This window comes from Apodemus sylvaticus, chromosome 22 (genome assembly GCF_947179515.1).
Source record: "Apodemus sylvaticus chromosome 22, mApoSyl1.1, whole genome shotgun sequence".
In the NCBI taxonomy this organism is placed as follows: domain Eukaryota; kingdom Metazoa; phylum Chordata; class Mammalia; order Rodentia; family Muridae; genus Apodemus; species Apodemus sylvaticus.
Window position 1 is genome coordinate 11,866,132 of NC_067493.1, and position 144,179 is coordinate 12,010,310.

The 144,179-nt window shown below is 39.0% G+C and overlaps 2 protein-coding genes and 1 pseudogene across 6 annotated transcripts; 1 reads left to right on the forward strand and 2 right to left on the reverse strand.

Annotated features, from left to right (window-relative positions):
* Positions 1 to 44,838: 44,838 nt before the first annotated feature.
* On the reverse strand, positions 44,839 to 118,686 carry LOC127673329 (zinc finger protein 431-like). Its single transcript, XM_052168962.1, has 5 exons — positions 118,612 to 118,686; positions 118,336 to 118,396; positions 116,490 to 117,471; positions 57,094 to 57,103; positions 44,839 to 45,383 (listed from the first exon to the last, which is right to left on the reverse strand). The coding sequence occupies exons 1-5, from the start codon at positions 118,643 to 118,645 to the stop codon at positions 44,839 to 44,841; spliced, it is 1,632 nt and encodes a 543-aa protein (XP_052024922.1). The 5' UTR covers positions 118,646 to 118,686.
* LOC127673325 (vomeronasal type-2 receptor 116-like) lies at positions 70,691 to 81,707 on the reverse strand. 5 transcript variants are annotated; one of them, XM_052168955.1, is made up of 7 exons: positions 81,499 to 81,707; positions 81,337 to 81,351; positions 76,128 to 76,398; positions 74,880 to 75,683; positions 73,825 to 74,049; positions 72,363 to 72,486; positions 70,691 to 71,598 (listed from the first exon to the last, which is right to left on the reverse strand). In XM_052168955.1, the coding sequence occupies exons 1-7, from the start codon at positions 81,705 to 81,707 to the stop codon at positions 70,691 to 70,693; spliced, it is 2,556 nt and encodes an 851-aa protein (XP_052024915.1). The 5 variants fall into 5 exon arrangements, with proteins under 5 accessions (XP_052024915.1, XP_052024912.1, XP_052024914.1 ...); XM_052168952.1 differs by lacking the exon at positions 81,337 to 81,351 and having other exon boundaries at positions 70,691 to 71,595; positions 72,363 to 72,495; positions 73,828 to 74,049; positions 76,128 to 76,410; positions 81,502 to 81,707; XM_052168954.1 differs by lacking the exon at positions 81,337 to 81,351 and having other exon boundaries at positions 70,691 to 71,595; positions 76,128 to 76,410; positions 81,502 to 81,707.
* Positions 118,687 to 134,628: 15,942 nt separating the features above from the next.
* Positions 134,629 to 137,364, forward strand: LOC127673295 (PRAME family member 12-like; annotated as a pseudogene).
* The last annotated feature ends 6,815 nt before the right edge of the window (positions 137,365 to 144,179 follow it).

The window sequence follows — 144,179 nt, forward strand, 5'->3', positions numbered from 1 at the left end:
TTGGCACATACGTGTATATAACTGAGAGTGGATTTTTCCCTTGGTGAGTGTGTAGTGTGCCTCCTTATCTTTTTTTGATAACTTTGGTTGATAGTCAATTTTATTGAATATTACAACATCTAGTCATCTAGTCATCTAGCTCATCTGAAAGCTCTAGATCAATAAGAAGCAAATATATCCAAAAATGAGTAGGCAACAGGAAATAATCAAGCTCAGGGATGAAATCAACCATGTAGAAACAAAAAGAGCTATACAAAGAATCAACAAAACTAGGATTTGGTTCTCTGAGAAAATCAACAAGATAGATAAAGACTTAGCCAGTCTAACCGCAGAGCTCAGAGACAGTATCCAAATTAATAAAATCAGGAGTGAAAAGGGAGACATGACAACAGAAACTGAGGAAATTTTGAAAATAATCAGATCCCACTACAAATGTCTGTATTCAACAAAACAGGAAAAAGTGGATTACGTTGATTAATTTTTTCAACAGATATTATACCAAAGTTAAATCAGGATCAGGTAAACCATCAAAAGAGTCCCATACTCACCAAGAAAATAGGAGCAATCATTAGAAACCTCCCAATCACAAAAAGGCAATAGCCAGATTTTTTTTGTGCAGAACTCTATCAGACCTTCAAAGAAGATGTATTCCCAAAACTTGTCACACCATTCTATAAAATAGAAACAGAAGGAACACTACCCAATACTTTCAATAAAGCCACAGTTACTCTAATACCAAAACTACAAAAAGGTATAACAAGTAAAGAAATCTACTGATCAATTTCCTTATGGATATCTATGCAAAATTATGCAATAAAATTCCCACAAATCGAATCCAATAACTCATCAACACAATTATGCAACAAGAGCAAGGAGGCTTAATACCAGGGATACAGGGATGGTTCAATATGGGAATCCATCAGCGTGACTCACAATATAAACAAACTCATAAAAACAGCCAACATGATCATTTTATTAGATACTGAGAAAACATTTGACCACATTATATACCCCTTCATGGTAAAAGTATTGGAAATATGAGAAAATCAAGACCCATACCCAAACATAGTAAAAGCTATATACAGCAATGATTAGCCAACATCAAAATAAATGGAAACTTGAAGCAACCTCACTAAAGTCAGGGACTAAACAAGGCTACCCACTCTCTTCTTCTCTATTCAGTGTAGGACTTGAATTTCTAGCTAGAACAATTAGATAACCAAAGGAGGTTAAAGGGATAGAAATTAGGAAGGAGGAAGTCAAACTATCATTATTTGTAGACGATATGATAATATACTTGAGTGACCACAAAAATTCAACCAGAGAACCATTAAACCTGAGAAACAACTTCAGCAAAGTGTATTTATAAAAAATTTACTCAAACAAATCATTAGCATTCTTCTACACAGAGAATAAACAGGCTGAGAAAGAAATTAAGGAATCAACATCCATCAAAATAGTCAAAATAATATAAAATACCTTTGTGTGACTCTAACCAAGCATGCAAAGATCTGTATCACAAGAATTTTCAATCTCTGAAAAAGAAATCAAAGAGCACCTCAAAAGGTAAAAAGGGCTCCCATCCTCATGGATTTGCAGGATTAATATAGTAAAAATGACCATCATGCTGAAAGCTATCTACAGATTTGATTTAATTCCCATCAAAATTCCAAGTCAATTCATCATAGAGTTAGAAAGAGCAATTTGCAATTTATCTGGAATAACAACAACAACAACAACAACAAAACCAAGGATAATGGTAACTATTCTTAACAATAAAAAATCATCAGGGGGAATCAACATCTCTGTCCTCACTCTGTGTTACAGAAAAAAATCAGTGTGGTATTTTTAAAGAGATTGGCAGATAGATTAATGGAATAGAATTGAAGTCCCAGGAATAAACACATACACCTATGGTCCCTTGATCTTTGATAAATGAGCTAAAATAACCTAGAGGAAAAAGCATCTTCAAGATATGGTGCTCGTTCAATTAGCTGTCAGTATGTAGAAGATTGCAAATCGAATCACTGTTATCTACCTGCACTAAACCCAAGTCCAAGTGGATCAAGAACCTACATATAAAACCAGATACACTGAATCTAATGGAAGAGGAAGTGGGATAGATCCTTGAACAGGGGAAATTTTTCTGAAAAGAACACCAATGGCATATGCTCTAAGATCACCAATAGACAAATCAGACCTTATAAAACTGCAAAGCTTTGTGAGGTAAAGGGCACTATTAATAGAACGAAACAGCAGTCAAGAGATTTGGCAAAGATTTTACCAATCCTACAATTGATAGAGGGCCAATATACAATATATAGTAGTAACTCATGAAGATAAACTCCAGAGAACCAAATAACCTCATTAAAAGGGGTTACTGAGCTAAATTAAGATTTCGCAACGAAGGAGTATTGAACGGCCAAGAAGCATCTAAAAAAGTTTTCAATATCCATAGTCATCAGTGAAATGCAAATGAAAACATCTATCAGATTCTACCTCACATCGGTCAGAAGTGACTAAGACCATAAACTCAGGCAACAGCAGATGCTGACAAGGATGTGAAGAAAGAGGAACACTCCTTCAATACTGGTGGGATTACAAACTGGTAAACCACTTTGAAAATCTATTTGGTGTTCCCTCTGAAAATTGGATATAGTACTACCTGAGGACACAGTTATACCACTCCTGGACATATACCGAAAGGAATACACAGCATGTAATAAGGACACATGCTCCACTATGTTCATAGCAGCCTTATTTATAATAGATAGAAGCTGGAAATAACCCAGATGTCCTTCAACAGAGGAATAGATACAGAAAATAATTTACACTTACACACTGGGTTATAACACATGTATAAAACGCAATGACTTCATGAAATTTGCAGGCAAGTGGATGCAACTAGAAAATATCATCCTGAGTGAGGCAACCCAATCACAAAAATAAACACATGGTATTCTCTCACTGATAAGTGGATATTAGCCCAGAAGCTCACAATACACAAGATACAATTCACTGACAAAACGGTTCTCCAGGAGAAGGAAGACCAAAGTGTGGATGCTGCAGTCCTTTTTGGAAGAGTCAATGAAATACTCATGAGAGAAAAAGTGTGTAGCAGAGAGTGAAGGAAAGGCCATCCAGAGACTGCCCAACCTGGGGATCCAACCTATACACAATCATCAATCACAGACACTATTGTGGATGCCTAGAAGTGACTGTTAACAGGAGCCTGATAGAACTGTCTCTTGAGATGCTCTGCCAGAGCCTGACAAACACAGAGATGAATGCTCATGCACAACCATTGGATTGAGCATGGATTCCACAGTGGAAGAATTATAGAAAGGACTGAAGAGCTGAAGAGCTTGGCAACTCTACAGAAATAAAAGCAATATCAACCAACAAGAACCCCAAGAACTGCCAGGGATTAAACACCCAAACAAAGAGTACATGTGCCAGGGGCCATGGCTCCAATAGCATGGAGCAGAGGATGGCCTTGTAAGGCTTCAACAGGAGGAGAGGACCTTTGTTCTGTGAAGGATTGATACCAAAGTTTGATGCCAGACTGGTGAGGTGGCTGTGGTTGGTTGTGGGCAGGAACACCCTCATAAAAAAAGGAGGGGGAGGGATGAGATTGGGAGATTCGGCGGGGGGAAACAGCAAAAGGAATAACATTTGAAATGCAAATAAAGAAACGGTAGGATTTCCTGAAGGAGACAGAGGGAGGCGAATCTGGGTCTGGATGCCTGGACTACACATTTTTGCTGGGCAGTGGTGGTACATGCCTTTAATCCCAGCATGTGGGAGGCAGAGGCATGCAGATTTCTGAGTGACAGACAACCCATGGCTTCCCAGAGAAACCCTGTCTTGAAAAACCAATAAATAAATAAATAAATAAATAAATAAATAAATAAATAAATAGATAAAAAGAAATGATACATATATTGAAAGCACTTATGTGATAACACCTGGCATTGTGGGAATGTTTTGAAAGTGCATTTTATAACTGCGTATATGGTCTAACAATTATTGTACTCGAAAATGATTATCTGTGTTACAAGGAAAGAAATTATTTCATCAGTACAAATATGTTACAAATTTTAAGATAGAATAAACATTTTGAAGTTCAACATTAAGAGAATATTTCCATGATGATTGTAGGACATTATTTTAATATTTTCAAATGTTAATATTCACCAAAAAGAATTATTATTTTTAAATACATTTCATTTAAATTATCCATTTCAAAGTATGCAAAATGATATAATATACAATATACCGAGATTTTTATCCTTGGGGCTCATCTTATGCACAAATTTAATGTTAACATTTAGTGTCTTGTTACTATGTTAGTTTCTTAAAAACTTATCAGATTTCTATTAACACCTCAGTGTTCCTCATTCTTAGAGTTCTTTTAAGTGATGTCTGAGCACTGTGATCTCCCCATAAGAAATGTGTTCATATGCCCCAACACAGCAGCTCATCTGTTATTATTAGCTACTGCCTCTCTTCAGGAGTAAACACACCAAACATGCTCTTTTGATGAAATTTGCCTTTTTAATTGAGTGCTCACAGCTAAGTTTTTTTTTCTAAACCTGAAAAGTGTATTTACACAGTTCCTTTATTTGTAATTTTAAACCATATCACGACTTATAAAAGTGTTACCTTTGAAAATTTCCACTACTTTTCCAATGAGGTGTTTTCCACAGCAAACATCAGAAATGAATTTCCTACTAACCTAACACAGAAGAATAATAAGGTGAAGCAACTATCACTATCAAAGCATTGTGGCCACCAATTGGAAAACATATTCTTTAAAATCCAAAGACGTGAAATTGAATAAGAGATGTGTTGAGCGTCAGAGACAGAAAAGCACAGGAAATATTGGTTCATAAAGGAAAGAAGTCCCAAGCACATTGATTACCTAAAAGGTGAGTTATTTCAACACAATTTACCTCATTATCTGCAGGCACAAATGGTAATATCTCATGCTTAGGGTCTCAGATATTGAGGGCAGCTTCTTCTCAAAAAGAAGTATATTTATTCTCCTAGATTTTCTCTGTTATATTTATTCGATAGTTAATAGAAATATTGAACTTCTATCTGATCCTGACAATAAACATATTCTATGTCTGGATATTTGTGTAATTGGACCAAAAAATTATTGGTAACAGAATAAGAAGCCTGGCAGTCAGTTCCCACATTCACCATCAAATACAGAATTTCAGGAGGGGTTCATTTAAGGACTAGTTTATAAAGCAAAGTCTTTGTATATTCACAAGTATATATACAAGGTTATGCTTATAATCAGGTATAGTAGAACAACACATACACAAATATTTCAATGAATGAATGTATGCACAACTGTTGGAAACCCAAGTTACATAATTATTTTATGAAGTCATTTACATGTATGCTCATACAAGAATCATTGGCAGGCAATTGAATATAGTCAGTGATGCTGTTTCCTCATATTGAATTCTTAAACAGCATTCTTTTTTCTTGAGAACGGGTGTCTATGCATAGTCCTGGCTGTCCTGGAACTCACTCTGTAGACCAGGCTGGTCTTGAACTCAGAAATCTGCCTGCCTCTGCCTTCCAAGTGGTGGGATTAAAGGCATGCACCCCCACCGCCTGGCTTTGAATTCTTGATAAAGGTTAGAATTGTGAATTCAAGGCCGATGAAGAGACATCTTTCAATACATAATATCGACAAAAACTCAACAAAAAGAATCAAGACTCACTTTCCAGCATTAAGAGAAAGAGCCCAATGTATAACAGTTAAACTAAACTGTGAAACATTTGAAACTATTAAAATAGTAATTGGCATAATAAATAATTTTCAGTTGTTTTTAAAATTACAGGGAGAGGAACAGGAACAGAGCCCCACAGTTTGTGAACACAGATACATATTTATAATTTATGACATTGACACAGGAAATAAAGTCAATGACTTACCTAAAATCGATTATTTTATTATACAAATTGTCTTCAATAGGTTCTTCCGTTGTCCAAAGGAAAAAACCATAGTCACTTCTCATGTCTCCATTATTATCTTCACTGTTCTTTATTCTCCAAATGCAAATGGGTTCTGTTAAACAGCACAAGATTATTGAAAACTTCAAAAGCAAAAATGAAATAGTGAAAGCACAGAGCTTCTTTATGTCTACTAGTCTCTCTGATGGAGCAGCTGTAAAACCCGTTTCTTATGCAGACAAACATCACACAGACATTTACAACAAAGTGTCTGTTTTAAGGCTACTGCTGTCTGGAGATCCACTTAATTATATTCACTGTTCCTTTCCATCCATCCTATGTCATGCTCCCTGGATACATTGACAACATTCTGGCCTCAATCTCTACATCTAAGGTGTGAAAACTTTTGATCAAAACAATTATGCAAATGTGATTTGGAGATCATTTTCTCCCTCCTCAAGTGCCATGATTTCATTAATATTTCTGATAACATGTTTTGGTGATCATTTTCTCCATCCTCAGATGCCATGATTTCATTCATATGCATGTAATAATTCCCAAGGACAATCTTTTCCTAGGCAGCTTTGGCCATAATATGTGTCAACACCCATACGTACAAACACAATGGATTTCAACAGAACTTCCATAGACAAGAGTATAGAAGGTCATAAAAGTTCCATATCATTCACACTTTTAGAAAAATCATGGGGCATTATGTCTTCCACCATCTAGTGTAGGGAAGTGCAATCTCACATGAAACACTGGGCCAGGAATTGAACGTTCTCTCTGTTGTTAATATACTATTGTATGCTGGTCGTGTTTACAAAATATCTTCAAACTTACTGTGATTCCTATTATCTGAAGAGCATGTCATTATGCAAAATCTAAAACTGCCTGTATTATAAAAATTCAATACTCTTCCTGTTCAATATCAGTAATTGTGCAGACATTCACTGAGTTAATATGCTGATCTCTTGGCTGAAAATCATTTCCTGGTAGTCAGTGCCATTTGATAGAACATTTCTTTGTTGTTTCTTCACACCTCATTAAGAAGCTTGAGAACCATTTCATACATTTTTCTCAAATAAATGAAAAAAAATGAAATGACATTTCTGAGAGAGAATTGTACTGCTAATATTAGTATACACCTTATATTTTTCATCCATAGCTAGTTAGTGTTTGTTTTGAAACAGTCCTGTCTTGGATTACATTGCAACAACTGAGATGCATGTTTGTTATGCTAATTTATGTAACTTGATTTTTTTACAATGAATGACACAGATGAAGCATTGAAATTGATATATATTTTTTGAAATACAGTATTTTAGGCCCATAATATACACTGAATTAAGTGGAATATTTATCTCCATTTTGGAATGGTTGCTATGTTACTGGCTTATAATAAAATCTTGCTATGAAGTTTAGTGTACCATCTTAGTTAGTATGAATAAAAATTTGTTTCATACTTTGGTTGAATTATGACTTTGTCAATATGAGTATTTTTCAGTACTTTTTCAGACCTGCAGATTGTGAAAATTGTGGAACTGGATATTGAGATATTCTATACCTGTTGTACATTGGTTCATAATGCCATGTCAAATGAATTGGGACTGTGTGTGGAGGGTGACTCTTCTGTGAGACTACTATGTAAATGGCATCCTGGGCTGTGGCAATCTTTTGGATGTAAATATGTGCACAAGAGCATTTGAATGTATCCATACTATACTCATAATAACCAGGCTACAGGTCAAACTTAAAGTCCTTCAGTAAACTTGAATTTGCTTTTGCCAAGATTGAAAGGTGAGACTCCATCTTGTTTTCTACGGGGAAATCTTCCATATCCTTGAAGAACAAATAGTATTTCTTGATTTGTATTTCTTTCTGCCTTAAGCCCTTGTTATTGACATGGTGGAAAGAAGGCACACCACACACTACTATATCCTTCCTGATTATCAAGGGAGACTTTGTTGTTTTTTCTTTTTCCTTTATGTTATACTTTTGCATTGCAATCTTATGATATAGCCTACAGTGCTGTATGTGTATGTAAAATAAAATGTTCTTCTATGTCTCACAAAATATTTCATAGCTTCTGTTCAGTTTATCATTCCTTCATTTCTTTTTGGATTCCATGTTGTGCTATGAGGAACACGAGATAGCCTCTATCCCATGTTCATTTCATAGAATAATCTTTGAAATATTGGTGTTGTATTTTCAATAAATGTTTGATATCATTTATTCGTAAAACCTTCCTGTTCTGTTTGTTTCTCACTAATACAATACTAATTTTTCTTCAATCACTTGAAACAAGGTTTGATATGGCACAGAAATATGATTTATTTAAAGCATTGAATAAGTTTAAGTATCTGCACTCATCAGTATACATGGATGGAAAGACTTCATCTTTACAAATGGTATATGCAATAGCAAATATCTTATTGATTAACCACAGATATTTGAAAGGCAATGTGATGTCCATTGTACATCCAGGCACCAGTAAACATACCTTCACTTTCTTCACTATAAAGAACATCTCAGTATATTATAATTGTCATGATTTATGTACAAACTTCAACTTAATCTAATGAAACTAAATATAGCTTAATTATAAATAGGATTTTTAACACAATGCATCATAATTGCATGAAATATTACTTCAGAATACTTAAAATACATAGCTGTGCAGGCTTGCTATGATGATTCTTCCAAGTTGTACCCTTATAACCTTTAAATCATAAACCTCAGCTTATAATACAGTGTTGTATATTTCATTGCAAGCTTCATTGCCCCATATACTGAACCATGTTAACATAGAATACCTAAATAAAGATAAATAATTTCAATACTCTATATAAAATTTACACCTGAAGGTCCTCTACAGTCTATCAAGCTCTCCCTGAGCCACATTGTCCAAACACTCTGCATCTTCAACTGAAACTATGGCATATCAATATGTCTACCCCAAACCCCAAAGTCAACCTAGAATTCAAGAGGTCTGTTTTAATCAGAAACATGGAGATACATTATTGTTGCACTAAGCACAGACAAAGAAGGCCCGACATAACCAGAGACAGCAATACCTCTCTCCAAAGTGGCCTGCTCCAGTCTGTGGGAGAAATGATCAGGTAGTGAAAGAAAAATACATAAACATAACCAACAGAAGCCAATGTAATTTGGCATTATCACCACCCAGTTCTTGTACCATGGATACCCAAGCACACATGAAGAGCAAGATTCTGACCTAAAATGGCACCTCATGAGGATGACAATTGTCTTTGTTGAGGATAAAAAAATGATCCCTTTAATGAAATACAGAAAGCCAGAGAAAAACAGGTAGAAGTCCTTAGAGAGGAAAAAAATAAGTCACTTGAAGAAATGGAAGAAAATACAATTTAAATGTGATGGGATGGGACAAAAGAGACTAAGACTTAAAATAAAATGAGAAAAAATAAAGACATCACAAATCTCTTCTACACATTCATCAGATTCCAGATGCATACAGGTAAGCTTCCCTTGACCCGCCCATCTTCCCTGATCTCTGAGCCCCTGTACTAAGACAATTTTCACTCAGCAGCATGATAGCCCAGGAAGATCTCCATTGTCCTGCCAGCCCTCCACACACATACACCTGCAACATAAAGAACTGGCGGTATGAAAACTGATATACTAAGGATATATACTGTGCCATCACAGTGCCCCACTGTCCCATCACAGTGCCCCACTGTTCATCACAGTGCCCCACTATCCCATCACAGTGCCCCACTGTCTCATCAGAGTGCCCCACTGCCACATCAGTGTCCCACTGTCACATCACAGTGCTCCATTGTCCCATCAAAATACCCCATTGTCCAATCACAATTGTCCACTCTCCCATCACAGTTCCCTGCTGTCCCATCACAGTGCCCTGCTGTCCCATCACATTGCCCCACTGTCAATCACAGTGCCCCACTGTCCCATCACAATGCCCCACTGTCCAATTACAATACCCCACTGTCCCATCCCAGTGCCACACTGAACCATCACAGTGCCACACTGTCCCATCACAGTGCCCCACTATCCCATCACATTACCCCACTGTCCCATCACAGTGTTCCACTGTCCCATCACAGTACCACACTCTCCTATCACATTGCCCCACTGTCCCATCACAGAAAAACCCTGTTTGAAAAACAGAAACAAAACAAAACCAAAAAGCAAAACAAAAATGTAAATAAAGAACATATCAAATAAATAAAAAGAAAATAATTAAAAAAAAGAAATTGTTAGTTGCAACTAGAGCAAATTATGTGTTGTGCTAAAAGATCTTGTTTTCTGCTAAACAACACGTCTAAATGTATAATCCTTTAAAACACACAGAAATTGTAAACCATAAAAGTACACAGTTCTGCTTATTAGCACTGAAAGGAAGATGAATGCATGCATTTTGTCGTGGTCTTTGTGTAGCATATATGTTTAAACACATTTCGTCCACATACAATGCATTGTACAGTTTTCTCTTAGACGTATATATGAAAATGCAACATAGTAAAGAAACACAGTGTTGCAGAATAAAGACAATCATGTACGAATTAGACATTCTTAAAAAAAAAAAAAGATGTGGCCACAGTTGCGGGGTTGGGACGCCCTCCACACAGCAGCTCCTGCAGCCCCACAGTGGCAGGTTTCCCTCCCCAGAGCCTGGTGACCTCCAAGACCTGTTCACGCCAGGCCACCCCCCATGCGTGGGTCCGGGGCACAGCAGGGTGTTGGTCAGGAAGAGGAGAGGGTGAGAGAGAACCGGCCACTGGTAGGGAGGGGGAAGGACATGGCAGAAGGAGGGCCAGAGACTAAGGCAGGGGCAGCCACAGCAGACCCCTCAGTAAGGACCTCACAGGAGACCAAGAGACCGCTGGGGTCACCCCCTGATGCCAGCAATGGTGACTGCACTTTGAAATTATACACAATCGTTGCCTGGGAAACTTAAAGGTGGTGCCTTATAGCATCCATTTAGGAGTAGGGCGGGACTGGGCGTGGATGCCGTGAGACTTTCAAATCCTGTGTGTTTTCAGGGTTAAAGCCCAAAAGCCTCCCTAGGGGCTCTCTCAATATGTGTTGGGGGATTGAAACATGCTATTAGAGAGGGGGATTTAGAGGAATGGGATGGGCATTTCTGGGATTGTGTTCCAGGAAATACATAACAACTGGACTAAAATATAATAAAATATAATAAAATAAAAATAAAAAAATAAAATATAATATAATAAAAAAGTTAAAAGATAAAAAAATAAGGCATTTAACCTAATATGGTGACAACAAACCAAAAGCAGCAGTCTTCAATTTAATACAAGCCCCCCTCAAATTCTCAGCTCAATTTTTTGCAGACATTTCAAGGACAAAGAATACAGATAACATCAAGGAAAAGTGTTCTGACAGCACTGTGGATGCAGATACCAGATGAACAGCTATGTTCTGCTATTATATCCTTAGAATATGGTCGGTTTTGACTCTAAGGAGGATGGTTCCAAGGATATCCACAGCTGTGCCTAAATCCAGACCAGAAGGAATCCATTTTAACTATCCCTGACTGTGCTCTGTCTCAGGGCTAAGTCAGGACTACAGTGAATTCCTTTATAGTTTGATTTTTATTTTATGTGCATGGATGTGTTGCCTGCATATACCTGTGTGCAACATCTGCAAGGCCAAAGGAGCATCAGATCCCTTGGGACTGTATTTACAGGACTTGATTACCTACCAAGTAGTTTCTAGGAATGAAAATTTTCTTCTTCCAGTTCACAATGTTCTTCACTAGCATGCTGACTGTCTACCTGTGGTTTTATTGAAAAATTATTTGACCTTGTAATTAAAGTATATTTGTTTATTCCTTATCCTCTCACAATGCCTTCCCTATTTCTTCCCTTCCAAGTTATTCATTTTCAGCATGTTTTAAAATGTATGTACAAATATAAGAATAAATTATGCTGAATGCATTTCTGTTGCTTGTTTGTATATGATCCAGTGTATAAGATAAACACTTCCATTGGATATGCAATTTGAAAGAGTTCTCTGGACAGACCTAGTTTCTCTTTAATTTTCTACAAGTTCTGCCCTTGGCAATTACCACTGAAGTGTACAAACCACCTGCAATTAATTATGTCTATTATGTCAATTGATATAACTTGGTTAGATTACAATGAGAGAAACAGATGGAGCATTGAATTTGTTTAACATTTCTTTCAACTGCATTGTTTTGGGCCCATAATATTCACTGAATTAAATAGAATCTTTAACTTCATTTTTGGAATGGTTGCTATGTCACTGGTTTATAATGAAATCTTGCTATGGAGTTTAGTGTACCATCTTAGTTATTATGAATAAAAATTTGTTTCATACTTTGGTTGAATTAGGACTTTGTCAATTTGAATATTTTTAGTACTTTTGCAGATCTATAGATTGGGAAAATTGTGAGCCTTGATATTTGTGATATTCCATACTTTTTATATACGATGGTAATTCAAATGAATTGGGAATGTGCATGGAAGCTGACTCTTCACTCTATTGTGACTACTATGGAAATACCATACTGGGCTGTTGCATACTTTTGGAAATCATTTGGTGCACATGAGTATTGGACTTGGATCCATACCATACTCATTATAGCCAGACTACAGGTCAAACATAAAGATCCTTCAATTAATTTGATTTTTAATTTGCCAAAATTGAGAGGTAAAACTCCATCTTGTTTTCTACAGAGAAATCTTCCATGTCGTTTGAACACAAATAGTATTTCTTGAAATTCTTTTATTTCTGCTTTAAGATCATGTTATTGACATGACATGGTGGAAAGAAGGCACACCACACACCACTGTATCCTTCCTGATTATCAGGGTTATCCTGATTATACTGACTTTTTCCTTTTTCCTTTAAGTTAAACTATTGGATGGCAATCTTATGATATCCCCTACAGTACTTTATGAGTATATAAAATAAAATGTTCTTCCATGTCTCACAAATAATATTCTATAGCTTCTGTTCAGTTTGTGGTCTCTTTATTTTGTGTTGGAATCAGATATCTGATTCCATGTTGTGCTATGTGAAACATGAGAAGGCCTCTATCCCATTTTCATTTCATAGATTAATCTCTGATATATTGGGGTTGAAATTAAATTACGTGGTTGATATCATTTATTAATAAAACCTTCTTGTCCTGTTTGCTTCCCATTAATCAGATACTGGTTTTTGTTTCTTCAATCATTTGAAACAAGGTTTGTTATGGCACAGAAATATGATTTATTCAAAGCATTGAAGCAGTTTTGAGTATCTGCACTCATCATTCTACATGGATGGAAAGACTCTGTACATCTCTCATGTCTCTTCCAGATTTTGATACTGTCACCCTTATTTCCTTCTCACCCTTTCTCACCCCCTTGTCCTACTCTCCTTCCATTCCTCCACAATTATCTTCCTCCCCCAAAGCAGGACAGAAGCATTCAACCCCTATCTTCCTTCCGTCTTCACTGCACACGCTCTATAGGTTGTACCATATGTACTCTGAGCTTTTGGGTTAGTATACACTTATTAGTGAGTACATACCACATGTGTTATTTTGTGTCTGGGTTACCTCACTTGGATGATATATTCTAGTTCTATCCACTTGCCTGCAAATTTAATTAATTCTTTGTACTTAATAGCTGAGTAGTGTTCCATTGTGTAAATGTACCACATTTTCAGTACCCATTTCTCTGTTGAAGGATTTCAGGGTACTTTACAGCTTCTGGCTAGTATAAATGAGGCTGCTATGAACAAAGAACAGCACTCAGCTTATGGAGAAGTCACCTGCTCAATTAGGGTTTCCTAATGTCACTACTCTGGCTTCCACTTTGTACCCTAGTAATCTCACCAGGAGGAAAAACTTCATGACTGCAATCAGTCATTTTCCTTCTTTGGAGCTGGAATTTTGGAGTTGGTTGATTTGAGTTTTTGCTTCTGACAAACAGAAAAAATCGCCACAATATTTCTCCTCAGTCACCACAGTTATATCATGAGCCTGTGTATTGGGATAAGGCCCCAGGCAGACAAAAATGAGCCAAAAGGTCCCAAGCTAAGAGGTTCCTCAGGAACATCAGCCACCATGTTCACTGGGCGGTTCCATTTTCCTGCAGTGGACGACTGTCCTTCAGTCCTAAGGGAAGAAGCTGTGAGAGCTCAGCCACAGCATCAAGATCAATCTGCAAGTGCAGTGAGTCTCAGCGAAGCAACACTGCTTGATCTAAATGAATTGCTCTGATCAAGATCACCCAAAATTCGGGCTTTACCAACCAAAGTTCCATGAAAGCACTGACCACTGCAACATAGTTATTATTTAGTAATAGTTTCCCATCTAGAAGGAATAGGTTTCCAGTCTCCAAGTCAATGGGAGATTGTGAGTGAGGAGAACGAGGTGGAGGTGGAAGCAGACAGATACTATATAATCCTTACATACATATATTTATATATGTATATTAATATCCGTGTAATTATGAGGCTTCTCTACCAACTATCATGAAAGGAAACAGCGTGGGCCCTGGCTGCAGCCATAGATGGGTGGGGTTTGAAGACAGAGGAGGTGGGGCTGTGGTCGCATGGGCGGGGTTTGGACCAGGTGGGCATGACAGGTTCTTAGAGTGGCCCATAATTTGCCTAGACTTGTACTTTGCCCCTCCCACTCACCTCCCCTTCAGACACTGGGGCCCCGCCTATGCCTACAGTAACACCCAGTTGCGGTAAGCCCCGCCCACAGTAACACTCAGTTGAGCTTAGCCCCGCCTACAGTCAAGACCAGTTGTGCTAAGCCCCACCCACTGTCATAGGCAGTCTCTCTAATACTCGCCCCCCTGAGCACTTCCTGCTGGCTGACATGAAGGAGGAAAACCAGTTCTAACCAGCTGCTGATATAAAAATGGAGGGCCCCTCAGGATCTTATAAGCAGGATTAAGTCCCCGAAAGCTGCTACCTAACCCTAAGTCTACCTCCATTTTCTACTGGTCCCAGAGACTTCTTCCTGCTCACACCCTGCAGGTGACACCTTTCCTAGATCCTGGTCGCTCTCACAGTGACATCACAATTTTGCATTTACGTCACCAGAGTCCTGGAACTCTTTTGGAACAACTCAGATTTTACCAGCATCACTTGAATCAGCAAACTGGGCTGAGGGGTGCAGTTCAGCGGCAGTGTTTCCTTTGGATAAGAGGGGGCTTGACATCACTCTTCAGCACCACACGTGACACCAGAAGTCACACTGATCCCACTTTTGTTTATATTTAAAACTGATAAAACTTATGAATATACTTCCCCAGGTCTGGGGAGGTGGCTGAGCAATCCGGAGCATAGAGTGTTCTTCCAGAGGTCCTGAGTTCAATTCCCAGGAACCACATGGTTGGGTCACAGCCATCTTTAAAGGTATCTGAGGCCCTCATCTGGCATTCAATTGTATATGCAGAGAGAGCACTCATATGCATAAACGCATAAAGGCATAAATGCATAAATGCATAGATGCATAAATATACATAAATACACATAAATAAAACACATAAATACACATAAATAGACATAAATAGACATAAATACATAAACACATAAATACACAAATACATAATGCATAAGTACATAAATACATAAATAATGCATAAATACATAAATAATGCATAAATGCATAAATAATGCATAAATGCATAAATACAGATTAATACACACAAATACATACAGATATAGACAGATTTATAGAGGTATATATGATATACATAGATATACATAACTATACATAAATATATACATGAGTGCATAAACACATAAACGCATAAACACATAAATGCACAATGCGTAAATATATAAATAAATAAAAATGCATAAATACATGAAAATACATAATTGCATAAAATATATAATTACATAAAATACGTAAATACATACATTTATTAAAAAAATTCACCTCACCAAAGTTGTCTCGGAATCTTTTTTTTTTTTTTTTCACTTTGATTTCTATTTATTTCAAATCAGCACCAAATATAAATTCAAGAGGAATAATACCACTGGGATGTAAAAGTAAAAAAAAAAAAAGAAAAAAGAAATCAAACATAGATACAACATATATAAGTGTTGTTTGAAAATTTTTCCCATGCTTTTTTTTTTAATTTTTTTTATTGGATATAATTTATTTACATTTCAAGTGATTTCCCCTTTTCTAGCCCCCCCCCCCCCACTCTCCGAAAGTCCCGTAAGCCCCCTTCTCTTCCCCTGTCCTCCCTCCCACCCCTTCCCAGTTCCCCGTTCTGGTTTTGCCGAATACTGTTTCACTGAGTCTTTCCAGAACCAGGGACCACTCCTCCTTTCTTCTTGTATCTCATTTAATGTGTGGATTATGTTTTGGGTATTCCAGTTTTCTAGGTTAATATCCACTTATTAGTGAGTGCATACCATGATTCACCTTTTGAGTCTGGGTTACCTCACTTAGTATGATGTTCTCTAGCTCCATCCATTTGCCTAAGAATTTCATGAATTCATTGTTTCTAATGGCTGAATAGTACTCCATTGTGTAGATATACCACATTTTTTGCATCCACTCTTCTGTTGAGGGATACCTGGGTTCTTTCCAGCATCTGGCAATTATAAATAGGGCTGCTATGAACATAGTAGAGCATGTATCCTTATTACATGGTGGGGAATCCTCTGGGTATATGCCCAGGAGTGGTATAGCAGGATCTTCTGGAAGTGAAGTGCCCAGTTTTCGGAGGAACCGCCAGACTGATTTCCAGAGTGGTTGTACCAATTTGCAACCCCACCAGCAGTGGAGGAGTGTTCCTCTTTCTCCACACCCTCTCCAATACCTACTGTCTCCTGAATTTCTAATCTTAGCCATTCTGACTGGTGTAAGATGAAATCTCAGGGTTGTTTTGATTTGCATTTCCCTAATGACTAATGAAGTTGAGCATTTTTTAAGATGCTTCTCCGCCATCCGAAGTTCTTCAGGTGAGAATTCTTTGTTTAACTCTGTACCTCATTTTTTAATAGGGTTGTTTGGTTTTCTGGAGTCTAACTTCTTGAGTTCTTTATATATATTGGATATTAGCCCTCTATCTGATGTAGGATTTGTGAAGATCTTTTCCCAATGTGTTGGTTGCCGATTTGTCCTCTTGAGGGTGTCCTTTGCCTTACAGAAACTTTGTAATTTTATGAGGTCCCATTTGTCAATTCTTGCTCTTAGAGCATACGCTATTGGTGTTCTGTTCAGAAACTTTCTCCCTGTACCGATGTCCTCAAGGGTCTTCCCCAGTTTCTTTTCTATTAGCTTCAGAGTGTCTGGCTTTATGTGGAGGTCCTTGATCCATTTGGATTTGAGCTTAGTACAAGGAGACAAGAATGGATCAATTCGCATTCTTCTGCATGCTGACCTCCAGTTGAACCAGCACCATTTGTTGAAAAGGCTATCTTTTTTCCATTGGATGTTTTCAGCCTCTTTGTCGAGGATCAAGTGGCCATAGGTGTGTGGGTTCATTTCTGGATCTTCAATCCTGTTCCATTGATCCTCCTGCCTGTCACTGTACCAATACCATGCAGTTTTTAACACTATTGCTCTGTAGTATTGCTTGAGGTCAGGGATACTGATTCCCCCCGATTTTCTTTTGTTGCTGAGAATAGTTTTAGCTATCCTGGGTTTTTTGTTGTTCCAGATTAATTTGATAATTGCTCTTTCTAACTCTGTGAAGAATTGAGTTGGGATTTTGATGGGTATTGCATTGAATCTGTATATTGCTTTTGGCAAAATGGCCATTTTAACTATATTGATTCTACCAATCCATGAGCATGGGAGGGTTTCCCATTTTTTGAGGTCTTCTTCCATTTCCTTCTTCAGAGTCTTGAAGTTCTTGTCATACAGATCTTTCACATGTTTGGTAAGAGTCACCCCAAGATACTTTATACTGTTTGTGGCTATTGTGAAGGGGGTCATTTCCCTAATTTCTTTCTCAGCCTGCTTATCCTTTGAGTATAGGAAGGCCACTGATTTGCTTGTGTTGATTTTATAACCTGCCACTTTGCTGAAGTTGTTTATCAGCTGTAGGAGCTCTCTAGTGGAGTTTTTTGGGTCACTTAGGTAGACTATCATGTCGTCTGCAAATAATGATAGTTTGACTTCTTCCTTTCCAATTTGTATCCCTTTGACCTCCTTATGTTGTCAAATTGCCCGAGCTAGTACCTCATGTACAATATTGAAAAGATAAGGAGAAAGGGGACAGCCTTGTCTAGTCCCTGATTTCAGTGGGATTGCTTCAAGTTTCTCTCCATTTAGTTTGATGCTGGCTACCGGTTTGCTGTATATTGCTTTTACTATGTTTAGGTATGGGCCTTGAATTCCTGTTCTCTCCAAGACTTTAAGCATGAAAGGATGGTGAATTTTGTCAAATGCTTTTTCAGCATCCAATGAAATGACCATGTGGTTTTGTTCTTTGAGTTTGTTTATGTAGTGGATTGCATTGATGGATTTCCGTATATTGAACCAACCCTGCATTCCCGGGATAAAGCCTACTTGATCATGATGGATGATCGTTTTGATGTGTTCTTGGAGTCGGTTGGCAAGAATTTTATTGAGTATTTTTGCATCAATGTTCATAAGGGAAATTGGTCTGAAGTTCTCTTTCTTTGTTGGATCTTTTTGTGGCTTTGGTATCAGCGTAATTGTGGCTTCGTAGAAGGAATTGGGTAGTGTTCCTTCTGTTTCTATTTTGTGGAATAGTTTGAAGAGTATTGGTGTTAACTCTTCTTTGAAGGTCTGATAGAATCCTGCACTGAAACCATCTGGTCCTGTGCTTTTTTTGGTTGGAAGACTTTCTATGACTCCTTCTATTTCTTTAGGCATTATGGGACTGTTTAGATGGTCTAGTTGGTCCTTATTTAATTTTGGTATTTGGTATCTATCAAGGAAGTTGTCCATTTCCTCCAGATTCTCCAGTTGTGTTGAATACAGTCCCTTGTAGTAGGATCTGATGATTTTTTGGATTTCCTCAGTTTCCGTTGTTATATCTCCCTTTTCATTTCTAAGTTTGTTAATTTGGATACTTTCTCTGTGCCCTTTGGTCAGTCTGGCTAAGGGTTTATCTATCTTGTTGATTTTCTCAAAGAACCAGCTCCTGGTTTTGTTGATTTTTTGTATGGTTCTCTTTGTTTCTACTTGATTGATTTCGGCCCTGAGCTTGATGATTTCCTGCCTTCTACTCCTCCTGGGTGAAATAGCTTCTTTTTGTTCCAGGGCTTTCAGGTGTGTCATTAAGCTGGTAATGTATGCTCTCTCCATTTTCTTTTTGGAGGCACTCAGGGCTATGAGTTTTCCTCTTAGCCCTGCTTTCATTGTGTCCCATAGGTTTGGGTATGTTGTGTTTTCATTTTCATTGTGTTCTAAAAAGTCTTTAATTTCTTTCTTTATTTCTTCCTTGACCAAGCTATCATTGAGTAGAATATTGTTCAGTTTCCCCGTGTATGTGGGTTTTCTGTTGTTTTTGTTGCTATTGAAGATCACTTTTACTCCATAGTGATCTGATAGGAGGCATGTGGAAGAAAACTTTCCTAACTTAAAGAGAGAGATGCCTATGAATATACAAGAAGCCTACAGAACTCCAAACAGACTGGACCTGAGCATAAATACCTCTCGTCACATAATAATCAAAACCCCAAATGCACTAAACAAAGAAAGAATATTAAAGGCAGTAAGAGAGAAAGGCCAAGTAACATATAAATGAAGACCTATCAGAATCACACCAGACTTCTCACCAGAGACCATGAAAGCTAGAAGATCCTGGGCAGATCTCATGCAGACTCTAAGAGAACACAAATGTCAGCCAAGACTACTATACCCAGCAAAACTGTCATTCACCATAGATGGAGAAACCAAGATATTCCATGACAAAACCAAATTTACACAATATCTTTCCACAAACCCAGCTCTGCAAAGAATAATAGGAGGAAAACTCCAATACAAGAGGGAAACTACACCCTGGAAAAAGCAAGATAGTTACCTTCCTTCATCAAACCCAAAAGAAGATAACCACTCAAATATAAAAAGAACATCAAAAATGACAGGAAGTAATAATCACTATTCCCTAATATCTCTTAACATCAATGGTCTCAATTCCCCAATAAAAAGACATAGACTAACAGACTGGATAAGGAAACAGGACCCTACATTTGCTGTATACAGGAGACACACCTCAGTGTCAAAGATAAAAACTACCTTAGAGTAAAAGGCTGGAAGACAATCTTACAAGCCAATGGTCACAGGAAACGAACAGGAGTAGCCATTCTAATATCAGATAAAATTGACTTTCAACCTAAAGTCAGCAAAAGAGACACAGAAGGACATTTCTTGCTGGTCAAAGGAAAAATCCACCAAGAAGAACTTTCAATTCCGAACATCTATGCGCCAAATGCAAGGGCACCCTCATTCGTAAAAGAAACTTTACTAAAGCTCAAAGCACACATTGCACCTAACACAATAATTGTGGGGGACTTCAACACTCCACTTTCCTCAATGGACCGATCGGGAAAACAGAAACTAAACAGGGACACAGTAAAACTAATTGAAGCTTTGGACCAATTGGATTTGACTGATATTTATAGAACATTTCACCCTAAAGCAAAAGAATATACCTTTTTCTCAGCACCTCATGGTACCTTCTCCAAAATCGACCATATAATTGGACACAAGGCAGACCTCAACAAATATAAGAAGATCGAACTAATCTCATCATAGTTTTAAAAGGTTCTCTGTCCATGACAACAGGGAGCTTCTGAAAGGACAGAAACCTTGCCGGAGGCAACTGGAAACAGAGAAGAACACTGACACTATGCTAAAACTATGCTCAAGTGAACTTTCAGGGGATTCTTCTATTTACCATCTCATGATTATGCATGTATGGACATGCATAAGGTTCAAATCAGATGCACTATGGGAAAAGACCTGGTAAGGAAGTAAAGTGCTACATACACAATGAACCCCTGCCAATTATAACAGAAATCCACACAAACTACACCCTCAGTGAGAAAACTCCTCTGTTCCCTGAGCCCTATAGAAGCAAGCCTCATTCAGCCATCTGGACCTTGAGTGCCTTACGTGGCTGCTGGCAGTGCTGATGTCCTTCCCATTGAACAAAGGCTCCTCACTACCTGGCAATCTGTATGGACTTTTATTTCATTGTTGAATAAGAGGGCAAGAACCTGAAAACCACCTGGTGGTCAGACAGTGACTGCAGGTCACAAACACTTACCACTGAGACCTCTGTCAGACACTTTAGATATTTTTCTGACTATCTATCTATCTATCTATCTATCTATCTATCTATCTATCTATCATCTGTCTGTCTATGTGTCTGTCTGTCTGTCTGTATCTATTTATTTTGGGGTTTGTTTTTATTTTTCAAGACAACGTTTCTCTGTGTGGGCCTGCCTCTCCTAGATCTCACTCTGTAAACTAGTCCAGCATTGAACTCAGGGATCTGCCTGTCTCTGTCTCCCAAGTTCTGAATAGGACCTTGTAGGGATTTGTGAGAGCCTTTCAGAGTTTAACAGTAGGGGCTGAATGTGATTGCCGTGTGCTACAGTGCAGCTGGAGTGAAGAGAGGAGAGGAGAAATGCAATCCAGTACTGCAATGCCACTTAATGTGTTTCCTGGTCTTTCATGGCATTAGCTACTCACATAATGGACTGCTCTACTTCTCCTGGTCAGGATGTCAAGACAAACATTAGCATTGTGCCTCAGCTCTTCTTTGTTACTTGATTAGTAGAGAGGGAATTTCAATATGTTGTTTTTTCAGAGTTAAAGAACTGACAATCACATTTCTACCTCCTGTTATAATTATGATCCACCATCGTTGCTCAGATCATTTTTTTTTTAAATAGGGTCTTACTGTTGTGGTTCTTGAGTGGCCTCAAACTCAAGAGATCCTCCTGATTCTGCTTAGCAGATATTGAGATTAAAGTTATGTGGGCCCAAGCCTGACTCAGATGATAGTCATAATTTCATCTCTCTATTCAGCATGCTGGAATGGTCTTCTCTGAAACCATGTTATCACATAGAACCAGGGCCCATCTTCCTCCTACACACAGTTTGATAATTTCCTTGAAAACCAGATTTGTGTAGTGCAGGGGCCTCCGACTTGCTATATAGCCAACATTGGACCTCTGATCCTTAGACACCAAAGCCTAGGATGCTGGGATATCAGGCATGTTCCACCATGTCTAATTAGTGTAGAACTGGAGAGAGCACTTGATAGGGCTCTTAAAGAGAGCATTTGAACAAACTAATGTCATGTTCATTGGCTTACAAAACTAATTCTAACAGGAGGAAGGCTGAGGCAGAAGGATTGCTGAGAGTTAAAATTTCAAATAAATTAGCTACACAGTGAAACCATTTGTCAAAAACATAAACAAAACTAGCTTCATAAATAGTAACTATCTTAGTCACGGTTGCTATTGCTATGATGAAACAGCATGATCAAAAAACTTGGGGAGGAAAAGACTGGTTTGTTTTAACCCTTCCACATGCCTATTCATCATCAATGAAAGTCAGGGAGGACTCTGTAGGTAGGAGCTAATGCAAAGTCCAAGGAGGGATGCTACATACTGGCTTGTTCTCCATGGCTCCATCAGCCCACGTTCTTATAGAATGCAGGACCACCAACTCCCACAATGGGCTAAACCCTCCCCCACCCATCACTAATTACAAAATTCCCTACAGGGGCTGGAAAGATGGCTCTGAGGTAAAGAGCTCTGACTATTCTGCCAGAGGTCCTGAGTTCAATCCCAGAAACCAGGTGTTGGCTCACAACCATCTGTAATGGGATCGGATGCCCTCTTCTGGTGTGCATGAAGTCAGCTACAATGTACACATATACATAAAATAAACAATGATTTAAAAAAAAGAATGAAAATGCCCTACAGGTTACAAATGCCCAAAACTAGATGGGGGTACTTACCATGACTTTGTTGCCTGCTTGTGGATTCTGTTTTCCTAACTGAGTTGTCTTGACTGATTTCAGTGGGAGAGGATGTGCCCAGTTCTACAGTGATTTGATATGCCAAGATGGGTTACAACCTCATGGGGCCGCCTCCTTTTCAGAGGTTAAGGGGAGGGGCAAGTATAGGGCTGTGTGTGTTCAAGGGACTGGAATTGGGTGGACTGCAATCAGAATGTAAGTGAATAAACAAATTAATGGAAAAAATCCAAAGTCTCAACAGTAGGCTCCTATAAAATAAAAAAAAAAAAAAATTACTCTTACTTCCAAAGGGAAGAACCAGGGGATAAATCTGAACAAAGCAACAGCAAAGTCCAACTGTGTAAATAAATCAATACCCACTATCTGGGGTACACTCACAATCTTCTGGGCTTCTCTAAAGAGCTTTGGTCACTTCTCTGGTTCTGTCCTCTGCAGCACATAAAGTTTATCTTCTAGGCTTGGACTGGCTCCACTCCAGCTGCTGTTTTTGGTGGAGGTTCCACTGAACAACCATTTCCAAAGTGTTGTGGTCTCTTGCTGCAACGGGGCTGCACTTTCACCAATATCCTTTCCTGGAGTCTCTTCAGGGACTCTAGCCCTGCCACACAGTGCTAAACCTGAGATCTGTTTACACCTTCCTGGCCTGTTCACATCTTCAAAACCAGTGTTGAATTTCAGAATACAGCTTCTGTGGGCTAACTCTGAGGAAACACTTCCCAGAAGATTTCACTTCAGTGATGCTGGTCTTTTCTTAATCACTGCTAATTTTGTAGCTCCAGCTGACAAGCATCAATTGGCCCAATAAAGCAAAGGGTCAATTGACTTCTGTTGGACCGTCTTCCCTTTTCTCAACCCTACCTGTTATTTCTAATTTCAACACAGGGTTCTCTGTGTAATCCAAGCTTTTCTGGAACTCACTCTTTATGTAGAGCACATTAGCCTAGAATTCAGAGGTCTTCTTGTCTGTGACACCCAAGCATTAATTTTGGTTGGTTCTTAGCACTTGCTAACAAGTGATTGTTTAGATCTAGCTAAACAGAACTACAGATTGTTAACTCAAAATAAATCACAGAATTATTAAAAAATTGTCAAACTTCCCTCTGAAACCTTAGAAGCCAAGCCTCCATCATCTGCATTTCTTTCAATATTCTTAGCTTCCAAGGTTCCACAGAACAGCTCACCAAGCTTTAAACTGGATTTTCTAGCCCAAAGTCCCAAAGTCCTTCCAAAATCCTCCCCAAAAGGAGATGGTCAGGTCTTTCATAGCAACACCCACTATGCTGATATGGCTATGTCTCAGTTATGCAAAATTAACAAGATTTAATACCGCCCAGAACAATAACTAAATATAGAAACAAACAAGACTCATTGTTGGAAAGTGATCAAATAGGTTCTTTTTGGGCTAATCTCAAGGTTTTTGTTATTGGCTTTAGTAAATCATGTTTTGTTGTTTGGTTTATTGGGGTTTTTACACTTGCTTTTTGTTTCTTTGATCTTCACACAGGAAACACTGTCAATCTTGACACTGAAAAACAAACAATACAAAACTAAAAATTACAGATTATCTGTATAGGACACAAACATCCAGATGGCAATTTTGAGTTAAGAGGTAAAACTGAGAGGGGAAAAGAATATAATTGCTTCCTGATTCTGAGGAGTTGGTCACTACCAGGGTCTGTCATGTCCAAGCTCTTGTCAGCAGCACTCAGAACTATTAAGTAAAGGTCCTTACAGGGACTTCCCATCAGAATCAGACATTAGACAGAAGATAGATCAGCAGATTTTTATTTGTTTCTCTTCAGATGAAATGAACAAAGACATTTGTTTTGGTTGTAATTACATGTTTCTATTTCTTTTGCTTTGTGAGAAAGGTTATCACTATATAGCCATGGCTGGTCTGTAACACCTCTGTAGAGCCGACTGTTCTCAAACACATTTAGATCTACCTGCTTCTTATGGAGTTATGGGTGTTAAATTTACATTGCACCATACCTGTCCAGTAAAGGCACTTTTGAATTAGTTTACCATAATTTTGGTTCTTTTGTTGTGTACTTTTGTTTTAAGACCAGAGATCTTTGGCCCTTTTTCATATATATATATATATATATATATATATATATATATATATATATATATATATATATATATATATATATAATTTGTTTACATTCCAAATGATTTCCCCATTCCCAGTTCCCCCCTCCCCATATATCCCATAAGCCTTCTTCTCTCCACCTATTCTCCAATCACCTCCATCCTTTTTCTCTGTTCTGGTACTCCCCTAAAATGCTAGATCAATCCTTTCCAGGATCAGGACCCTCTCCTTACTTCTTCATGGGAGTCATTTGTTATGCTAATTGTTCCTTGGGTATTCAGAGCTTCTGGGCTAATTAATATCGACTTATCAGAGATTGCATTCCATGTGTATTGTTTTGTGATTGGGTTACCTCATTTAGGATGATATTTTCCAGTTCCAACCATTTGTCTGACATGGGCACAGGGGAAAAGTTCCTGAACAAATCACCAATAGCTTATGCTCTATGATCAAGAATTGGCAAATGGACTTCATAAAATTACAAAATTTCTGTAATGCAAAGGACACTGTCAAAATAACAAAACGGCAACCAACAAATTGGTGAAAGATCTTCGCCAACCATACATCTGAGAGAGGGCTTATATCCAATATATACAAAGAACTCAAGAAGTTAGACCCCAGGGACCCAAATAACCCTATTAAAAATAGGATACAGTTCTAAACTTCCATGGACTGACCCAGCTGGGGGAGTCACGACTGAGGGAAAATCAGGGCTTTGGTATTCAGGAAGGCACAGGTACGGTAAGATAATGACAGACCAACACACCAGAGAGCGGTTTGAATCTGCTGCAACTTTACTTTTTAATCAGGCATATTTATAGTATATTGAGAAACAGATTGTGGTTGGCACACCTCCAGAAACACTCAAACAATTGTTAAACAAGGTACATTTCCATCTTAATTAGAACAGCAAGTAGACATAACATGATGCCCACAGGAACTCTTACTCTGTGAACTGTGATCAAAAGCAAACTATGATCATGAACCTCAGACATATAATGTTCAATTCTAACTTGTGGTTACTTACTAAAGTTGTGTTAATAATTAACAGAAGAACTTGGGCCTTCAGACCAATTTGTATGCTTAAAGCCTTTTTCTGTCATCAAAAGTCAAAATGCTTTAAAAATGAACACATATTCATTACTATAGCCCTCTCTACTGCCCTGACAAGCAAACAAAACGGTGGTCTGGCTCAAGCTAATCTATGTCCATAATCTCAAGAAAATTATAGGACCTTCTAACCTTCAATGTTTTTATCCATTTATTACCTTCTTATCATAAATACCTGTATAAAGCAATAGCTCATGAGTAGTCATACACTTTTTCATATTGTTTTTCGTTCTGCTACAAACTAGGATAAGGGCAACCACAAATCTCTTTGGTTGTATTAATTCTTACAATTTCTTTAAAGTCTGTATAGCTGTATTTTCATATCATGATTCATCCTTCAAATCTACTGGCAACATGACATATGCAGGACGCTTCACCAAAATCATGACTGTCTATGCTTATCTATGCCAGAATCCACACAATTAGTAAGTCTGCATGCATAACAATTAATCATACAGTGCAAGGAAAATAAACTCAAGAGTCTGTGGCTGCTGTTGAGCAGTCACCAACTCTACTGCTTCTCTTGTCAGATTCTTCAGCTGAATCCATGTTGGCAGTCTCCTGGGAGCCAGTAAAAGCTTTTGTAGTTTCACTTCAGTCTTCCATCTCTCCTCCTTTCATTTTCTTTGCCGCCAACAGTCACCAGTCGCACAAGCCAATCCGGGATCCAGACTGGGGAGTCTGCATCCTGTGGGAACACATAAAGCAAGTCCTATCTTTCTGACATACCATGGTACAGAATACCCCTTCCTCTTCCAGTAGACAAGAGTGTACACTCCTTTTCCAACAACATGCCATGCCTATCAGGAGACACATTAAGCATTCCACAAGATTTACCACACTATTTATTATCCCACGTGCAATTTACACAGCTCTCCCTAACACTGTACAAACACCAGAGACAGCTTAACCAGTCTCCTGACTATGTCTCCTGGCGGATTGTTAAGATCATATTTTCCTCCCTCACACTTATCCCAGTTTTCAAACATAGTAAGCATTCCCTCTTGAACATACCCGACAAACAGGTCAGTAAAATGGGAAAAATGCAGCCAACATTCTCTGAAAATACAGACAGCAAACAGTAATTTGGGAATAAAATTACCACCCAAACAAGACAAATCCAGGGACAAGTATCTAGACCTATTATCACCACAACTCCAGATGCTTAGACATCAGCATTGGAATGTAATGAGGATAAGCCAGGAAACTATATCACCAAGAAATTCAAGGTATCCTGTCACAGCAGGTCCTCAAAAATTAAAACATGCAAGAGTTCTGATACAAAGGAGGTTGTTTTGTGGAAAGGACAGGAGTGAGAACCTGGGGAAGGGATAGAGGTCCTGTAGACTGGAACACATATAGAGAGCAGAGAGAGTGGGATGAGAGTAGAGAAATACTATAGAGGGGTCTTGTGTAGAGAACAGAAACAGGGAACAAATATAGAGAGCAGCTGAAGCTAGTGCTCCATGTATATAAAGCACACTTGACAACAGCAGCAGTTGATGGAGGCAGGTAATGAGTTATGCGGGTGCTAAGTCCCTGAGTACAGGCCATTGAAATTGCTTGCACATGGACAACTACAGAACAAGGTTCACACACTGAACAGGGAAAGGAAGATAAATAGAATAAATGCACTTATTGCTCAACAATTATTTGGAGTCTAAAAGTTCCCTGCCACTAAATAACCAGGAACACTGCAACATATCACAATCAAATGCTACCATTGACTGTAATAGAAGATGAATATCAGCTCAAAGGACAAGGAAGTAGTTTTATTGAGATCCTAAATGATTAATTTCTAAACTAAAACTTTGATTCCTATCAAGGTACAAGAAACATCCTAAATACCAAATAGATTGGAACAAAAAAAAATCCCCCTCGCCACACAATAGTCAAGACACTATACATGTAAAGAAATAGGAATAGTGCAAAACAAAACAAAACAAAACAAACACCAGTCACATGTTAAAGTAGACTTATTAGATTCATATCAGCCCTATCAATGCGTAGTGTAAAACACAAAATGTTTTGGAAATAAAAAAAAAAAAAGCAGCCATGCTATTTTAAAAAGCAAACCAATGGTCTAAATGATTTGGGAAGATTCAGCCATAATAAGGAAAATATTCAGAGGTCATTTGCTTATTTAGCAAGTAAGAAGCTCCACTAGAAACCTCAAACGTAGTCACATCTAGCTGATATTTCCCATCCAACTCCTGACAGGACCCTCCACCTCAGCACCCACTGCTCAGCTGCCTGTCCTTCCCCATTGTGGGCAGATGTCCTGTTCTTACCATGTTCAGATTTCAGAGCTTCCCCAAGGTCCCCTCACAGCACATCACAGAACAGCAGAGCTCAGAGCAGGAAACAGTGAACTATCCTGGGCTGCACAGCCATGGGGAACTTGAAGAAAAGTACCTGGAATATCCCGCCTCTTTGTTTGAATGGCAGGTCTGCCTGATGGTCTGGATTGGCCAGTAAGCCTTACCACTCCTCAAGTTAAAGTGTGCTTGTACTCCAGGGCCAAACTTTTTTCTAAACCTTAGGAGTGGTTCGCACGCCCTTAGCATTTTTGCCTGCCTTGCAAGAAGGCTTTCACACCAACCAGCCCTATGGGAGGACCAACTATTCCTGCACAGGCTACTGAGCTGCCTGCTCCTCCCCTTGTGAGCAATGACCCTGCACTTAACAGGACCTAAATTCAGACCTTGTCTGAGTTTTCCTCACAGCACTTGCCTTCTTAATCAAGGTGAATAGCTTCCATAGCCCATTCCTCAGGTGCAGTGGAGGTATCAGTCTGACCCACAAGGGGAAGTATGCCCAGGCTATTAACTTTAAGGGGTGACTTTAGGAAACAAGAGTTTTGTTTTCTGGCTTCATGCTGCGCTCAGGGAAATTGCAGCTCCCTTTCATCAGAAGATAAGTCCTTGATTTTTAAGTTTCCCTTGTCAGACATGCATTATTGGAAGAAGAGGACAACTGTCTCTGAGACATTATAATAAATCTTCCTACATACACAGAAAAATTCACTCTCTCTATGAGATATGTTGATCTAGAGAACCTGTGCTACCACAACTGTGGGTTTTTCTGCCACATTGCCATTGAGAAAGAAGTGCTGACAAACAATAATACTCCACAATTTTTGTCATCTGTTTCCTGTTTTTTTCCTGGGGTTCTTTCATACCTATCATCTGGTTGAAGGGAATTGTATGAAGCCACAAAGCAAAACATGTGTTTCCTAAAATCCCTCTTTAATGTTAAGACCCTGGGCATCCTTCCACTGATGAGCCAGCTTTATACCTCCACTGCAATTCAAGTAACAGGTTATATACCTTGATTTCAGAAGGAGAAGGGGAAGTGCTATGAGGCAAGCTATGAAAACAGGTCATGAGTGCAGGGTCACTGCCCACAAAGGGGAGGAGAAAGTAGCTGAACAGATTCAGTTGCAATGGTGTGTCCTCCTCCAGTGTTTGGTGTGAGTACAAATGGAGAGGTTCTTGGAGGACAGGCACAAATGCTATGGGAGTGCAAACCTGACCTGAGATATATGAGAGGTCTGGCCCAGGACTGGAAGCACACTCTAAACTAGAGGAAGGGTTTTGTTAATGTTGATGCATTTTAAATCCATTATGCAACCAATTTTGTGAGGAGAATTGACAGATGTGAAGGATTTAGTACATCAGCATGCACTCAATTGTCTTTTTGGAAATGTCATTTTCTAGGAAGCAGCATAATCAAAGCATCTGGATCCCATTATATTTTCCAGAATTTTTGAGTCAAAAAACTCATTCAGAACTCCACACCAAGGGCAGACTCTGAGAAAAATTAACGACATGCCTATATCAGTAGTTTTACCAATCCCTTCCATACATTCATTATAATAGCATGTTCACATATCTACATGTTTACTTTATTCTGTTCTTATAATTATTTAATCTTTATTATTTAAAATTATGTAGTTATTGCCTTCCTCATTTGCCCCCTGACTCTTCCTCTTCCCATACCTCCTCCCCCATCTCCAAGAGGATATCCACACCTCACAACCCTCAGACCTTCACAATTCCTGGGTCCTACCAATTCTCAGCAGGTCAATGTGTCTTCTCCCACTGAGGTCAAACCAGGCCGTCCTATGCCATATATGTGAGGGCCTCATATCAGCTGGTTTATGCTGCCTGGTTAGTGGCACAGTGTGTGAGAGATCTTGGTTGTCTGGGGTAGTTGATATTGTTGGTCTTCCTATGGGTCACCCTATTCGTCAGCCTATTCCAGCTATTCCATAATTCAATCACTGGGTTCCACAGTTTCTACTCATTGTTGGATATAATATTTTGTACTTGAGAGCAGAAAAAGAAATTTTCTGCCTCAGACTACTGGCCAATATATTTAAGAATAGGTGAAAAAACAGGCAGTACACTGTCATATATGTGCTCCTACTGGGAATAAGTAATTGTGATCTGATTTCTTCTTTGTAGATTATTTATTTAATTTGTTTGTTTGATATGGGACATGGTTTCTATTTGTAGCTATGTCTGTTCTGGAACTCACTTTCTCTACAAGGTCATAGGTACAACTGTCTTATCAAATTTCCTTGGAAGTTACCAGGGGAAAAATATCTACAAAAGCAAAATGATCAATAAAAATGTAATAAGGATTTGAGAATTTTATTTCTTCCAGAATAAACAAAGCAACTGAAGAGTTATGATTTTATGGAGAAAGTTCTCAAGATGGGCAGATATGATACTTCTAGCCATCACTAGAGGAGCCAGTGACAGTGATTTCAAAACTAGATACATGCACTAGATACATTACTGTAATCCAATAATTGATAGATATGTGTCAACGTTTGACAGAATTCTTTAAATATTTCTTCAGAAATATGATTTCTCCCTGACCTTTTGGATAGAATTTATGTCTGGTGTTATTAAAATGACATAGATCTTGGGCACAAAGATGCATCCAAGCATCCCTGAACTGGATGCTAAGATGGAGAAGATCTCCACAGCAACCATGACCTTGCCCTTGGTGCTATGGTAGACAGGGAGGAAGGTGACTCAGACACTGCAGAACACTAGCATGGTGAAGGTCAAGTACTTGGCTTCATTGAATGTGTCAGGCAGATTCCTGTAGCCGCCCACGGCCACATGCAAACCGGGGACCTGGAAGAGAATTCTGGGGGTAACGGGAAGGGGGCGAAAGAGAAATGAATCAAGAGGACAGTTGCCCATAGAGACTGACTTTACTATTATTTAGCCAATATATATAGTCTTTAGAAAACCACACTGCCCCCCAAATGGCTGCGAATTCCTTGGATCTTCTCAGCGGGTTGCCTGCTTCCAGACACGCAGGTTTCTTCTGGTCTCCAGGTGAGACTGCCCTGAGGCAGCCTTGGTAGTTAAGGTGAAAGTGGCTGTATTGTTCCCAATGGAACAAGGGCCGGAGATAACACCAGTGGAAGGGTGGAGGCTGCAGGCCATGAAGGTCACAGCTAAATGCTGTGAGGGAAGGGACAGATTCCTTGCAAAGAAAGCAACAATGAAGCTTCCAAGGACCAGGCAGGCCAAGTATCCCAGGACACAGTGGAATGCAGTAACTGAGCCCTTGTTGCACACAATGATGATGTGGCCATGCTCAGAATGTTCATCAATATCAACAAAGGTGTAGAGTCCAGCTCACACATCCTAACAGCAGGTTTCCTGGAAGGAGAGATGGGTATTGGAAAGGGAGCAAGAGAAAACACATGGAGAGACACAAAAACACATGGCTTCTGGTTCAAGTCTCCATCTTTTAATCCTTCTCTCTTTCCCAACCAACAAAGGCAGACCATCTGCCCCCCCCCCCCCCCCCAAGGCTGGAAACTGGTTCTTCTTGTTCTTCAGGAAGTCTGCGATCAGGTTGCTGGCTGCTATTCTTGAGAGCAGTGGACAGGTCCTTTAAATATTTTAAAGCTAACTCAAAGGCTAGAGAGACAGCCATGGGTTCTGAGAGCTGGATTCTTGTATTTTATGTTTGTAAGCCTGGAGAGATCGCTCAGCCGCTAAAGGCTAGACCCTCATTCATAGTGCATGAGAGCTCAAATCCCAGTAACCACATAGTGGCTCACAACCACCTGTGGTGAAATCTAACACCCTCTTCTGGTATGTCTGAAGACAACTACAATATACTTATTTATAATTGAATCTTTATAAAGGTGCTTGGACATGACCCCTTGGGGAAGGGAACATAAAATTTGTATCCCAAACATGCTATATAAAAACATTCAAATATAAAAGCATATTGTTTCTATCATCAAAAAAATAATGTCTCAAAAATAATTTTATATTTTTATATACATCAAATTATAAAGATTTTTTCGTGATGTCCTACTTATGTAATTCTCCATAATTTGAAAACTTGAAGTAAAAACAGTACTATTATAAAAAATAAATGTTGGCTATGTAACAATAATGATTCTAGTAAACAATAATCCTCATGTTTAGATAATTCATACACATCTCTACAGGCTGCCTTCATTTTATTATGAAGTGGTATTGGATATTTTCAAATACTTTCTTCATCTAATGCATCCTTCTGCTGATTAAAGTTAATAAACCTCAACATCAAAGATAACTACTATCTTGGAATAAAGCGCTGGAAAAACTTTGACACAGATTGACCTAAGGAGCAAGCTGGTGGAAACATTCCACTGGTAAAAAATTAAACTTGAATCTAAAACAAACCATAAGATATAAAGAATAATAATACAGATTCATCACATTGCTTTGTTTCTTATACTGTATGCCACAAACACTACGACACCCATTTTTTTTCTGAAGAAACACATGTAAAGCTTAAATCACACAATGACCTTCACATATTGATAGCAGAAGACTTCAATACATTATTTTAAACAATAGAATATTCATTAAAAAAAGTAAGTGGAAAAATGCTATAGGTACCAGATACCTTCAAACAAAATGAGCTAACAAATATGTAAAGAACATTACAAATAATCACAAAAGAATAAAATTTATTCTTGTCATGGATGGATTATTCTCCCAAATTATTGCATGCCCAGTCATAAAACCTATCACTATACATAAAGGAAATTTGAAAAACCATATATATTAACAGTCTGGCATATATAACTACAGAGTATCAACAATAATAGAATATACAGAAACCTTTTAAACCCAGGTAATTATTGTGAGTATTGGAACAAGAAAAAAAGAAAAAAAAAAGAAATGAAATTACAGACTTCCTATAATTATCTGAAAATAATGTAAAACCTATGGGTCAAAATAAAGCTGGGATAAGAGGAACCTTCATTTTCTATGTTTCCTATTTTATCATTATTTACCAACACATTCTTATATTTTAACACTTTTTTCTCTATATTCATTCAATATGTTCAGAAATATTTTCCATGTAAATTTTAAATTTTATCATAAAATGTTTCTACTTACCTCTTTATTTAGTTTTAAAAAAGTTTTCTCTGTCTTATATATTTTTTGTATAATTTTCCCAGAAAATTTTCAGTTAACAATGTTTTGTATATATTTCTTCAATTTTATCAGAAATATATTCAATGTATATCTTCAATTTTTATCATAAAATATGTTTGATTCAAAAAGTTTAAAAATACCCACCCAATATACTGTTTAAGGCATATTAAAAATAAGACAACATGTGTGTGTCTTTCATTCACAATTCCAAAACATTTGGGCAGGCATAGAGAAGACACACACACCCACGGAAAATAGAACACCATCACATCATACGGCCATCTTATATAAGTGTATCATGATGCTTGTGTGGACATGGTTCCTTTATGGTCAGGTTTGCTCAATAAAATTAATTTTATGACTGGGCTACTCAAGATACCATTCTTGATATTAAAATGCTCAATTTTGAGATTATGATTAGGATTTTAACCATCAAGGGCAAAGCAAATGTCTTTTCCATGAGAATATGAAATTTATAACAATATGGCCACATAGGGCTTTACAGCTATATCCTTCCCATGCAAGGAAGGACTCTAGAGACAAGGCTAGAGATCACTGTCCATGCTCAGGGTTGGTGGTCATTATCTCTCTCCAGAAAACACTCATCTCCTGGATAATAGGAGCTGTGGTCTGCATAGAGTGGTTGGGTGTTGTTAGATTTGAGACATTTAGACCACACTTGGAGGCAGTCGGGTGTGGTATACTGTGGTTAATAAAGTTATAGAATAGGCTGGAAGTGGCTGATGGACAGTCATTGTAATTTCACATGTGCCTCATTCTTTCTTGTTTTAGAAGTCCTGTTTTCCATGGTGGATGTTCATGTATCACAAAATGTTGTAATGGAGGAAACACAGTGATTGAATATAAACGTATCCTCTTTAGTACAAAATTTCTGAGTTGTTGCCACCAAACTACTGGCCTTATAAGAAGGCCAAAAATCAGTCTTCTAACACCCAACATAAACCATGACATTCATTTTAGATTGTACATGTGACTGTTTTCTTCCTATAATAAGCAGAACACAGCCCTAGTTATGTTCACAACTCCATAAAGAATAAAAATTATAATAGTTCTAACTGTGTGACTTTTGTGTATTGTCGTTGTTACCCCACTCACCTAACAGAATCTCTCCATGTGTGCTGTCTTTAATGGCTGTCTTTTTATCAAAATCTTTGTCACCCCATTAGATTAATTTTGGCTCCTTAGAAGGACTCTCCTCTGAGGCACCATAAATGCTGCTCTTTCAATATCACCCCTTTGGTCAGTTTATAAATGAAGTAGGATCCATTGTACAAACACCAAATATACAGATATCATCTCACAGGTGACAAGTGCCAGCTCACTCATATCTATCTTGTCAAGACAGCCCCAGTGCTGCATTCATAGAAAGGCAGAAGAAGCTGTCAGAAACCTGAAGAATGGGAAACCCTAAAAACAGGAATGTGAGACACATTACCATACAATAATTTCTTCAAATTAGGTAAGGAAGGAGTTTCAGGTATGTATTGGCCATATAAACCAGAGGATCTGCATTCCACAAAATGGACCCTTGAAGAAAACCTAAGGTGCTGATTGGAACTAATATTCTGTGTGCAGTATGGATTATATGCAGATCCTGGGGAATGAATCTGCCATACATATGATCCTCTGTGGCTTTGATACATCTCTCCCTTTAAGATGCCTTGGTCTAGCACATCATGTGAAGAAAGACTCTAAAATTTCCAAGTACAGGGATCCTCATGCACACACACACACACACACACACACACACACCACACTCACACATGCACACACACACACCCCAACACATGCACACACACACACACACACACATAACCACAGAGACACACAATCATATACACAGACATACAAAAACACACACACACAGGCATGCAGAGAGAAAGATTGCATAAACAGAGGAGAGATAGATAGATAGATAGATAGATAGATAGATAGATAGATAGATAGAGAACACAGGAACACACTCAACACAGACACAGAAAACACACACACACACACACACACATACAAAAAAGGTTACTATCATATTAAGAACTTGTCTTTATTCAGGTGCTTTATCTATTTTCTAAAAGACAGTCCTGAGATATGCAGTAAACCACAATATCAAATAGTGTTCTCTCCTTTTGTGAAGGTGAAAGAACTTTATAAATTAGGAGCCATTGGGTTTAAATCAGGATAGGTATAAAAATTGTACATTAACTCCACAAAGTTCAGGGTATTTGAAAACTGCTATCATTATAAATATATTCAAATAAAGTCCAGGCCAAAAAGAAAGAAGGAAAGAGGATCATAGAGAAGCCATGTGACATGTGTTACCATTTCATGTTAGGAAAGGCCTGTGTGCAGTTCTCACTGTATGTATTTAGTGATGCACTGTGATCCAGGATGATCTTAAACTCACTCTGTCCTGTCTCAAGATATTTTTCAATGGTTTCCTTTCTGCTCCAACTCCTGGGTGCTGGGGTTATAAACATGGACATGAAGTCTAATTGTACAGTACTTGTGGATCAGACCAGGTCTTTGCATACATTAAAAAAAGAAACTCGCTGGGAAGTGAGTTTATTTATTTATTTGTTTATTTATAATTTATTATTTATTTATTATTTACTATTTACTATTTATTCAGCCTTTATTCCTAGTACTTGGGAGGAAGAGGTACATCGATTTCTGAGTTTGAGGTTATCCTTGTCTAAGAGTGAGCTCTAGGATAACTAGGGCTGCACAGAGAAACCCTGTCTCATAAAACAACAAAAAACAATAACAAAAAAACAAAAAAACAACAAAAAAGCTACAAATTATCATTGCAATCAATATCTATTAAAATTAAATCTGAGTTCAAGAGAAGCATCCCCCGAGGAGCAGTGCACATGATAAAATCTGCACTGGCAATGTAGATATCAATAAACACTTATATAGAACAATTACAATGATAACATTTTTAATAAGAAAATTTGATTATACATGGTTGCTCTGCCTGCTGAATGTCTTTGTCCCACATGCATGCAATTCCCACAGAGTCCAGAAGCAGGCATCAGACTCCACCACAATTCAAGTTAACGAGGTTTGTAGCTGTCAGGTGAGTCCTCTGGGATGGCAACAAATGTTCTTATGGAGAACACATCTCTCCTGCCCACACTACACATGACATCTGTTCTTCCAACCAAGTGTCCAGGATCACTCCCAATCAAACAGAGAAAATTCTGGAAACCTGTAGTGACAGGAACATGAAGTAGACATGCTAATTGTCTTAGGCTGCTACACATCCATGCTAGGATCTTTTGAGTTCAGGAATCAGCCACAGGATCACTGACTGTCAGTTTACAACAGATTTGTCACCTCTCATCTCGGATATCAATGCGGATTAGGCCCATCAGATGACAGATACAGTTGAGAAGACCCTCCTGGTTGTGAATGTGGGTAAGAGAATGTTGGAAATATGGGTACGCAATGTTGACAGGAACCTTACTACCAGCTGGAGTGGACAGAGCCTGACTCAGGGTCCACATGCACCTGGTGGAGAGTGTGGCTCTGCAAGGCTAGGGATGGAGAGGGTTGGTTAGCGCTGCTCTTTTACTGCAGGAGATCTCAGAGCAAGCTGAGGAAGTGTTTCTTGCAGTGCTCTGTTCTTGTGAAGATCCCTAGAAAGAATCTGATTCCTGAGACTGACAGTGCATGCAAATTTATGCAAATGACTCCATGTGCGGGCTTGCACAAGGGGAGTATGCAAGAGTGTGTGGAGGTGAATGTAGAGCCATGACAGCTGTGCCGAGATGATGACGATGATGATAGTGTGTGTGTGTGTGTGTGTAATCTGGTGGCATTGGGTCATTTGTATCTGACCCTCCTCTTTGTCTGGCAGGTAATTTGCATGCACTTGCATATGCTTTGCTTTCATGTAGTTTTGCAGATCTCACAGAAAGCTGAGAAAAATTCAGTGTTCAAACATGGAAAAAGCAGGAACCTAGAAGAATAGTCAATGCATAAATTTTCATGTGTTCCTTCATTTATTTGCATACAGCCCATCATTCATGAATATTCATTCGACCATGAGCTCATTCGCCTATGTCCTCTCATTTATGACTGTTCATATGACCTCAGGCTCATTGCATAAATTTGAGGGATCTATCAGAGCATCAGAAGTTTTCTGTGTGGTCTGAGCAGGTGAGTCCTTGTGCCTTGGCACAGAATCTTGTGAATGAAGTGGGGGAAGATTTTTCTGAATGTTAGAAATGTTCTGTGAGATCTACAGAGTGCAATGCAAACGTGTGTAAAGGCAAATGACACATGTCGCCTTGGTGATTTTTCCAGATTTGAGTAAAAATATGTGCAGTACTGAGAGTTGTCATGTATGTGCGTGAGCTCCACCTTCTGGTTGGTTGTTGTTACTGCAGGCTGTATCCTTTCCATCCAGGGCTGTGTTGTGCCACATTTGTCTTCCGTGAGCGCAACCTTCTGGTTGGTTGTGTTATTACAAGCCGTGTTTTTTTATGGTTTTGGTTTGATTTTTGTTTCAGGTTTTGCCTTTATCTGTTCACTGATTCTACACGGTGTCACATCCTCCTGGGAACGAAGCCTTGATTTTGCATCTGTGGCAGGTGTCAGTTAGGAAAGACATAACTGGGAGCTGTGGCTATGGCAAGGCCAAGGGGCGTCCTGAGACTCAATCTAAAGTATGCGATTATCTGCTGATCATTAATTAGGTATTGATTATCGATCGATTGATTATTGATCAGTGATCACCAATTAGGTGTTGACTGTTGATCAATCGATGATTGGTTATTGATCAATGACTATCAATTGTGTGTTGATTATTGATTGATCGATTATTGGTTCCTGATCAATGATGGATCCATGTCTTGCACCTTGCTTGCAATCATCCCCCAGCCTCACACACACGCACACGTGCACACACACACATATTTAGTAAAAACTGCAAATGTATGCAAATTTATTCAAATTCAATAATGCATGAAAATGTATTAATTCATCCTGGGCTCAGCGTGGCTGAGAGATGCCCACCAATCTGGTTTTTTTCTTATGGGTGTGCACCATCTCCTGGTTATTTCTCATGTCTGCCTGATAGAGAGAAGAAGATGGACTTGTGTTTGGAGAGTCACAGAGAGGTCTTTCCCATGAGTGCCACTTTCTGGTTGTTTCTTGCACCTGTGATGGACAGGGAAGGTTTTATTTGTGTTTTTGTGTGCTGCATTTGTGTTTCTCAGAACAAGAGGACTTTGAAAATGTGAGTTTAAGGGGTAACCTTGACTAGTGATTTTGATGAGGTGAGTTGATGATGTGACTTTGACTTGATGGACATATTAATGTGAGACAGTCTACGTTCGCCATATTTTCCAGGTTCCCTTGACCACAGAAGAGGCCATGGAGCTGGGTCCTGGCACCACTGGGGAGTCCCCCCAATATGATTGCTTTACCCAACTCACCCAGACTGGGAATGCAACACCAGTGAAGGTAAGAGGAGGCCTTTTGTCTACTATCCATTTCTGCTGACAGGTCTCATGGTGGCCACAAGATGGCTCACAAATTTGTCTCAAGGTGACCACAAGATGGCTCACAAATTTGTCCAGAGTGTATAATATTAGGCAGAGGGAAAATAAAATTCCTACAGCTTTTTTAGACAGTCACTTCCTGTCAAGACATGGTCACTTCCTATGACAGTGACAGTCACTTCTGGCCACTGAATGGACACTTTCTCTTAAAGTGAGTCAATTCATGTGATATAAACTCACTTCCGGTTAGGGCCAGTCATTTCCTGTGATATCCCGGCCACTTCCGGATGCAGTGCGCCCTCTTCCTGTTCTTCAAATGGTTACTTGTGGTTCTGATGTGTCTGCTTTCTGTGGGTTCATAGACATAGGCATGCCCTCCTCACTGTGATAAGGTTATCTTTCCCCCAGGGTCAAGACACAGATGGCTGGTGTGCCATTGCTACCTCATATCCATGGGGCCATTTATAAGGAGAGGAGCCTTCTGATGAGCAAGGACTAAACGCCATCCCAGAGAGCAACAAGAAAGCCCCAAGGGTGGCCCCTAGAAATTGGGTTCTTCATGTCCTTGATTGCACCAGACCCAGGAGACCCCAAACTCCCTAATCAGAAAAAAGATGTGATCTGGGCAAAAATCCTGCTGATGTTTCAGTGTTGTAAGAGATGAGGGAGGAAGTTAATTGAATTCTAACTAATCTCATGAGAGAAAATGGGTCTACATAGAAATATAGGAAGAAATCAGAGACTTTCTAGAGTTCAATGGAAATGAATGTGAAACATGCACAATCTAATGGAACATAAAGAATATGAAGGTGGAGCCAAGAAGAAAGTTCACAGCACAAAATGCCTACTTGAAAAAATTGGAGAACTCCCATGCTGGCAATTTAACAGCATGTTTTAAAGGGTACAACAAAAAGAAGTGAGGGAGCAAAGAAAATGAGGAGGAGGCATCAAGAAATTTTCAAGTTGGGGACTTAAATCAATAAAATTGAAAGAGAACAATTCAAAGAATTAATGAAACATGGACTTGGCCTTTTGATCCTTTTATTAGACAAGATAAACAACCCCTTATTAAAAGATAAATAATATACAAATTAATGAACTCTAAAATGAAATTGGTGATTAAATTACAAACAATGAAGAAATCCAGAGAATGGTAAAGATATAGCTTTTAAAAGGGTGCACTATAGCAAATTGGAAACTATAAAAGAAATGGATAATTTCCTCAATAGATTCCACATACCAAAATTGAACTAAGAAAATCAACTTGAACAGACATAAACATGAACGAAATCAGAATTCATTAAAAATCTACCACCAATATGAGCCCACATCCATGAGTTTTAGGGTAGAATCCTACCAGATTTCCAAAGAGGATTTAACAAGAATTCAGTGTATTCAACAATATAGAAACAAAATAAATGTAAGTCAATTTATTTTCTGAGCCCCTGATTATTCATATATCTGGTCAGGAAAGACTGAGCAATAAAAGAGAATTACAAACAAATTATCCCTGAAACCACAGATGTAAAAATACTTAATAGACAAATAAAATATAAAACACATCGAAAGATCATCCATCATGACCAATGAGGAAGGGTTCATTCTTGAAAGACAGTTATGGTTCAACATATTGGGATTAAAGTGTAAGAAAAAAAAACAAGAATTTATCATTTCATGAGATGATGAAAAATTCTCTGACAATATTCAACACCATTTTCCAATAAAATTCTTGGAGAGATTAAGAATACAAGGGACATGCCTAAACTTAAAAATGTCACTTTACAGCAATTCTAGAGCCAAGATTAAATTAACTGGAGAGAAATTCAAATTAATTACACTAATTCCCAAACTAGACAACGTGGACTATTTTCTCTATAACTATCTACTCAATATATTATACAAAAGTTTACCTAGATCAATAAAACTGAAGGATGGGAAGGTAATATAAATTAGAATGGAAGAAGTAAAATTATCTTTCGTTGCAGATGTTATGATAGCTTGCATAAGTGAACCAATACTTCACAAAGGCAGTTCCTAGAGCTGATGAACACTCTCAACAATGTTGTTGGATACACAGTTAACTAAAAAAAAAAGTTGCCTTTGTAGGTAAAAATGAGTTTGCAAGTACAAATAAAATAGATATTATAAAATTTTAATTGATTTTTGATACGTGTCACATTTTTTCTTCATAATAAATAACATTGAGTAACTCAATATAGGTGTGTTGGAAAAGAACTTACCAAGATCTTTTTAGTCCCAGATTACTATTGGTATTCTTGAAGGTTCTTAAAATCTACTGTGATATGCAAAGGCTTTAATAGATTAATTGCATGCTAAAGAGTTTACTCTTGTATAAAGATATTATAAAATAAAAATTTTAACACATTGCCTATGTTTATGAGGTTTCTCTGCATTATGACTTTTTCTTATGGTTTCTCAGAGAACTGCTACATGCAAAGTCTTTTTTTACCAAATGGCATATTCATAGCATTTATCTCCAGGATTTATTTTATACATTCATAGATAACTATTGTGAAATATTTTATCACATTGATTGTATTTATAAGATTTCTCTTCAATATCTGTTCTGTTATATATTCAATGATGACTATGATATACAAATATTCGGAACAAGAAAAAGAAACTTGCTCTAAGTACTGCCTTTTGGTTACCATCCTCCATTTAACCATGAGTTGTAACTAAGGTCAAGTCCCAGGTCATAGAGGACCAGCATACTTAAAAATATTTGGCAAGCTTTCATCATTTGTTTTATTCCCCAAAACATAATGACTGTTCTTAGCCATAATTTCTGCTATCCATGTTTTATTCCTCAAAATAAAATACCTGTTCCTAACTACAAAAGAACCAGTGGGTGTGATTGGCTAAACCATAAAACCTACATTCTGTATCATTTCACACAGAGTAACAACCAAAGAAAATCCTCCTTGGAGGGAAATGTAGCTGTAACTTAGCAATGATGTTTGTGGTTTTCAGGTTTGTAATCTGTATCGGATTCTGCCTCAGGGTGGGGACAGAATGGGATGATTCATATAAGCTTCTTAATATATTCTTCAAGAATGCATTAATCAGTAACGATTTGACTACAAAAGCTTCTTATCATTTGCATTGTCCTGGTATTTGAATTGTGACAGAACTCAGTGGTTCCCATAACATAAAGGCTTTACCACATTGCTAACATTCATAGAATTTCTCTCCAGTATGAATACCTTCATAATGATCAAGACTATAGTGGTGCTCAAAGGCTTCATTATACTAAACACATTCACAAAGTTTCTCTCTAACACATATTCTTTCATGAAAATGAAGACTACAGAATTGTGCGAAGTCTTGACCACATTAAAAGAATTCACAGTGTTTCTGTCTTATCATGTCCATTGATATAAAAAGTCATAATGAACAAGGCAACTCCTATAAAAGCAACAATTTATTTGGGGCAGGCTTACAGTTTCAGAGGTTTATTCCATTTTCATCATAGCAGGAATGCAGACAGTCTTGATGCTGTAGAAGAAGCTGAGAGTTCTGTATCTTTAACCAGTGGCAGCTAGGAAGAGACTGTCTTCCAGGGACCTAATAATGGGGTCTCTTCAGCACTTGTAAGAATTTCAAAGTCCATACCACAGTGATGCACTTCCTCCAACAAGGCCACACGATCTGATAATGCCACTCCCTTAGCTTAGCATATTTAAACTACCACATTCCACTGCCTGGCCACTATATGATTCGTCAAACTCATTAGTGTATAGGGATCATACTTAAGCATGCAAAATACTACTTTAAAAGTCCCAATCTTCTATAGCAGTCTCAAAAATGTTAAGAGTCTAAAGTTTAAAGAGTCTTCTGAGATTAATGCAAAAATGTAATAGTAATCACATATATTTTCAAAAACAAAAACCACATCATATGTCTTCATATAAAAAGGATACACTTCACCCTTTTTGTAAAGGTCATTGTGAGGAAATCCTGTATATAAAAAAGACCAAAAGCAGCTGAGCAGTCTCTAAACCTTGGCCGTCCAGGTATCATGTCAAAGCATTCTTCTGATCTATTACTCCTTTCTGCATTGTTTGATGAAGCACAATTGTTACACTTCAAGTGGTTTTATTCCCTTAAAGCAGTTTTCCTGAGCAGGTAACACACAGTTCTAACATCTCAAAATCTTGGTTTCTCCAATATAATTTCAACATCACATCTTCTTGTTTCAATGTCTGGGATCCACACATGATCATCTCTGGTCCTCTAAAGAGACTGGGTCACCTTTCCAGCTCTGCCCTCTCTATCACTCTAAGCTCTGGTTGACTCCACTCTCCTGCTTCTGCTTTTCTTGCTGCTCATCCCATGGTACTTGCATCTTCAGGATGCTGGGTTCTCCTGCTGCAAAAATGTTTAACCTATAGCCTCCCTATGATTGCTCAATGATGCCAAGCCTCAGCTGCTCTGCATGACAACTTCATGCATTCAAAACCAGTACCTCTTTGGTAATTCTTACACATGAACAAGTCCAGCTGCACCACTAGGTCCAACCTTGACTATCTCTGGAACACACCCACTTTTTCACTCAGTAAACACTATCCAGAAGACTTTACCTCAGTGATGGTCATTTCTTCTCCATCATCTCTAATTCTTGAATTACAGCTATCCAGCATTAATTGTCTCATTAGTCCCTTCTATTATTGCCTCTATATCCAGAGCCATATAGACAAAGCTGCTGACTTCTGCCACTTGATGTGGCTGAAACATGGACACTTCCATTACATTATCACCCACTTTCTATTTTTCAAAATTTTCACTGCCTAAGCTTGGCTATCCTGGAATTTGCTCTGTAGAATAACCTTGAACTCAGTGATCTCCAGGACTCTGTCTCCTAAACTCTGGGATAAAAATCATTTAACACCATGCCTGGACCTAAGCTTTTCCTTTCAGATATTAAATTGAAAACCCAGAATAGCAATCAAGTTCCCTTCTCAGTTTGACACATACTTGTATAGTCATATCTATACATGAAAACAATAACCATATAATAATAATTCCTAATATGATATAGTTCACTTTCATACAACTGAAAATCCATATGTTTAGCTGGATGGAACCTTGTCCTAAAGGAACCATTCCTTTAACACCATTGAATATGTTTGATCACAGGATTAACCTTCCTTTAACATCCTGATGATGACTTGCATTTTGAACCTTATGTTTTATATTTTTCATTTCTTAGTTTTCTATACTTGTTAAAAACTGTAAGGGCAAATTCTATGTGGTGATTTTCACGACTTACGTTGTCAAAGCAATTAATGTAAATCTCTTTCACATAACCTCAAGGAAACTCTTCAGACAAGGGTAAAAGGAAGCAATCTTCTTTGCCAAGGCATCAAAAGAACCATCTCCAGAGTGGAAATAATCCCAAGCACCAATGTCTATCATATTCCTAATATGATAGACCTCTAACTCCCACTTAATTCATGATTATATTCTGTAGGTTTCTATCTAGCACAGAAAATTTGCAGATTTCTCCCTTGTGAATATTCTTTACCACATTGATTACATTAATGAAGTTTCTGTCTGGTATGTGTTCTTTGATCATAGTGGAGATTAATGGGTGTTGCAATGGTTTTACCACATTGATTATATTTGTACTGTTTCTCTCAAGTATGTGTTTTCTTATGTCTTTGGAGATTACTGTGCCGTGAAAAGGCTTTAAAACATTGATTACATTCATAAGTTTTCTCTCCAGTATGTGTCAGTTTATGTCTTTGGAGAACATAGTGACCTGCAAAGGCTTTACCACATTGGTTACATTCATAAGGTTTCTCTCCAGTATGTATCAGTTTATGTCTTTTGAGAACACTGTGACTTGCAAAGGCTTTACCACAATGATTACATTCATATGGTTTCTCTCCAGTATGTGTTCTTTTATGATATTGGAGATGACTGGGTGCTGCAAACACTTTTTCACATTGATTACATTTGTAAGGTTTCTCTCCAGTATGTGATCTTTTATGATATTGGAGATGATTGGGCCTTGCAAATGTTTTACCACATTGATTACATTCATAATGTTTCTCTCCAGTATGTGGTCTTTTATGATATTGGAGATGAGTGGGTCTTGTAAAGGCTTTACCACATTGGTTACATTCATAAGGTTTCTCTCCAGTATGTGTCAGTTTATGTCTTTTGAGGTCACTGTGACCTGGGAAAAGCTTTTCCACATTGATTACATTCATAAGGTTTCTCTCCAGTATGTGTTCTTTTATGGTATTGGAAAGTATTGTGCTGTGCAAAGGCTTTACCACATTGATTACACTCGCAGAGTTTCACTCCACTCTGACTTCTTACATGCCTGCAACGATAATTAGCAAATGTGAAATCTTTTCCACTTTTATTACACTGATCAATCATGTAACCATATGAATTATGTTTACAATTTGGACTGATGATAAAGAAGCATCAGATCTCAAGGTTTTAGCACTTTGTATGTTCATGGTGTTCTCCCTCATCAGGAATTGTTCAAGACAACTGTGATGGTTATTATATGGCTCATATTTATGACAAATTATTTTTATATGGTATTTTTATATGACATGATTCAGCTTTCTTAAGAAAGGTGGAACAACTCTGATCTTGATAACACTGATTGCATTCATAATTTTAACTGTAGTGTGAATTACAACACATTGGACTGTGAACAAGGACACACAGAAGTATTTCCAAATTCCTAGTACCCATATTGCTTTTCTACACTTTGAGTTTTGGGATGTTCCCCATAAAACTAGAAAACCAATTAATTGCAAATGTCTATCATATTCCTAATTTCTATCAAATACAGAATACTACATATCTCCTCATTTTTAAGACCACAAATTTTATGTTGCTTCTTTCAATATCCCTATGCTCACAGGGTTTTTATCCATTGGGATACATAATATACCTAACTTTAAAAAAAGAATGACAAATGAAAGGTTTACATATTGCATTTAGACTGTTTGAATTTTTGTTCCTCATAACATGTGCAATATAGATTAATGTTTCTCGACAACGACATTCTTGATTCTCCTAAAATTTCCTCTCACAAAACTTAACAATATTACTACAAGAATATGAGTAACACCAATTATACTATGGACTATTTGCTTACTAGAATGTTTAGGATATAAATTTATCATTATTCAATGTACAATATCTAAGTACTATGACACTATACAGATTGGCGGGTCCACAGCACAGCTCTAACTTAGCTACTTATCAAATGGATACAAAAATGAGATATCGGATCTTGATGTATATGGCTTCGTAAGAATGTTATAATATTAGCTATACTTAAAGGACTGTTATTTTACACTCTTGCTTTTCATTGGAGATTCCAAAAGATATGAAAAATTCCACAGAGGCAAATTTGTATCAGCTTCCACATGAAAATCACCTTTCATGTCTTCTACTACTTTGAAAATGTTCTTCAAGATGTTTGTCTTCACAATTATAGTCTAAAACACAGTACCAGAAATGAATGATATACTATTGGAAATTAGAAAAAATTCAAGGTACTGTGAATTTTCACTGTACCATTAAAGTTACAGTGAAAATTTAGTGAAACTGGATTATTCAGCTCTATCTTCATTATTCACTATTAAAATAATAGAAGATCACCAATAAACAATAAACCTTTGTTTCTTTTAGAAAAAAAATAAGTCTTACCTATAGCTTTGAGGTTCAGGTAGGTTTCCAACATCACATTTTTGTAGAGATTCTTCTGGGAAATATCCAGCAAATTCCACTCTTCCTCAGTGAATTTCACATGCACATCATCAAAAGTTTCTGCATCCTAAATATCCCATACATTTGTACAACACAAAGCATGATACTAGCATCAATGTAAAGGAAATACATGCTTTTTCGAAAACATATTCATATAATTTTGGCACTTGCTCCACTTATATTCTGATGCAGAATTCACAATCACTGAATCATTTAAGAAGGTGCTTGAATTACAAGATTCACGTGTGTTGCTTTTGACCACTTTGAATAGGATACAGCCTTGCCAGAGAAATGCCATTTGAGAGAGAAATGCACAGGAAACATCTACAATATTGAACTCACATCTGAAAAATTGTATGAACAATTGCTAACTACAAAAGTGATGGACATACTGGATGCATTTGCCCATTTCTTTAATCATCGAAGTGCAGGCAAGTGTATGTCATACAGCTAGATGCAGGCATGGCCTATGTAATGTGTTCTAGAGCAAATGTTATATATTAAGATCCTCAATCCCTACAAAAATAAACCAAAAAAACAAAAATAGAGAACTCACAGTTCTTTACTAAAAGTTCCCACAAAGAATTAAACAGTCACTTCTGATCCATATTCATCTTTTAGAAACATGAAGTGCAACATTTTAAACTATAATATTAATAAAATTTTATTAAAAGGGAATGCATGCTTAAACAGTTGCAAATGAACAGATGAAAATATAGTAATATAAATGTTGATCATAAATAAGCAATATAGGGCAGGAGAGAGAGCTCAGCAGTGGAAAGCTTTAGCTGGTCTTCCACATTGTGTTTGTCAATTTCTCACAATGTGGACCACCAACTACTAATTACTTCAATATCAAGAATTCTGAGGCCATCTTATGACAACAGTAAAGAAGAGACATATGATATTCACATTTATACACATAGGCAAAATGCTATTTGTTCAAACATTTCAGAACAATCACAAGTGTGAGGAAGTACATCATACACCTGGAATCCAAGGACTGTGAAGTCTCAGGTAGTATCGATGTAATGAACATATATCAACTTGAGAAATAGAATATAACCTATTTATTTGGCCAATTTTCAAAGTGAAGCATGAGGATTAAAAGTTGAACAAAAGCATATCCTTATTGTGCAAAACCATTTCAGGTGACTTATATGGTTCCTATATTGACTATCAGGACAGGAAAGAATTCACAGAGAGATTTTTGTCTTAAAAAAAAACAACAAAAAAGGAATAAAATTAATAAAATAAATCACCGGGCTTGCAAAATAGCTTAGCATTAAATGCAAATGGGGCTAAAGCATCTTATGTAATTTAGGGACAGAATCCAAACATTGACTGTATGGGAGCATGAGAAGAAACCTGAGGGATCAGTTTCAACTACAGTACAGTAGACACACAGAACAAAATCTGTCCCATATAAAAGAAAATCAGGAGCACACTTAGAGCACAGAATGAGGGAATGCCCAATGAAAATTAACCCAGCTAGAGAAAAACCTTATGGGCAATCTCCAATCCTTAACATTATTATGGATACAATGTTATGCTCCCAGAAAGGAGCCTTGCATAAGTGTGCAATGAGAGGCTTCACCCAGCAGCTGACTGAAATAGATGCAGAGAACCACAGTGAAACATGGGATGGTCCTTGTAGACTCCTAACGTACACTTGGGGAAATGTTGAATGCCCTGAAGATGGTAGAAACTCCACAGGAAGTCTTGCAGACTCAATGAACCTTTAACCTTGAGGATATTGAGAGAGTGAGCCATCAACCAAATAGCAGACACAGGCTGGACTAAGGTCCCTGGCACATAAGAAGCAGAAGTTCAAGTTAGTCTTCATGGAGGTCCTCCAACAACTAGAACAGGTGCTGTCCCTAAAGCTGCTGTCTATCTTTGGTATCTGTTCCTTTTACTGTACTCCAAAGTCTGGCCTCAGTGGAGAAGATGCACTTAACCCAGCAGAAACTTGAAGCCCCACAGTGTGGGGATATCCAGGGGACACAATTAATTCCATTCTGACCCTGGATGCTATAGTCTCATGTTTATCCTGTGATGAAAATGCATTCAGTCTACAGTGATACTAATAGTCTGCAGGAGCTCCTACACAGTTCAAATGTCTAAAGTGTCAAATGTCTGACACTCAAGGTAATATCTTGAAAGTCGAATCTTTTAAAATGAGAAAGCAAGTCCTATCTCCAACATAAAATGGTACAGAATAACCCTTCCTCTTCCAGTGGACAGGAATGCACACTTATTTTTCAACCACATGCCCTGCCTGACAGGAGACAAGGTAGGCTTTCCATAAGATTTACCACATTATTTATTATCCCACATGCAATTTACACAGCTCTCCCTAACACTGTACAAATATCAGAGACAGCTTAACCTCTGTACTGACTAGTGTCTCCTAGTGGATATATATCTTCCTGCCTGCCACTTCTCCCAGCTTTCAACATTAACAAGCATTCCATCTTGAACATACCCACCAAACAGGAAAGAAAAGTGGGCAACACTCATCCAACGTTATCTGAAAATACAGATTGCAAACAGTAACTCGGGAATAAAATTACCACCCAAACAAGACAAACCAATAGACCTATTATCACCACAAACCCAGATGCATAGACACCAGCATAGGTATATAATGAATATATCCAGGGAAATATGTCACCAAGAAATCCAAGGTGTCCTGTCACAGCAGGTCCTCAAAAATTAAAATGTACAAGAGTTCTGATACAAAAGAAGTTGTTTTGTGGAAAGGAGAGGAGTGAGAACTTGGGGAAGGGATAGAGGTACACAAGAGGACCTGTGGACTGGAACACATATAGGGAGCAGAGAGCCTGGGATGAGAGTAGAGAAAGACTATAGCTGGGGCTTGTGTAGAGAACAGAAACGGAACAAATATAGAGAGCAGCTGAAGCTAGTGCTCCATGTATATAAAGCACACCTGACAACAGCAGCAATTGATGGGGGCAGGTAATGATTAAAGCAGGTGCTCAGTTCCTGAGAGCAGGCCATTGAAATTACCTGCACGTTGACAACTACAGAGGCAAGGTTCACGCATACCGAACAAGAAAGTAAGATAAATAGAATAAATTGACTTATTGGTCAAAAAATAATTTGTGTATAAAATTTTACTGGCACTAAATAACGAGGAACACCGCAATGTATCAGAAGCAAAGACTTCAATTGACTGTAATAAAAGAATATCAGCACAAAGGTCAAGAAAATAGTTTTAATGAAATATTACATGTATAATTTTTAAACTAAAGATAAAGATTCCTATTAAGGTACATGAAGCATCCAAAATACCAAATAGATTGAAACAAAAAAAAAGTTCCCTTGCCACAAAATATCCAAAACAATATACATGTAAAGAAATATGAAAACTGAAATAAAAAATAAAACCAAAACAAATCATAGGTTAAAATAGACCTATTAGTTTCATACCTGCCCTCTCAATGTGTAGTGTAAAACACAAAAATGTTTTGGACATATCCTTCAGAATCAAGCAAACCAATGCTACAAATGATTTGGGAAGATTCAGCCTTGATAGTAATGCTATTCAGAGGTCACCATCTTATTTAACAAGTAAGAAGCATCACTAGAAACTGCACAGGTAGTCACATCTAGCTGATGTTTCCCATCCAACCACTGATAGGAGCCTGCACCTCAGCACCCTCTGATCAGCCACCTGTTCCTCCCCACTGTGGAAAGATATACTGTGCTTACCATGTTCAGATTTCAGGGCTTCCCCGAGGTCCTCTCACAGCACAACACAGAACAGCAGAGCTCAGATCAGGAAACAGTGAACTATCCTGGTCTGCAAAGCCACAGGGAACTTGAAGAAAGGTACCCGGAAGATCCCGCCTCTTTCTTTGAATGGCAGGTCTGTCTTGAGTTCTAGATTGGCCAGTAAGCCTTCCCACTACTTACAGTTAAATTGTGCATCTAGTCCAGGGTGAAATTTTTTACATATCTTAGGAGTGGATTGCACTCACTTAGCATTTGTGCCCTGCCTTGCAAGAGGACTTTCACACCAACCAGCCCTATGGAAGGACCGAACTATTCCACCTCAGGCTATTCAGCTGTCTGTTACTCTCCTTGTTAGCAATGACCATGCACTTGACAGGACCTAAATTCAGACCTTGCTTGAGCTTTCCTCAGAGCATTTGCCTTCCCCTTCATGTAATCAAGGTTAATAAGTTGCATAGCCCATTCCTCAGGTGCACTGAAGATATCAATCTGACTCACAAGGGGAAGGGTGCCCAGGCTATTAACTTTAAGTAGTGACTTTAGGAAACAAGAGTTTTCTGCTCTGGCTTCATGCTGGGCTCAGGGAAATTGCAGCTCCCTTTCACTGGAGGATAAGTCCTTGATTTTGAAGTTTCCCTTGGCAGACAGCCATTATTAGAAGAAGAGGACAACTGTCTCTGAGACATTATTGTAAATCTTCTTTCTACATGCACAGAAAAATTCACCCTCTCTATGAGATATTTTGATCTAGAGAATTTGTTCTAACACAACTGTGGGTTTTTTTCCCACCTTTCCACTGAGAAAGATGTGTGACAATAAATAGTGTTCTACAGTGTTTGTCATCTGTTTCCTGGTTTTCTCCCGGGTTTTATTCATATGAAAAATATAGTAGAAGGGAATTGTATGAAGCCACATAGCAAACACATGTTTCCTAAAATCCCTCTTTAATGTTAAGAGCCTGGGCTCTTAACTGGGCTCCTTTTTCTGATGGGCCAGCTTTATACCTCCTGTGCAAGTCAAGTAACAGGTTATCCCCCTAGATTTCAGAAAGAAGAAGAGAAAGTGCTGTGCTGAATTCTCAAAAAAGCTATGAAGTCAGCTCATGATGAGTGCAGAATCATTGCTCACAAAGGGGAGGAGAAAGCAGCTGAACAGCCTCACAGCCTCAGTTGCAATGGTGTGTCTTCCTCCACTGCTGGGTGGGAGTGCAGATGGATAACATTCTTGGAGGACAGGCACAAATGCTATGGGTGTGCAAACCTGAACTGACATATGTGAAAGTTCTGGAACAGGACTGGAAGCACATTCTAACCTTGAAGAGGAGTAAGACACCAGGCAGAATTGCCAGTCAGACTAAGAGGCAGATTCTTCCTGGTGACATGTTAAAGTTTGTTTTTGGCTTAACAGGCTTGAATGGTTCTCGGTGTCCTGCTTTGAGTGCTGCTCTTGGGTGCTGTGTGGTGCCTTCAAGTAAGTTCTGTTTTTGAGACATGTTGAGCACAAGGTCTCTGCCAATATTGAGGAGAATTTGCAGGAGTAGTGGAGCTGGGGCGGTAGGTCCTCCCTGGTGCTGGATGGGAAGCATGTAGCCAGATGGGGCCACTTGTGAGGTCCCTTGTGGTGCTTTACATTTGGTACATCAGGTGGTGACCTCTGAATAAGTTCACTACCAGGGCTGAATCTGCTAAAAACTTTTAGATCAGGGGCTTGCTTGTAGAAATGTCATGGGCAGGATGCCTAACATTGATATCCCTAGTTTCTCTTGATTCTTAAACAAGTTCTGCCCTCAGCATTTACCACTTATGTGTAAGATCCACCTGCAGGTAATTTTGTAGAGCTGTTAAAAGGCATCTCATATTTTGGGGAGCACTGCCATAATAACCTGTAATGTAGAAGAGTAAAATTTATAATGTAAAGGACTTACCAAGCTTAGGAAATAGTGAGAGTAAGTAGCATTTATTTGATAGTGACTGCCTCAAAAACACCCCACCAATGAGTAGTATGCTAAGCAGGCCGGTGAGAGACTAGGATGGTAGGATTCACATATGTGTTCACTAGGTTTGTCTAGATATATGGCTGCAAACCATAACAGGAGAGACAACTGTAATGTACAACACAAATGTCCATTTGCTTGGCACATGCTCATAGCAAAAATCAGGACTGTAATAAGCATTTCCATGGATCATTACAATATCATAACCAACATTAAGGCCTGGTGTGCCTCAAGTGCCCATTTTCTAATTGAGAAAAGCACAGTTCTGCCTCATAGGAAAGACTACACTAGCTGACAGCCATTTGAGAGGGAAAAACACCTATGTACTTGCAGTCAGGAGCTGAGCATGACTGTCTTCTGAAAGGCCCTAACAACAACTGAGACAGATGCAAATACTTACAGCCAATCATTGGACTCAGGTCAGAGTTAGAGGATGACTTAGGGGAAGGAACGAAGAGGCTCTGAGAGATGCCAATCCCTTAAGAAGACCAACAGTGTCTAGTAAACCAGATCCCTGGGATCTCACAGAGACTAAGCAATCCACCAAAGAGCATGTATGGACTGGTGCATGGCCCCAGGAACATATATAGCAGAGGACTGCATTGTCTGTACTCAGTGGGAGACTATACACCTAGTCCTGCAGAGACTTGATGCCATCAAGGAGAATGGCAGATGTGAGGTGATTCTGGGAGCGTGGATAGCAGGAGTGGAGGTGGGGTGATGGAGCACCCTCTCAAAGTAAAAGGGAAGGGGGAATGGGGTAAAGAATGCTGGGAGGTGGAACAGGATACTTGGGCAACATTTGTAATGTAAGTAAAAAAAAACACAATTGAGAGGGTGTTTGGAGAGAGAGAGAGAGAGAGAGAGAGAGAGAGAGAGAGAGAGAGAGAGAGAGAGAGAGAGAGAGACTATTGTTTGGTGAGCTATCCTTATCCAACATGTCTTTCCTTAAGGTCCTCTAATAATAGGCTGGGGCCTAGGCCTTGTGAGCTTTTCCTGAGTCCAAAATATACTGAGAATAAAATAGAGCTCCTTGTCTAAAGCTAGGAATATGTTAGGGAGAGCTGGTAATGGACTGGGGCCAAGGCATTCAGGGCATTTTATATCCTCAGAACCCAAGTCTCTCTACCATATGAGGTTGCAGTTATCAGTCCTAAGGCCAGTGTAGGCTTGGGTTGTAATATTCTTGAGATAAGGAGTATTCTCCTAGTGAAGCATTGCTTATGAGACTCCCCCCAAGTTTGTCCTATTGTATGATAGTTTCTGCTGGCTTCATAGAAGTCTCCAATTTCTTTCCATTTTCCCTCTGTAAGTAGTTCAAAAGATGCTATTCTTAAGAACTTTGCTTAGCAGAAGGCATGGCTTCTCTAAGACCTTCCCACCACAACATTTATATATCTTTCCTTCTACTGTTTCTTTTTTCCATCATCTGAAATCTCTGACTTATGACTCTGTCACTGAAGAATGACCCTTTGTATTAGGGTACTCATATAATTTGGAAATAATTTCTGGAATATATTTGCTGTGTAAATCTTTCGTCTTCCTAATTGACTAGACTTGCAATCTCCTGCCCCCTTTTTAGTTGTCTAAAGTATAACATGGGGCATAAAACTGAAAAAGATTTAGCCAGAGCCAAATTCATGCTGTCATTTCAGATATTTTAAAGTAATATTTAATTATATGCAGAGTGATTTATCCCTGTGAAAGCATATTAATTCTAAGACAGCTGTATATCAGCCTTTTAGGAAAATATTTCCAAAATGAATTATGATGATTCACGTCACCTGGGTGCCAGTATGGCGCTGCCCATGGAAATCACCTTGCTTTCCTCTTTATTGAACTTCCTGCATTCTTTAGTTAAAAGGCTGTACCACAACAGAGTTTTAAAATTACCCATTGGAATCAAGTAGTGAATTGTTCATTGCAGCAACAAAAATGGATTTGTAAGTCAAACATGGCTTTTAACTTCAGAACAGGAAATGAGAATCAGTTTTCTGTGTACACTCCTTGGTGAAATCGGATAGGCAATAGCTACATCGCCGTTTAACTTTTAAGAAAGTCAGCTGTTGTGGTGGAAACCAAAAAAGATTTTGGGGGTGTACAATTTGGGTAGGTTAGTTTGTGCCAGTGAATATTGAATTACAAATTCAGGGACTCTCCTGCGGAGACAAATGGAATGCTCACTGATATAGTTAAGACAGCCCAGAAATTTGAGACACAAACCATTGGCTGTGCTGTGTATGTCTGCAGTAACATTGCACATAGGGACAAGGTCAAATACTGTCTTATTAATGTCATTCCCTCTAACAGGGAATGTCTGCTCTATTTCAAAGTTAGTATAACTATGTGTTTTTTTAAATATATTTATTTTCTTTTATAGTCAATTGTTGGTATTAATTTTTTATTCTGTTTTCTTTATGTGTCACTCCTCTAATCTCTTATTTGTTTCTATTCTCCAACGTTTCTTCATCAATAAGAATTTAATTCTTTTACTCAGAGGCTTTGATATTTGACAACGGGGGTCCCCCCACGATGATATCACAGGGTCAGGCACTGGCGGGGAACTGATGGGCAGTGCTCAGGCAGGGTGATAGGGTTAGGGCTTGCAAGGTCAGGAGTCACAGGGTCAGGGATTGCAGAGGGATCAGCTAATGAAATAACCATGTATTGAATAATTTACACTGAATGATTAAAAGTCCTAAAAATTCTTGTATAGAAAAAGCAACAAAATTATTTGTTTACACACTGCAAGGCTATTAGAAGAGATATTATTAGCTTGGAGAGAGATTCTAAGGAAGAGGTGTCTGATAGTAGAAAAACAAATGGTACAATTAATTAAAAAAATATTGGTCAGATTGTTTCTAAGGCATTGATCATGTTAGAGAAACACTCTACCACTAAGGTAAACTTCATGACTCCATCTGCATTCTACAAAAATTGCAGGGCAGGCTGTATGAAAACACTCGTTTGCTATCTTGACCATCCCAAAACTGGTCCTTAGGAATGGCTGATAGAATATTATGAATACTAGGGTTGTTTTGTCATCTGACAGACAATAAATATGCCTCAGGCCACATTTTCTATTATGGAGGGTTTAGTCTGGGAATTCCTGATATCAAACTGTTCTCTACCAGAAGATGGCGCTAGTAGAGGAAGCTAGGTCAGTCTATCCATCTGGTATTATTTTCCAAAGCAACTAAACACTATACAGAGTACCCCAGGTGAGTAAGGCACAGCTAGGAGCAGGTTATTTACAGGTACTAAGATAGACAGTGACACCCACTCAGTATAGGAATTACTTAGTTCCTGGTCCTAGTGCTAGTCTCACCTAGTTACAGTGTGTCTACAGATGGTACTATCTCTGTCTGGGTCAGTTTACAGATACCAGGTGACCTATGGCAGAATGTCAGCAAAGAATCAACCATACTTCTCTGGATGCTGACCTTTTAAAAATTCCTGATTTGCCAGCATAGATGGCATCTTCATCTGTCCCTCATATATTCTAAACTTGTGCAGGCATGCAGTCCACCATAAATACTTTTCCTCTACTCTTCTCTATGCATTGGTCGTCTATGCAGAAGAACTGAAAGTTCTTCTCAACAAGCCTTCATTATTATGAATCCTACGTCCTAGCAAAGTATGGCAATTCTAAAGCACATTATCCAGACAGAGGCCACCAAAGTTATGCGTTCAGGTGGATGGTGCTCTGCCTGCACGGGCTCACACAGAAGGACTCAGGGTGCAGTCTATTCTATTATGTTGGCATGAGTTGATGCTACAGGTCTTGGCCCACACCAAACTACATTTTTTTCTCCAGTTTTCAAAACGGGCTTCTAGAAACCTGGGTAACTGTTACTGCAGAGTTAGATATTGCCCATATTCTCGGAATGAGCTGAAATAGTAGAACCACTTCAAATATAGCAAAGGGATTACAAAGTGTCTCCAAGCTGAGCACATAAACCAAGAGTTGTGCTGTTTAAAATGTGGCTCTGACACCTCAGCCCTGTAAGTACATTGAAACTGTGAAACAGAAAAATTTGTAAGACATAAATCAGAACCCTGGCTTTCACATTCTGGGAAAATGGCAAAGAATGTAAATGTTTATGAAAAAACCAAAAGGGAGAGAAGGTGACAGTAAGATAGCTACACACACACACACACACACACACACACACACACATGTGTGTGTGCATAATTAGAGAAAGAGTGAGATCACAGTGGGATGCAGGACAAATGCATGGAGGAAGATTGTCACAGAATACAAGGCACAATGCACAGCAATAAGTGTACAGACCCAAGGCTTTGAAGTAGAGCACTGCTTAAAAAAAAAAGTGGATTTCATGAGCCACAAGCTTATATCCAGAGTATCCAGAACTCTGTTACATGCCAAAACATTGAAACGCCTCACCACACTCTCCCAGCAGCTTGAATCTCACAAAGGCAACAGGTGCCAAGCCATTTCTCTATTCCTGCTGAGAACCTACTCTTCACAGCTTCAAACCATAAATTCTTTCACTCAGATCGCAGTCCCACGTTTTATTTGAATGAAGCACAGGGGCTCATTTTCCATTCCATTCCTACCCAAGTTTTTCTGGTTCAGCCTCACCTAGAATTATCATTTGGGGACATGTCGTTAGTCACAGGACATCCTAAGCGTACCGATTCATAAAACAAATACCTTAAAACTACAAGATGAGGAGGACATTGCAGAGCAAAAACTGACACCATGGAGTTTGAAACAATACATATAGTCAATGAATCTTTCAGTGATGACTCTCAGGGGATGCCACAGCTCATTTCTCTCACTGGAAACCAAGTGTGTGGTTAGACTGTCTGTCCTCTTTTCTCGTTTCTTTGTAAGGGCAGTAGTGGGTAGGGTTCATGGCTGTCTGCCAACCTTCTTAAGTAGAAGAACACAAGTAAAGTTGTGTAGTGAGACAGCATAGAGAAAGGGCAAACCATGCTGAGGCCCAAAGAGTTTACCTGGAAACCAGTGGAATGCTAATGTTTTGGCCCAGGCTGAAGGTGAGTGCTCTATGGATCTCAGCTCTCCCATAATCTTATAGAGTGTTGGATATCTAAGCAGCCAGGCATTTCCTCTACCTCCATAAACATGCTTATAATGACCACAAAGATGACCTCTCCAGGCTTATTTACAATGACATAGTGTTCTATGTGCATACAGAACCTTCAAGCTTCTGGTTACAGGAGCCAGGGATAAATGGCACACTCTACAAGCACTTATATCTTTGGAGATAACCAATGTCTTACTATGTCACATTAGTCCCATGTTTGTGGTTTATAAAGTCATATAGGGGCAGGAAAATCATCTAGAGACTGAAAAACTCACCAACTGAAAGAACAGAGCAACCCTGATCTGGCCAAAATATCCACTCTCTGCTTCTGACAGTTTGTCTGCATTACCAATATGTCTGTCAACCACAATAGCTGATCCAGAGAGCTAAGTGTGTCATTCTCAAGGAGAGGTAGTCAAAGGAGGTTTGAGAACATAAGATTATGTTGCCCGTATATAGAGTCATGTATGCACATTTGGTTCCACATTAGTACTATCTAATAGCCACTGATTATAAATGGCCAACTGAGAATAATGTGCAGTGATGTCCTGCAATAAATTGGTAAATGTTACCTCCTCATTCTGGCCTTCTTTTATTACCATGTTATACCCTCAATACCCTGTAAGAGTAAATGGTAACAAAAGTAGGAGTAAAAGCATAAAATATTTTATTAAGAGTAAAATAACTTTGGCTTTACCAGTACCTGGTTTGGGTATTATGCTGGAATTATGTTTTTTTTTCTGGAATTTTGATAAGACTGAAAGTTCATTAGCTTGACAGAAGCTGTTTCCTGTGACTCATTACTTAGATGCCAGACCCAAGTATGTCTTCTCCAAGAATTTCCAAGTCTCCTTCCCAGGAATCACTCTTTCTCTACAACCACAACCTCTTTCTTACTGGTTTACACTTGGAACACCAGATTTCTTCCTCTCCCTTAATTAAGTTCCTGTTTCATTCTTCTTGTAGACACACTTCTGTCTTGAAAGCATTAATATGGGTGAACTCTATAGGGGATGCAATAGGAGCAATTAGTGTTGTTACAACCCTGGTGACATCGCAGGGGGTGCCTAGAGCTCTCCAGGGAACAATGGAATGTCCAGACAAGATTGCTTATGTCATATGGAACAGCCTTTGCCTTCATGATAAAATTTCCCTCTACTTACCAGAAACTGAAGTGCTCTTCTTTACCGACATCTCCTGCGACACTGGCATTTAACACCTCTTCCTTTCAAAACAAGAGATGCCAATTTTTTTCAATGTCAATATAAATTGAAAGTGGTGTGCTTTATTTCTTAACCCCCACCACACAATTTTTATTAGATATTTTCTTTCTTTCTTGATATTTCAAATGTTATCCCCTTTCCCTGCCCCCCTAGAAATCCCATTAAAGATCCCCCTCCCCCTGCTACTATAAGTGTGTTCCCAACCCACCCACCCATTCCAGCAGCCCAATTCATATTCCCTACACTGGAGCATCGAGCCTTCACAGGACCAAGGTTCTCTTCTCCCATTGATGCCCAAGAAGGCCATTCTCTGCTAAATATGCAGCTGAAGGCATGGGTCCCTCCATGTGTACTCTTTGGTTGGTCATTTAGTGCCTGGGATATATAGGGGGAGACCTGTTTGCAAATATGTTAACTGGCAAGAGCTGTGAATGGATGGAGAGAAAGCAAGTTGGTTACAAAAGGCTAGAGATATCCACTTCCTTCCTGTGATTTAGCCCAAAATCCTTGTTAGAAACGTGTTCTAGGATCACCTTCAACTGAGAAGTAGGCGTATAAAACAAGGATTGCAATTTGGTGTCCAAAAATATGAAAAGCCACACTGGGCCAACACAAATTATTAACACAGACTGGTAATCTGGTAGGCATCCAACATACACATAGGATCAAATGTTCCTCACTGATTCACACAGCATGGTTGATCAAGTCTTCAGAAAGATATAGTGCTGGCACAGATACTGAATGGATTTCTAATAGATTCTAAAATTCAATCTGTAATTTATTCTAATATTTCTTCCTAAGCAAATTTGTATATGAGATATTCATGGAGAAGGGACCATGACCCAGAAAAGTTTGAGGACTCTCTGAGAAGCCATCCTCGCTGCGTGACTCCGCTGCCCATGGCAACGAGCAGAGGTTGCTGAAGCCCTCACCATACTGAACTGCTTTGCAGGCATCAGGAGTCTCACTTGTGCTCTTCTTCCATTTTCCATGGCCCTGCTCAATCTCTTCATTTTTAAATGCCAGTCAGACAAAATTAACTGATGATATCAGCCAAAAATTAAGTAAACAGAAAAAAAAAGAATGAAAATATGTTTTCAATTAGAAGGAAGATGTGGTCCTGGGAAAGGCTCATTGAGCCATGTAACAGTGATGGCTGTTCTTCACAATAGTGGGTAACAGAAATGGTGCCACTGTGAATTTAATGAACTTTCCAGCTTATAATAATTCCCGAAAGGTACATTAGTGTGTTCATCCCCAAAGACAGGAGCTAGCTAGCCCAAAGATATTCTGCTGTGAATTTTTATATTTTCTTTTATTGGCCATGAGGGTATATTGGCCATGAATGCCACCTGGGGATATAAGGAGGCCATAAAGAGTCAGAGAGGAAATGCTATTTTTCAATTTATATCAGTTCAACACTGTACCCTCTGTTTGTTTTTCTAGGTACAGTGGCTATCAGACTATAGTAACTTAGAGCAAAATATTCTTATGAGACCCTATATTCTCAGGCCTCCTCTGACAACCTGAAAATGACCCTCAATCAGTAGATCCATTCTTATCTCCTTGTACTAACCTGAAGCCAAAGTGGATTGAGGACTGCCACATAAAACTAGACACACTGAAACTAATAGAAAAGAAACTGGGGAAGACCCTTGATCACATGGGCACAGGGGAAAATTTCCTGAACAGAAAACCAATAGCTTATACTCTAAGACCAAGAATGACAAATGGGACCTCATAAAATCACAGACATATCTCTAATGAAGCCAAAAAACCTGTCAGAATCATAGACTGGATACATTTTTGAGCTCTAAACTGTTTTATTCTTTCAGTTGGATGCCTTTTTTCAGTCCTTTGGTGATGGTTTGCCATACATGACTATTTAATCCAGTCATAAGCCTAGAATTCATGGTAGGGCATCTGATTATGAACACTGCATAATGGTGCTTGGAGACTGTGCCATATTTTTCTGGTTTCCATAGCTACATGTTTGGGGACTCTGAAGCCAACTTATAACCTGTGTGGTTGTTAAAAAGCCGGGAGAGACCATCTCTTTGGTCATCATAAGCATGTGTGGGGAGGCAGACAAAATACTTGGCTGCTTAAAAACCAAAATCTCTACAGGATGATGGGAGAGCTGAGATACACAGAGAAGGCATTTCAAGCCTGTTCCAGTCTTTGGTGTCTCACTGGATTCCAGGTGTGCTTTCTTTCTGTTTGTTCTGTGCATTCTGTATGCCTTCTCATTATGCAAGCTCAATTGTGTTCCTTTTACTACAGAGGATGGGATATGCCACCCCCTCCCAACAACTATTGTCATCAAGAAGCAGGAAAAGAAAATGGAATATCTGACCATTCTCCTGATGACTAGTGAGAGAAAATGGAAAATCTGACCATTCACCTGATGACCAGTGAGAGAAATGAGATGTGTGTTTGCCTAACAGTCATCACCAATGGATCCATGGACTGAACATATTCATCATTTCAAATCCCATTGCCCGCTCTCTGCCAGCAAATCCAGGCTGAGAGGCGAGAACACAGGTCAGCCGAGTCTCTCTAGGGCTGAAGTGGGATGGGGAGTGTCACGGCTCAGATCTCCTGTTGTCTGGAATCTGTCAAAGCAGAAACTCATTTTTTGTACCAGTATTTTTTAATATAGGTTTGGGGAAGTAGGTGGGGATTTCTGGTGGTTTGAGATGACATAGGTGGTAGGGAAGGGTGATAGAGTGTATGGGGTGACTTACAGGGCCAATTAAGTTATTCAAATTCAGCTTTAGGTTGACCAAGGCAGGAATAAACAGGCCATACTGAGTCACGCCAATATGGAAGTGACAGAGCCATGTCTCTAAACTCCGGTAAAAGCTCAGGCTCACTCACCTGGCCTCAGTATCTGACTGAATAAGGTCCAAAATACCCTGGTGTCATTCTTGAGTCTGCAATGCCCCAGTCATCTTATATTTTTCAGGACTTTTGTTCAAGGTGGCTGCACCACCTGGATGTCACTATGCCCTATCTCATCTCCATAAATGCTTCTCCAAGTAAGTGTTCCATGGTACACTTTGGAGAACTTTAGCAGTTTATAAAGTTTTTATGTTCTTGGTTCTCATGCCCACAATAACTTAAAATTTCTGACTGACATTGCTTCTGAGAACATAGTGGGATAGACTGCATTCCCAATCCTACTGACTGGCCTCATGCAACTCGGGAATCCTCCAGTTGGATACATAGCCATTGTCTGCCTAGTGTAAGAATAACTTGGTTTATAATCACCATAATTTGACACTATATAGGATCAAAGCTATCACACTTCATGGTGTGTGTCTTTGAGGACCACCCTGTGTTGATGTGAGGTTTCAAGCTAGTGTTCATGAGAGTCTACATTCCTAGGGACATATCTTACCACAGGGCATATTCTTTCTATGAGAAAATAAAGTTACGTCATGAGCAGGTAATTTTTCACCTGCAAAGATTAGAGAATGAGAACAATGAAGCCTCGGAGAACCTCAAGAAGCTCAAGAGGAAGAAATGCTTATACTGCTATGGGCCTCTAAGGGAGCCCACCAGTTGTGGAATGGTTGTTTCTGCTTTTGTTTTTGACTGCAGATTTCAGAGCCCTTATTTTATCCTCTCTGCCTCCTCCCCATCAGATAAACTTGTGGGATTCCGTCTAAGTTTTACTAAATGTGAAAGAGACTGTTATCCCTCACAGCATGGTCTTGTCAGTCTCGTTAGCCTTGAGAATAAAAAAAGATGTTTGGAAGCTCTGTGCTCAGGCAGGGTTTACAAAACTGATTGTTATGAAACAGGAATACAGAGTATCTTCCATTGGGTCTTCTGTAATATCTTGATAATATTTATCCTCTATACAATTTTTGTTGTTTTCCCATTATCTTTGCCAATCAGGGACAGCTGGAGACCCCTCTTTGTTTTGGAGAGCCGAGCAAATCTGTTGTTTACAGTCTAGGGATAAGATCTCTCATGGCTTATTTTACCCTTTTCTAGGATTTCATAGGTTCTGGTAGCCTGGATGTGTTGTTACAACTGAACCATACCTTTACATGATCATTGTATTCAAGGAAAATTACAAGCTCTTAATCTATATTTATGTTATTTGTAAAAATATGTCTATGTATTTATCTACATATATATTCATTATAAATATGTCTGTTGAAATATGCATGTATGTATGTTTGTATGTATGTTTGTATAAATCCTGTGTGGAGGCAGGAGATTAGAGTGAATTAATGTCTTTAAGGAGACACCCCTTTTCTTGAAGCCTACAGTTCACATGTAAATTGGGATGTTCATTATCCTTTGCTTGAAGGCTCTTGGGATGAGATTGATCCTAGACCATTATACATGCCATCCAAATATTCTACTAATGAGTTGCAGGTCTAGAAATATATACAAAATTAAAGAGTATATTGAATAAATGCATTTGCCTTGGAATTTGCCCATCCAAATATTGGCTAACATAGAGAATGGCTGACAGAATGCTCTCAAGATTGGCAAATATTTAGCTACCTGTTAGACTATGCAGTGTGTAATAAGGACATTTCATTCTGGGAAATTGTGATATGAAACTATAACTGCACATGTGCCAGTAGAAGATGATAGGTTAATCTATTCATCTAGGAGCATTGTCAAAGCAACCATGCATTTTCCTGAGGACCCACAGATTAATACGTTATAGCCAGGCCCAGGCTCCTTCCAGGTACTAGTATGGACATGAACAACTACTTACTGTACTAGTTCCTTGGTAGTGTGTCTTAAACTTATTCTCACAAAGATTCTAGTCTGTCCATTCTTTGTCAGGGTCAGCTCAAAAAGACAAGGTAACTTAAGGCACAGAGGTACAAAATCTTCTGCCCAGATTCTCTGAATGTTGATCTTTGAAAAGCCCTTGTTTGCCAGAACTGTCTGGGGCCCATTAGATCACTTCCTCCACTTTTTACTCTCTGGCTTACATCCAGTCTCAGTAAGATGATTATTGGAATGAATATTCTGAGTGAGGTATAGATTATATGCAGATCCACTGAGCATGCTGGGGAATGAGGGAATCTGTTGTACATATCATCCTCTGTGGCTCTGATATATCTCTCCCTTTAGTATCCCTTGGTCTATCACATTATGTAAAGGAAGAATATAAAATTCCCAAGCACAGGCATCCCCAAGTGCATACGTGTGCACACACATACACACACAAAATGGCACATGCAAATATACACATATACACTTACACATAAACCCTGATACATACAAACACACATACACACAAACAAACTAACACACATTCACACATACTCTCTCACACACACAAACACACACCCTGAGACACACACTGACACACAAAAACATATCCTGACACACACACCCTGACACATACAAAAATACATACTGACATACCTTGACACATACAAACACATACATACTCTCTCATACTCAAACATACACTCAAAACATACCTTGAAACACACCCCAACACATATAAAAACACACACTCACACACAAACCATCACACACACACATACCCTGACACACACAAACCATCACACACACAAATATACACTCAGATTGAGCTTATACACACATACAAACACACACACACAGAGAGAACACAAAAACATACACACACACACACACACACACACACACACACACACACACAGAGAGAGAGAGAGAGAGAGAGAGAGAGAGAGTGAATACAGGAAGACATTCAAATCAGACACAGAAATAAAAGTTCTTACCACATCAGGAAACATCAGGAATTTGTCTTTATTCTGGTGCTTGATCAAATTTTAAAAAAAACTACCTTGAGATGTACACTAAACCACAATATCAAAAAATGTTCTCTCCGTCTGTGTAAATTAATGAAGTTTATAGAGTAGGAGCAAATTGCTTGATATCAGAATAAGTATAAAAATTGTATGTTAACACCACAAAGTTTAGGGTATTTGAAAAATACTATCACTAAACAACATTCAAAGCAAGCCTAGGCTGAAAAGAAGGGAAGAGGACCATGGAGAAGCCATGTGACAAGTGTTACCATTTCATGCCGGGTAAGGCCTGTGTGCTGTTCTCACTATATTTATTTAGTGATGCACTGTGATCCAGGATGATTTCAAATTCATTGTGTCCTGTCTGGAGATATTCAATGATTTTCTTTCTGCTCCAACTCCTGGGTGCTGGGATTATAAGTATGTGCACTAAGTCCAATTGAACAGTACTTGTGAATCAGACCAGGTATTTGCACACATTACACAAAAACTAGACAGGCAGTGGTGGTGCAAACCTTTAACCCAATCACTTGGGAGGCAGAGGAAGTTGGCTTTCTATGTTTGAGGCCATCCTTGTCTACAGAGTGAGTTTCTGGACAACTAGGGCTATACAGAGAAGACTTATCTCATAAAACAAAACAACAACAACAAAAAACAACCACAAAACAAACAAAAATCCTCTACAAATTATCATTCCTATCAATCTGTATTTGAATTAAGTCAGAGTTCAAGAGAAGTGTCTCGTGAGGAGCAGTGCACATGATAAAATCTATGCTGGCAATATAGACATCAGTAAACACTTACATAGGACAATCAAGATGATAACATGTTTAATAAGAAAATTTTATAATACATGTGCGTTCTGACTGCTGAATGTCTTTGTACCACATGCATACAATTCTCACAGAGTCCAGAAGCAGGCATCAGATTCCACCAGAATTGAAATTAAAGAAGTTTGCAGCTGTCAGGTGAGTCCTCGGAGACCCCAACAAATGTTCTTAATGAAAAATAGATCTCTCCAGCACACACTACACTTGACTTGTGTCTTTCCAGCCAAGGGTGCTGAATCATTCCCAATCAAAGAGCAAAAATTCTGGAAACCTGTAGTGACAGGAACATGAGGTAAGCCTGCTAATTGTGTTAGGCTGTTACACATCCATGCTAGGATCTTTTGAGTTCAGGAATCAGCCACAGGATCACTGATTGTCAGTTTGCATCAGATTTGACACATCTCATCTAGGATATCAGTGAAGATTAGGCCCCTCAGATGACATATACAGTTGAATAGACCCTCCTGGTAGTTAATATTGGTAATCGAATGGTGGACGTCTGGGTAGGCAATGGTGGGAGGAACCTTACTACCAGCTGGAGTGGACAGAGCCTGCCTCAGGGTCCACATGCACCTGGTGGAGAGTGTGTCTCTGCAAGGGTAAGAATGGAGAGGGTGAGTTAGCGCTGCTCTTTTACTGCAGGAGATCTCAGAGCAAGCTGAGGAAGTGTTTCTTGCAGTGCTCTGTTCTTGTGAACATCCCTAGAAAGAATCTGATTCCTGAGACTGGCAGTGAATCAGAGAGTCAATGTGTGGGACAAGAGACCTTGAGGGTCTCCAGACTGGTGCGGTAAAATCACGGATAAAAAGAATCTACTATTACCTGATCTTCATGTGACTGGGCTGCCAGGTCTTGGCCTACAAAAGAGCAAACATCTGGTTTTCCATTCCTCACTGAAAGGCCAAATCGTTAAAAATTCAGACTTCATTATAGATAACCTAATCTAAGTTTGAACTCAGGTAAGTGAAAAGGCTGGTAACTAGTATTAGTTTCCAACTAATACTTTGTTTCTCTCCAACAGTTGGATCTTAAAAAAATGGAAGACACTGCTGGGAGCTTTGAGGTGAATAGGGTTAAATTCTAGCTTCCATGTGATGACATCTGCAGGAGGGGTTTGAAGGGTAGGGAGGCTAAAATAAAGAAAAAGGGGGAAAAGTCATGCAGAGGAAGCCAATGCCCTATAGACCAATCAATGCACACCACTAAATAACATAACACAGAGGTTGCCAAAAGGATGAAGGGTCGATTTTTGGTTCATTATTAGTGATAGTTGATTTGCTCTATTAGAGAAACAGCGAAATCCTTGTGGTATCTTTTTTAAAAATTGGATATTTTATTTATTTGAATTTCAAATGTTATCCCATTACCTGATGTGCCCCCTATGTTTCCCACTCCTCCTCCTGCTTCTATGAGGCTGTGTCCCCCAAAAACACACTCCTGCCTCCTTGCCCTGACATTCTCCTACACTGGGGCATTGAGCTTCCATTGGACCAAGGGCCTCTTCTTCCATTGATTCCCAAGGGCATCCTCTGCTACATATAATGCTGGAGCCATGGGTCCCTCCATGTGTACTCCTTGGTTGGTGGTTTAGCCACTGGGAGCTCTGGTTTGTTGATATTGTTGTTTTTCCTATAGGGTTAGAATCCCGTTCAGCTCCTTCAGTCCCTTCTCTTACTCCTCCACTTGGGAAACTGTGATCAGTTCAATGATTGGCTGCCAGCATACAGTTCTGTATATGTCAGGCTCTGGAAGAGGATCTCAGGAGAGAGCTATATCAGGCTCCTGTCAGCATGCACTTCTTGGGATCCACAATAGGGTCTGAGTTTGGAGAGTACATATGAGGTGGGGCAGTCTCTGGATGGTCTTTGCTTCAGTCTCTGCTCCACCTTTGTCTCTGTATTTCCCCCTTCTAAGAAAGACCAATACATACACACACACACACACACACACACACACACACACACACACACAGGTTTTCCTTCTTCTTGGGCTACATGTGGTCCATGAGTAGTATTTTGGGTATTCTGAAATATGGCCTAAATTCCACTTATCAGTGAGTGCATCTGAGCCAGTGCCCTGAGCAGACTTGGGTGCTAGCTCTTTCTTGGTAGTTCAATCATAAATAAACTTTTAAAATAACAAAAGAGATTCTTGTAAACCATACATGAAAGCAAGTCTGATTAATCATTGATTATTTAGACATGAACTTTAATGTCTCTTTTTTTTTCATTCATTTGGTGAGCATTAGATTTTAGGAAATGATTTCTACATATAGAATGCCATCCTTGAGAACTTCGTGAAGGGATTGATGTCAAGGTATGGTGTCATACTTAATGTCATAGAGCATTTTATTTGATGCATCACAGGAATGAAGTGGTAGAACGTTCACTGATGAACTTATCTTTTATCTCTTATTTTTCTATTATTGATCATATTTTTTCATATTATATTCTGATTACCTCTCTCCTTACCCAACTGTTTCCAGATCTTCCTGCCCCATGCAACATTTTTCAAATCTAAAACCTTTCTTTTTTCATGTTATACACTAAATATATAAATTATTATTATTATTATTATTATTATTACAATAAGTTTATATATTTGTTATAAATATATAAACAAAATCTATAAGGGGACAAAATGAAAAATAAATACAGAAAAAATTCAAGAAAATCTCTAGGAATCCTAAACATACACCAACTCAAATTCACAAAAATAATTTACACAAAACCACAAAAGTATAAACCACAATATACTTAAAAATGAACTTTGACGTAAAAACAAAAAACAGTACACATGAAAACAAATGAACACAAAAGCCAAACAAATATAAAAGTCCTGGAAAGCATTAAGAGACAAAGAACCACCAACAATATCTTTGAGTTTGTTTTGTGTTACCCATCTTATGCTGGGCAAGAGGTTTGCCCTTCAGATAGTTTGAATACCCCAAGAATGTCCTATTTTTAAGCACATCTCTTGAAAAAAGAGATTCTTGTAAATCATACCTTAAATCAAGTCTGTTAAATCATTATTAATACAGACAGGAATTTTAATGTCTCCTTTTTCATTCATCTTGTGGCCATTACATTTCTAGAAAGTTATTTCTACATAAAAGATGGCATCCTCAACAACTGCATGTGATAGATGCTAAAGTACACTGTCATACTTCACTCATAAAACACTTTATTATAGAAACATTAACACTGATTTTTGTAAATGACTATTAACTGCATTTGAGTAGGGATGTAGTTACATTCCCCTCTCAATAATGCGACACCATTTTTGAACAGAAACATGCAGGCCCTGTGCATGCTGCCACATTCTCTGTAATTTTATACGTGCATGCATCTTTCTTGTTTTAGAAGTCCTGTTTTCAACGGTCAGTGTCCTCAATCCCCTCTGGCACATATAATACTTCTACCTACAATTCCACAGTGTTTCCTGAGTCCTAAGACAAGCGATTTTATAGAGACATCCCATTTATGAATGTGTGTTCAAAATTCTTTCACATCCTAAAAAATGTCTGCCTATGGGTTTTGAATTTGATCCGATCTACTACAGAAGGAAAACTCTCTGATGGTGGCTGATCAAGACCCTGATATTTAAGCAGAATGTATTTAACAGCTATTTTACTGCTTTGTAACCATATCAGAAGATAAATATATGATGCAATTCTACACAGTCTCCATATATATATATATATATATATATATATATATATATAATTCAAATATATACACACCCCAATATATATATAGGCAAATATATACACACAAATATATGTTGCATAAATATGCAAATATGTACACATTCTGTAAGAATTAATGAGATAAGAGGCCATGTGAATTTTAAGAGTCCAAGAAGTACTACAAAGGGTGTTTTGGAGACAGGAAATATAAAGAAAAAGCAATCAAATGACAATGTCAAAAATAAACAACCAAATAATTCTTAAAAGTGAAGCAGCAATCAGTACTTTGAAAGAAAAATGAGAGTAACCTTCATCAGCTGATGTAAAGAAATAATAATGTATATGTGTTTATATGTGCATGTTTGTATGTGTAATATTAAACTGAAATAATCTTTAGTACTCATATTTTCATAAAACTTATGATAAGACCCTTCATCTAGAGTAATTTATGTGTCCATCAAATTCACTGACCTTATTAGAGTAAAGGTCTTGTGTGGGACATTTCCATTAGTGATTTTACTCACTTAGAGAAACATTTTCATTTCATAATGAATTAGTTTCTTTCACATAAATTGACAGACACTTATATTGCAGGTAAAATCTGATCCCCATTTTCCTTTCCACAAAATGTTCCCTTCTTTGTATATTATCTGATATTTGTAACATCTTCCTAGTGTATTTTAAAGTGACTCCTAATCCAGTGCTTCTTTGCTGTCGTATCCAATATTTGTCAGTCTGCTACCACTCTGTTAACATTTAGTTTCACTTTTCAAATTAGTGCCTTTTACTGCATCAGCAAGCTATGATATTCTAAATCCCCAAAGAGACATTTTAAAATTAAAGTCATGACTTAGATTGTGTTGCTCTAAAAAAAATAACATGATCAAAAGAAACATGTAAGAAAATTATTTATTTTCTTATGTACCTTGGCCACAGTATATTGAATGTAGCCAAGCCATGAAATTTGATGCAGGCACTCCATGAATGCATGTGGAGTAGTGTTGATTTCTGGCTTCTTGTCCATGTTGTCTGCAGTCTTCTTTCTTAAAACTTTGAGAACAACTCACCTAGCTGGGGTACTGCCCACATTCACAACTGTCACCTTATATTAATTATTTATTAAGTACATGGCTTACGCCCAAACCACAGGTCAAATTGATGGTAGTCATTCCTCAATTGAGATTCCTTCTTCTCCATATATTCAGGATTGTGTACATATTTATGAAATCATTTTCCACTAAATTTTGCAAATTGGTATCACAATGGAGGATGCTGACCTATTTGCAAGTTCAAATTTTTTATTTCTTAAAATTTTTATATCATTAAGTACAATTTTGGTTAAGACAAAGAAAAATATGTTGAATATCATCTAACATTTTCCTACTATGAAACTTTCAATGAAGCAATTTATCTCTGTATTTCTTTACAAAATTTGAATTTGGTCTAACTAAAATAACATAACACTTTGGGACAAAGATACACCCTAGCAACCCTGCACTAGAAGCCAAGATGGAGAAGACCTCCACAACCACCATGATCTTCCCCCTGGTGCTGTGGTAGACAGGGAGGAAGGTGATCCAGACACTGCAGAACACCAGCATGCTGAAAGTTAGGAACTTGGCTTCATTGAATCTGTCAGGAAGGTTTCTAGCCAGGAAAGCCACAGTGAAGCTCCCCTGAGCCAAGGAACCCAAATATCCCAGGACAACATGGAAGGCAATGAGTGAGCCTTTGTTGCAAATAACGACAATCTTTCCATGTTCAGATTGTGTATCCCTGTCAATAAAGGGAGGAGATGTTACCAACCAGATGCCACAGAGAACAAGTTGGATCAGGGTACAAATGGGAATGACCAAGTTAGGTACCCCCGATGTCAGCATTCCTCTCATCCTCCTTCCTGGAGTAGTGAGCTTGAAAGCCATGACCACAGTTATTGTTTTGGCCAACACTGTAGAAACAGCGACTGTGAAAAACACTCCAAATGTGGTCTGCTGCAGGATGCAGGTGGCCTGGTTGGGATGTCCAAAAAAGAGCAATGAGCAGAGAAAACAGAAGACTAGTGAGATGAGCAGGATGTAGCTGAGAATGAGATTATTTGCCTTCACAATAGGAGTATCCTTGTACTTCACAAAAGTGATGAGTACTAGAATTGTGAAGGCCGAGAAGGATAGAGCAGTGGAACTTAGAGCCATCCCCAGTGGATCTTCATAAGACAGAAATGACACAGCTCTTTGGAGGCAGTGGGTTTGCTCCAAGTTGGCATACTTATCATCTGGACACCTCACACACTGTTCAATATCTGCTGGCAAAAAACAATAAAACCTTATAAGATATCACAATTGTTTAGTTAATAATTATGTATTTCTATTATTCAGAGGATATATCAATAAATATTTAGGTATTGAGCATCTCATCCATTCATTCTTACTGCAGAGACCGCTGAATTAAGATTGTTCTCTATTAACCTGTCTTGTGATGAAATAAAACACCATGACAGAAAATGGAATGGAAAAATATGTATTAAACAAAAAGAACAAAAATATGATAAATAATAATATGCATGATCAAAGATTTTTTCAATCTTCAAACCATAAATTCACTATTCACAGACAAGGGTAGTATGAATATATAGTTATTGATCTCAGTTGAAGAAATGCTTTAAGTACTTTTTTTGCTTTTCGAGTGTGCTATTTTTCTGTATCTCCTATAGAAACCAGAACATGCAGTTCCTCATGCAAGTATTATTTGCCAAAAGGAATATTTTCATTCTTGATGCTCTATGCCTTATAGTTTGTCTTTAAAAACTGGTACACATGTATGTCCTCCTAAATATTTTCTGCATAGTATAAAATCAGTAGGCCACATATTGTGAGAGAACAATTTATTGTTTTTAGAAGATACTGCAAGTTATTTGCTAGGTCCAAAAGAAGTTGCCATTATTTAACTGATTAAGTTCTGAAACATGGAGATTTTAGAACTTCATGTTCCACGTAGGTCCTACCATAGTTCTAATTTGGAAGGAGAATGATTCAAAATCAGCATTTCTTTCTGCATGCAAGCATGTACCTGTTTCATTGGAAACCTCATTTTCTGGGCACTGAACACAATCAAAGCAGCAGTCTGCTGTTTCTTTCTGATGAATTTTCCTAAATCCAGCAGTACATGGCACACTACACAAGGAGGAGGGAACCTGAGGCAATATATAAATATTATATAATGTGTGTGAGAGAGAGCATGTGTGTCTGTGTGTGTGGTTCATTTGTACATAATATGTATAATATCCCATAGATTTTTTATATGGGTCATTAACAGATATGGCTGTAAATACTCCTCTGTTAATCAGTATTTCTTAACAATTTCAGTCCCATTATTATTTTGTATTTTCCTACAGTACACCAAATGTCATACAATATTTTCTACATCATATATTATATATGTGACATTCAAGTTGTAGCAATTTAAATCTTTTACTTTCTAAACTGATAAATCCAAAAGGTAGTCGGGCGGTGGTGGCGCACGCCTTTAATCCCAGCACTTGGGAGGCAGAGGCAGGCGGATTTCTAAGTTTGAGGCCAGCCTGGTCTACAGAGTGAGTTCCAGGACAGCCAGGACTATACAGAGAAACCCTGTCTCGAAAAACGAAAAAAATAAAAATAAAAATAAATAAATAAATAAATAAATAAATAAATAAATAAATAAATAAATCCAAAAGGAATGCTTCTGTGGTATCAGTTTCCTTTTCTCATGATTTATAATTAAAAAAATAAAATCAGAATACTGAGGTTTGAGGAGAAAGAATGTAGGGTAAATCAAGAAAAAGTTCATGGATTAATATGAACAAAATATGTTATATAAGACTGTCCTAAAATTAATGAAGCTTAAAATGATAACTATACAATAACACTCTCTTATCCCTCCTCCCACCTTTCCCTGCTGTTATGAGACTCATCACTCTAGCATAACCCTATCCTGGGGCATTGAGCCTGCACAGGAGCAAGGGTCTCCCTTCCCACTGATGCCAGATAAGGCAATACCTCACAGAAGAAGGGACACTGGGAAGTAGGATAACATGTGAAATGTAAATAAATGAATTAACCAATAAATATACATAAATAAAAAGAAACCTTGAAAACCTTGAATCTGGAGAAAGATTTCTGTTAATGAATAGATGCTATATTTAATTAGGCTATAAATATGTTGTTACGGAATTAGAAAATTCCATGGTATACTTATAGTTTCAAATTTTTCTATATATATAGATATAGATACATTTAATAAATACATTCCTGTAGCATGTGTAGAATCAGCATATGGGTGCAACTGAACATGGAATCCAATCCAGAGGGCTTTTATCTTTATGATGAGATTTACATGGAGTTGAGAGGTATCAGATTTTGGTGCTAGTAACTGAGCATGGTCTTTTGCAAGAGTAGCAATTTTGTTTTAACCACAGAGATAAAACCTTTCAGTGCCTCATATTTAAAAATGTAGATATCTTGAAAACAAATAATATTTGTGGTATACGCACCAAATTTCCCCCTGTCGCCCACTCCATGTCTTCAAATATATGAAGTTGTTGCATCTGTGGAAAACACGGAAAATAGCTTCCTATTTTCACTTTTAATCCAAGGCCTTGTGGAAAATTCCAAATGATGAAAATGCTGTACTCTGCACACTGATTTTCCCTATGGCTCATGTTCACCAGTTCTCCAACAGGATTAGTAAACACCCTGGTCTTCAGCAAGGAAGACACCTAAATGAGATTCATCATTAGATGCTTACATATGTATATCAATAAGCAGAAAGCAAAATTGAGAATGTTCCCTAATTCCTTAATGTGTTTCACAAACACAGCTATATTGAAGTAATCCTGTGGAGTCCAATAGAATATACCTCATCGATACTGAAAATTTATAAAATGTTCCATGTTATTGTTTGGTGGTAAAATGTGCTAGAAAAATGCTTAGCATATTGCAAGTAACATGGTGTTTGTGAATGTGTGTGTGTGTGCGTGTGTTCATATTACTCCAAAATACTTTTTTGAAAATGTAGCCACTTATGTGCAAATGAAGGGGAATTCTGAATGTGTGAAAATAAAGAATGTCTGTTGGTCTTTAATGTACAGACAATAAAAAATATGTGATAAACTGTAACTTAATAACATATGTAATCTTAATCATTTTTAGTTTTGTTAATCATTGTTAATTTAAATGAGTAACTATTAGTTACAGCAAATGTACTGATTGACATATTACTCTTTAGAAAATTATTCTAGTCTAGTCATCACTTAAGGCTTTTATTATAAAACCGTTGGCTCCTATTTTAACTTTTAAAATAATTTGGTGAAATGTTGAGATATGTGTTCACAAATCTTACTGATATCATCAAAAATTGTTTCCTATTAAATTTTTTCCTTGAGCATTATTAATGTTCATTATTGTAAAATATTAATTAAGGGGTTTTGCAGTGTAGAAATCTGTCCACCGAGAGAATAATCTCTTACAAATGTACAAGTGTTTGTCTGGATCCACTTTAAAGTTCATATTGATATATCTAAGCAAAATGAAATGTAAGAAACTTCACCTGCTGACAGTCAGTAAATATTCCTTTGTATCCTGTTGGTATCTGAGCCTCTACTTGTTGAAGAATCATTTCATGGTAGGTGTGGGCCACAGCATACACAGCATTATACAAATTGTAACCTTCTTCACTCAGGGCCATGTCATATTTGTGCAGTGCTGTCCATTCCAATATATTGTTAAATTTAAAATGTTCCATTTTAGTGCTATCCTTAGAGATTGAACAATTAAAATAATTCCACCCCAATATAGAGTCAGAAATGTTTACTGGATATTTGCCAGTGTCCGCAGTTTGCAGAAAATTCTGAAATTTTGCAATCTGACCTCTGTGGTGTGCAAAAGTGACAATACCATGAAAGAAATCAAGGCTGAATTCCTTTTTATTTGTGATAACATCCCATTGTGAATTTGTGATCCAGATTCTCCGAGCACATAAATATTCCCACCTTCTAAAGCTGACTTCTAAAGTGGAGTTCATTTCACCATAAATGATAACAACCTTTGCTGAAGATGTCATAATTTGTTTATCATATATCGTAGCCTTTGTTATGTATGTCTGCATGGTTTCTGGGATCACATTCACAAAAGCTAAACAGATCCCATACCTTTGCATTTCTTCTCTTAAATCCGAGAGAAACTGAATTCCCTGGTCATCATCTGAGATGACCACGCCTATCCAAGTCCATCTAAAATGAAGCAGCAAGGAGACCATGCCATGGGACAAATGTGTGTCCTTGGTGGCTATCTGATGGACATAGGGCAACTGGTCATAGTCACTCAGGTTAGGATTAAATGGTCCAAAGAAAACCTAAAGAATGTAGAAGAGAGGTTGAAACATCCACATGAGGAATATGATATTTAGGATATTTGAACTCATATATAAGTAACACTACTCACGTTCCAGAAATCCTATTAAAGATAGTAAGATTATAGCAGAGATATCATGTAATATTCTTTTTCAATTCTAGACTATTTCTAACAAATCTGAATGTCCTAGAGAAAAATTTTGCCTGTTTGCCCAGAATATCTATGATCTGGTTATTTATTTGTTATATCTATATAAATAATTATTAATGTGTAATTATTATATATATTATCATGTGGTGTGTGTCTGTGTGTGTGTGTGTGTGTGTGTGTCTTTGTGTGTGTATCATGTAGCAATGCACTCATAAAGCATGCTGTCCAGGTTTTTCCTCTAAGGACATGTAAATAGAATTTAAAAGTTAACTCATTCAGTGCCACACATTCTTACCTTTGGATTCCTGGAATTAATCGCTAGTTTTAAGGTTGTTTTCCATGATGGTCCTGTAAGGCCTACATCACAAAAACCCTCTTCACAGTTATAATTAATAAAAGCCTCACTTTGTTTTATTTGCATAGAATGTATAAAGTCAAGAACTCTCAATGTATCTTGACACTGGCCAAAAACGATGGAGAATATCAAAGTCATGTTGGGTAAAAGATAAGGATTTTTGTTAATCTCATCAGTAGCAAAAAACATTACAAGAAAAAATTCATGTTTTCTTGTGCGTGTTCTAAAATAAAGAATAATGATTATTAAGGGAAATGTTTGATATATAAAATTTCAATAACAATAAATGTAATCTGAGACATGCTAAATTTAGGTCTAAATATTTTGAAATAAGTCTCATAAATTAGAGATCCAAAGAGCTGTATACAATGTAATAATCCATAGACATAGGACACTATGATAAGATACATTTTTTATTCGTGAAAATCAATAAAGATTGTTTTATCTCAGAATGTCATCCTTATATTAGATATTAGTCTTGTTGAGTAAGATTTTTCTAAAATAACCTGGGAGTTGTAATTCCACTGTTAAATAAAAAAAATTGCATGACTTAAACCACATGTGAACAACATAACACCCTCTTAATTTTTATTATTTAAATGCATTTTATACATCAAACATAAATGTATTGAATCTTTTGAAAATCAAGTCCTCTTCCAGGTACCATCTGCACATGGGAGCTGGGCCTGTCACACATCCCTCTATGCACTGGCACTACAAGGTGAGAGCTGGTCTCCAGGAAGTGCTCTGACTCCTGGGCTTTGAAGTGAGACTGGCATTTTCTGTCCTGTGACTGTCCAAGACAGAGCACATAGGGCACAGGAATGGCAGAGCAGCTATGACAGGGTTCTTCCAGCTGCTAGGGCTGTCCCATAACCTTCAGTGAATGGGTCCTACCAAGGAAGAGCAGGTCTTCTGGGAGTCGTGACAGAGGCTTACAGGCACACAGGAGGGAGCAGCTCCAGCCAGACACAGCAAGATAAACTAAGACCAGAGATAATCATATGGCAAAAGGCAAGTGCAAAAACCATAGCAACAGAAGCCAAGGATACATGGCATCATCAGAACCCAGTTCTCCAGAACAGCAAGTCCTGGATACGGCACAACACTATGGAAAAACCATTCTCAGTTTTAAAATCACATCTCATGATGCAGATAGAGGACTTCAAGAAGAACACAAGTAACTCCCTTAAAGAAATACAGGAGAACACAGGTAAACAGGTAGATACCCTTAAAAATGAAACACAAAAATCCCTTAAAGAATTACAGGAAAACAAAACTAACAGCTAAAGGTATAGAACAAAACCACCAAAGATCTAAAAATGGAAGTAGAAACAAAGAAATCACAAATGGAAACAATTCTTGAGATAGAAAACCTAGGAAAGAGATTGGGAGTCATAGGTGCATCACCAACAGAATACAAGGGATAGAAGACAGAATCAGAGTTACAGAAGATACCATAGAAAATATTGACACAACAATCAAAGAAAATGCAAAATGCAAAAAAAGGTCCTAACCCAAATAATCCAGGAAATCCAGAACACAATGAAAAGACCAAACCTATGGATTATAGGTATAGAAGAGTATGAAGATTTCCAGGTTTAAGTGCCATTAAATATATTCAGCGAAATTATAGAAGAAAATTTCTCTAAGCTAAAGAAAGAGATGCTCATGAATGTACAAGAAGCCTACAGAACTCCAAATAAACTGGACCAGAAGAGAAATTCCTCCCATCAATAATATTCAGAACACCAAATGCACAAAATAAAGAATATTAAAAGCAGTCAGGGAAAAGAGTCAAGATATATATATATGAATTACCCAAGACTTCTCACCAGAGTGTATGAAAACTAGAAGGTGCTGAGCACATCTCATACAGATCCTTAGAGAACACAAATGTCAGCCCAGGCTACTGTACCCCAAAAAACACTCAATTACCATAGATGGAGAAAACAAGATATTCCATTTCAAAACCAATTTCTCACAATACCTGTCCACAAATCTAGCCCTTCAAAGGATAATAAATGGAAAACTCCAACAAAAAAGAAAACTACACTCTAGAAAAAGCATGGCAATAACTTTTATTAACAAATTAAAAAGAAGATCATCTCATAAACATAATTCTACACCCAATAACTAAAATAACAGGGAGCAATAACCACTCTTCCTTAATAACTTTTAATATCATTGCATTCAATTCACCAATAAAAGACATAGAATAACAGACTGGATATGTAAACAGGACCCAGAATTTTGCTGCTTACATGAAATTCACCTCAGGCACAAAGACAGACACTAGCTCAGAGTAAGAGCTGGGAAACAATTGTCCAAGCAAATTGTCCCAAGAAACAAACTGCAGTTGTCATTTTAATATCAATTAAAATCAACATTCAACTTAAAGTTATCAAAAAGAAGGTAAGAAACTTCATACTCATCAGATGGTAAACCTACCAAGAACTCTCATTTCTGAACTTCTACACTCCAACTTCAATTATCAGATCTCCATGGACTAAGGCTGGTCTTCATAACAACAACAACAACAACAACAAAAATAGAAATCCCACATACATGTGGAGGATAAAGAACCCTCCACTCAACGACAACTTGATCATGGAAGAAATAAAGAAATTAAAATCTTTTTTAGGATTTAACGAAAATAAAGTCAGAAAACACCCAATATTATAGGACAAAATGAATGCATTGCTAAGCAGAAAACTCATAGCTCTGAGAACCTCCAATAAAAAACTGGAGAGAGCATACACTACTCATGTAAGTCGCCTGAAAGCTCTAGAACAAAAAGAAGCAAATACAGCAAAGAGGAGTAGATGGCTGAAAATAATCAAACTCAGGGCTGAAATCAACAAAATAGAAACAAAAGGAACTAAGTATAGACAGAATCAACAAAATCAGGAGCTGGTTCTTGGAGAAAAACAACAAAATAGATAAATCCTTAGACACACTTACCAGAGGGCACAGAGACAGCATCCAAATCAGCAAAATCAGAAATTAAAAGTGAGACATAGCAATAGAAAGTAAAGAAATCCAAAAAATTCATCAGGTCCTACCACAAAAGCATATACTCGATGAAACTGGAAAATCTGGATGAAATGGACAATTTCCTAGACAGATAGCAGGTAGTCAACTTAAGTCAGGATCTGATAAACCATCTAAACAGTACCATAACTTCTAAAAAAATATAAGCAGCCACTAAAAAGCTCTCAATCAAAAATGCCCAGGAACAGATGGGTTTAATTCAGAGTTCCATCAGACCTTCAAAGAATACCTAACACCAATACTCTTCAAAATATTCCACAAAATAGAAGCAGAAGGAACACTACCCAAATCCTTCTATGAAGCCACAATTATTCTGATAATTAGACCCCACAAGAACCCAACAAAGAAATAGAACCTCCAAGCAATTTCTCTGATGAAAGCTGATGCAAAATTACTCAATATAATTCTCGCAAACCGAATCCAAGAACACATCAAAATGATAAACCATCATGATCAATTAAGCTTCATCCCAGGGATACAGGGAAGGTGCCATATATGGAAATCCGTCAGTGTTATCCACTATATAAACAAATGCTAATTTAAAGCACAGAGAGACAAATTATCAATAATTTTCCCATGGTGTTTGTAGAATATGATTTTTATATTTCCAACTGTTAATATTTAACAAACAGAATCGTTATTTTAAGATATATTTAAATTTGCTTATCAATTCCAAAATATAAAAAATGATACAATATACCACATAACTAGAATATTATCCTTTAGGCTCTTTTACATATCTATTTAATATTACTTTTTAGTTTATTGTTACTATGTCAATTTTGTAAGCATTTGTCAGATTTCTCTTAATTCAACAGTGTTTCTAATTCTCTGAGATCCTTTAAGTGATATCTGAGAACAGAATTCTTCTCTCCATATGAAATTTGCTCATCCACCCCAGTACAGTTGGCAGTTCAGGTTTTTTTTTAATATTATCAATTACCTAACATCAGGAGTATATACACCAAACATGCTCATGTGCTGAAGTTTGCATTTTTCAATTGAGAGTTTGGATCAAAGTTTTCTTTCTAAATCTGAAAGGTATTGACAAAGTTTATATATTTGTAATTTTAAATCTTAATATGCCTTAAAAATTGTCAAAAATGAGAATTTCCTGTATTTTTCAATGACGTGGGGATAATACAGACTACATCGGAAATGAAATTCCTACTGATCTAACATAGAAGTATAATAAGGTGAAGCCAATATCACATCAAAGTATATATAGTGTATTGAGGCGAACAACTGGAAAACATTCTATAAATCCCAAAGGCATGAAAATTGAATATGAGATGAGATGACTGTTAGAGACAGAAATGTACAGAAAACCTCAGTTCATAAAAGTACAATGTCCCAGGCACATTGATTAGCTAAAAGGTTCGTGATTTCAACACACCTTCCCTCATGATCTGCAGGCACAAATGACAACATCGTACTACTGGGATCTTAGAACTATGTAGACACAATAAGTACAGCTTCTTATCCACAAGAAGAACATTTATTCTCTTAGATTTTCCCTAATGTGATATTTATTCAATTATTAATAGAAATTTTATTGAATATCTATTTGATACTGATAGTAAGACTAATATGTGACTGGACATTTGCATGATTGGACCAAATGATTATTCTGGTAACAGAATATGAAGCCTGGCAGTCTTTTTCCACATTCAGTATCAATTCCAGAAGGAAAGGTGGGGCTAATTTAAAGATTATATTAAAAAGCAAAGTACATGTACATTTACATGTATATAAGAAATATTATACATGTTATCAGGAACAATTGACCCACACATCCACAAGTATTTCAATATATAAATGAATATTCAACATTTAGAGACCAAAATTAGATAACATTTTTAGGAAGGCATTTAGATGAATGCTCATAGAGGAATTGTTGGCAGACAATTGTATATATGCAGTTATGCAGTCTCTTCATATTGAGCTCTTGTTAAAGGCGGAAATTATAATTTCAAGGCGGATGAAAAGGCATTTTTGACATATGATATCCAAAAAGAGTCAACGGATAGAATCCACTCTCTGTCATTGCCTAGGTTTGTGAACTGGAGACCAACTTAGTAAAGCTAAACTAAACTGTGACACATTTGAAAATATTAAAATAGTGACTGATGTAATCATTAATTGTCAGTGGCTCATCAAGTTACAGGAGGAAGAACAAGACAGAACCCCAAAATTTGAGTACATAACTACATATTAATAATTCATATCACTGAAACAGGAAACAAAGTTAATGACTTACCTAAAACCAAAAGTTTCATTATACAAATCATCTTCAACAGGTCCCTCTATTGCAAAAATGGAAAAACCACAGTCACTTCTCAAATCTCCGTTGTTATCTTCACTATTCTTTATCCTCCAAAAGCAAATGGGTTCAATCAAACAACACAAAGTGAGAGAAAACTTCAGGAGCCAAAAGAAAATATTAAAAGAACAAAGATTCTTCATGTCTGCAATAATCTAAGATGCAGTTGTGAAATCCATTTCCTATGCACACAATCATCACCCCCTACACACATCCACACACACATTTATACCTATTTGTCTGTTTTAAGTCTACTGCCCTCTGGAGGACCATTTAATTATATTCAACATTTCCCTTCAATTTGTCCTATGTCATGTTCCCTGGATACATTCCCTGGCCTCAAGCTCTACATCTGAGGTCTAAAAACTTGATGAAAACATTTATGAAAACTTGTTTTGGAGATCATGCTCTCCATCCTCCAGTATAATGATTTCATTCACATGCATGGAATAATTCCCAAGGACAATCTTCTTTTGGACAGCTTTGACCAGACCATGTGTCAACAGCCATACGTACGGAAACAATAGATTTCATCAGAATTTCCATAGGAAGACAAAAGTGGAGAAAGTCATAAATGTTGTATATCATTCAGAAGTTCACTTTAATATAGGACATTATAGCTTCTATTGTCTAGAGGAGGGAAGGGAAGTCTCACAGGCAACACTGAGTATGGAGTTGAGCATTATCTCTGTTGTTCATATACTATTGTGTGCTTATGTTTACAAAATCTTTTCAAACACCCTGTGATTCTTGTTACCTGGAGAACATATCCTTCTGCTAAATCCAATAATGCCTGGATTACTACAGATTCAAAATTCATCCTGTTTAATATCAGTACCTGTGCAGACAATTGATGATATAAAATGCTGATCTCAGCTGGGCAGTGGTGGCTCATGCCTGTAATCCCAGCATTCTGGGAGGCAGGGGCAGGCAGATATCTGAGTTCGAGAATGGTCTACAGAGTGAGTTCCAGAACAGCCAGGGCTATACAGAGAAACCCTGTCTAGAAAAAAACAAATCCCCCCAAAATAAACATAATAATAAAATGCTGATCTCTTGGCTGACAATCAGTCCCTGGCAGTCAATGACATTTGATGAAACATTGCTGATTGATGAATGAGAAGAATTTCAAACATTTTACTCACAGGAATGAAATAATTTAGGTGTCATTTATGAGAGAGAATTTTATTGCTAATATTGGTATATAAATCCTATTTTCCATTCATGTCTAGTTGGTATTTGTTTTAAAACAGTACTGTCTTCAATTAAATTAAAACAAGACAGATGTATGTCTGTTATGCATATATACAGTTATGTATGTATGTAACTTGGTTAGATTAAAATGAGTGAAACAAATGGAGCATTATATTTGATTTGTAATTTTTTGAACTACCTTATGTTTTTTCCCCATAATATCAACAGTGAGTGCGATGGACTATCTTTTTCTTCTTATTCTTTTTTAAATGCATTCTTTAATCTCTTTTTACAGTCCAGTTTTTATTCCCCTCATGATACACCCTTGACTGTTCCATATTCCACACCTCCCCTGCAACAACCCATTGCCAAGAGGATTTCCCCAACCACCACCCCAACAGACATGCCCACACACTGGGGCCCCAAGTCTCTTGATGAATAAGCACAACTTCCGTGATTGTCTTCAGACCCAACAGTCCTCTGCTGTATGGTATTGTGGTCCTCATATCCACTGTTGAATGCTGGCTGGTTGGTGGCTCAATTTCCGAGTGATCATATGGATACTGGTTAATTGAACCTGCTGGTCTTCCTATGGATTCACCCTTGTCCTCAGTTTCCTCCAGCTTTTCCCTTATTCAACCACAGTGGTCACCTGCTTCTTTCTATTGGTTGGGTACAAAACTTAACATTGCTACAAGAAAATGAGTATCACCAATTTTACTATGGACTATTTGTCAAAAGTGTCTTCTGACACTCAAGGCACTATCTTGAAAGTCAAATCTTTTAAAAATCAGAAAGCAAGTCATATCTTTCTGACATACAGTGGTACAGAACACCCCTTCCTCTTCAATTAAATAGGAATGTGCACTACTTTTTCAACCACATGCCAAGCCTGCCAGGAGATAAATTAGGCATTTCATAGATCTACCACACTATTTGTTATCCTACATGCAGTTTACACAGCTGCCCATAACGCTGTACAAACACCAGAGGCAGCTTACTCTCTCTCCTGACTATGTCTCCTGGTGGATTGCTAAAATAATATCTTTCTGACTGCCACTTCTCTCACTTTTCAACATTAGCAAGTATTCCCTCTTGAACATACCCACCAAACATGTCAGTAAAATGGGCAAAACGCAACCAACATTCAGTGAAAATAAAGGCAGCAAACACTAACCCAGTAATAAAATTACCACCCAAACAAGACAAACCCAGAGACCAGTATCTAGACCAGTTGTCACCACAAACCCAGCGACCCCCATAGGGGTATAATGAGGATAAGCCAAGGAAATTTGTTACTAAGAATCCAAGGTGTCCTCTTACAGCAGGTCCTCAAAAAGTAAAACATGTAAGAGATCTGATACAAAACAGGTTGTTTTGTGGAAAGGACAGGAGTGAGAATCTGGAGAATACAATAGGACCTGCAGACTGGAACACATATAGGGAGCAGAGAGAGTGGGATGGAAGTAGAGAAAGACTATAGAGGGGGCTTGTGTAGAGAACAGAAGCAGGGAACAAATATAGAGAGCAGCTGAAGCTAGTGCTCCATGTGTATAAAGCGCACCTGACAACAGGAGCAGTTGATGGAGGCAGGTAATGATTTAAGCATATGCTAAGACCCCGAGAGCAGGCCATTGAAATTGCCTGCATGTTGTCCACTACTGCGGCCAGGTTTACATACCAAACAGGAAAGGAAGATGAATAGAATAAATGGATTTATTAGTCAAAAAAATGTTTGGAGTCTAAAATTTTCCTGGCATGAAATAACCATGAACACTGCAACATATCAAAAGCAAATACTACATTTGATGGTACTAGAAGACTAATATCAGCTCAAAGGACCAGGGAGTAGTTTTAATGAAATCCTAAATGAATAATTTCTAAACTAAAACTATGATTCTTATTAAGGTATAAGATGCATCCAAAATACCAAATAGATTGGAACAAAAAAAAAGTCTCCTTGCCACACAATATTCAAAACACTATACATGTAAAGAAATAGAAATAGTGTATAAAAAAAAAACAAACCAAATACCAGTCACATGTTAAAATAGACCTATTAGATTCATATCAGTCCTTTCAGTGTGTAGTGTAAAACAAAAATGTTTTGGAAACATTCTGCAGAATAAAAAAGAAGCAGCCATGATATTTCTAAATTCAAACCAATGCTCCAAATGATTTGGGAAGATTCAGCCATGATAGGGAAGATATTCAGATGTCACAGCCTGATTAAGCAAGTAAAAAGCAGCCCTAGAAACCTCACAGATAGTCATATCTAGCTAATGTTTCCCATCTAACCCATGATAGAAGCCTCCACCCCAACACCCACTGCTCAGCCACCTGTTCCTCCCCATTGTGGGCAGATATCCTGTTGTTACCATGTCTGGATTTCAGAGCTTCCCTGAGGTTCCCTCACAGCATAACAGGGAACAGCAGATTTCAGAGCAGGAAACAGTGAACTATTCTGGCCTGCACAGCCACAGTGAATTTGCAGAAAGGTACCCAGAACATCCCACCTCTTTCTTTGATTGATAGGTCTGCCTGGACATCTGGACTAGCCAGTAAGCCTTACCACTCTTCAAGGTTAAAGTGTGCTTCTAGTCCAGGGCCAAACTGTTTCCAGATCTTGGGAATGGTTTGCACTCTCTTTGTATTTGTGCCTGCCATGCAAGAGGGATTTCACACCAACCAGCCCTATGGGAGGACCCCACTATTCCACCTCAAGCTATTCAGCTGCCTGCTCCTCCGCTTATGAGCAATGACGCTGCACTTACCAGGACCTAAATTCAGACTTTGCTTGAGCTTTCCTCAGAGCACTTGTCTTCCTCTTCCTGTAATCAAGGTGAATAGCTTGCACAGCCCATTCCTCAGGTGCAGTGGATCTGTCAATCTGACCCACATGGGGAAGGGTGCCCAAGCTATTAACTTTAAAGAGCGACTTTAGGAAACAAGAGTTTTGTATTCTGGCTTCATGCTGGAATCAGGAAAATTGCAGCTCCTTTTTCCCCAGAAGATAACTCCTGTAATTTGAAGTTTCCCTTGACAGACAGCCATTATTTGAAGAAGAGGACAACTGTCTCTGGGACATTATAATAAATCTTCTTTCTACATACACAGAAAAATTCACTCACTCTATGAGATCTGTTGATCTAGAGAACCTGTGCGGACACAACTGTGGGTTTTCCCCACTTTGCCATTGAGAAAGATGTGCTGATTAACAATAGTGCTCCACAGTGTTTGTCATCTGTCTCCTGGTTTTCTCCTAGGGTTGTTTCATGCCTATCTTCTTGTGGAAGGGAATTGTATGAAGTCACAAAGCAACAAGTGTGTTTCCTAAAATCCCTCATTAATGTTAAAAGACTGGGAATCCTTCCACTGATGGGTCAGGTTTATATCACCCATGCAAGTCAAGTAACAGGTTATCCACCTTGATTTTAGGAAGAAGAAGGTGAAATGCTGTGAGGAATTCTCAAGCAAGCTATGAAGACAGGTCATGATGAGTGAAGGAATACTTTCCACAAAGTGGAGGAGAAAGTGGCTTAGCAGCCTAAGTTGCAATGGTGTGTCCTCCTACTGTGCGGGGTGGGAGTACAGGTAGATGAGGTTATTTGAGGACAGGCACAAATGCTATGGGAGTGCAAACCTGACCCGAGATACAAGAAAGGTCTAGCACAGGACTGGAAGCACACTCTAACCTTGAGGACAGGTAAGACTCACTGGCCAATCAAGGATACCAGGCAGACCTGCCAGTCAGACTAAGAGGAGGGTTCTTCCTGGTGCCTTGTTGAAGTTTGCTTTAGCTTAACTGGCTTGAACGACACTCTGTGTCCTGCTTTGAATGATGCTCTTGGGTGCTGTGTGGTCACCTCAAGAAAGTTCTGTTTTTGAGACATGTTGAGCACAGGGTCTCTGCCCATGATGAGGAGAACGTGAATGAGCAGTGGAGCTGAGGTGGTAGGTCCTCCCTGGTGCTGGATGGGAAGCATCAGTCAGATGTAGCCAGATGTGGCTACCTGTGAGGTCCCTTGTGGTGCTCCTCATTTCGTACATCACGTGGTGACCTGTGAATAACTTCACTACCAGTGCTGAATCTGCTCAAAACATTTGGACCAGGAGCTTACTTGTAGAAATTTCATGGGCAGGATGCCAAACATGGACAGTCCTAGTTTCTCTTGATTCTTTTTTTTTTTTTTTTTTTTTTGATATAATTTATTTACATTTCAAATGATTTCCCCTTTTCTAGCCCCCCCCCACTCCCCGAAAGTCCCGTAAGCCCCCTTCTCTTGCCCTGTCCTCCCTCCCACCCCTTCCCAGTTCCCCGTTCTGGTTTTGCCAAATACTGTTTCACTGAGTCTTTCCAGAACCAGGGACCACTCCTGCTTTCTTCTTGTATCTCATTTGATGTGTGGATTATGTTTTGGGTATTCCAGTTTTCTAGGTTAATAACCACTTATTAGTGAGTGCATACCATGATTCACCTTTTGAGTCTGGGTTACCTCACTTAGTATGATGTTCTCTAGCTCCATCCATTTGCCTAAGAATTTCATGAATTCATTGTTTCTAATGGCTGAATAGTACTCCATTGTGTAGATATACCACATTTTTTGTATCCACTCTTCTGTTGAGGGATACCTGGGTTCTTTCCAGCATCTGGCAATTATAAATAGGGCTGCTATGAACATAGTAGAGCATGTATCCTTATTACATGGTGGGGAATCCTCTGGGTATATGCCCAGGAGTGGTATAGCAGGATCTTCTGGAAGTGAGGTGCCCAGTTTTCGGAGGAACCGCCAGACTGCTTTCCAGAGTGGTTGTACCAATTTGCAACCCCACCAGCAGTGGAGGAGTGTTCCTCTTTCTCCGCACCCTCTCCAACACCTGCTGTCTCCTGAATTTTTAATCTTAGCCATTCTGACTGGTGTAAGATGAAATCTTAGGGTTGTTTTGATTTGCATTTCCCTAATGACTAATGAAGTGGAGCATTTTTTAAGATGCTTCTCCGCCATCCGAAGTTCTTCAGGTGAGAATTCTTTGTTTAACTCTGTACCCCATTTTTTAATAGGGTTGTTCGGTTTTCTGGAGTCTAACTTCTTGAGTTCTTTATATATATTGGATATTAGCCCTCTATCTGATGTAGGATTGGTGAAGATCTTTTCCCAATTTGTTGGTTGCCGATCTGTCCTCTTGATGGTGTCCTTTGCCTTACAGAAACTCTGTAACCTTATGAGGTCCCATTTGTCAATTCTTGCTCTTAGAGCATACGCTATTGGTGTTCTGTTCAGAAACTTTCTCCCTGTACCGATGTCCTCAAGGGTCTTCCCCAGTTTCTTTTCTATTAGCTTCAGAGTGTCTGGCTTTATGTGGAGGTCCTTGATCCATTTGGATTTGAGCTTAGTACAAGGAGACAAGGATGGATCAATTCGCATTCTTCTGCATGCTGACCTCCAGTTGAACCAGCACCATTTGTTGAAAAGGCTATCTTTTTTCCATTGGATGTTTTCAGCCTCTTTGTCGAGGATCAAGTGGCCATAGGTGTGTGGGTTCATTTCTGGATCTTCAATCCTGTTCCATTGATCCTCCTGCCTGTCACTGTACCAATACCATGCAGTTTTTAACACTATTGCTCTGTAGTATTGCTTGAGGTCAGGGACACTGATTCCCCCAGATTTTCTTTTGTTGCTGAGAATAGTTTTAGCTATCCTGGGTTTTTTGTTGTTCCAGATGAATTTGATAATTGCTCTTTCTAACTCTGTGAAGAATTGAGTTGGGATTTTGATGGGTATTGCATTGAATCTGTATAGTGCTTTAGGCAAAATGGCCATTTTAACTATATTGATTCTACCGATCCATGAGCATGGGAGGTTTTCCCATTTTTTGAGGTCTTCTTCCATTTCCTTCTTCAGAGTCTTGAAGTTCTTGCCATACAGATCTTTCGCATGTTTGGTAAGAGTCACCCCAAGATACTTTATACTGTTTGTGGCTATTGTGAAGGGGGTCATTTCCCTAATTTCTTTCTCAGCCTGCTTATCCTTTGAGTATAGGAAGGCCACTGATTTGCTTGAGTTGATTTTGTAACCTGCCACTTTGCTGAAGTTGTTTATCAGCTGTAGGAGCTCTCTAGTGGAGTTCTTTGGGTCACTTAGGTAGACGATCATGTCGTCTGCAAATAATGATAGTTTGACTTCCTCCTTTCCAATTTGTATCCCTTTGACCTCCTTATGTTGTCGAATTGCCCGAGCTAGTACCTCAAGTACAATATTGAAAAGATAAGGAGAAAGGGGGCAGCCTTGTCTGGTCCCTGATTTCAGTGGGATTGCTTCAAGTTTCTCTCCGTTTAGTTTGATGCTGGCTACCGGTTTGCTGTATATTGCTTTTACTATGTTTAGGTATGGGCCTTGAATTCCTGTTCTCTCCAAGACTTTAAGCATGAAAGGATGCTGAATTTTGTCAAATGCTTTTTCAGCATCCAATGAAATGACCATGTGGTTTTGTTCTTTGAGTTTGTTTATGTAGTGGATTGTATTGATGGATTTCCGTATATTGAACCAACCCTGCATTCCCGGGATAAAGCCTACTTGATCATGGTGGATGATCGTTTTGATGTGTTCTTGGATTCGGTTGGCAAGAATTTTGTTGAGTATTTTTGCATCGATGTTCATAAGGGAAATTGGTCTGAAGTTCTCTTTCTTTGTTGGATCTTTGTGTGGCTTTGGTATCAGCGTAATTGTGGCTTCGTAGAAGGAATTGGGTAGTGTTCCTTCTGTTTCTATTTTGTGGAATAGTTTGAAGAGTATTGGTGTTAACTCTTCTTTGAAGGTCTGGTAGAATTCTGCACTGAAACCATCTGGTCCTGTGCTTTTTTTGGTTGGAAGACTTTCTATGACTCCTTCTATTTCTTTAGGCTTTATGGGACTGTTTAGATGGTCTAGTTGGTCCTGATTTAATTTTGGTATTTGGTATCTGTCAAGGAAATTGTCCATTTCCTCCAGATTCTCCAGTTGTGTTGAGTACAGGCTCTTGTAGTAGGATCTGATGATTTTTTGGATTTCCTCAGTTTCCGTTGTTATGTCTCCCTTTTCATTTCTAAGTTTGTTAATTTGGATACTTTCTCTGTGCCCTTTGGTCAGTCTGGTTAAGGGTTTATCTATCTTGTTGATTTTCTCAAAGAACCAGCTCCTAGTTTTGTTGATTTTTTGTATGGTTCTCTTTGTTTCTACTTGATTGATTTCGGCCCTGAGTTTGATGATTTCCTGCCTTCTACTCCTCCTGGGTGAAATAGCTTCTTTTTGTTCTAGGGCTTTCAGGTGTGTCATTAAGTTGGTAATGTATGCTCTCTCCATTTTCTTTTTGGAGGCACTCAGGGCTATGAGTTTTCCTCTTAGCACTGCTTTCATTGTGTCCCATAGATTTGGGTATGTTGTGTTTTCATTTTCATTGTGTTCTAAAAAGTCTTTAATTTCTTTCTTTATTTCTTCCTTGACCAAGGTGTCATTGAGTAGAGTATTGTTCAATCTCCACGTGTTTGTGGGTTTTCTGTTGTTTCTGTTGCTATTGAAGACCACTTTTATTCCATAGTGATCAGATAGGAGGCATGGGATTAGTTCTATCTTTTTATATTTGTTGAGGTCTGTCTTGTGACCAATTATATGGTCGATTTTGGAGAAGGTACCATGAGGTGCTGAAAAAAAGGTATATTCTTTTGTTTTAGGATAGAATGATCTATATATATCAGTTAAATCTAATTGGTCCAAAGCTTCAATTAGTTTCATTGTGTCCTTGTTTAGTTTCTGTTTTCCTGATTGGTCCATTGAGGAAAGTGCAGTGTTGAAGTCACCCACAATTATTGTGTTAGGTGCAATGTGTGCTTTGAGTTTTAATAAAGTTTCTTTTATGAAAGAGGGTGCCCTTGCATTTGGAGCATAGATGTTCAGGATTGAGAGTTCTTCTTGTTGTATTTTTCCTTTGACCAGCAAGAAGTGTCCCTCAGAGTCTCTTTTGATGACTTTGGGTTGAAAGTCAATTTTATCTGATATTAAAATGGCTACTCCAGCTTGTTTCCTGAGACCATTTGCTTGTAAAATTGTCTTCCAGCCTTTTACTCTAAGGTAGTGTTTGTCTTTGACCCTGAGGTGTGTTTCCTGTAAGCAGCAAAATGTAGGGTCCTGTTTACGTATCCAGTCAGTTAGTCTGTGTCTTTTTATTGGGGCATTGAGTCCATTGATGTTAAGAGATATTAAGGAATAGTGATTGTTACTTCCTATCATTTTTGACGTTATTTTTTAAATTTGATTGCTTAACTTATTTGGGTTTGATGAAAGGTTACTATCTTGCTTTTTTCAGGGTGGAGTTTCCCTCCTTGTATTGGTGTTGTCCTCCTGTTATCCTTTTTAGGGCTGGGTTTGTGGATAGATATTGGGTGAACTTGGTTTTGTCGTGAAATATCTTAGTTTCTCCATCTATGGTGATTGAGAGTTTTGCTGGATATAGTAGTTTTGGTTGGCATTTGTGTTCTCTTAGAGTCTGCATGAGATCTGCCCAGGACCTTCTAGCCTTCATAGTCTCAGGTGAAAAGTCTGCTGTGATTCTGATAGGTCTTCCTTTATATGTTACTTGGCCTTTTTCTCTTACTGCCTTTAGTATTCTTTCTTTGTTTAGAACATTTGGTGTTTTGATTATTATGTGACGGGAAGTATTTCTGTTCTGGTCCAGTCTGTTTGGAGTTCTGTAGGCTTCTTGTATATTCATGGGCATCTCTCTCTTTAGGTTAGGGAAGTTTTCTTCCATAATTTTATTGAAGATATTTGCTGGCCCTTTAAGTTGTAAATCTTCACTCTCATCTATGCCTATAATCCTTAGGTTTGGTCTTCTCATTGTGTCCTGGATTTCCTGGATATTTTGGGTTACAAGCTTTTTGCACTTTGCATTTTCTTTAACTGTTGAGTCCATGGTTTCTATGGAATCTTCAGCATCTGAGATTCTTTCTTCTATCTCTTGTATTCTGTTGTTGATATTTGCATCTCTGTCCCCTGATTTCTTCCCAAGGCTTTCTATCTCCAAAGTTGTCTCCCTTTGAGTTTTCTTAGTTGTTTCTACTTCTGATTTTAGATCCTGGATGGTTTTGCTTAGCTCCTTCCCTTGCATGTTTGTGTTTTCCTGTAATTCTTTAAGAGATTTTTGTGTTTCCTCTTTCATGACCTCAGCCTGTTGACCAAAGTTCTCCTGTATTTCTTTAAGAGATTTTTGTGTTTCGTCTTTCATGACCTCAGCCTGTTGACCAAAGTTCTCCTGTATTTCTTTAAGTGTTTTTTGCATTTCCTCCTTGTTGGCTTTTGTATTCTCCTGGATTTCTTTCAATGATTTTTGTGTTTCCCTTGCAAGGGCTTCTAACTTTTGATCCATTTTCTCCTCAATGTCCTTCATGTGTTCCTGTACCAGCATCATGACCAGTGATTTTAAATCCAAATCTTGTTTTACTGGTGTGATGGGGTATCCAGGACTTGCTGGTAGAGGAGAATTTGGTTCAGATGTTGCCATATTGCCTTGATTTCTGTTAGTGACGTTTCTGCGTTTGCCTTTTGCCATCTAGCTCTCACTGGTGTTACTTGGTCTTGTCAGTGCTGGACTCACCAGTGCAAGCTGCCCCTTCCCCGTTGGCCTCTGATGCACAGCTTACACTCTGCACTGCCTATAGACAGGGTGCTGTTGTCCAGGCTGTTCAGATCCCGAAGCAGGCACCTGAAGGCTCCCGCTGGGACCAGCAGGATTTATTGGAGCACACCGACTTCTCCCAGCTGGCCGCCCGGAAGCCCCCACTAGCCTCTTGAGGGACCTGGAGATGTGGCGGCCACCCAGGCTGATCTGAAGCGGAGAGAGTTGAGCTGGGGGCTTCTGCCTGAGGCCTTGCCCCAGATTGTGTCTGTGGACCAGGTGGAACCCGTGTGCACCCCCAGGGAGCTCCGAAGGTGAATGTTGCTGTGACCTCCCCTGTGCTCCGCTCACTCCGCTGGGCAGCCGATTTCCCCAACCGGGCTGGCGCACCCTAGGTTAGCCTTGTCGCCTGGGCCCTGAGTCCAGGCAAACGCCTGGGAGGCCAAGGTCCGAGCAAAGTTCCCCTAGGGCTATGTCTGTTATTTGGGTCCGCCAGGTGACCCGGATGGCGGGCGTGCGCGTCCGCGCTCCGCGAAAGCACCGGGAGAGTCTGTTGTGCTAATAACCTCCTGGGCGGGTTGACACACAGATGGCCCACCAAGCCGCCCAGTTCTTGGGGTCAGTCCTGTGCCTTTTGGGGCCTAGACCCCCGTTTTGTTAGCCTCAGGCTACGCTTGTTAGCCGTCTCTGCCCTCCCGAGCACTCTGGCTCCTGTAGGCAAAATGGCGGCGCGTGCACCGGCCGGGGCAAAAAAAAAAAAACTCCTGGCTGGGTTGGCGCCCCGATGGCCACTCGAACAGCCCAGGGCCTGGGTGCAGGCCAACGCCCGTCTGGCTCAGACCCCTGCGGTGTTGGGCCTAGGATTATGTTTGTGTACCTCAGTCTGACCGATCTCTGGAGCCCGGGATCAAGATGGCGGTGAGTCTCTCCTGACTGGCGGGCAGCCGAGTTCTGAAGTGGCTTCCGTGCAGCGAAAGGCTCCGCAGAACCGCAGTTGCTTGCCGCCCAGCTGGTCAGCGAAGGTCAGTGGTCGTGGGCGCAGGGCCTAACTGGACCCTGTGTCGCCTTGGTTCCACTGCTGATCGTTTCTCTTGATTCTTATACAAGTTCTTCCCTCAGCATTTATTATTTATGTGTAAGATCCACCTGCAGTTAATTTTGTAGAACTGTTAAAAGGCATCTCATATATTGGGGAGCATGAGCATATTAATCTGTGATGTAGAAGAGTACAATTTATAATGTAAAGGACTTACCAACCTTAGGAAATAGTTAGATTAAGTAGCATTTATTTGATAGTGACTGCCTCAAAAACACCCCACAGATGAGTGGTATGCTAAGCAGTGATGCTAGAGACTAGGATGCTAGGATTCACATATTTGTTTACCAGGTTTGACTAGATATATGGCTGCAAACCATAAAAGGTGAGGGAACTGTAATGTACAACACAAATGTCCATTTTCTTGGCACATGCACATAGCAAAAATCAGGACTGTAATCAGCATTTCCATGGGTCATTAAAACATCATAACCAACATTAAGGACTGGTGTGCCTCAAGTGCCCATTTTCTAATGGGGAAAAGCATAGTTCTGCTTCATAGGAAAGACTACAGTAGCTGACAGCCATTTGAGAGGGAAAAACACCTATGTACTTGCAGGTAGGAGCTGAGCATGACTGTCTTCTGGAACGTTCTAACAAAAACTGAGACAGATGTAAATACTTACAGCCAATCATTGGACTCAGGTCAGAGTTAGGGGACAACTTATGGAAAGGACTGAAGAGGCTCTGAGAGATGCCAATCCCTTAAGAAGACCAACAGTGTCTAGTAACCCAGATCCCTGGGAGCTCACAAAGACTAAGCACTCCACCAAAGATCCAAAGAGCATGTATGGACTGGTGCATGGCCCCAGGAACATATATAGCAGAGGACTGCATTGTCTGTACTCAGTGGGAGACTATACACCTAATCCTGTAGAGACTTGATACCATCAAGGAGAATGGCAGATGTGAGGTGGTTCTGGGTGCATGGATAGCAGGCGTGGAGGTGGTGTGATGGAGCCACTCTCAAAGTAAAAGGGGAGGGGGAATGGGGTAAAGAATTCTGGGAGGTGAAACAGGATAGTTGGGCGACATTTATAATGTAAGTAAAAAATACATTTAGAGGGGGTTTAGAGACAGAGAGAGAAAGAGAGAGAGCACAAGAGAGAGAGAGAGAGAGAGAGAGAGAGAGAGAGAGAGAGAGAGAGAGAGAGAGAGAGAGATTATTGTATGGTTATTATCCAGCATGTCTTTCCATAAGGTCTTCATGTATGTAGTATGAAATAGTTCTTTTCAAAACCAGGAACATACTTTGCAGAGACAATAACAGCCTGGGGCCTAGGCCTTGGGAGCTTTTCCCGAGGCCACAATATACTGAGAATAAAATAGAGCTCATTTTCTAAAGCTATAAATATGCTAGGGAGAGCTGGTAATGGTCGGGGGCCAAGGACTTCAGGACATTTTATATCCTCAGAACCCAACTCTGTCCACCATATGGGGCTGAGGTTATGAGTTCTAAGGCCACTGTAGGCTTGGGTAGAAATGTTCTTGAGATACAGTTGTATTATCCTTTAAATAAAGCATTTATTTAAAGCAGAATTACGTTAAATAAATTAAATAATTTAAATAAATAAATTTAAATAAAATAAAAATAAATAAATAAATAAATAAATAAATAAATAAATAAATAAATAAATAAATAAATAAAATAAATCATTGTTTATGAGACCCCCCTCCCCCGGCCAAGTTTGTCCTATTGTATGATAGTTTCTCCTGATTTCATAGAAGTCTCCAATTTCTTTCCATTTTTTCTTTGTAAGTAGTTCACATGATGCTATTCTTAAGTGATTTTCTTAGCATAAGTCATGGCTTGAGCAGTAATATTCTTGAGATATGGTGTATTCTCCTAGTGCATCATTGCTTATGAGACTCCCCCGAAGTTTTTCCTATTGTATGATAGCTCCTGCTGGCTTTGTAGACGTCTCCAATTTCTTTCCATTTTCACTCTTTAAGTAGTTCATAAGATGCTATTATTAAGATGTTTTCTTAGCATAAGGCATCGTTTCTCTAAGACCTTCCCACACCAACATTTATTTATCTTACTTAATAATTTTTTTCTTTTCCATCACCTGAAACCTCTGACTTATGACCGTGTCACTGAAGAATGACCCTTTGTATTAGGGTACTCATGTAATTTGGAAATAATTTCTGGAATATCTTTTCTGTGTAAATCTTCCATCTTTCTAATTGACTAGACTTGTGGTCTCCTGCCCCCTTTTTAGTTGTCTAAAATATAACATGGGGCCTAAAACTAAATGAGCATTAGCCAGAGCCAAATTCATGCTGTCATTAAAGATAATTTAAGTAACATTTACTTGTATGAAGAGTGATTTCTCCCTGTGAAAGCATATTTATTCTAAGACAGCTGTATATTCAGCCTTTTAGAAAAATTTTTCCAAAAAACATTTTGAAGACTCAGGTCACCTGGCTGCCAGTATGATGCTCCCCAGGGAAATCACCTTGCTTTCTTCTTTATTAAACTCCCTGCATTCTTTAATTAAAAGGCTGTACGACCACAGAATTTTAAAATTACCCATTGGAATCAAGTACTGAACTGTGCATTGCAACCACAGGAAATGGATTTGCAAGTGAAACATGGCTTCTACCTTCAGAACAGGACATGAGAATCAGGTTACTGTGTACACAGACAGCACGGTGAAATAGGATAGGAAATAGCTATATCACAATTTCAAGTTTAAGAAAGTCAGCTGATGTGATGGAAAACAGATAAGATTGTGGGGGTGTACAATTTGGGTAGGTTAGTTTGAGCCATTGACTATTGAATTACCAATTCTGGGACTCTCTTGCAGAGACATATGGAATTCTCACTGGTATAGTTAAGACAGCTAAGAAATTTGAGACACAATCCATTGGCTGTGCTGTGTATGTCTGAAGTAACATTGCACATAGGTACAAGGTCAAATGCTGTCTTATTAATGTCATTCCCTCTATCAGGGAATGTCTGCTCTATTTCAAAGTTAGTATACCTATGTGTTTTTTAAAATATATTTATTTTTTTTAAAGTCAATTGTTGGTATTACTTTTTTTTGTTTTCTTTATGTGTCAATCCTCTACTCTCTTATTTGTTTCTATTATCCAACGTTTCTTCATCATTAGGAATTTCATTTCCTTTACTCAGAGGCTTTGGTATTTGACACTGGGGGTCCCCCCATGATGATATCACAGGGTCAGGTACTGGCGGGGAGATGATCGGCAGTGCTCAGGCAGGGTGATGGGGTCAGGGGTTGCATGGTCAGGAATCACAGGGTTAGGGATTGCAGAGGGATCAGCTAATGAAATATCTATGTAATGAATAATGTACACACAATGATTAAAAGTCCTAAAAAGTCTTGTATGGAAGAAGCAACAAAATATTTGTTTACACAGTGCAAGGCAATTAGCCATTCCCTGAGGCGAAAAGTTTTAATGACATCACTCCCTGGGTATCTAGGAGGGAGTGGGGAGGGGGACATACAAAAAAGGTGGTCAGGATCAGGTGTACAAAGAGATGAGAGAGACATACAGAGGGTCAGGAAATAATATAAATATGTCACACTGGAGGATGGGGAAAGCCCTAGCAGAGGGGTGGCCTCTAGAAAGTCCCAGATACCAGGGAAGTGAGAGTTTCTCAGAGCCCAAGGGGAATGACCTCAGTCAAAGAATCCAACAAAGGGGAGACAGAACCCATAGAGACCACTCCAATAGATAGGCATGGGCACCAATTGAGGGGCGGGCCCACCTGTCCATATCAAAACTTTAAACCAGAATTTTTCCTGTCTGAAGAAAGGCAAGACACCATCAGAATAGTCAATGGAAGGACTGAAGGAGCTGAAGGGGATTGCAACCCTATAGGAAGAGCAATATCAAGTAATCGAGCCACACAGAGCACCCAGAGATCAAATAACCAACCAAAGAGTGCACAGGGAGTGGCCTATGGCTTCAGCTGCATATGTAGCAGGGATTAGCCTTATCTGGCATCAGTGCAATGGAGGCCTCAGTCCTGTGGAGGCTCAATGCCCCAATGTAGGGAGTTGCTAGAGCATTGATGCTGGAGTGGGTGAGTGGGTGGAGGCAAAGAGGGGAATGGAATGAGGAATGTGTGGAGGGAGAACATGGGAGGGGGCTATCATGTTTCTACATGTAGGATGTCATCCTAGAGAACTTCATGAAGGGTTTGATGCCAAGGTATGGTGTAATCCTTAATGTCATAGAGCATTTTATTTGATTCCTCCCAGGAATGGGGTGGTACAATGTTTACTGGGGTCTTATCTTTTATCTCTTTTTTCTATTATTGAACATAGATATTTTTCATAAGTGACATTCTGATTACGTCTCTCCTTATCCAACTGTTTCCAAATTTTCTGTTACCATTCCACTCATTCAAATTCAGACCCTTGCTTTCTTTTCCTAGACTAACATCTAAATTATTATCATTATTATTATTGTTATTGTTATTATTATTGTTATTATTATTATTTATGAAAGTCAAAATCCTGCAATAGGACAAAGTGAAAAATAAACAGAAGAAAATAAAGAAAATGTCTAAGAAACCTAAACATCCACAAACTCAAATTCACAAAAAGAATTTACATAAAATCACAAAAATATAGGATACAAAATACTTATAAAAGAACTTTGAGGTAAAAACAAAAATGAAAACACACAAAAAATGAACACAAAAACCAAACAAATATAAAAGTTCTGGAAAGCATTATGATACAAAGAATTGTTAACAATCTCTTTGAGTTTGTTTTGTGTTTCCCATCTGATGCGGGGCAAAAGATTTTACTTTCAGAGTAGTTTGGATACCCTGTGGATGTCATATTATTGAGCACATCTCTTGCAAAAAGAGATCCTTGTAAATCATACCTAAAAGCAAGTGTAATAAATCATTTTTTAACATAGACAGGAAGTTTAATGTCTCCTTTTTTATTCGTCTTGTGGCCATTATGTTTCTAGAAAATGATTGCTACACATAGGATGCCATCCTCAACTTCATGGGATAGAAGCCAAAGTATGGCATCATCCCTCATTTCATAGAGCATTTTATATTATAGAAACAATTAATATTGTTTTTTGTAAATGACTATGAACTGGGTTGGAATGGGGGTGCTGTTCCACTACCCTCTTGATATTGAGAACCTATTTTGAACAGAACCATGCAGGCCCTGTGCATGCTGCCACAGTCTCTGTAATTTCACATGTGAATCTATGTTTCTTGTTTTAGAAGTCCTGTTTTCCATGGTGGGTGTTCCCAATCTGATAATACTTCAGCCTATACTTCCCCAGTGTTTCCTAGGTCCTGAAGCAAGGTATTTTATGGAACCATCCCAGTAATGAATGTGGGTTGCAAATTTTTTCACATTCTAAACATTGAATAGTATTATTCAATAATAAATATAATATAAATACAATTGAAATTGGTAGTAGAAGACATCTCAAGTCTTCTACTACCCACTTGATGGGCTGGCTCTTCTCTCCATCCTGTCCCAGTTCTCCACAGTTAACACATTTGGAAATAAAGCACACCACTTTCCCACTGTTCTGACACTGACAAATCTCAGTGGCTGAGACCTCTGACTTTTGAAATGGAGGTGAACAACATCTGTGTCCCAGGAGAGATTCCGGTGATAGACCCCTCAGCTTCTGTTCAGTAGAGGGAGAGCATTAACAGGAAGGCAAAGCCTGTTCCCCGTGACATAAACAATCCCTTATCTGAACATTCTAGTGTATCCTGGAGAGTTCTAGGCATGCCCTGTGATGTCACCAGTGATGTCCCCACAACCCCTGCTCTCAGGGCTTTCAATTAGTCCTTAGAGAGTTCACCCATATTTATATCTGCAAGATGGAGGAGGAGTGTAATTGAGAGTGAGAATGGGGAGCTTAGATAAATAAGAGCCAGGCCAAAGGAAGATGGCTTTCCATCTCACTGTAAACCAGTGATGAAGATGTGGTCCTTGGAAAGGCACAGTGAGTCATAGATCAGTGATGTGAAAATTCCTGGAGTAGGCACACTTGAGCCTGGCTTCCCATAATGGCTAACAGGAAATGGTGCCACTGTGAAGCTAATGGACTTTCCTGCTTACCATAATTCCTGAAAGGTGTGGATTCTAGTACATTTGATTGTCCATTCCCAAAGACAGGAGTTGGCTAGTCGAAACCTATTCTGCTGTGAATTTTTATATTTTCCTCTTACTGGCCATGGGGGTGTTACCTTGGGACATAAGGAGACCACAAAAAGTCAGATATCAAATATTTCCCAGTTTATATCAATTCAACACTTTACTCCCAGTTTGTTTTTCTAGGTATAGTGGCTATCAGACTATAGTAACTCAGAGCAAAATATTCTCATGAGACCTTACATCCTCTGACCTCCTCTGACAGCCTTATCTGTGATAATGATACCTAAGTTTCCTCAATCAGCAGATTTGGTGTCAGACATGTCTCTAATGCAGCCAAACAACTGTCAGAATCAGACTGGATATATTTTCCAATTCAGGACTGTTTTACTCTTTCAGTTGGATAAAGTTTTCAGGCTTTTGATGATGGCTTGCCATACATGACTATTTAATCCACAGTCATGAACCTAGAATCCATGGTACAGCATCTGCTTAAGAACACTGCATATGGGTTCTTGGGCACTGTGTCATTTTTTCTGGATTCTGTAGCTACATGGGTGGGGGCTCTGAAGCCAAGTTGTAACCTGTGTAGTTGTTAAAAAGCCTGGAAAGGCCATATCTGATGCTATCATAAGCCTGTTTAGGGAGGCAGCCAAAACACCTGGCTGCTTAGATACCCAAATCTCTACAGGATGATGGGAGAGCTGAGATCCACAGAGAAGGCATTTCAAACCTGTGCCAAAGTCTTTGGTTTCTCACTGCATCCCGGGTGTGCTCTCTTTCTGTTTGCTCATCAGCCTGGTCTGTGCCTTCTCACTTTACGTATTTTCCTGTGCTCCTCAGGCTACAGAGCCTGGGGTTTGCCATAAATCTCTATCCCCAACAATTGTTATCAAGAAGCAGGGAAAGTAATCATAGAATCTAACCACTCACCTGATGCCCCGCGAGAGAAATGACCTGTGAAATTGACTGGCATTTATCACTAATAAATGGACTGATAAGTTGGACTAGAGCTAAAGTCATTGTTTCAAATCTCATGGTGTCATTCTTGGGTCTGTGATGTCCAACTCATCATATGTTTTTCAGATCTTTTGTTCTAGGTGGCTCCACTTCCAGAATCTCATATCCAAAAATGCTTCTCCAAGGAAGAGTGTACCTTGGTACACTTTGGAAACTCTTAGCAGTTTATAAAATTGTCTTATTCTTGGTTCTAATCCCAACAATAACTTGAAATTTCTGACTGACTTTGCTTCTGAGAACATAATGGGATAGATTGGATCCACAATCCTACTGAGTGACTTCATGCAACCCGGTCATCCTCCAATTCGATACGTAGTCTTTGTTCTCCTAGTGCCAGGAAAATATGTTTTATAATCACCATAATTTGACAGTACACAGGATCTAGGATATTTCACCCTATGGTAAGTGTTCTTTGAGGACCACCCTGTGCTGATGTGATGTTTTAGGCCAGTGTTCATGTGAGTCTACACTCCTAGAGAAATGTCCTTCCACAAGGCATATTCTTTCTAGGAGATTCTGAAATTATGTCATGAGCAGGTATTATCACACCTGCAGAGATTAGAGAATGAGAACAATGAAGCCTCAGAGAACTACATGAAGCTCAAGAAGAAGAAATGCTTCTACTGCTAAGGGCCTCTCAGGGAGCCCACCAGTTGTGGAATGAATGTTTCTGCATTTTGGGGGGGCTGCATAATATGCAGCCCTTATTTTATCCCTTCTGCCTCTTGTCCATCAGATAACCTTATGGGATTTGGCCTAAGTTTTGCTAAATGTGGACGAGACTGTTGTCCCACCCAGAATTGTCTTGTCAGCCTAATGAGCCTCAAGAATAATAAAAAGAAATATTTGGCAGCTCATATATCAGACAGAGTTTAGAGAGTGGATTGTTATTGAATAGGTACACAGAATATCCTCTACTTGTGTCTACAGTACTATCTTGAGAGTATTTATACCGTACATAATTTTTGTTGTTTTCCCATTACCTTTGTCAGACAGGGAAAGCTGGAGATCCCTCCTTGTTTTGGAGGGACATCGATACCTAATGTTTATGGTCTTGGCATAAGAGCTCTCAGGGCTTTTTCTGCCTTTTTCTAGTCTTCATGGGTTCCTGTGGCCTGGCTGTGTTCTCACAAAAAAAGTGTCCTTTTATCGGATCATTACTTTTTTTTTTCTCGAGACAGGGTTTCTCTGTGTAGCCCTGGATGTCCTGGAACTCACTCTGTAGATCAGGCTGGCCTTGAACTCAGAAATCTGCCTGCCTCTGCCTCTCAAGTGCTGAGATTAAAGGAGTGTGCCACCACCACCTGGCTATCTGATCATTTCATGCAAGGAATTTTTCAAGGTCTTCATCTATTTTTATGTTATATATATATATATATATATATATATATATATATATATATATATATACATATGTGTGTGTGTGTGTGTGTGTGTGTGTGTATAAATCCTGGTAGGACCAGTGGAGGATTGAGGCTTTAGAGTGATCTTTTTTCGAAGCCTACACCTTAGCTGTACATTGGTCTCTTCATTATCCTTTACCTGGATTCTCTTAGGATAGGATTGATTGATCATAGGGTAGTGTACATGCTATATAAATATTTTTCCAATGAGTTATAGGTACAAAATCCTATTTATCTTCTACAAAATTGCAGGGTAGATTGAATGAAGGCATTTAGCTTGGAATCTGTCCATCCATTGATTGGATATCATAGAGAATGACTGAAAGGATGCTCTCAAGATTGGCAGTGTTCAGCTACCTGATAGAGAAACTCGACTCCACAGTGTGTAATAAGGACATTTCAGTCTGGGAAAGTCTGTTATGAACTTATTGTATACCTGTACATGTGCCAGTAGAAGATGCCAAGTTAATCTATTCATCTATTAGCATTATCCAAAGCAAACACACATTACGCTGAGGACCCACAGGAGAATATGTCATAGCCAGGTCCAAGCTCCTTCCAGGTACTAGTATTGACATAAAGACCTACTTAGTATACTAGTTCCTTGGTAGTGTGTCATAAACCTAGTATCACAAAGTTTCTAGTGTGTCCTTTCTTTGTTAGAGTCAGCTTAGAAAGACAAGGTGACTCTCTTAAGGCAGAGATTTACAATGGATGTTGATTTTGAAAAGCCCAGTGTGCCAGAAATTGTCTTAGGGTCCATTATATCACTTCTTCCATGATTTACTCTCTGGCTTACATTCAGTCTCAGTAAGTCAGTGACACTTCATGAATCATAAATCATTTGTCAAGGAACAGACTTAGCTTGGAGAGAGATTCTAATGAAGAGGTGTCTGATATTAGGAAAACAAATGGTTAAATTACTAAAAAAAATTAGGGCTCAGATTGTTTCTAGGACATCATTCTTGATAGAGAAATACTCTACCACTGAGGTAGACTTCATGACTCTAACACCATTCTTTGACAGTTACAGGGCAGACTGAATGAAGACACTCGGTTTCTGTTTTGGCCATCCTAAATCTGGTCCATGGGAATGGCTGACAGAATATTATGAAGACAGGGAATGGTTTGCCACCTGGATAGAATAGATGTCCCTCAGGCCATACTGTTTGCTAAGGAGGATTTAGTCTGGGAAATACTGATATCAAACTACCGTCTAACAGAACATGGCACTCGTAGAGGCAGCGAGGTCAGTATATCCACCTGGTATTATTTACCAAAGACACTAAACACTATATAGAGGACCCCAGGTGAGTAAGGAACAGTGAGGCTCAGGATATTTACAGGTACTAAGATATACAATGAGACCCACTCTGTATAAGAGTCACTTAGTTCTGGGTCCCAGTGCTAGTCTCACCTAGATTTCAGTGTGTCTGTAGATGGTACTTTCTGCATCTGGGTCAGTTCATAAAGACAATTTCATAAAGATCATAGAGGCTGCCTACACCTGAGCAGTAGGGATACACAGCAAGGGTTACCATTTGGAGTCCCAATATGGAAAACCACACTGGGCCAACACAAATTATTATTATTTTTTTTTTTTTTGGATTTTTGGATTTGGTTTTTTGGAGACAGGGTTTCTCTGTATAACCCTGGCTGTCCTGGAACTCACTCTGTAGACTAGGCTGGCCGTGAACTCAGAAATCTGCCTGCCTCTGCCTCCCAGAGTGCTGGGATTACAGGCGTGTGCCACCACCTCCCAGTGTCAACACAAATTATTAACACAAGATTGGTATTCTCGTAGGCATCCAACATATACACAAGATCAAAGAATCCTGACACAGCACCTTTCATCAAGTCTTCAGAAAGATGTAGTGCTGGCATAGATAGTGAATGGATTTGTAATAGATTCTAAAATTCAATCTGCAATTTCGTCTAATATTTCTCCCTAAGCATATTCGTATGTAAGATATTCATGGAGGGATGAACCATGACACAGAACAGCTTGAGGCTTCTCTGAGAAGCCATCTTAGCTGCACGACTCCGCTGCCCATGGCAACGAGCAGAGGTGGCAGAAGCCCTCACCATACTCAACATCTTTGGAGGCATCAGGAGTCTTGCTTGTGCTCCTCTTACATTTTCCATTTTCTTGCTCAATGTCTTCATTTTTAAATGCCAGTCAGACAAAAATAACAGTGCTAATATCAGGCAAAATTTAAGTAAAAGAGCAAAAAAATAAATAAATAAAATAAAATAAAAAGGAAAAGAAAAGAAAAGGACAAAGAAAGAAAAGAAAATATGTTATCAAGGACAAATCTCAATCAGTAAACTGAAAGCCCTAAGAGGGAAAAGGCAAAAAGTTAGTGAGAGGGGAGGTACAAACAAATACAAGAAAAGTATAATGTACAAAAGCACAAGGGTGAATGAGGTGATATGCTCACACCTGTAAACCTTGCTTCTTCAGTATATCACAGAACTACACTCATTCGTTCACTCAAGCGAGTTGGTAAATTAGACATTACACTTTTCTGGCCACCTCTAGCTGTCTCCCAAGCACATCACATTTCGTTTTGTTGTTGTTGTTATTGTTGTTGTTTGTTTTTTTTGTTTTTTTGAGACAGGGTTTCGCTGTGTAGCTCTGGCTGTCCTGGAACTCACTCTGTAGACTAGGCTGGCCTCAAACTCAGAAATCCACCTGCCTCTGCCTCCCAAGGATTGGGATTAAAGGTGTGCACCACCACTGCCCAGCCCACCATCACATTTTGCAATACTGCTGGAAAATGTGTGGAAGCCATAACTCATTAGGAGACTCAGCCATGGAACAAAGCAAGAGTTCCTGCACCCACACATGTTTATTGTCTCTGTTCTTTTTCCAAAAGGATGTTTAGTGTTTTAAATTTAAAATTCTTAAACAGGGAGTTGGATTTATTGTGATACAAAATAGATAATATGCTATTATTTATATATTATTTTAGTCATATTTATCACTATAGAAAGAACATTTTTTTGAGATTTGATCTTGTTTCTTTTTTTCTTTTTCATTGGATTTATTGAATATCATCTTCATTTACATTTCCAAAGGTAAATCCTTTCCCAATTTCCCCCTTGCGCAAAGACCCATAATGCCTCCACCCACCCCCCTGCCTCCACATATGTGCCTCTCTACCAGACACACTCCCACCTACCCCTCTTTCAATTTCCCTTTGTTGGGGCATCTATTGAGCCTTTCCCTTGCCAAGGACGACTCCTCCCACTGATACCCTAAGAGGCATTCTGCCACACCTTTGGCTTGAATCATTGCCTCCTTTCTTAAGCCTCAGCACTATCAATGTGTTTGTCATTACAGGAGGACAGAAGAAATATTGTACACCCAGTACTGAGCTAAAGTTTCCATCAGACCCAGAACCCTCTGTTTCTATTTTAAGGTAAGTCACAGCCCTACTGTTAGTTCATTCAAAGACCTTTTCTAAATGAGACTTATAATCAAATATTTTATCAGCACCTGCTCTTGAGGACTGTGCCCTTGTAAGACCCCCCAAAACCGAGGGTGCCCCAGCACCCCACACCTCAGAAGGCAACACCCGAATCACTCGCGAGAAATGGTCTCGATGCAATAGCATGAGGATTTCTTTATTCTAGAATTCTGGGTTCCACAGCCATACACCGTGCAGGGGTAGAGGACTGAGGACCCTGTGCAACTGAAGTCAGGGGTATTTAAAGGGGAAAAATCACAAGAGAAGGGTTAGGGACACAATTCACAAGGCAAGGGGTGGAGGACAAAACATTCATGGAATGGTGAAGTGCAGAATGAAGAAGTAAGGAAGCATAGAGATTATCTGGAGCAAACATTCTTGAGGCACTGTATTGTTAAACATTGGAACTAGAACAGGGTGGGTTATCTTTCTCAAACTGAAAGCAGAAAAACTAGTCACTCTATGCTGGGCTAGTTGTTTAGACATCTAAAAACATTGAGTTTGGCGGTCTCTCACCCTGACACAGCCCACTAGCTTCTACTGGTTAACAGGTAAGAGACCTGGGCTCCCACCCCATGCCCACACAACATCACTTTCTCTCTTCCATGTGTAGTGAGGGGTCCACAATAAGAACTCATAACTGGACTTGCATGCACCCTGCTTCCTTGAAGAAATGAACAAATTCTTCCATTATCACTACCTTATATAACCCTGAATCTTGTCATGCCTCTTTGACCAGGCAGTAGTCAATTGTTTTTAATAGTCTCGTCAAGATGGATGAAATAAGGGATAATGCCAAGTGTTTTATGGGTTTGATGCCAAACTGGGAAGAGAATAGAATTAAATTTACAAATGTCTTTAGGATGTCAAGTCTGCTTGGCAGGCTCTGTCTCCTCTGGTTACATTTAGGGAAAATCATAATAAGTGATTGGATTCTACATTGAGAAATGTGACCTTGGGAAATTTGCCCACCACCATCTATTATAAATGACTATATGAGTTACCAGGAAACAGCTTCTGAATTTGGAGTCCCAGGGTGGTTTTCATTTTGTCTGTATTTTACAGTAAGCCTTCTCTGACAACCACTCAACTAGGACAGATTGTCTGACATGATGATGACCAAACCAGCTCAAAAGGTTCCCCAGAGCACGAATGACAATTAAAATGAAACAAGGCTCCAAATCCATAATAACTCTATATGGAGGAGTAGGCAGGCCAGACCTCAATGTCTTCTTAACTTCCATAGCCTCATTAACCTTTCATAAATCTCAAGTTTGAACTATAATTTGAACCACATCTGGAAAAATCTGTTAGTAATGAGGTTCCAGCATGTAACTCCCTGGGTGGAATTTGCAAGACAAAGCAGTGCCTCACAAACCTCACTAGGCCTCACTGAGGTTTGCATTAACTCGGGTGTGAATGTGAGTTTCTTTTTTTTTTTTTATTCGATATAATTTATTTACATTTCAAATGATTTCCCCTTTTCTAGCCCCCCCACTCCCCGAGAGTCCCGCAAACCCCCTTCTCTTCCCCTGTCCTCCCACCCACCCCTTCCCACTTCCCCGTTCTGGTTTTGCTGAATACTGTTTCACTGAGTCTTTCCAGAACCAGGGGCCACTCCTCCTTTCTTCTTGTACCTCATTTGATGTGTGGATTATGTTTTGGGTATTCCAGTTTTCTAGGTTAATATCCACTTATTAGTGAGTGCATACCATGATTCACCTTTTGAGTCTGGGTTATCTCACTTAGTATGATATTCTCTAGCTCCATCCATTTGCCTAAGAATTTCATAAATTCATTGTTTCTAATGGCTGAATAGTACTCCATTGTGTAGATATACCACATTTTTTGCATCCACTCTTCTGTTGAGGGATACCTGGGTTCTTTCCAGCATCTGGCAATTACAAATAGGGCTGCTATGAACATAGTAGAACATGTATCCTTATTACATGGTGGGGAGTCTTCTGGGTATATGCCCAGGAGTGGTATAGCAGGATCTTCTGGAAGTAAGGTACCCAGTTTTCGGAGGAACCGCCAGACTGCTTTCCAGAGTGGTTGTACCAATTTGCAACCCCACCAGCAGTGGAGGAGTGTTCCTCTTTCTCCACACGACTCCAACACCTGCTGTCTCCTGAATTTTTAATCTTAGCCATTCTGACTGGTGTAAGATGAAATCTTAGGGTTGTTTTGATTTGCATTTCCCTAATGACTAATGAAGTTGAGCATTTTTAAAGATGTTTCTCCGCCATCCGAAGTTCTTCAGGTGAGAATTCTTTGTTTAACTCTGTACCCCATTTTTTAATAGGGTTGTTTGGTTTTCTGGAGTCTAACTTCTTGAGTTCTTTATATATATTGGATATTAGCCCTCTATCTGATGTAGGATTGGTGAAGATCTTTTCCCAATTTGTTGGTTGCCGATTTGTCCTCTTGATGGTGTCCTTTGCCTTACAGAAACTTTGTAATTTTATGAGGTCCCATTTGTCAATTCTTGCTCTTAGAGCATACGCTATTGGTGTTCTGTTCAGAAACTTTCTCCCTGTACCGATGTCCTCAAGGGTCTTCCCCAATTTCTTTTCTATTAGCTTCAGAGTGTCTGGCTTTATGTGGAGGTCCTTGATCCATTTGGATTTGAGCTTAGTACAAGGAGACAAGGATGGATCAATTCGCATTCTACTACATAAACAAACTCAAAGAACAAAACCACATGGTCATTTCATTGGATGCTGAAAAAGCATTTGACAAAATTCAGCATCCCTTCATGCTTAAAGTCTTGGAGAGAACAGGAATTCAAGGCCCATACCTAAACATAGTAAAAGCAATATACAGCAAACCGGTAGCCAGCATCAAACTAAATGGAGAGAAACTGGAAGCAATCCCACTGAAATCAGGGACCAGACAAGGCTGCCCCCTTTCTCCTTATCTTTTCAATATTGTACTTGAGGTACTAGCTCGGGCAATTCGACAACATAAGGAGATCAAAGGGATACAAATTGGAAAGGAAGAAGTCAAACTATCATTATTTGCAGACGACATGATCGTCTACCTAAGTGACCCAAAGAACTCCACTAGAGAGCTCCTACAGCTGATAAACAACTTCAGCAAAGTGGCAGGTTATAAAATCAACTCAAGCAAATCAGTGGCCTTCCTATACTCAAAGGATAAGCAGGCTGAGAAAGAAATTAGGGAAATGACCCCCTTCACAATAGCCACAAACAGTATAAAGTATCTTGGGGTGACTCTTACCAAACATGTGAAAGATCTGTATGACAAGAACTTCAAGACTCTGAAGAAGGAAATGGAAGAAGACCTCAAAAAATGGGAAAACCTCCCATGCTCCTGGATCGGTAGAATCAATATAGTTAAAATGGCCATTTTGCCTAAAGCACTATACAGATTCAATGCAATACCCATCAAAATCCCAACTCAATTCTTCACAGAGTTAGAAAGAGCAATTATCAAATTCATCTGGAACAACAAAAAACCCAGGATAGCTAAAACTACTCTCAGCAACAAAAGAAAATCTGGGGGAATCAGTGTCCCTGACCTCAAGCAATACTACAGAGCAATAGTGTTAAAAACTGCATGGTATTGGTACAGTGACAGGCAGGAGGATCAATGGAACAGGATTGAAGATCCAGAAATGAACCCACACACCTATGGCCACTTGATCCTCGACAAAGAGGCTGAAAACATCCAATGGAAAAAAGATAGCCTTTTCAACAAATGGTGCTGGTTCAACTGGAGGAATGTGAGTTTCTTAATCTGAGCCTATTGTCTGAGGTCAGGGCAAATGATTACACCTCCATCAGTGAGGAAATACTCCAGGAGAGCAATTCTACTGTCTGTCTATGTCTTGGATTCTTTGGACAATCCTTCCTAAAATTATTAATTCCCAATACTTAAAATATTCCTTAATACATCTGTGCTGAGAAAGCATTATTTTTACTGTAGAACCCTACATGGGAACAGCCATAGCAAGATCTTGTTTGTATGAGGATCGGATATCTGCACAAAGATGAATATAAATCCATTCACTTTAAAATCAACACCAAAAGCATTAATCGAACATTAAAACGTTTGGTTGCCAATACCTGCCACAATGTTGCTGCCTTTAATACCTCACCAAAGAGTAATTGCCCTAAATATTTTGTTTTATAAATCTGGATTCTAGAATAAGAATTGCATAAAATATTACCCAATTTAGAAGTAACTTAGAGACCTGTTTCCCTGCATTGGCTCATGACACATGTTCTCAATTACTCTGAGTTAAAAGTATTAAGCCAACTTTCTTTTACCAATGTTACAAATTTATAAAAGGGACACCTGTAAGTTGCAGCTCTTATAACACAAGAACTTAAAATGATAAGATGAGTATGACATTGCAGACCCCAGACCAACTCCATGGTGTTTGAAACAATATAAACATATTGTCCAAGAATCCTTAAGTGATTTTGACCAGGGGATTTCACAAGTCATTTCTCTTATTGGTCATCAGCAGTAGTTCTGTAGTCAGCCTTTCATTTCTGTCTTTACCTGCTTCACTTTGGGGAGGGCTGCTTGGGATGATGGTCATCCAACAGCATTTGTAAGTACAAGAACACAAGTGATCTTCAACAGATAGAAGACATACAGAATGGACAGAACACCATGAATTAATTCCAAAGAGAAGAGAGAATGCCTGGCATGCCTGGCACCCAGTATCTCACCAAAGATTTTGGTCCAGGAGAGAGATGCCTGCTCTAAAGGTCACATCTCTTACATCTCTGTGGGGAAGTGGAGATCTAAGCAGCAGGTGTTTTCTCTGCCTTCCTACTTGTGCTTCAAGCCACCACAGGAAATGTCTTTTTAGGCTTATTCCCTACTACATAGAAAGGCCCTTCTCCTTAAAGGTCTCCAGCCCATGGTTTCCAAAGTCAAGAGAACAATATCACAGTTCACATCAACTCAGGTGCTGTGGAGATGCCCATATCTCCATCCTGGTCACTCTACACCTATGAGTAAATTAAAATTCTATGCTGGGGAGAACATGGTCAACAGACTGACCAATTCACCCCCACTGAAAGACAAATTGCTATTATTAAGGAATCTACTTACCATAAGGCATAAGGCATGGCTTCTTTAAGGCTTTCCCACCACAAATGTATATATATTTACCTCTGTTTTCATCCTTTGAGACTTCCGACTTACGAGCCTGTCACTGAAGAATGACCCTTTGTATGAGGCACTGATGTACTTAGGAAATAATTTTAGGAATATCTTTTCTGTGTAAAACTTCCATCTACCTAATCGATGAGACTTTCAGTCTCCGGTCCCTATTTAATTGTCTAAAATATAACATGGGCATGAAACTAAAAGAGCATTAGCCAGAGATGAATGCATGGTGTCATTAAAGATATTTTTGCTGAACCATGGTGGTACACACCTTTAGTCCCAGTAAATTCCAAGCATGTATTAATGCATATATGTGAAAAAAACACACCAGATTGTGGGGGTGTGAAATTTGGTTAGGTTAGCTTGAGCCACTGAATATTGAATTACAAATTAGGGGATTCTCATGTAGAGATATGTGGAATGATCAATGATATAGTTAAGTCAACAAAGACTGACAAAACATTCCTTGTGCTGTGATTGGCCCCAGTAACATTGCCCATAGGGACAAAGTAAAAAACTATCTTTTTACTGTCATGCCCTCTACCAACAAATGTCTGCTCTTTTTAAATGTGAATATACCTATGTGTCTTTTTCAAACATGTTTATCATTTTAAAAAGTCAATGGTTCCTATTGCTTTTTGAATTTCATTTTCTATGTGTAAATGCTCTAATCACTTATTCGTTTCTATTCTCCATAGTTTCCTCATATTTAAGAATTTCATTCTTTCTGCTCAGAAGCTTTGGTATTTAATATTGTTTTCTGGTTAGAGCAATGTCTTCTGTAGCTGAGACTTGACTTATTATTTGCAAATAAGTCTTGCTTTGAAGACTTAATCCTGCCTCTGCTGTAATATGCCTTCAAGATAGTCACAAAGCTCCTCTAAGGGCCATACTGCTTAGTGTGAATGGAAACACATTAGTGAATGAGTGTCCCCTAATCTCCATGGTTTTTGTGGGAATTACAAAACCTCAGAGCTATGAGTCTTCTTATCACTGCTTTCATTGTGTGCCAAATTTTGGGTATGTTGTGCCTTCATTTTCATTAAATTCTAAAAAGTCTTTAATTTCTTTCTTTATTTCTTCCTTGATCCAAATATCATTGAGTAGGATGTTGTTCAGTTTCCATATTTATGTGATGTTTCTATTGTTTTTTTTCAAGCCCAGCCTAAGTCTTTGGTGATGTGATAGGATGCATTGGGTTATCTTCAACCTTCTTGTATTTGTTGAGTCCTGTTTTGCTACTGATCATGTGATAAAATTTAGAGAAGGTACCATGTGCTGCTGAGAATAAGGTATATTCTTTTGCTTTAGGATGAAATATCTACAAATATCTGCCAGATACATTTGGTTCATAAGTTCTATGTTCAGTTTTGACTCTAAGGAGGATGGTTCCAAGGATGGCCACAACTGTGCCTAAATCCAGACCAGAAGGAGTCCATTTTAACTCGCCCTGACTGTGCTCTGTCTCAGGACGAAGTCAGGACTATAGTGAAATACTTTTTAGTTTCATTTTTTTATTTTATGTGCTTGCATGTGTGGCCTGCGTATATCTTTGTGCAGTACCTGCAAGGCCAGAGGAGCATCAGATCCTTTGGGACTGTATTTACAGGAGTGGATAACCTACCAAGTTGTTCTGGGAATAAAACATATTTTCTTTCAGTTCACAATGTTCTTCACTAGCATTCTGCCTGTCTACCTGCACTTTTATTGAAAATTTATTTGACCTTTTAATTAAAGTTTATTTTGTTATGTTTTGTGCTCTCCCATTGCCTTCACTACATCTTCCAAGTCAATCATTTTAAGTATGATTTAGAAAGTATGTACAAATATAAGAATAAAATATGCTGAGTGCATTTCTGTTGGTTGTGTGTATACGATATAGAGATGAACAATTATATGAACACATGCATTGGATAAGCAATTTGAAAAGTCTCTCTGCCTCAGGCTCATTCTCCCATTTGCAAGACACTTGCTGTGTTTCCACTTTCATGGTCAACCCATATCCCTCTGGAATCATAAACCAAATTATACTTTTTCAGAGGTAACCTTAGACATTACAATTAATGATTACAACACAAAAGGCACTAGTACGCGCCATAAATTTTTACAACTGTAAAAGTTCTTTCATGTAACTTAAGAGAATTGTGATATACATAAAGGTTTCCTTACTGTTGCCTTCATGTGTCTTTTCTCAATACATGTTTACAAGTGCAAATAAAATCGAGGGGCATCATAAAGTCTAAATTGATTCTTGACACTTGTCACAGTTTTTTTTTTAAGAAAAATAAATAATCTTCAGTGAAACAATGTAAGTGTGTTGCTTCAGATCTTGACAAATTCTTTGTATTTACAGATTAGGTTTGGTAATCTTGATTGTTTTCAAAGACTACTGTAAAATGTAAGGGCTTTAGTAGATTTATTGCATACCAAAGAGTTTCCTCTTGTACAACGATGCCAGAAAGTGCAAAACATTAACCCATCATCTAAGTTTATGGGGTTTATCTGAATTATCACTTTTCTTATGCCTTTTTCATAGTCTATTTCTAAAACTACTGTTACATGCAGAGGTTTTAACACATTGCTTATGCATAGCATTTCTCTCCAGGATGGGTTCATTTATATATTTATAAATAAATGTGTTGTGAAAATGTCTTATCACACTTATTGCATTTGTAAGATGTGTTCTGTTGTACATTTGATATGATGTATAATATATATATGATGACTTACGTATATAACATAATATATTATATTATATATTACGTATATAACGTAATTATATGTGTGTGTGTGTTTGTGTGTGTGTATGACTATAATATATAAATGTTGGGAACAAGCAAAAAGAAATTTGTCCTAAGGACTGCCTTTTTGTTAACAACGTCCATTTAAACGTAAGTTCAAACTAAATTTAAGTGCCATGTAATAGCTGACCTTAGTACTTAACAATATCTAGGTAGATTTCATTACTCATGTTTTGTTCTCCAAAAAAAACCCAACTATTTATAACTGTAATTTCCATTACTCCTGTTTTATTTCTCAAAATATAATGCTTGTTTCTATCCACCAAAGAACACATGGCTATGATAGGCGAGAACATAACATCTATATTCTGTATCAGTTGACAAAGATAAAGAATAGAAAAATGCAGTGATTGGGGGGATATATAGATATAACTTGTCACTGGTATTTGTGGATTTGAAGAATGGAAGCTATATAATTTACAGACTTTGTGTGGATAGGAGTGGAATATTTCAGATAAGCATGGGAGTGTATTTTTCTCACCCAGATTTATCAGTACTGACTTGATTACAATAATTTCTTATCATTTGCATTCTTCCGATGTTTGAGTTGTGATGTACTTCAGTAGACCCACAACATAAAGGCTTTACCACAGTGCTGTATTTCATATAATTTCTCTCCAGCATGCATAATTTTATAATGATAAAGATTACAGATTTTTGCAAAGCCTTCACCATACCAAATATTTTCACAAGGATTATCTGCAGTACGAATTCTTACATGATGAAGAAGACTGTAGAATTGTGCAGAAGCTTCACCAACCTAAATTCACTCACTTTATTTCTAAATTAGATTTTAATTACTAAGAATAGATGAGATGATTAATGCAACATTTATAAAAGCAGACATTTAATTGGGGCCGTCTTTCAGCTTCAGAAGTTTAGAACATTTTCCTCATAGGAGGAAACATGGTACGCACACAGACAAACATACTGCTGGAGAAGCATATGAGAGTTCTGCATCTTGATTCAAAGAAAGGTAGGAAGAGACATATTACAGGGTGCTAAAAGGAGGGGTTCTTCAGCACTGGGAGGAACCCTAAAGCCCAGCTAAACGCTGTTAAACTTTCTGCAAAAAACACACCTGCTATTAGTGGCACTCCCTCTCTCACATAAATCATAACTACCACATTCCACTGCCTGGCCCCATATGATTGATCCAACAAAAGAGTATATGGAGACCATATGTAAAGAAAGCATATTGCAAAACACATGATCTCCAATGTCAAAAGGCACCATCATCTATCAAAGTCTCAAAAATATTAAAAGTCCAAAGGTCAAAGCCTCTTCTGTGATTAATCCAATCATGCAATAGTAATCTGCTATATTTTTGGAAACAATAAAGCACATAATATACCTTGACCTTCACAGGATATACTTTATTATTCCTAAAGGTAACCATGAGGAAATACTGGACCTAAAGAAGACCAAAGCCAGCAGAACAATCTTCAAACTCTGCATCTCCATATCTGATGTCAAAGTGTTCTTCAGTTCTCCAACTCCTTTCTGCTTTGTTCAATGAAGCAAAATTTGTTCTCTTTAACTGGTGTTATTCAATTCCTGAGCAGGTATCGTATAGTTCTAACATCTCAAAAACTTGGGGTCTCTAAGATAAGTTCAATTTCACAGGTTCTTGTTTCAATGTCCTGGATCCACACATGATCTTCTCTGCTCCTCCAAAGAGATTGGGTCACATTTCCAACTCTGTCCTCTGTATTACTTTAAGCTCTGGTTGACTCCATTCTTTTGCTCCTGTTGTTCTTGCTGTTCATCCCATAGTACTTGCATCTTCAAGGTGCTGGGTTCTTCTGCTAGAACTAGTCTTGACCCATAACCTCCCTTATGCTTGCTCAATGGTGCCAAGCCTCAGCTGTTCTGCATGACAACTTCATGAACTCGAAATCAGTACCACCTGTGTTATTCTTACACATGACCAAGCCCAGTTGCACCATTAGGTCCAACCTCGTTGAACACTAGAACACACCTTCTTTGTCACTCAGGAAATAATAGTCAGCTTTCACTACAATGATGCTGATTTCTTCTTTATCACCTCTAATTATTAGCTAGCCAGCATCAATTGTTTCAGTAGTTCCTTCTATTCTTACCATTTAAGACCAAGGTGTTGAGTTCTGCTGCTTACTGGGGCTGGAACACGCCTCCTTCCATTCCATTTTCAGCAGCTTTCAATATTTCAAATATATCACTGCCTGATCTTGGCTTTCCTGGAACTTGCTTAGAGATCTACCTTGATCTCAAAGATCTGAATGGCTCTGTCTCGTGAATGGTAGGCTAAAAAGCGTGTAACACTATGCCTTGAACTAAACCTTTCTGTTTATATTTTAAATTCAGAACCCAGAATCCAAATCTATCCCTTGGCAATTTGACACATACTTGTATATTCATATGTCTACATCAAAACAATAACCAGGTAATAATAATTCCTATCATGATACAGTTCCCTTTCTGCAATTTTATATGTTTAGCTGAATGTAATTTTGTCCTAATGTACCCATTCCTTTAATGCTATTGAATATCCTTGATCACAAGATTAAACTTCATTCAACTTCCTGATGAAGCCTTGTATTTTGAACCTTTCTTTTATATTTTTCCTTTCTTAGTTTCTATGCTTGTTAAAAACTTTCAGGCCAAATTCTATGCGGTGATTTTCGTGACTTACTTGGTCAATACAATTAATGTAAACATCTTTACCTTAACCTCAATGAAACTCTTCAGACAAGGGCATCAAACTTCTTTGCAAAAGCATCAAAAAAACAAAAAACAAAAAACAAAAAAAACATCTCCAGAGTGGAAATAATCCCAAGCACCCATGTCTATCATATCCTACTATGATACCCTCCTAACTCCCACTTAATTCATGATCATATTTATTGTTTCTCTCCAGCACACAGAATTTAGAGACTTATCCCTGGTGAAAACACTTTACCACATTAGTTACATTAATACGTTTTCTGTCTGGTGTGTGTTCTTTTATGATACTGGAGATGACTGGGTTTTGTAAAGGCTTTACCACATTTATTACATTCATAAGGTTTCTCTCCGGTATGTGTTCTTTTATGTCTTTGGAGATGACTGTGTGCTACAAAGGCTTTGCCGCATTGATTACATTCATAAGGTTTCTTTCCAGTATGTGTCATTTTATATCTTTGGAGATGACTGGGTACTGCAAAGGCTTTACCACATTGATTACATTCATAAGGTTTCTCTCCAGTATGTGTTCTTTTATGATATTGGAGAGTACTGCGCTGTGCAAAAGCTTTACCACATTGATGCCACACATAAGGTTTCTCTCCAGTATGTGTTCTTTTATGTATTTGGAGAGCACTGTGCTGTGCAAAGGCTTTACCACATTGATTACATTCATAAAGTTTCTCTCCAGTATGTGTTCTTTTATGATATTGTAAAGTACTGTGACATGCAAAGGCCTTACCACATTGATTACATTCATAAGGTTTCTCTCCAGTATGTGTTCCTTTATGATATTGGAGACAGCGGCGATGTGCAAAGGCTTTACCACATTGATTACATTCATAAGGTTTCTCTCCAGTATGTGTTCTTTTATGATATTGCAGATGACTGCGCTGTGCAAAGGCTTTACCACATTGATTACATTCATAAGGTTTCTCTGCAGTATGTGCCATTTTATGTCTTTGGAGATGACTGGGTACTGCAAAGGCTTTACCACATTGATTACATTCACCAGGTTTCTCTCCAGTATGTGTTCTTTTATGATATTGGAGATGTAGATGCTGTGCAAATGCTTTACCACATTGATTACATTCATAAGGTTTCTCTCCAGTATGTGTTTTTTTTTTATGATACTGGAGATCACTGCATCTTGCAAAGGCTTTACCACATTGATTACATTCATAAGGTTTCTCACCAGTATGTGTTCTTTTATGATATTGGAGATGACTGGATCTTGCAAAGACTTTACCACATTGGTTACATTCATAGGGTTTCTCTCCACTATGACTTCTTAAAGGCCTGCAACAATAATTAGCACATGTGAAACCTTTACTGTATTAATTACTCTTATGAATCATGTAATCAGTATTAATTATGTTTACAATTTGGTATATGGTAGAAAAGCATCAGATCTTAAGGTTTTAGCCCTTTGCATGTTTATGGTGTTCTCCCTCATCATGAGTTGTTCAAGACACTTGTGATCGTTATTACATGGCTCATATTTATAACATCCTCTTTATATAAGGGATTGTTATATAATATATTTCAGCTATCTGAAGAAAGTTTGAAGAACTCTCATCTTTGCAACACTAATTACATTCACAATTTTTCCTATAGAGTGAATTACAACACATTTGACTGTGAACCAGGATACACAGAAAAATTTCCAAATTCCTAGTACACATAAAGATTTTCTACACTGAGTTTGGGGCTATTTCCTGTAAAACTATAAAACCACTTAGTTGCAAATGTACATCATATTCCTAATGTCTATCAAAGGCAGAATACTACATATCTACTCATTGTTCTAGAACAACAAAAAAAAAATTGTTGCTTCCTTCATTATTCCCAAAATCTTACTATTGACTATTTGCTTATTTGCATGTTTTGGATATAAAATTTTCACTATTCAATATACAATTTCTAAGTACTGTGAGACTATACAGATTGACAGGTGCATAGCATAGTTCAAAAGGAGCTACATATCAAATGGATACAATAACCAGATATCAGATCTCAAGGTATATGGTTTTGTAAGAACATTATAATTAGAGCTGCACTTAAAGGACTGTTATTTAACACTCTTTCTTTTTATTGGAGATTCCAGAACATATGGAAATTTCCTCAGAGGCAAATTTGTATCAGCTTGCACATAAAAATTACCTTTCACATCTTCTACTAATTTGACAACGTTCTTCAAGATGATGGTCTCCCTGATAATAGCCTAAAACATAGTACCAGAAAATCAATGATATACTATTGGAAATTAGGCAAAATTCAAGGTACTGTGAATTATCACTGCATTATGAATGTTACAATTAAAATTCAGTAAAACTGAATTATTCAGCTCAATCTTCATTATTCACAATTAAAATAATAGAAGATCATCAATAACCAAGAAACATTTCTTTCCTTTAGAGAAAAAAATAACAGTCTTACCTATAGCTTCGAGGTTCAGGTAGGTTTCCAACATCACATTTTTGTAGAGATTTTTCTGGGAAGGATCCAGCAAATTCCACTCTTCCCCAGTGAAGTTCACATGTACATCATCAAAAGTCACGGCATCCTAAATATCCCATACATGTGTATAACACAAAGGATAATATTAACATGGCTATAAAGGAAATATATGCTTCCTCAAAAACATATACATATAATTTTGGCACTTGATCCACTTATATTCTGACTCAGAATTTATAATCACTGTGCCATTTTAGAGGGATCTTGATTTATAAGATTTAGGTGTGTCAATTTTGAACATGTTGAATAGGATACAGCCTTGCCAGAGAAATGCCAATTGAGAGGTTGATGCAGGGGAAACAGATCTACAATACTGAGCACACATCTGAAAAATTGTATGAACAATTACTAACTACAAAACTCATGGGCAAGCTGGGTGTATTTGCTAATGCCTTTAATCACAGAGTTACAGGCAGGTATAAGTCATTTAGCTTGACGGCAGCATGGCCTATGCAATGTGTTCTAAGAGACCAAATGTTATATATTAAGAACATCAATACTCTACCAAAATCAACCAAGGAAACAAAAATGATAAGAACTCACAATTCTTTACTAAAATTTCCTACAAAGAATCATGCATTCATTTCAGATCTTTATTAATGTTGCAGAAACATGAAGTGCAACAGCTTAAACTATAACATTAATAAAATTTTACTAAAAGACAATGCATGATTAAATAGTTACAAATGAATAGATGAAAATAATAGTAATATAAATGTTGATTATAAATAAGCAATATAGGTTTGGAGAGAGAATTAATCAGTGGTGAGCTCTTGCTTGTCTTCCACATAATGGTGGTCAATTTCTCACAAACACACAGGACCAACAACTACTCATTACTTCAAAATAAAGAGTTCTGAGGCCATCTTCTGACAATAGTAAAGGTGAGAAACATGATATTCTTATTCATGCACACAGGCAAAAGAGTCGTATTAATACAAACATTTCAGAACAAACACAAGACTGAGGCAGAATGGCATACACCAGGAATGCAATGACCCTGAAATTTCAGATATTGACATCATGAACATATGCCATCCTGAGAAATAGAAAAAGAACCTATATATTTGGCTATATTTCAAAACTAAAGATATAGATATAAAACAGCTTAAAGATATGTTTATTTTACAATTTTTTTTGCAGGAAAAGGTGGACAACTAGATAATATCATCATGAATGAGGAATCCCAGACCCAAAAGGACATGCACGTATGTACTCACTAACAAATGTATAATAACCATAAAGTACAGGATATCCATACTACATTTCTTGGCCCTGAAGAAGATAAACAAGCAGTAAGGCTAAGTGCTTGAATTGATGACTCAGCTAGTAAGAGTACTTACAGCACTTGTGAAAGTCCAGCGTTCAAATCCCTCACCCACATGGTGGCTCAGAACCACCCATAATGAGATCTGATACCCTTTTCTGTTGTGTCTGAAGACAGATACCCTGCTTATAATAATAAATAAACAAATAAATAAACAAACAAACAAATAAATAAATAAATAAATAAATAAATACATCTTTAAAAAAGAAAAGGAAGGCTAAAATGAACATGGTTGAATCTCACTCAGAAGTGGAAATAAAGCAGACCTAGGAGATAGATAAAAGAGAGAGAACTGGAAGGGCCAGTAGTAAAGAAAGGGAAAGGGGAGGCAAGGAACATGTGTGGTGAGAGAAAAGGAAGGGCCATAGGGTCAGGAAAATGAATTGAAATCTGTAGCTGTCAAGGTTCTAAGGGTGCAGGCTTAAGGATGAGCCACAGACAATGAAAGCGATGGCAAGAGGGAGTCAATGGGGATGATCTTAGCTGAAATGCATAGTAGTGAGAATTAGACACTGAAGAGGGCCACATCCTAAAGTCAAGCAGGAACCCCCCCCCCCAGTTAAGAGTTAATTACACCATCCAAACCATTTTACATACAACAGACGAAGCATCCCCCACAGTAACCAGGGTTTCAGTTAGAGGATTAGAGGGTAATGGTAGGATCAGGATAGGAGTTGTTATGGTTAGGAGATTAAGGGGTTAAAATAGGATTAGAAATTTAGGTTAAGTCCCAGGGTTAAACTCAGGTTTAAGGTTAAGCTGACCACCATTATTTTTGATAGTCCCACTGAATCAATATTACACAAAGAAAAAATGTCAGGGTTAGGGTTAGTCTTTTTATAAGAAATTAATTCATTACTAATACAATGTTCTCCCTGCATGTATTCCTGCAGTCCAGAATAGGGTACCAGATCCCAGATCCAATTACATATAATTATGAGCCACCATGTGGTTGCTAAGAATTGAACTCATGGACTGAGTAAGAAGAGTCAGAGCTCTTATCCTCTGAGATATCTCCTCAGGCCTGACCCTGCCTTCTTAATGTATATTATAAAAGGAAAATATAGTTTTGACACAGGTGCATAGACACCACCCATGCTTCTATAAGAAAGCAACTAGTCCAGATGTTTTGAACAGAATTACAATCAGCCATGATACAGAAATTATTCATAGGTCATGGCCTCAACTTGCAAGTAAGAAGCACCAGTGGAAATCTCACAGGAAGTCACATCTGGTTGATGCTTCCAATCCAACCCCACAGTTGACCTACCACCCCAGCACCCACTGCCCAGCTGCATGTTCCTCCCCATTGGTCAGTGTCCCATGCTCAAGTAGCTTTCTCATCCAGCCCAGGCCCACTGGCTTATGAATATTGTCACCCTCAGTGGAAGACCCTTCCCACTTCAATCATCCACACTATCTCACACAGACATAGCAACCAGCCATTCTGATGAGGACACACCCTCAACTGAGGTTCCTTAAGATGACTGTAGCTCTGAAATAATGAAACGCTGGCAGATTTACCTCTCCCTTGACTATGTCTCTTTATGGATTGAGAAGAGCATCTCTTACTGCCCACCTCCTCTCCTAGCTTTCAACATTAACCAGCAATCTCTCTTGAACATAACAAAAATGTCAGTAAAAGAAGCCACACTCAGCCACACAATGAAAATCAAGACAGAAAACTGTAACACAGGAATAAACACCCTCACAAACAAGACAAACTGAGAGAACTTACCTAGACCAATAATCACTACAAATGATGCTGCCCAGACACCTGCATGGAAAGATAAGCAATACTAGGCAGGAAAATAAGTCACTATCCTCAGGTTCTCCTCTCCTTTCTCACAAACAACCTCTTTCACATCTGACTCTTACATGTTTCAGTTGTGTTTAGTTTCTCAGGACATGATAGAAAGGGAGAAGGAAGAAGAAGAAGAAGAAGAAGAAGAAGAAGAAGAAGAAGAAGAAGAAGAAGAAGAAGAAGAAGAAGAACAACAACAACAACAACAACAACAAGAAGAAGAACAAGAAGAACAAGAGGAACTAGAACAAGAACAAGAAGAGGAGGAGGAGGAGAAGGAAGAGGAAGAGGAGGAGAAGGAGAAGGAGGAGGAAGATGAAAAAGATCAATCAGCATAAAGGTCTCAAAAATATTTCAAATGAAATAATGAATGTAAAATTTTTCAAAAGCAAAAAAAAAGTGCCCGTTAATGTTCAAGAAACATCATCAATACCAAACAATGGGAGAAAAGTCCCTTTGCTATGTAATAATCACAACACTAAACATATTAAATAAATATAAAAAAAGCTACAGCCAAAAAAACAAAGTAAACAATAGAATGAGTAATGTATGAAATCAGAACTATTAGATTCATATCTGTCTTCTATTTTTAAAGGCATTAATTCATTACTAACACAATGTTCTCCCTGCATGTATTCCTGCAGGCCAGAAAAGGGCACCAGATCCCATTCCATATAGTTATGAGCCACCATGTGGTTGCTAAGAATTAAACTAATGGCCTGTGTAAGAACAACCAGAGCTCTTAACTTCTGAGCCATCTCTCCAGGCCTAACCTTGCCTTCTAAATGTATATTATAAAAGACAAAAAGGTTTGGACACAGGTGCTGCATAGTCACAGAAACCACCCATGCTTCTAGAAAAAAAGCAACTGGTCCAGATGTTTTGCACAGAATTACAATCAGCCATGATACTGAAATTATTCAGAGATCATGGCCTGAACTATGAAGTAAATAGCACCCTTAGAAACCTCACAGAAAGTCACATCTTAATGATGCTTCCGATCCAACCCCATAGAGGATCCACAACCCCAGCACCCACTGCTCAGTCACATGTTCCTCCCCATTGTGGGCGCCTGTCCTGTGCTCACCATGTCTTGATTTCAGAGCTTCCGTGAGGTCCCCTCACAGCACACAACAGCAGAGCTCAGAGTAGGACACAGAGAAGCATTCAAGCTGTACACCCACAGGGAACACCTCAGAAGGAGAAGGTGAGGGTGAGTGTGAAAAAGATCAATCAGTATAAATGTCTACAAAACATTTCCAATAAAATCCTAAATGAAAAATTTCTAAACTAAAGGTGCCTGTGTAAGAATAGCCAGAGTTATTATAAATATATAGCCAGAGTTAATGTAAAAGCATGCAAAATACCAAACAGATTGGGGAAAAGTCCCTTTACTGCACAATAATCAAAACACTAAATATCTAAAGTAAAGCAATAAAAAAAATTCTACAGAAATAATTAACAAAACTAAAGGAAAAAAAAAAGTTACCCTGGGACCTAGCCCTGCCCAACCTACAGCCCTAGACTTCAGCCAGCTCCAACTTGATCATTTATGTTCCTTGGGAAAGCGCCAGACCAGACCTCTGTAAACTCTACCAGGTCTTGGTCATTTCACAGCCTGGCCTGTCTCCTTAAGGAACCGGACTCAGTTTATTGGCATAAGAATTTCCTACCTATCTCAGCAGCTCACAGGCAGAAGCGAGGGCCGGGCGCACAGCCCAGAGATCCATGGCGGCCAGGCTCGTCTTCACTTCCCACAGGAGGGTCTTGCCAGGAGGCCACTGCTCCCGCCTGTAGGAGCAGAGAGGGGATTTGCACTCTGCCACACCGTAATCTTTCCAGAGCGGGAAGCCTGCACCTTTCCCGGCCACTGTCCCCACCAGGAGCACAAAGAGAATTTGCACTCTGCCCTGCTGCAAACTTTCCAGAGCGGGAAGCCTGCGCCTTGCCAGTCCACTGGCCCTGCCTGGAGCACAGAGAGAGTTTGCACTCAGTCCCCCTGCAAACTTTCCAGAGCGGGAAGCCTGTGCCTTGCCCAGCCATTGTCCCTGCCTGGAGGAGCACAGAGATGGTTTGCACTCTGCCACGCTGCAAACTTTCCAGAGTGGGAAGCCCGCGCCTTGCCTGTCCACTGTCCCTGCCCGGAGCACAGAGAGGGTTTGCCTTCCGCCCAGCTGGAAACTTTCCAGAGCGGGAAACCTGCGCCTTGCCTGTCCACTGGCCCTGCCTGGAGCACAGAGAGGGTTTGCACTCCACCCCACTGTAAACTTTCCAGAGCCGGAAGCCCGCACCTTGCCTGGCCATTGTCCCTGCCTGGAGGAGCACAGAGAGGGTTTGCCCTCTGCCCCACTGCAAACCTTCCAGAGCAGGAAGCCCGTGCCTTTCCTGGCCACTGTCCCTGCCCAGAGCACAGAGAGAGTTTGCACTCAGTCCCCCTGCAAACTTTCCAGAGCGGGAATCCTGCGCCTTGCCCAGCCATTGTCCCTGCCTGGAGGAGCACAGAGTTTGCACTCTGCCCTGCTGCAAACTTTCTAGAGTGGGAAGCCCACGCCTTGCCTGTCCATTGTCCCTGCCCGGAGCACAGAGAGGGTTTGCCTTCCGCCCAGCTGCAAACTTTGCAGAGCGGGAATCCTGCGCCTTGCCCGTCCACTGGCCCTGCCTGGAGCACAGAGAGAGTTTGCACTCCTTCCCCCTGCAAACTTTCTAGAGCGGGAAGCCCGTGCCTTGCCAGGCCTCTCCAAACTCACAGACTGCCTCTGTGGAGACGACAGGAGGATAGGGAGGAGTTACTCCAGAGTTCACAGACACCCGCAGCATGGAGCACTATCTTCATCCAAATGTGCATGCGAATGTGGTCCCGTTCCACAATTCCAGGCCTGGCTGCTCAAAGCCTGGGAAGCTCAGCAATCCCAGCAGCCACTAAATTCGAGCGCTCACCTCCTTCCTGCCTCTGCCAGACCTCCGACCAACATGCACATTCAAATTCGCACATTCAAACTCACAGCTCAATTTCATTCATAAAATAGAAGACAGGAAATGACATCATTCCAGGAGGCTGGATGCTGGGCAGGCACCACAGTGACGTCAGGGGTGGGGCCAGCGGTCACCAAGTGATGGACAGGGATGCCAACATGTTGACCGCCAGGGGCTGAGATGCATGGTCACGAGGTGGGGGCGGGGCTCGGTGATGTCAGGGGGTGTGGCCAGCGGTTGCTGGGTGACAGTCAGGGAATCCAACATGGCTCCTACCCGGGGCTGAGATAGATGGGCAAGGGGCGGGGTCGGTGTGACATCAGGGGCAGGGCCAGCAGTCTCTAAGTGACTGACAGTGATGCCAATGTGACATTTTCACTGAATTTAAAAAAATATATAATCTGACCCATGAGCATTTCCTCCATTGCCAGTTTCATCAGTCCACTATAATTTTAAGTCTAGACAATTGCATCCACAGTGATAGGATCTTAATTTGGGAAACATCATTCCTTTCTTGTTTACTTGTTTGGATATTTTATCCTATGTTTTAATCTGTAGCCCTAGCTGTCTTGAAACTAGATCTGACTATCAGGTTGGCCTTGAGATCATAGATCCAAATGCTTCTATCTACTTCTATCCCCAATCTGTGTCTTGGAGAGCTCACCTATTGGCAATTTAACAGGACAATTTAAAGTCCAGAACAGAAAGAAGCAAATGAGCAATTATAAAATAGAGTACACATTGAGAAGTTATCCAACTAGAGTGCTGAAATTAATAAAATAGAAAAAGATGAAAGTAAGGAATATTTTTAAGAGGTTGTTTATCTTGGAAGTCCCTTATTGAAAGATAGAGAATACCAAAATTACTGAAATCTAAAATGAAAATGGAGAAAAAATATCAGAAAGTGAAGAAATTCCAAGATTGATAAAAATTTAAATTTAAAAGGCTTGTCCTCCACCGAATTGGATATTTTAAGAGGAATAGGTAATTTCCTGGATAGGATCCACATTTCATAATTAAGTCAAACCAAGATAAACAACCTCTTAAAAATATTTATTTACTTATTTATTCATGTTACATAGATTAGTACACCGTCACTGTCTTCAGACACACCAGAAGACAACATTAAATAAAATTATGGTTGGTTGTTAGTGACCATGTGATGTTTGGGCATTGAACTCATGACCTTTGCATGAGCAGTCAGTGCTCTTATCCACTGAACTCTCTCCATCCCTAAGATAAACAACTTAGACCTAAACATACAGAAAAAGAGAAGCCAATATTAATCTGCCACCAAAGAGAGCCCAGGACCATATGTTTTAGGGTAGACATCCAGAGAGGAGTTAATGAAAATACTCCTCAAACTATTCAACAATATAGGCAGAAGAAACAACTGATTTATTTTGTGAGTTCATGGTTGCTCAAATAAATATCCAATCAAAATGTATATGCAACAAAAGAGAATTACAGACCAATGTTCCTTAAAACCACAAAAGCAACAATACTTAATAAAATAAAACAGATAATAAGAACAATCTTTACACATGCCCTAGGTCCAATATTGGCAATTTCTGGAACACACATTCTTTGTCTCTCAGAAAACACTACCTAGATGATTTTATCTCAGTGATACTGATTTCTTCTTCATCACCTCTAATTAATTAGCTAGCCAGCATCAATTATCTCAGTGGTTCCTTCTATTCTTACCTCTTAAGACTGCCACATGGACAAAGCTGCTAAGATCTGCTCCTTGCTGGGGCTGGAATCTGGTTGGCCCCTTCTATTACATTATCATCAGCATTTTTTTTTTTACAAAACTTCACTACCTAATCTTGGCTTTCCTGGATCTTGCTCAGAGTTCCCAGAGATCTGTATGACTCTGTCTCATGAATGCTGGGATAAAAATCATGTAACACCATGCCTGACTAAGCTTTTCCTTTTATATCTTAAATTGAAAACACAGAATACCAATCAAAACCCATCCCGTTTCAGCTTGACACAAATTTGTATGAACATATGTCGATATGAAAACAATAACCAGGTAATAATAATTCCTAAAATGATACATTTTTATTTCATACAACTGCAAATCTATAAGTTTAGATGGATGGAATCTGACCCTAATATAAATATTCCATTAATACCATTGTTGACAGGAATAACTTCATGTAACCATTCCTTTAGTACTTTTGAATATCCTTGATCACAAGATTTACCTTCATTCAACTTCCTGGTGATGCTTTACTCTTTGAATCTTAAATTTTGTAATTTTCCTTTGGGAGTTTGTTATGCTTGATCAAAAGTTTCAGGCCAAATTCTATGCGTGGACTTTTGAGACTTCCTTTGTCAATGCAATTAATGTAAACCTCTTTACCTTAATCACAAGGAGACTTTTCAGACAAGGGGAATAGGCAGCAACATTCTTTGACAAAACATCCTAAGAACCATCTCAAGAGTTGACATAATCCTAAGCACCTATGTCTATCATATTCCTAACCCAATGGCTTCTTAACTCGCATTTAATTCATGATAATATTCATTAGATTTCTCTCCAGCATGTGTTCTTTTATGCCTTTGGAGATTACTCCCTTTTGAAAAGGCTTTACCACAATGACTACATTTATAATGTTTCTGTAATTGCTATTCCTGTTTGTTAACTTGACTGAATCTGGAATGAACTACAGTCTAGAATTGGAAGGCTCACCTATGATACTAATTTGGAGGCTCAGAGATATAAGTTTCTGACCTGGATCTTGGTATGGGGATTTTGAAGCATAGTGACTATGAATTCCAGAAGATTAAGACAAGGAGATTTCTGAGTTCAAGATCATCTAGGATTAAAGGCATCATGGCACACACCATTAATCTGGGCCACACCCTCTGCTGGAGACCCACATACCTTTAATCTGGCCCACACCCCCTGTTGGAGACCTACAGCTTTTAATGTGTGCTACACCCTCTGCTGGAGATATATAAGGACATTGGAAGAAGGAAGACTCTCTCACTCTTCCTTGCCTGCTTGGCTCATGGGACTGAGAAATTGCTAGATACTTGGACTTCCATCCACAGCTGCTGCTGACCATTGTTGGGAGTTGGACTATATACTTGGACTGTAAGTCATCAACCAATTCCCTAACTATATAAAGACTATCCATACATTCTGTGACTCTAGAGAACCCAAACTAATACAGAAGTTGGTACCAGGAGTGGGGTTCTACAGGAGCAGAAGTATAAGGATGAATGTTTCAAAATTTTGGAGTTGGTTGGTTGATCCAATAGAACCTTCAACTACTGAAACTTCTCCAGATTCTCTCCCTCCTGGGAGCTCGGAGAATATTGAAGACCCGTGGATGAAACTATATCTCAAGCTTAAAGAAGCGAATGTCTTTGATTATCTTGATGAATTAGGTGATTCGGTGGTATACAATACTTTTTCCAAGTTGGGGAAATAATCAGAAAATGATTTTGCTGGCTGGTTGCTCTTAGCATCTCGGAGAAAAAAACAATGAAGGAAAGGAAGGAGTTGTGTGATAAAATTGAAGAACTCCAGACTCAAGTAAACAATCTAAATGTTGCTAAGTATGTCCTTGAAAAGAATCTACTCTCTAGCAGCCATAGAGCTCAAGTAGCAGAAAATCAAACTGAAGCCCTCATTATAAGTTTGGCTGAAATACAGCGAAAATTTAAGTATCAGCCTCAGAGGGTGTCAGCAGTTAAAGTAAGGGCATTAATTGGCAAAGAATGGGATCCTATAACTTGTGATGGGGATATGTGGGAAGACCCTGTTGAAATTGAGAATATTGAATCTTCAGATTTTCAAGGATTTGCTCCACCTGAAGAAGTACCCTCAGCCCCACCCCTTGAAATAATGCCTTCTCCACTTGAGGAAATTAATCTCTCAGAGCCTGATAAACTGGAAGTGATTTTGCTGACAATACTGGTGTTTCTCAGGGCCTACCAATAGTTTCTTCTAGACCTATAACCAGACTCAAGGCAAAGCAGGCCCCTAAAGGGGAGGTAGAAAGTGTAGTCCATGAGGAAATACACTTTACTAATAAGGAGCTTAATGAGTTTGCTAATTCATTCAAGCAGAAGTATGGGGAATATGCATGGGAATGGATTTTAAGAGTGTGGAATAATGGTGGAAGGAACATAAAAGTAGAGCAGGCTGAGTTTATTGCCATGGGCCTTCTGAGTGGAGATTCTAGGTTTAACATGGAAGTTCGCACAGTTAAAAAAGGTGTCAAAAGTTTGTTTGATTGGTTGGTTGAAGTATTTATCAAAAGATGGCCTACTGAAAAGGAGTTGGAGATGCCTGATATCCCTTGGCTTAGTGTTGATGAAGGGATTTTAAGGCTTAGGGAAATTGCAATGTTAGAGTGGATACGTTCTGTAAAGCCCAATCCTCCACAGTGGGAAGGTCCTGAAGATATGCCCTTCACCAGTCCTATAAGACAGAAACTGCTGAGAGGGGCACCAGTACATTTAAAGAGTTTTGTTCTTGCCCTTTTCCTTGTGCCAGAACTTAGGGTTGGAGATGCTGATGCGCAATTGGATGAATTAAATTCGATGGGTTTAATTGGGCCCCGAGTTAACAAGGGCTAGGTGGCATATTGAATTGCCAGAGACAAGGTGATCGTAGTTATTATAATGGACAGCGTAAACAAAACAATGTTTATAATAACATACCCTGTAATGGGAAGAGAGGTGGAATTTATAATGATATAAGTCGTTTGAACCTTTGGTGCTGGCTAATCAATCATGGTGTTTCCAGGGATGAAATACATAGGAAACCTACTGCATATCTGTTTGATCCGTATAAGCAGAAAAATCCTCAAACAAATAATAGAAAGGCTGCATTGGATCATGGCAAAAGGCAACCTCAGCCAGTGAATCCATTTACAGACATGAGCCAGTTTACAGATGCAGAAACCCTTGAATGAAGGGGTGTCCAGGCTATGAATTCCAGAAGATTAAGACAAGTAGATCTCCCAGTTCAAGATCATCTGGGATTAAAGGCGTAGAGGCACATGCCTTTAATCTAAGCCACACCCTCTTCAGGAGACCCACACACCTTTAATTTTGTCCACACACTCTGTTGGAGACCTACAGCCTTTAGTCCGGGCTATACCCTCTACTTCAGATATATAAGGGCATTGGAAGAAGGAAGATTTACTCACTCTTCCTTGCCTGGTTGTCTCGTGGGACTGAGCAACTGCTAGATCCTTGGACTTCCATCCACAGCTGCTGCTGCCCATATTTGGGGAGTTGGATTACAGACTGTAAGTCATCAACAAATTTTCTAACTTTATAGAGTCTGCCCATACATTCTCTGACTCTAGAGAACTCAAGATAATACACAGCGGATCCATATTTCATAGAGATTTGCCTGCCTCTGTCTCACAAGTTCTAGGATTAAAGGCAGGTACCAAATTCCCAGAAAGTTTTGATTTTTAATTACTGGTGATTGGGCCATTTGTCATGGTGCACATGTGGAGGTGGGAGAACACCTTTCAGATGTGATATCTTCCTGGTATCCAGAAATACGACTGTGGTCTTCGAGTTTGGAACCAGTACTTTTAACTCTGAGCCTGTCTAGGGTCACTGGTTAAATAGGTTCTAAACATCCATTTGATGAACTGAGGTTTCTACTGTTTTCTTCAAGAAAGGTACCACTGTTTTGAGTTTGGAATTTGATGTTGCTGGACAAGTTCCCACTGTGTGGATCCAGGTGGCCTGAAACCCACAGAGATCCTCCTGTCTTTGCTTTTGGACTACTACAATCAAAGGTAGGCACCAAATACTGAGAATGCATGGGTGCTTATTAAAGCTTTACCTGCCAGCCCCCAGGCCCCTGTCATCTCTAAAATAGTATCACATTGTACAGCTCTGGGGGGTCCTTGAATTCTCTCTCTAGACCAGCCTGGCTAGGAACTCAAAGAGATCTACCTCCCTTTGCCTTCTGAGTGCTATGATTAAAGGGGTTTACCTCTATGCATGGCTAAAGAAATTTGTTTTCACTGTCTAGATAAGGCTGCCCTGAAACTCATAGACATGTTCCTGTCTTTACTGCTGGAGTTCAATGGTGTGTACCACGTGCAGGTATTGCACAGCTGTGTTGTTAGGGCCTTATTGTTTCTATGACTTCCATCTCATAATGCTTTGATCTTGGTTTCCACACTTATAACTAAGTACCCATCTTGCTCATGATGGTTTTAAACTCCTTGACCAAGCATTATTTCAACTAAACTTCTCCGCAGCAAGGCTTGCAGGTTCATGCAACCAAGTGCACCACTTTTCCATCATCAACATGAGCATATGGGTTCTGTTTCTTTCTTTCTTTGTTTTGTATTTGGCTTTTAATTGTTGTGGTCTTGTTGTTTTGAGAGAAAACCTCAGTATTTAACCTTTGGCTAACATAGAACTCCTACATACTCAAGTACTGCTCACAGTAATGAACACACTGAAACAAATGCACAAACACAGATATTAAAACCACACACACTAATTATATACATATATAAACAAATGTATATATGAATGAACACAACATGTGTCAATCAGGCAAACAGTGGAATCTGGACTTTTTAATTCTGTGTTTTTGCTTTCACACTAGAAGATCCTCTTTGGAGGATTGAACCAGAAACTGTGATTCAAATGAATCGGAAAGATTGATCCAATCAACCAACAGCAGGAAAATGAATCTTTACAAAAACAAACAAACAAACAAAAAAGCCAGATAGTGGTGGCACACACCTTTAATCCCAGCACTTGGGATGCAGAGGCAGGCAGATTTCAGAGTTCAAGGTCAGCCTGGTCTACAAAGTGAGTTCCAGGACAGCCAGGGCTACAGGGAGAAGCCCTGTCTTGGAGGAGGAGGGGAGAGAATCTATAACAGGATTGAGTGGGTGGGGATTCAATGGACCAATGAGAAAGAAGAAGATTGTGTGAGGAAGGTGGAGCTATGGGGAGGTGAGAGAAGAAAAGTGTATAAAAGGCTCAGAGGAAGGCAAAGAGATGTCAGTGTCCTGAAGCTTGGAGTCACTGTCTGGTCCTGCTGGGAGTAGGAACCCTGGAGCCAGTGTCCATATCAGGTAAGAAATTTACCTCCATAAGGAGGTTTCCTTCAAACTGGCCTAGCCTTATCACGATCCAGCTATAACTTCATATCCAGTGTATAATGTTTAAATAGGATAGACTTCAGTTTTAATGAGAAATGGGATTACCTGGGAATTGCTGAGGTTTTAATGATAGAATGTCATGGAGGAATCTGGGCTTTAACTCTTTTTTATTACAAGATATTTTAGATATTTTATTTACTTTTTTAAATTTATTTTGGTTTTTCGAGACAGGGTTTCTCTGTGTAGTCCTGGCTGTCCTGGAACTCACTCTGTAGACCAGGCTGGCCTTGAACTCAGAAATCTGCCTGCCTCTGCCACTGCCTCTGCCTCCCAAGTGCTGAGATTAAAGGCTTGTGCCACCACTGCATGGTGTTTATTTACATTTCAAAGGCTATTCCCTTTCCTCTTTTCTCCTCTGAAAGTCCACTATCCATTCCCCTCCCCCTGCTGGCCAACCCACTCACTTCTGCTTCCCTGGTCTGGCATCCCGCCACACTGGGACACTGAGCCTTCACAGGATCCAGCACCTCTACTCCCACTGATGTCCAACAAGGCCATCCTCTGCTATATATGCAGCTCGAGCCATGGGTCCCTCCATGTGTGCTCTTTGATTGGTGGTTTAGTCCCTCAGAGCTCCATAGGAGGGCTGGAACTCTTGGTCCTTCTGGTTTCATCCAGTTTTCTAGACTTAATCTGGAATTTCAGTTAGGATCTTCTTTATAATCTAATCTGTCTGTAGTCTCTTAAGCTATGTTTCACAGATTATGGATTTGCAAGTATATGAACTAGAATTTCTTCTTAAATATACCTTACAAATTACACTTGAGAAGGCTTCAGGCACGCAAGATGAAAATTCTGGCTTGTGGCTTGTGTCCCTGAAGCCACAACTCACCCAGCATCCACGGCTGTAGGCATGTGGTTGCTTCACTGTTGTCCAGGTGATTAGACATTGTGTAACATATGTATGTGTGTATGTTTGTAAATATGCAGGAATATATGAAAAAATGTATATAGCAGCCACACCTGGAAACTAATTTAATGTACTGGGTGCAAAATATCACAATCCAGGCAAGACTTGGCTACAAGAAGACACCTCATCATTACATGAAATTAAATAAAAAGAAATAGATGATCTGGAATTTTTGCTGATGGTAGAGCATTTGTGTAGTGGAAACAGACCCCACTACAGAATAACTTCAATGAAGACATTTAAAATCCTATTTTTAAAAGATTTATTTATTTATTATATGTGAGTACTCTGTAGCTGTCTTCAGACTCATCAAAAGAGGGCATCAGATCTCATTACAGATGGTTGTGATCCACGATAAGGTTGCTAAGATTTGAACTCATGACCTCCAGAAGAGCAGTCAGTGCTCTTAACCACTGAGCCATCTCTCCAGCCCCTAAAATCCTACTTTACTTGATTTTCCTGAACCTGAACTAGCATGAAATATACTTCATAGATTAGACTGGTGCTAAATCCTCCCAACTCTTCCTCCAAAGGACTTCAATTATGTTTTCTAATAGGCTTGTTTCACATCTGTGCAGAGTTCTAAAAGCAAAGGGCTCTAGGCATGCATAGTGGAGGAAAAAAAGAAAATGCAGAAAAAGAAAAAAACCACACACAGGAGCATAGTATGTGACAGTGAGCCTGGGCTACATAATGAGTTCCATTCAAGACTGGAAGGAGAGCCAACTGAATGGAAGCATCTTTTCTAGGCAATAACATATTTTAAAGTATAAGCAAACATTTGGAAGTACTGATAGGTATATTGTCTCATCTCTTTCTTTGTCTGGACTCTAACTTGTCATGGGAAACTCTCCTCTCTGTAGCCTATGTAAACTTGGCTTCTCCTCTAAGACTCACATGAGCAGGTGCTCTCATTCAGTAGCATAGCTTTTCAAATCTTTGGGGAAAGTTGCTGGTTTTACTTAGTTTTTGCATTTTATGTATTTATGTATTTATTCATTTTTATTTATTTATTTATTTATTTATTTATATTTTTTTGAGACAGGGTTTCTCTTTGTAGCCCTGGCTGGCCTCTAACTCAGATATCTTCCTGCCTCTGCCTACCATGTACTGGGATTAAAGGCGTCTGCAAGAACCACCTGGCATAGGATTTAAATTTTAGATGTGGTCTGATTGTATATCCAGGTGGCTATGAATTTTACCTCATTTCCCAAAACAATATAATATAGCCCAGATTTCTCACCCTGGCCTTCAACGTGTTATGTGATACATACATACAGGCATCTCATAGGATCTCCTTAGCCCTTCCCTGGAGGGATCAATTTGTTGCAAGGACAATAAGCCTGGTTGCATCTGTGACATAAGCAGTATATTTTTTTCAGGGCCTGCAAAGATGTTCAGTGTCCTTTCTCCTGAAACAAGACTTTGGCCAGTCTGAATCTTTGCCTTATACTAGGCATGAGATTACGAGGAGCATGGGTTGATATCCCATGCAACAGTGGATAACTTTTTCAAATGTGGGTACTTAAAAGAGAATCCACATGCTGAGAGAGATGAACTTGTGGTTTGGAGACCACAGGATTGTATAATTGGGCAGACTTTGTTCTCCATTATTGCCATAGCATGGGCTCTGGACTTCTGGTTCATGAAATATGTGAGAAATAGGACTTCTGAAAATTTAGCCTGAAATTATGTCTCCTAAATGCTTCACCAGGTTTCTTCCAACTGAATATCTAGCAAGATGAGCACCTACAATCCTCCCACACTCCAGAAGTTGGCACTGGATGCTCTGCTGAGGAATGATGCCATAAACTCTTCCGATCTGGACTACCTGCCCATGGTGCTTTTCCCACCACTCCTCCTAGAGGCCTTCAATGGCAGACACACAGAGATATTGAAGGCAATTGTGGCAGCCTGGTCCTTTCCCTGCCTGCCTGTGGGAGCACTGATGAAAACCCCTGATGTGGAGGTCTTGCAAGCTGTGCCGAATGGCATAGATATACTGCAGACACAGAATGCTAGTCCCAGGTAAGCAAGGCCCAAGGAGACTAGATGGGGACTCATAGTTATAGTGGTAAGACACACATTAGGGCAGGAAGAATGGGGAAAACAGCACAGGGGATAATGATGTCATTGACATGGGGATTTGTGGAAATACTATTCAATTTGAAAACTGATCTAAATGATATTCATAGGTCAGGACAGCTCAGGGTACAAGGAGCCATGTTAGGATGAGCCTTTCTGTGCCTTTCCTACAGGCACTAGATAGGGAAGAGCCACAAGTCAAGAGGGTCATGTCTCCAAATGCATTTCATGCAGTTTCCTTGCCTGCCTGGTGTGACGTACTGTGATGGAGCTGATCTTAGACATGTGGGATCCAGGCTAACTCCATGTTGGTTCATTTAACATTATGAAACTTTGCCTTTATCATTCACAGGAGTAGAAATCTTCAATTCCTGGACTTGAGAGATGTGCACCAGGATTTTTGGGATGTATGGGCTGGAAGAAAGAATGAAGTCTGCTCAGCAAAGACTGGGAATGAGAAGTAAGTTGCAAAGCACATTCCTAGATATGCACTGAGGCAGTGATTGAAGGTGGTCACAGACCTGAGCCTTGGCTTCTGTCTGCAACAACATCAAACATGCTTACTACAATGGGCCCAGCAGAGAAAACACTCTTTGAGGCTATGCTGTCTGAAGATGAAGATTTGTCACTTCCCGGTGGAGATTATCAGGGAGATCTTGAACATTTTTCAGCCAAACTATATTGAGGAATTGGAAATATACACAAACCAGGTCCTATCCTTTCTAGGTTGCTTTGCACCTTGCTTTGGCCAGATGAGAAATCTTCACAAATTCCGTCTAAGTGAAAGAAGATTGAGGATCTCACTTAGTGATATGCTTCATTTTGCACATGTAAAGAACTGTGCTGCCAAATTCCTTTATCAGTTCTCCAAACTCAGCTATCTCCAACACCTCTCCATGAATGGTGACTACTTTTCCAGTGACAACATGAAACAGTTGTTCAGGTAACGAAGGATAGTGATCTGTTTCTGTTATAGCAACAACCTTTCCCTTTACTTCAATCATTAGTGGGCATCTCAGGTGTGACAGTCATAGAGGATGTTACAGTGATGCACTTATAACACTATCAATGTATGGATTGTTTCCTTCTTAATGGAGCACACATGATTAGGTCCTCACATGTGGAATAGTATGGGCTGGAGTAAGGGATATTGAGAAAGCTGTTTTGTAAGCATGTACATTGTGTGGGTCAGATGCTATAAGTGTGCTTTCCATATTAGCCTTTGGGATCCAGGCAAAACTGATTCAAGGTAACAGGACAGACCAGAGGGGCCAGATATGGGGAGACTCCACACCTACAGTCTACAAAGATATGTGAGAACAGGAACCAGTTTGTTCCTCTATTGGAGTCAGTCAGCCTCTACTTCTCCATAAAGATTTGAACACAACTTATTACTAAGTAGACGGGAAATCTGTGACACTGTGGTGGGGGTCATCAGTGTCAAGGGTGAAACACTGTGATTAGGGATAAAGATTGTGGAGATTGCCAGGACATGGATAAAGTCTACAGGATATAGGCCAAGATATTGCCAGAACCCTTCTGTGCTAGTTCTTTCTAGGTGTGCTCTCCTAGCATGATGGGGCAAACTCTAGTTCTCTGACAGAGTGAGGAAGGGTTGTTGCAGACATTTGTTCTGATCCCACCCTACCTGACTATAAAATGCTTCAGTACACAATCCTATGAGGAGACACCATCATGCTATTTCCCCAGGGTGGACCTTCAACATAAGCATAGATTGACTCTACATATGTGGATTCTCTGTGTCAGTATCAATCTTCCTAGTGTCCTCCAGCACCATGATTCAGAACAATTTTCTTGTTATTTCTCTAGATGTCTGAGGAGCCCCTTGGAGTCCTTGTCTATGACTGCCTGCCAACTCTCAAAGTCCGATTTGAAACACATGTCAGAGTGTCAAGAGGCTCTATCAACTGAAACACCTGCACTTGATGACGTAGTGTTTCCCAAGTCATGTTCCAAGAGTCTCCGAATTCTCCTAGAGAATGTATCTGAAACTCTGAAAACCCTGCAATTAGAGAACTGCAGGATGAATGACTCTCAGCTCAAAATCCTTTTGCCTGCTCTGGGCCAGTGCTCACAGCTCACCTCTGTCAATTTCTATGAGAATGACGTCTCCACTGCTGTAATGAAGGACCTTCTGCAATGCATGGCCAATCAAAGCAAGTTGATTGTTGATCAGTACCCTGCCCCACTAGAGTGCTATGATCAAGAGGGTTATCTTATAGTGGACAGATTTTCCCAACTGTGTCAAAATCTCATGGACATTCTCAGGGCCAGAAGGCAGCCCAAGACAATCACATTTGCTACAGAAACCTGCCGTTATTGTTGGAGTCGCTGCATCTATGATATGAAGACCAGACTTTGCCGTGTCTAGCAGTAAAGAAGAGGCTGATTCTAGATGCTAGGAAATGATATCTGAGGAAGTACGTTCATCATGGGGTTCCGGAACTTTATGGTTTCAAATCCATTGGAATCAAAATGGTGTTCTGTGTATGGAGACCACAAGGGTCACTTGAAATGAAGAATAAGATAATAACATCAGGTGTCTTGTAGAATCAGAAAGACAGTAGTGAATTTCTAAATGTGCCCCCATCGGGACAGAATCACCAGTGTCTTCCACATGTTGTAAATATATGGCCAATCTATGAACTGAATGGTCTCTTCTCATGTACTACTGAGTGACCTCAGTTTTAGATTTGTGTTCATAGTATCCTATGACCTCATGATGTACGATCAAATAAATTACCATGTAAGACATATTGGTAGCATTAAAGTCGATTATGACATTGTCTTTTACTCTTTTCTTCCCACTCTTTGGCTCCTTTGTAGGTATGTACACAGAATTGTCAAACTAATTGTGAGTGGCTCTTGAAAAGCAACATCTGTCCAGAACCTTTCTTGTGATGTGATGTGATGTGATTGTGGACTCAGTGTCATTCCTACACTAGACCCTGAAGGCAAGCATATTATAGAAATGGGGTGTGGGGGAGTTGTTAGAAGTATCATTTTTCCCAGACATGCGCTATCATAGGACTTACTATGACCATAGTCTATCTTCTTGCTCTTCCATAATGTTGAATAGATTTATCTGTGAAAGTGTGGTCCCACAATACAACTTATTTTGCACAAGTAGAATGCATACTCTATCCATCTCCTGAGGGCTTGTCTGCCTTCCAGGTCACTTCACCCACAGAAAGGTAGAGACAGGATAAGCAGGTTTTTTATGCCGCAAATCCACTGGGGATTGATGTTGTCTATGTGCTAACAGTGCCCTATTATTGTTGTTGTTATTATCATTATTATATTATTATTTTATTTCTTGACTTATAATCTAGCCTTGGCCTGCATCCCAGTCTCTCAGTTACAGAAAAGAACTGCAGGACCAAAAATGGAGAAAGGGCTACTAGTGTTCTTTAAGAAAATGGCATGGCAGAGCAGTGGTGGTGCACGCCTTTAATCCCAGCACATGGGAGGCATAGGCAAGAGGATATCTGAGTTCAAGGCCAGCCTGGTCTACAGAGTGAGTTCCAGGACATTCAGGGCAACAGAGAGAAACCCTGTCTCAAAAAACCAAAATCCCCCACCAAAAAAAAGACAATTGCATGATTTTTGCATTGAAGTCCACTATGGAGGAAATTCATTCTGCATCTTCTGTTTCATTGACTCTGGATACAGCTCCATGTCAAGACTGTTTCCTCAGCATTGTAGCTCTGCCTCAGCACCTCAGCACTGTTTTGTTACACAAGCAAATGTATAATGTGTTTTAGGTTGTGCTGTCCACATGATGCCAGCCTATAGAGCAAACCCATTTACTATTTATAGACTATTGAGTACTGTGCTTTCTGTTGTGTATCCTACCTCAAAATTGGACACTTTAGGGGCAGAGGAGATGGTCCAACAGATTGGAGCACTTGCTTTTACACCACTTAGGATTCTTTCCTGCTACCAACCTGTAGGCTTTTATCTTTCCAGCTCTGTGGAACTCAACTTGCATTCAATCCTATTCTCACATCTGAACTCCTGTGTGTGTAATGAATATGAGTGCATGCAGGCAAAACATACACATTACACAGAGAGATACAGACCTGTGGGATGCAGTTCAGATACCATTCCCAGCCCAGGTACTAGCACCCTAGCATTTCCACATTAAGCACCTAACAATCTCTAAATAAAAGGAAAACTCATCCTGATGTGTGGAACAGTTCTTCATCCTTCCTCAACTGAGTAACTTTTTCAGGTGGTGTCTTTGAAAGCAGAAACTATTTACCTGTGTTCTCCTGTATTTCTTTAATGGGGTTATTTATGTCCTTCTTAAAGCCCCCTATCATCATCATGAGATGTGATTTTAAACCAGAGTCTGGGTTTTCTGGTGTGTTGGAGTATCCAGGGCTGGCTGCCGTGGGAGAGCTGGGGTTTGGTGCTGCCTAGTAGCCTTGGTTTCTGTTGATTGTGTGCTTGTCCTTGCCTCTAACCATCTGATTATCTCTGGTGTTAGCTGGTCTTGCTGTCTCTGATTGTGGCTTGTCACTCTTGCAAGCCTTTGTGTCAGTACTCCTGGGAGATCAGTTCTCTCCAAGAAGAATGGGTTTGGTGAGCTGTGGCACAAGGTCAGCTCCCGGGTGCAAACAGAAACTGGAAGGAACAGCCTGTCCCTGTCTGTTCCTTGGTTCCTGAGTTCTGGTAGCTCTGGGTAGGTCCATCTTGGGTCATAAAATAGAGCAGAAGTGGTGGTTTTACCTATTCTCACAGGTGTGTAGGCACTCATGGGAGACCAGCTCTCCCTGTATGGTATTTGAATATGGAATGCTATGGCACAGGATCAGCTTGGGCTCAGATGGAAACCTGAAGAATTCTTTTCCAGGTTACTCCTTTGTTCCCATAGCCTGTGGTCTCTGGGCAGGTCCTCAGAGAAGAAGTGGTGATCCTACTAATGCTCACAGGCTTGTCAGCACTCCTGGGAAATGCACTCTCTTCTGGTGGTATTTGGGCTGTGGCACAGCATCAGGTCCAGGCACTTAAATATCCCTTAAAACATATAGCAAAGCTGTTTTGAGGGACCCCACCCCATGGAACCCTCAGGACACAGGAACTGAGGAGCAACCTGGGACAGGATCCACCTGCTTTCTGTCTGTGCTCAGAGCTAATCTTGTGCCACAATGTTCCATACCCAAACTCTACCTGCAGAGAGCTGGTCACCTAGGAGTGCTGACAGGTCTGTGAGCACAGGCAAGACCACCACTTCTGTTCTGAGGGACCCAACTAGAGATTTCTAGACACAGCAATCAAGGAAGAGCCTGGGACAGGATCCTTCCTGTTTCCATCTGGGCCCTGAACCACCATGTGCTACAGCTCCCTATACCCAAATATGGGAGAGAACTGTTTTCCCAGGACTGCTGACAACCTTTGAGTGCAGGTAAGACCACCACTTCTGCTTAAAGTCCTGGCCCAAGAGGGACTTGCTTGGGGCCATCAGGACACAGGTACCTATGAAAGGCTAGGGACAGGAACCTTCCAGCTGTACCTTGGAGCTGACCCTGTGCCTAGCTCACCATATCCAAATTCCTCTCAGAGAGAACTGGTCTTACAGGAGTACTGACACACAGGGTTGTAGGAGTGGCAAGCCACAGTCAGAGACAGCAAGATCAGCTAACACCAGAAATAACCAGATGGCAAGAGGCAAGGGCAAGGACATAAGCACCAGAAACCAAAGCATGATCAAAATCTAGTTCTCCCACTTTTCTTGTGGGAACCTTGAACAATCTGGTTCATAAATCTTTCTTTCCATGCAAGCTTACAATGTTTCTGCCCCCTCTTTTTAAATGTTCCCTGATCCTTAGGTGTAGGAGTTGGGATCTAGTTGTATTAATTGTAGATGTAAACCGATCAGTTAGTTTCCCACTCCATTTTTAAGAATGTGTGCCAGCAACCATATAGGAAAAGCCAAAAACCACCAGATAATCTTTCTGAGATGGTTTCACTATGGACTGTAACGACAAGATATATTTGCACTTCTAGGCAAGGCCAAAGGGATTATATATGAGGAAGGATTCCTGATACTAATGTACTTTTCCTGTTATTATTAAATATATATAATAATAACTAGGTATTTACCCATACTTTTCAGCATATTTGTACAGAACAGTTAATAAGTATTGTCTTAAAATGTTGCTATATAGACAAATTGATAATTTCTTAATTCTTTTCTTTAATTGGATATTTTTTTTACATGCCAAATGTTATCTTCTATCCCAGTTTCCCCTTGCAAACCCCCTATTCCATGGGCCCTTACCCTGATTCTATGAGGGTACTACCCCCACACACCCAGACATTCCCTCCTCATTGTCCTAGCATTTCTCTACACTGGTGCATCAATCCTTCACAGGACCAGGGGCCTCCCCTCCCATTCATGTCAGATGAGGCTCCTTCAGCTCCTTCAGTCCTTTCCCTAACTCCTCCATTGGGGTCCCTGTGCTCAGCCTGATGGTTGGCTGTGACCCTCTGTATCTTTATTGGTCGGGATCTGGCAGAGACTCTAAGGAAACAGCTGTATCAGGCTCCTGTCAGCATGCACTTCTTGACATCATCACAAGTGCTCAGGTTTGGTGGCTGCATGTTGGATAAATTCCTAGGTGGGGCAGTTTCTGGATGGTCTTTACTTTAGTCTCTGTTCCACTGTTTGTGCCTGTGTTTCTTTAAGACAAGAGCAATTCTGTTTTTTGTTTGTTTGTTTGTTTGTTTGTTTTGGTTTTTCGAGACAGGGTTGTTTGTGTGTGTGTGTGTGTGTGTGTGTGTGTGTGTGTGTGTGTGTGTCCTGGAACACACTCTGTATTGTAGACCAGGCTGGCCTTGAACTCAGAAATCTGCCTGCCTATGCCTCCCAAGTGCTGGGATTAAAGGCGTGTGCCCCCACTGCCTGGCTAACAGGAGCAATTTAAAATTTTGTAGACCAGGCTGGCCTTGAACTCAGAAATCTGCCTGCCTATGCCTCCCAAGTGCTGGGATTAAAGGCGTGTGCCCCCACTGCCTGGCTAACAGGAGCAATTTAAAATTTTTGAGATCGGTGGGTGGCCCCATCTCTCTTTAGAGAGCCATGCCTAATCCCTGGATATGGTCTCCACAACATACTCTCCCCTTAGTGTGGTATTTCAATTAAATTCATCCCCACTGGGTCTTGGGAAGCTCTTGCTTTCCTGGCATATGAGACTTTCTGGCTGCTACCCCCAGTTTCCCATCTGCCATTGCTACACACCTCTGTTCAATTACCTGACATTCTGTATATGTCCTCTACCTCTTCCCATACCTGATTCTGGCCCACATTTTTCCCTTCCCCTCCTCTCTTCTTCCCAACTCCATCCCAACCTCTTTTTCCCTTATTTATATGATTCCCGCTTACAAATAGGACTAAAACATCCATTCGTTGGTTTTGTTTCCTCTTAAGCTTCATGTTGTGATCAGTGTGTTGTATCATGGGTACATTTTTCCTAATATCCACTTAACAATGAGTACATATGTTTTGCATTCTTTTGTGACTGAGTTACCTTACTCAAGCTGATATTTTTTAGATCCATCTATTTGTCTGCAAATTTTGTGAAGTCACTGTTTTAAATAACTGAGTAGTACTGCAATGTGTAAATATACCACGTTTCTATATGGATTCCTCTGTTGAAGGACACCTGCGTTGTTTCCAGCTTCTGGCTATTATAAATATGGCTGCTATGAACATAGTGGAGCATGTGTCCTACTTACATGTTGAAGCATCTTCTGGGTATATGCCCCAGAGTGTTTTACTTGGGTCCTCAGGTTCTATTATGTCCAGTTTTCTGAGGAACCACCAGACTGCTTTCTAGAGTGGTTGTTTCAGCTTGCAATCCCACTAACAATGGAGGAGTGTTCTGTGAACCATGGGTATCTTGATCCACTTTCCAATAAGTATCAAAGTATCCACACTTTGGTCTTCCTTCCTCTTGAGCTTTATGTAGTCTGTGAGTTGTACCTTGGATATTCCAAGCTTTTGTGCTAATATCCAATTATCAGCGAGTACATACCACGTGTCATCTTTTGTTATTGGGTTACCTCACTCTGGATATTATTTTCTAGTTTCAATTCAATTGCCTAAGAATTTCATGAATTCATTGCTTTTAATAGATGAGTAGTATTCCATTGTGTAAATGTACTGCATTTTCTGTATCCATTCCTCTGTTGAAGGACATCTAGATTCTTTCCAGCTTCTGGATATTATAAATAAGGCTGCTATGAACACAGTGGCACATGTTTCCTTATTGGACATCTTATTGGAGCATCTTCTTGGTATATGCCCAGAAGTGTTAAAGCTGAGTCCTCATGTAGTGCTATGTCCAATTTTCTGAGGAACTGCTAAACTGATTTCTAGAGTGCTTTTACTAGCCTGAAATCCTACCAGCAATGGAGGAGTGTTCCTCTTTCTCCACATACTCTCCAACATTTGCTGTCCCCTTTGTCAAAGATCAAATGACTATAGGTGTGAGGGTTCATTTTTGTGTCTTCAATTCTATGTCATTGATCTACCTTCCTGTCACTGTACCGATACCATGCAGTTTTTATCACTATTGCTCTGTAGTGTAGTTTGAGGTCAGGCACAGTGATTACCCCAGAAGTTCTTTTATTGTTGAGAATAGTTTTTGCTACCCTGGGTTTTTTTGTTATTCCAGTAAATTTGGATATTGCTCTTTCTAACTATATGAATAATTGAGTTTGAATTTTGATGGAGATTACATTGAATCTATAGATTGCTTTAGGCAAGATGGCCATTTTTACTATATTAGCCCTGCCAATCCATGAGCATGGGAGATCTTTCCATCTTCTGAGATATTCTTCAATTTCTTTCTTCAAAGACTTGAAGTTCTTATCATACAAATCGTTCACTTGCTTGGTTAGAGTTACACCAAGGTATTTTATATTATTTGTGACTATTGTGAAGAGTGTCATTTCTCTAATTTCTTTCTCAACTTTTTTACCCGTTGAATATAGGACAAAAACCAACACCTCTTCATGATAAAATTCTGGGAAAGGTCAGGAATTCAAGGCCCATACCTAAACACAGTAAAAGCAATATACAGCAAACCAGTAGCAAACATCAAACTAAATGGAGAGAAACTTGAATCAATCCCACTGAAATAACAGACTACATAAGGCTGTCCACTCTCTTCCTAC

Coding starts and splice junctions, on each gene's coding strand:
- LOC127673329 (XM_052168962.1), bottom strand. CDS start 118,645: ATGTTGGAAACCTACCTGAACCTCGAAGCTATAG. Junction 118,397..118,611: donor CCTGAACCTCGAAGCTATAG/GTAAGACTGTTA, acceptor ACTATGTTTTAG/GCTATTATCAGGGAGACCAT. Junction 117,472..118,335: donor ATTAGTAGAAGATGTGAAAG/GTAATTTTTATG, acceptor TTATTGTTGCAG/GCCTTTAAGAAGTCATAGTG.
- LOC127673325 (XM_052168955.1), bottom strand. CDS start 81,707: ATGAAGAATCTTTGTTCTTTTAATATTTTCTTTTGGCTCCTGAAGTTT. Junction 75,684..76,127: donor TTAATTCCAGGAATCCAAAG/GTAAGAATGTGT, acceptor TACATTCTTTAG/GTTTTCTTTGGACCATTTAA. Junction 72,487..73,824: donor GGGCGACAGGGGGAAATTTG/GTGCGTATACCA, acceptor ATATTGCCTCAG/GTTCCCTCCTCCTTGTGTAG.